The 132,595-nt window shown below is 46.6% G+C and overlaps 5 protein-coding genes across 5 annotated transcripts; all 5 read left to right on the top strand.

The window, feature by feature from the left end:
- Positions 1-1,945: 1,945 nt before the first annotated feature.
- Positions 1,946-2,937, top strand: LOC139181491 (melanoma-associated antigen 10-like). Its single transcript, XM_070785018.1, has 3 exons — positions 1,946-2,000; positions 2,137-2,178; positions 2,309-2,937. The coding sequence occupies exons 1-3, from the start codon at positions 1,946-1,948 to the stop codon at positions 2,935-2,937; spliced, it is 726 nt and encodes a 241-aa protein (XP_070641119.1).
- Positions 2,938-12,933: 9,996 nt separating this feature from the next.
- On the top strand, positions 12,934-75,432 carry LOC109561910 (histone-lysine N-methyltransferase PRDM7). Its single transcript, XM_070784075.1, has 12 exons — positions 12,934-13,005; positions 14,964-15,081; positions 52,004-52,200; positions 53,900-54,023; positions 54,330-54,437; positions 58,814-58,863; positions 69,879-70,035; positions 70,873-70,974; positions 71,188-71,459; positions 72,382-72,449; positions 73,573-73,818; positions 75,348-75,432. Exons 1-12 carry the CDS (start codon positions 12,934-12,936, stop codon positions 75,430-75,432), a joined length of 1,599 nt encoding a protein of 532 aa, XP_070640176.1.
- Positions 75,433-118,837: 43,405 nt separating this feature from the next.
- On the top strand, positions 118,838-120,413 carry LOC139181208 (EKC/KEOPS complex subunit LAGE3-like). The gene is made up of 3 exons (XM_070784114.1): positions 118,838-119,260; positions 119,753-119,878; positions 120,094-120,413. The coding sequence occupies exons 1-3, from the start codon at positions 118,920-118,922 to the stop codon at positions 120,221-120,223; spliced, it is 597 nt and encodes a 198-aa protein (XP_070640215.1). The 5' UTR covers positions 118,838-118,919; the 3' UTR covers positions 120,224-120,413.
- Positions 120,414-123,951: 3,538 nt separating this feature from the next.
- On the top strand, positions 123,952-125,646 carry LOC139181490 (EKC/KEOPS complex subunit LAGE3-like). The gene is made up of 4 exons (XM_070785017.1): positions 123,952-124,045; positions 124,140-124,500; positions 124,993-125,118; positions 125,334-125,646. The coding sequence occupies exons 1-4, from the start codon at positions 123,952-123,954 to the stop codon at positions 125,461-125,463; spliced, it is 711 nt and encodes a 236-aa protein (XP_070641118.1). The 3' UTR covers positions 125,464-125,646.
- A 3,659-nt stretch (positions 125,647-129,305) lies between these two features.
- On the top strand, positions 129,306-130,970 carry LOC139181124 (EKC/KEOPS complex subunit LAGE3-like). The gene is made up of 3 exons (XM_070783945.1): positions 129,306-129,730; positions 130,223-130,348; positions 130,564-130,970. Exons 1-3 carry the CDS (start codon positions 129,390-129,392, stop codon positions 130,691-130,693), a joined length of 597 nt encoding a protein of 198 aa, XP_070640046.1. The 5' UTR covers positions 129,306-129,389; the 3' UTR covers positions 130,694-130,970.
- The last annotated feature ends 1,625 nt before the right edge of the window (positions 130,971-132,595 follow it).

Raw genomic sequence — 132,595 nt, 5'->3', positions numbered from 1 at the left:
AGCCCGCTCAGTCCTCCCTCAGGGTCCTCAACTTGAAACTCTGGAGGAGCCGGGCTTCTTCCCTCTGCTCACCTGAGGCCACGCCCCCTTTCCCAGGTCCCCAGTTTCTCTGAGACCTGGATGTCAGGAAATGCAACATGTGCTCATCCACCCTCTGTGCTCCCTGAGCCTTGATGTGAGGGTCCCGCCTCTGGTCAACACAAAGGGCATCCCCAGATCTGTCAGGGCTCAAGATGTGGTCCCTGAGGGATGATGAAAGGCAACCCCACTGATCCCTGCCCCTGCTGTCAGCCCTGGGCCACCCTGGTGGTGGGATGAGCACTTGGCAGCCTGTTCTGACTTGCGCATCTGCGTCTCAGAGACATTAGGCAACTGTTAGACGGGGCAGGGCCTCAGATGGGCAGGCGGGAAGATCTTAGTTATTGTGAGGGTCAAGGTGAGGACACTGAGGGAGGACTCAGGGGCTGCTGGACCGCAGAGCAGAGTGGGCCCTGGGAGGACACAGGGCAGACGAACCATGCTGTGTTTCCTGACATCCGGGTGTCAGAGAGACTGGGGACCTGGTATAGGGGGCTGACTTCCTGACATCCAGGTCTCAGAGAAACTGGGGTCCTGACATAAGGGATGGGGCATGAGTGGGGAGAGGAGAGAATCCAAAGTCCTACACAGAGACAAGTTGAGGTCCCTGAGGGACGACTGAAGGGACCCCAAGTGAAGACTCTAGGGACCCCAAGGTGAGACTGATGGAACCCCACAGATCTCAGCCCCTGTTATCGGCCCTGGGAGCCCTCGGGGTGAGAAGAGCACACTTGGTCTGTCCTGTCTTCCTGAGATCCGGGTCTGTGAGAGTAGGGACCTGGTGTGAGGAGCAGGGACCTCTTCCCACCTTTCCTGGTGGGGAGAGGACAGAGCCTAGGTCCACCAGAAGTCAAGGTGAACACCCTGAGTGAGGACTGAGGGTAGTCAGATCTCAGACCAGAGGGAACCCTGGTAGTCCCCAGGCAGGACGACCTCATGCCGCATTGCCTGACATCCCTGTCAGAGAGACAGGTGAAAGCAGCAGAGCCTCCAGATTGCCGACAGGACACTTGCAGGTCTTGCCTGGAGTACAGGCTCCATGCGAGGAGGGACAGAGGCAGTTAGACCCCAACAGGGAGGGATCTTGGCCCTTGCAGGAGGGTCTTGGAGGGCCCAGAGCAGGGTGAGCAGGGTGAGCAGTTTCTTGACATCTGGCCTAGGGACCTCGTGAGATGAGGTTTTTCGGGTGGAGTGCGGATGGCTTCAGGTTAGCAGAGGCTGGACACACCAACCCTGATGGAGGACTAAGCAGACCCCCGCCCCTGCGGTCAGTGCTGGGAGGCCAGGCAGGACGTGAGGAGGAGTTGAGGACCGAGCATCTCCCCAGCCTAGGACCCGCGGGATTCCCTGGGCAGGTGCAGCCTCATGTGGGGCCCCTCAGCACTTTTTGTTCAGGCTAGGGTCTTGTTCTGAGTTTCCTCGCAGGTCCCCAGAGGGTAGGGGCCAGATTGTACCAGGGGAAAGGTGAGCACTGCAAGAGAGCCCTGAGGGGACCTCCCACCACACAAAACTGAGGGGACCTCACAGAGTCCACTGCTCGTACCGTCAGAGAAGGCTCAGGGCTGTGCCACAGGATACCCCCAGCTGCCTCCTCCCTTTCTCTCACAGGAGCTCCAGGAACCAGGAGGCAAAAGCAGAGGTCTGAGGGCCATGTCCTGAAGTCAGAGAGCAGAGGTGGTCCAGGCAGTACCAGGAGTCAAGATGAGGAGGGTGCCCTGAGTGTGCACCAGGGGCTCCCCATCCCAGAACAGAGGGGACCCCACAAGGGCCTAATCCCACTACCTTGTCAGTTGTGGAAATCTTGGACTGTGCTGACTGCACCCTGGGGAGACACCTCACTTCCTTCTTCAGGTAGCCAGGGGACTGGATGCCCTGGAGGCTTGCCCCTGTGAAGTCTGAGAGCACCTTTCAAGAGGAGATGTGTAAGTGGCCTGTGGCCGTCCAGGCTGTGGTTTTCAGCTGAGGCTGTTCACAGCCCCTCTCTCCACCATCCAGGCCCGTGGTCCCCATATGTGCCCATCTCCCCCCCCCCCCACCCCCGCCTCACTCCTGCCTCAGGCTGTGGTTTGATCCCAGGCATCGCCCTCATGGTCGAGATGAGTGAGCTGAGCAAGCCCGAGGAAGAACTTAGGACCCAGGCCCAGGGCCCAGTGGAGGCTCAGCTCTTGGGGCCTGAGGCAGGGGAGACTGCATCTGCCCCCCCACCAGTCTCTGCCCTTGCCCCCGGTAGCTCTGAATGAGATGGTGGCCAACCTGATTAAGTTCCTGCTGCTCAAGTATCCAGCCAAGGAGCTGACCTCCCAGGTGAAAATGCTAAAGAAGGCCCTCAGGGATAACCAGGAGCACTTTCCGGCAGTCTTCAGCCAAGCCTCACAGTGCCTGCAGCTGGTCTGTGGTGTGGAGGTGAAGAAGGTGGAACCCAGGGAGCACATCTACATCATGGTCCCCACCATGGGCCTCACCTATGATGTGATGCTGAACAGTGGGCAGGGCCTGCCCAGGGCCAGCCTCCTGGTGCTGGTCCTCAGCCTCATCATGTGGAATGCAGACCACGCCCCTGAGGAGAAGGTCTGGGGAGCACTCAGCAGGATGGGTGTGTGTGTCAAGAGTGAGCACTGCAACTTTGGGGAGCCCAGGGAGCTGCTTACCCACACGTGGGTGCAGGAGGGGTACCTGGCATACCGGCAGGTGCCTGACAGCCACCCTGCCCGCTCTGAGTTCCTGTGGGTTCCCCAGGCCTATGCGGAGACCAGCAAGTGGGAAGCCATGGCATTTCTGCTCAGGGTCAAACAAAGGGCTTTGAGGGCCTTCCCACCCCTGTCTACAGAGGCTGCAAGGGAGGAGGACGAGGCGGCCTGAGCCAGAGCAGCATCCAGGTGATCCTTCCCTCTGTGATTGAAGAGGGAGAGATCAGCCTTCTCAGAAGTGCTGGCCCAGGCCAGTTGGGGAAACTGGTGTATAGCATCTTTGGGTTCCTGTTCTCTATGATGACATGGGGATTCATCTGTTTTCTTTAGAGAACTTTCAAACTTTGATTATTTTCGTAGAAGGCTAAATAGACTTCAGTGTCTTAACTTAGTGAATGATGTTGATCACAGTGTGTTTGTACTTACCCAGTTCAAGAACAAGAGCTTCACTGTTTTGTAAAAGAGACTGGAGACTCTTCCATTGTGTTTTGTGGTCCTGAACAGGATGCAATGGAATTGGAATTGGAACTGTTGTGGAAAAGTGAGCCTACTTAGCAGTAATATTGATGCAGGAAGAATTAGATGATAAAAGTAATTGTAGTGAATTCATGGTTCTGTCCTTCTTGTGTGTCATTTTCTAAAACTAAATTATCTCTCTCTATTTGGATTTGCCTGGGTTATTTTAGGAAGTAGCAGATAATTAATTGAGCCCCCTGCTCACTGGCTCGTGTATTCCAAAGACCTTTATGGAGCCTCTGCTCTGTGAAATGCTGTGTTAGCAGTGGGGACACTAGGAGAAGCAGGACACCCCCACACCTAGAGTGACGGTCTAGGAGCTGCAGTCACATGAGGAAGGTGGAAAGACATCCCCTAGTCGCAATGAACAATGCAACCCAGGGCGGGGTGGTGGGGTTACAGGAGGAGTGTTGGGCTGTTGGTGCCTGAGCCAGGGTGGTTTGGAGCTTGGGAAAGCTGGGTTCCTTCTGTGGGAGGTGATTGTGATGAGGCTGGGTGGTGGCAGCCCTCAGACTTGCAGACAGTGTGTCTGGGGGGTGACGGGAAATTCTGAAATGGATCATTGCTGTGAGGTGTCCTTTTGCATCTTGGATAAAGTCCAGAGAGATCTCTTTCTTGGGCAGGAAGGAAGGGGCCCTGGCTCTTGTCACATTGCTGTTGATCACAGGGGCAAATGAGGTGTTTTCATACCCCATGCTGCTGCTAAGTCACCTCAGTCGTGTCCGACTCTGTGCGACCCCATAGATGGCAGCCCACCAGGCTCCCCTGTCCCTGGGATTCTCCAGGCAAGAACACTGGAGTGGGTTGCCATTTCCTTCTCCAATGGGTGAAAGTGAAAAGTGAAAGTGAAGTCGCTCAGTCGTATCCGACTCTTAGTGACCCCATGGACTGCAGCCTACCAGGCTCCTCCATCCATGGGATTTTCCAGGCAAGAGTACTGGAGTGGGGTGCCATTGCCTTTTCCGTCATACCCCATATCTGCTAGGAATTCTGCAGAACTTGGTCGCACTCCCTTGAAGTGGTGCCCAAGAAATCCATGAAACTACCCTCTTTTTCCTGGTCCAGGGGATTCAGATCATAAGGTGTTAATTAGCTTTAAATTATCTTGATTGTACTTGCCCATCATAATCAATGAATTGACCTTTGTTGGGGCTGCAATGAAGGAAAGTAATGGTTTGGTTGGAAGACCAGCTGAGGCAGAGGCAAAGACTGGTTCTTGCTTCTATTTCCTATAGCAGCTTGAGTCCTGGTGGTACACTCCTCCACACCCAAATTTAACAGGTCCTCTAACTGGAAATGGGGCTTAACAGGTAGCTAAAATGATGAAGAATCTGTTTGCATTGTGGGAGACCCAGGTTCGATTCTTGGGTCAGGAAGATTGCCTAGAGAAGGGCATGGCAACCCACTCCAGTATTCTTGCCTGAGGAATTCCATGGACAGAGGAGACTGGCAGGCTACAGTCCACAGAATTGCAAAGAGTCAGACATGACTGAGTGACAAACACTATGGTCCACTATGGTCTAAGTAGAAAAGTTTCTTAGTTTTATTTATGAAACATCCTGTTTGGCTGATTAGCTATTCCACATCCTATTGAGGGTCCTATTCTCTGACATGCCTAGACCACAAAGCAGCCAACCCCATCCCACAGTGGAGAGTGGAGGAGTGTCTGGGGGCAGCAGTGTGCGAGATTCCTGTCCTGTCATCACAGTGCCAACAGCCACCAGGCCCTGCGAGCTCTGTACTGTCCCTCGGGCCCATCCTGCAACCCAACACACAGGGCTCCTCACACCCGCTCGCCTCCCAGACGAAGAACTGAGGCCATGGGGCTTGGGCATCTTCCCAAAACCACCTGCTAGTGAGGGCCAGCGTGGGCTTAGAGCCCTGGTCTCAATTCCTCTGGAGCCCCGGCCCTCCCCGCCCAGCCCAGGCTGTGGCCCATCCTTCCGACATCTCACGTCTTCCTCTTAGTGCTACACGATGTCTCTGGGGTGACAAAAAGCAGGCCGGCAGAAGGAAGGGGACAAGGCGAATCAGAAGCACTGTGGGCTGCTCTGTGCTTTGCTGAGAACTGACTCTGCCAGGGGCCGGTGTCTCTGTCCAGTCCCAGTACCTCCCAAGTGAGGGCAGTGCCCTGTCCTTGCTGCTGCCATGGGGCCTCCTGCCCAACTGAACCTTCCAGGCTGACCAGCTTCTCACTGAGCAGGAGGGAGGAGGGCCTGACTGTATGGTCCCAGTACCCACTGGGATAAGGCTCCTATAGGAGCCTCCTCCGATATGGGAGGGAAGGTAACACAGGCAGACCCCCGAGGCTCCAGGTCTCTCCAGCTTCAGTGAGGGAGGGCAGCAGCTGGAGGGCCTCTGCACTGCGGACACCGGGGTGGGGACGCCAAGTGCAGGGGCAGGAGAGCTAGGCTGAGAAGGGCAGGCCTGTGATGTCATGAGAGCTTGTGTGTGCACAATACATGTGTTCCGAGCACCAGCTGACGAAGACTCCTCGGTGACATGTGAACCCACTGCCAGGCCCCAGGTGGTGCCTGGAGGGTGGGGACCAGAAAACGCAGCTCCCTCAGGACCCAGGGGTCTAGGAGTGGCCCCGAGTCAGGGTGGGTGGGGGCAGGAAAGGCCACCTAGCCAGGCTGCCCACAGATACCAGTCTCCGGTCCCCTTCAGAGGAACGACCAGAGGTCTCCACCGACAATCACAGCCTCCAGGGTCATGTTCCAGTCAGATGAACCGACCTGAAGGAATGCCTTGTCAACCTGTTTAGGAGCACAAAGGCAAGGGAGCAAGCCCAAGTCGAGGCCTGCAAGCTCCATTCTGGCCACCAGTCCTCAGGCCGAAATGCCCTGGGAGAGCCTCTTCCATACCCTCTTAGCTCTCCCCTTTCAGACACCAGGCTGTGGCCCTCACACAGGGCAAATGACCCTGCTGAGTGGCAGAACTAGGGAGACACTGTCCTTAGGGGGACAGTGCCCTAGGGTCCTCACACGTGGGCCTTTCCAAGGTGCTGGTCTGTCCCCTACATGGTGATTTTGAAGAAGAGTGGCCCACAAAGGTCAGAGAACACACATCTCCAAACCCACTGCCCTATCGTCCATGTACTGTGAAGACAGGTGACTCTCACTTGGGTTTCATCCAGTTCCACACCCAGACTCTCATCCATTTTCAAGTACAGGTAGACGGGGGCATCCTTTGGTCACATCTAGCTCAACAACTCAAGAACTGCCCCTGGGAGTGAGTGTGTATAAAGGAGACCCCTTGAAAAGCACCTAACCTGTGAGCCAACAAAATCATTCAATGTACCAGCCATCTGGGTAAGGGAGAACAGGTCCACAGTGCTGGTGGGGGCAGGGGCAGGGGCAGGGGTGGAGAAGATCAGAGGGGGCCTCAGAGAGGACCGGTGAAATGCTTGTTTTCAACAGAACAGGCTGTACCTTGAGCCCCCAATCAAGTCCTTCAAAGGGCATGTACCCATGGGACACCGAAGTTGGATGTGGGAGTCCAGGACTGGGGATAGCAGAAGCCAAACCACCCCAGTTATGAAAGGAAACAGGGATTTCGAGTCAGCCTCCAGGGAGTCTAAATCCCAGAGTCTGGGACTCTGGGAAGGGGGCAGGGAAAGCACACACCCAGGTGTTCCCAAGGTGAGCCATGAGAGCGGTCTTTATAGGAAGAAATGGAAACTGAAGGCAACAACCTGTAGTGTTCAGTGGGAATGACGTCTGGGGATGGGCAGAACTCAGGAGGCTGCGAGTTCAGCAGAGCACCTGGCTGTACCCTCTTACATGGCGTCATGAGGAGTCTGTGTCTCAGGTGCTTGGGGAACAGTCAAGTGGAACGTGAGGTCACTCTCACTGTTGCTCAAGCACAGCCCTATTCTGGGGAGGGCTTGACCTGGGGGTTGCTGGGGACAGGACAACAGGACTCTGACTTTGGGGCCATCTGAGCAGGACCTACCTACCGGCAGCACCAGTTGGAAGAGACCAAAGCCAGAAGAGGGGCAAGGAGACAGGGATGGGGGTTGGGGGTGGGGTGTGACCAACAACTCAGGCTAGGCCATCCAGCCCACTACGGACCCGGTCTTCTGGGAGGGACAGTCGCCAGGAGCCCATCTGACCCCTGGGGTCTCTCTTGGTGGAAGCTGAACCAGGGCTCACCAGGGCCTGGCCCTTTAGCAGAAGCCAGCCACAGGCCTGCCCATTGGTAGGGAGGGAGGTGGAGCCAGGGGCACGTTTGTCAACCCATCCAGGGCCTGGCCCCCTGAAACAAGGTGCCTGGCAGCAGATGAGAGCTTTTGCAGGCAACCTGAAACATGTTTTTCTGTACTTTCAGACAAGAAACAAGCTGGGAACCCCATCCCTGTCCACATCCCCCCTCCCCTACACTGGGTGCAGGGCTGCCTCTCCACATCACCTCGGTGACATCATGAAACAATTAAGGGAGCTGACCACTTAATTGGCTGCCAGATTCAAGAATCTCCAGAGAGTATTTATGGGGCCCCCCAACCCTGGTCTGAGGCCCTTCTGCCCTGAGCGTTCACTGCTTGGGTACAGAATACCCCTGAGCTAGACTGGCTCCATGGCTAGTCGGAGTTCCAACAAGGCACACAGTTCCGCTGGCCCCATCAACTGACGGGGAGCCCGCAACAGGAGACACACACCCCCATTCTTCCCCGATGCAAATGTGTATTCAGAGGAGGTTTTGGCAAAGCAGGGTGACCACCCTGAGAGCCTAGATTTGGGCTCCCAAGACAACCCGCCCCTCCACAGGGCCCAAACCCAGAAACAGACAACAAGAAAGAGAACAACCCCCTCCTCAGGCTGTCCTTCCCCAGGAAGCTCTGGATAATCGTGGAGGATGTGGCCTTCACCTCTGTGCACTGGAACAACAAGGGAGACACAGTGGTCATCAAGGCAGATCTCTTCCAGACAGAGGTCCTCCAGGGCAGAGGTGTGGGCAGGATCTTTGAGACAGACAGCATCCAGAGTTTCATCTGTGAACTGGAACTGTATGAGTTCAGTAAAATCCATCCTTTGGGTAGCTCTGAGGGGAAAAAGAGGATGATGGTAAAGAAGAAAGCCCTTCCAGGGAGACTAGACTAGACGAGCCGAGTGCGGGACAGCTTTCATTTCCCAGGAGAACTGTTTTCTCATGAGAGGGTGGTTAAGGAAAGAGAAGAAAGCAGGGCCTTTCGTGTTCCATAAATCCCCTTAGACAGGATCCACATGGGTGACTCCAGATCCTGAGAGGCCACTTGATGTCAGGGACCGCCAGTAACTCCTCAAGCGAGACCGACCCCAGGGGAGCTCTAGGGAGCACACTCGCTAGGGGCTCATAACCTGCCAGGAATGAAGAGACCTTATCTCCCTCCTTAGGGAAGGCCATGACTGTGGTGGGGAGGAGGGCATCGAGGAATGGCTATTCTTCTCCACAATGGCTAAAGTAATCCATGTCCTTTCAGACCTATCACAGCTCCAACTTTCAGAGAGACAAGCCTCTCTTCCTGCAGAACATCTGGACAAAAGGCAACCCCATAACAACTGCTCAGCCCGCCGCTGGCACAACGACTCCAAAGAGAAAGAAGTGAGCGTTGACGACCAGACACTCTCCTCGATTCCATCACAATGAGTCCACCCAAGAGGCTGACAAGAAGGCCCAGAAGGGAGCCCCAACTGCTCACGGAACCCACGGCCAGCACTCTTGTGTTCTGTGGCCTCTGGTTTATGGGCAGTGTAGCCATGCAGGCCGGGCAAACCATCTTCCCAGAGAACAGAGAAGCCCCAGTGGAGAGGGTACGTCCAGCAATGCCACATCTGTACCCCCAGCTACTGATGGAAGGGACACCACTGGGGAACTGTCCGAGAGCCCCCCAGAGTACCCAGGTTATGGTTTGGTGATGATTATGTACGGCACCTATTATTCCATCGTGAAGGCGGCCGTTTCAGTTGTGCCCCCAAACGAGGCTCCTGAGGTGGAAGAGGAGCAGGAGTCCTCAGATTACAAGCGTGCCCTCTGTGAGCAGTTCAAGGACAACCCCAGTCCCTGAGCTGCCAGGTCCCCAGGGACACTCAAAAGCACTCTCTTGTAATCAAAAATCTATTTCTGGCTCTAATAAAGTAAAGCAAAACTTCACTGGAGTAAATAAAGAATTGAACAAGAACTTTGAGTCTGTGTTCTTTCTATCTGTCCATGCTATTCACACACGGCACTGGATGAGCCACATGAGGCTGGAAGCCCACGCCCCAGGAAAGCTTCAGATCAGTCCTCATGGTCCATTCTCATCTGAAGCAGCAGCATTTCATACGCTCGGCCAAGGGTCTGACCCACAAGCTGAGCGCTGAAGCGAACCCAGGACGGACTGGTCCCTGTGCCTTGCCTGCCACTCAGCAGACAGCCCGGCCGGGCTCCTGACCTTGAGTCATGTCACCTTCCATGAGTCATGCACCCTGAAGCAGAAGGGGCTGCTCCTGGGTCCCCCGATGATGCCATAAGTTTCTGATCAGTAGCTGAGAGTCTCCAGCTCCCAATCCAGGGGCCTCCCCAAGAGGCCTACTGGAAAGTAAGGTGACCTCACCAGCCAAAGGCCTTGCAAACACATGACCCCAAATCCAAAGACAAGTACAAGGTTTCCACAAGATGAACACTAGCCCTTGTCGTTCTGAGCTCACAGCTGTATTTAAGAGGCTGTCTTTGGATGTGGAATAGCCAGGCGCCACGTCCAACACACACACTTTGTGAGCCAAGGGACACTTTTCAGCAGGGCAAGGGTCACCTGCAAGGACAAACCACGGCCTGCTTCTGGGCCTGTGGGCCTGTCCACGTGCCAGAGGCCTTGCAGGCTGCTGATGCTCAGTCCAGCCCCTGGCCCTCCCCCATCACCCACTGGACACTGTTCCAACATTGGGGAGTTTGGACCAGAACATAGAGGGAAAAGCACTAATCGGTTTCTTAACAACACATTCACAACCACCCAGACCCAGCAGGGCTGAAACAAGTGGCAATGCCACTTTTTTGTGAAGGTCAAAGTCCCGGAGACTCTCGCTGAGTCCAGAGCAGCAACACACAATGGGAGTCTAGGGCCTGGCCCTGCACCAAGTGGGCAGCCCACCACCAGGCAGGGCCAATTCAGACTGAACCAGGAGAGCATGTCCAGGGCACGGCGGTGACTGGGCAGTGTCACCATGTGCTGGTGTCTCAGTCACCTTCCACTTGAGAGCCTAGTCTGGACAGGCCTTCTGCCCAAAGGGGATCAGGTGCTCGAAGATGTCCACCTGGAAGATGTCCTTCCCGGCCCTCCCTGGGGCAGGCTGCACCAGCCAGTAGGGGTTGGTGAGTGCAGTCAGTACTTCTGTTGCATGCAAGGCAGCAGGGCTTGATTCTCCAGCTCCTCCACCTTGTCTGGACCTAGGTTTTCTGGGCACAGCAAAGTGACCCCAATGTCCACGAGACCTGCGTGCAAAGACAGGACACAGAAGGAGAACAAGGTGATTCCAAGTCACACCTGCTTAGAGACTAAGACCGCATTACGGAAGGGAACCTGGGTGAACTGGATCCTCTGTCTGAGCATTTCAGCGGGCTCACCTCGGCAAAGGGAATTCAGGGCGAGGCCAAGCGAGGGAGGGAGCAAAATGAAAGGGAGAGGCCTGGTGCTCCAGGAACGCACCAGGCCACAGGCAGCTCTCAGTCTGCCCACTACAGGCTGCAGGGGCAGAGCAGGAGGGCCCAAGCAGGGAGCCTGTGGACATCAGGTCCCCAAGTGATTCACCAGCACACAGGTGTTGCTGTGGGGCCTCACCCCTAGGGAGTCAGGGGATCTGCTCTGGCTCTGCTGCAGGCAGTGGGGATGGGGAACCCAGGCTGGGTGCTGCTGTGGTGCCTCTCACATTCTCTGCCGGGCACACACATGCACATATGTACATGCACAGAGACAAGTGCCACATGCAGACCTGGATCTGGGCGGGGCTCATCCACTGGAGCTCTCTGCTCCAGCAGCTCCCATCAGGCCACATCCTCCCAGTCCGGTGCCCAATGTGGATGGCCAGGGTACAGTGCCAGGTCTGCACAGCTGGGCCGCCACCACGTTTCCAGGTTCCTGACACCATTTAAGAAGAAACCTGGATAAGGCTTTCAGAAGGACAGACAGCCAAACTTCATTTCCAAGGGCTCCTAGGGCCTCACGTGGCTGTGGAAACACAGATCCACAAAGGCCAGGAGCCTGACACAGCAGCCTCCGAGCTCACAGCCCTGGGCCGGACATCAGCCCCACGTGTCCGAGCATCCTCCAAGCTTGCTGACACAGAGGGGAGGGTCACAGAGGGCTGGCTCCTTCCATCCATCTCCACACTGTCTGTAGACAGGGGTTGGCGAGTCAGAGGACCCGCCCATCACATGCAGTCTGTGGGGAGGTCAGGAAGGAGGGCGGGACAGCAGGAGAGAGGCATGAGGTGAGTTTGAAGACAGGGGAGTCGAAACCCTGGGAACACTCAGGAGAGAGGGTGGGTCCCCTGGCTTCACAGCCCAGTGGCTGGGCTCTGGTCCTCTCCCAGCACAGACAGGCACAGTCCTGGGCTTGGTTTCCCCCAGCCCTGGGCCCCACCCCAACCCTCAGCTCCCTGGCCCCATCACTGCCCATGCTCTGCAGATCCTCCATCTTAGCCCAGGGATGCTGAGCACAGATCTGTGCTAACCAATCTGGCCTTGACCCTGGGGCTGCCCTGGACCTCAGACGCCCTGCCAGGTGTCTTCCCCAGGTGTCTTCACCTTTGGGAGCCACCTTCCTCCCAGCCCTTCCCACACCATGGCCTCCACTGTCAGCAGATGCACTGGCCCCTGCCCAGAGCCTAGAGAAAGAACAGAGAGCAGAAACAACTGGGACGGACGTGTCCTTGCCAGGCCTGGGATGGCACCACACAAGGATCACAGAATTCAAACCTCAAAAAACCCACTAGGTTACTGTCACCTCGTTCAACCGCTGAGGAGGAGCCGAGGGATAGAGAGATAGCCCATGACTGTAGGGGACATGACCACGTGCACCTCCATTCTCACTTCTTTCCTTGTACCTGGTTGGGGTTCCTTGTTTACTGGAGGAGGGTGGAGGCAGAGGAGCAGAGCTGCGGTCCTGAACCTCAGCAGCATCTCAGCACCTTGCAGGGAGCCTCCGTTTCCATGTGTCTGTGAGGACGGGGACAAAGTCCCAGAGGCACCCAGCTCAGGGCCTTCCGGGCCTTTCTTTCCCCAAACACAGCAGAGCCACAGTTCTCACAGGCCCACAAGGCCCCACCTGATTTGGCTCCTACCCTAGTGGCCTGCTTTCTTCAGCACTGGATTCACCCCAGTAGCTATGAAGGCCATCCTTCCATCCTTAGAACATTCCAGTGTGTTCCTACCTCAGAGCCTTTGTAGGGTGTGAGGAGTCACATTGTGTCCCCTCAGTCAGGTGCTGGAGTCTCAATCCCCTGTACCTCGCTGGACCTTACAGACAAAGGAAAGGTCTTCTTAGAGCTGACGATGGTCAAGTGAGCTCATTAGGATGGAACCTCCTCTAACAGGATGGCTGTCTCCATACAAAGGACACATTTAGAGACAGACAAACACAGAGGAGAACTCCGGGAGAGGAGGAAGGCAGAGCTCTCCAAGCCCAGACATGCCCACCATGGCCAGCAAAGCCCCAGAAGTGAGGGGGCAGATATGGGACAGACTCTCCACATCCATCATGAGAACCAACGTCAGTCGACACCTTGACCTCAGTTGCTGGCCTCCTGAACCAATGCGGTTTGTAGTTTGAGCCACCCAGCCTGTGTGACCCTGACACAAAACCCCTTCTCCAAAGAAGACTCTTTCTTCAAAGATGACATAGATGTCCAACAGGCACATGAAAAGAAGCTCAACATATGGTCCTAATTATTAGATTAATACAAATCAACACTCCACTGAAGTATTTCGCCTTACACTGGTCAGAATGGCCATCATCAATAAAACCTGTGAAGAATAAATGCTGGAGAGGGTGCAGAGAAAAGGGAACCCTTGTACATTGTTGGTGAAATGTAAATGAGTACAGTCAATAGGGAGAACAGTATGGAGGATCCTTAAACAACTACAAACAGAACTACCAGATGATCCAGCAATCCCACTCCTAAATATATATCTGGAAAAGACAGAAACTCTAATAGGAAAAGATACATGCACCCAATGTTCATTGCAGCACTATTTACAGGAGACAAGATATGGAAGAAACCCAAATGTCCATCAACGGATGATTGGATAAAGAAGATGTAAGGTTTACACACACACATGCACACACACGCACAGGAATACAGTTCAGCCATGAAAAATAATGAAGTAATACCATCTGTGGCAACACAGATGGACCTAGATTATCATATTAAGAGAAGGAAGTCAGAAAGAGAAAGACAAATATTCTATGGTATCACTTATATGTGGAATCTAAAAAGATGATACAAATGAAATTATTTACAAAGCAGAAACAGACTCAGAGAACAAATTTATGGTTACCAAAGAGGAAAAGCAGGGGAAGGGATAAATTAGGAGTTTGAGAGTAACAGATACACACGACTATGTATAAAATAGGACCACTGTGGTGCTGGGGAAGGCTCTTGAGAGTCCCTTGGACAGCAAGGAGATCAGCCAGTCCATTCTACAGGAAATCAACCCCAAATATGCATTGGAAGGACTGATGCTAAAGGTGATGGCAAGAGCTGACTCACCTGGGCTCTGTCCTCTCCGCACCCGAGTCTCTTCTCCTCACATCACGTCCCCAGTCTCTCAGATACCACGATGTCAGGAAGTTAGGACATGCCTAGTGTGCTCTTCTCACCCCAGGGGCTCCCAGGGCCAATGACAGGGGCGCGAACCTGGGATCCCTTCAGTCCTTCTCAGGGACCTCACTTTGTATCTGGGTAGGAGTTCTGATTCTCTCTCCTCCCACACTAAGCCCCCAGCCCTGGTCTCTCTGAGACCCAAATGTCAGGAAGTCTGCTCCCTATACCAGGAACCCATTCTGAACCCTGTATGTTAGGAAGGCAGCCCCCTATACCAGGTCCCCAGTCTCTCTGAGCCCTGCTGCTGCTGCTAAGTCGCTTCAGTCATGTCCAACTCTGTGTGACCCCATAAACAGAAGCCCACCAGGCTCCCCCGTCCCTGGGATTCCCCAAGGTAAGAACACTGGAGTGGGTTGCCATTTCCTTGTCCAATGCGTGAAAGTGAAGTTGCTCAGTCGTGTCCCACTCTTACTTACCCGTGGGCTGCAGCCTACCAGGCTCCTCTGTCCATGGGATTTTCCAGGCAAGAGCACTGGTGTGGGGTCTCTGAGCCCCGGATGTGAGGAAATACAGCATATGTTCATCTGCCCTATGCCCTCCCAGAGCCCACTATGCTCTGGGGTCCAGCATCCCCTGAGTCCTCCCTCAGTGTCCTCACCTTGACCCTCAAAATAACTAAGATCTTCCCGCCTGCCCATCTGAGGCCCTGCCCCTTCTAACAGTTGCCTAATGTCTCTGAGATGCAGATGCGCAAGTCAGAACAGGCTGCCAAGTGCTCATCCCACCACCAAGGTGGCCCAGGGCTGACAGCAGGGGCAGGGATCAGTGGGGTTACCTTTCATCATCCCTCAGGGACCACATCTTGAGCCCTGGCAGATCTGGGGATGCCCTTTGTGTTGACCAGAGGCGGGACCCTCACATCAAGGCTCAGGGAGCACAGAGGGTGGATGAGCACATGTTGCATTTCCTGACATCCAGGTCTCAGAGAAACTGGGGACCTGGGAAAGGGGGCGTGGCCTCAGGTGAGCAGAGGGAAGAAGCCCGGCTCCTCCAGAGTTTCAAGTTGAGGACCCTGAGGGAGGACTGAGCGGGCTCTGGACCCCAATCGGAGGAGACCTCAGAGAAGCTTGTAGCTGCTGCCGGTCCTTGGCGGCCCTGGGGTAGGATGAGCCCAATGTGCGGGGTTTCACTTCCTCATATCCAGATCTCAGACTGGAGACCTGGTTAGGGGGCCTGACTTCCTGACGTCCGGATCTCAGACTGGGGACCTTGCATATGGGGCTGGGCCTTAAGTACAATGAGAGGCATACACATACAGAGAGAGACACACACACACGCCAAGAACCAGACACACTCACAATGAGAGAGACACACACACTGAGAGACACACGAAACACACTGAGAGACACACATACTGAGAGACACACACAGAGACAGGCTGACTAGAGGGACACACACACTGACAGAGACACCCTCATCCAGGAAACAACACACACTCCTGAGAGCTAGACACACACACACACACACACACACTGAGGGAGAGAAACTTAAACAAGGAGCGTGAGACACACACTCACACACTGAGAGAGAAACTTAAACAAGGAGAGCGAGACACACACTCACACACTGAGAGAGACATACAAACACTGAGAGAGAGACACATGCAACTTATAGGGAGAGACACACATATTAAGCAACACATACAGACACTATGAAAGAGAGCCACTACACTGAGGCAGACACACAATGAGACAGAAACACACACATGGAGAATGAGACACCCTGGGAGACACACAAACAGAGACACTGTGAGAGTCACACAGGGACACACACTCAGAGACACACATACTGAAAAGGACACACACACTGAGAGTTAGGCATGCACACTGAGAGAGACAGACAAACAAACACACACACACACACTGAGAAAGACACACACATGATAAAGACACACACTGAGAAAGACACACACTGAGAGAGAGACAAAAACACACTGAGACACACACAGAGACATGCAAACTGAGAGCAGCACACACACTGAGAGACAGACACACTGAGAGACATACACATACAGAGAGAGACACACACACACTGAGAGACACACACACACTGAGAGACATACCCTTGCAGAGAGATACACAAAAACATGGACACATACACACACACTGAGAATCAGACACAATCACACTGAGAGAGAGACACACTGTGAAAGAGTGAACACACAACCTACAGATACTCATACGCTCTGAGAGACTCACACACTGAGAGACACACACACACTTAGACGCAAAAACACACTGAGAGACACACACAGAGACACACAGAGACATGCAAACTGAGAGGGACACACACACACTGAGAGACACACACACTGAGAGACATACACATACGGAGACACACACACACACACCAAGAACCAGACACACTCACAATGAAAGAGACACACACACTGAGACAGACACACATACTGAGACCCAAAAACACACTGAGAGACATACATATTGAGAGACACACACAGAGATACACAGAGACAGGCACACTAGAGGCACACACACAGTTAGGGAGACACCCTCATCCAGGAAGAGACACACACTCCTGAGAGTGAGCTATACACACACACTGAGGCAGAGAAACTTAAACAAGGAGAGAGAGACACACACTCACACACTGAGAGAGACACACAAACACTGAGAGAGAGACACACACCAAGAGAGAGACAAAAGTACATGGAGAGACACAGACAGAGACACACAGAGACATGCAAACTGAGAGGGACACACACACTGAGAGAGACATCGTCATCCAGGAAGAGACACACAATCCTGAGAGTGAGATATACACACACACACACTGAGGGAGAGAAACTTAAACAAGGAGAGTGAGACACACACTTATACACTGAGAGAGACACACAAGCACTGAGAGAGAGAGACAGACACAACTTAGAGGGAGAGACACACACATTGAGCAACACACAGACACTAAGAAGAGACCCACAACACTGAGGCAGACACACAATGAGACAGAAACACACACATGGAGTGAGAGACACACTGGGAGACACACAAACAGAAACACTTTGAGAGTCACAGTGAGAACAACACACACAGACAAGCACACACTGAAAGCGACACACACAAACTGAGAGTTAGCCATGCACACTGAGAGAAACAGACAAACACACACACACACTGAGAAAGACACACACATGATAAAGACACATACATTCAAAGACACATACTGAGAAAGACTGAACACACAACATACAGAGAAACACACACACTGAGAGAAAGACAAAAACACACTGTTAGACACACACAGAGACACACAGAGACATGCAAACTGAGAGGGAAACACACACTGAGAGACACACACACTCAGAGACATATACATACAGAGAGATACACACATACAGGCTATGAAATAGATACACTCACAATGAGAGAGACACATACACTGAGAGAGACACACACACTGAGAGAGAGACAAAAACACACTGATAGCCACACATACTGAGAGACACACACACAGACACACAGAGACAGGCAGACTAGAGGGACATGCACACTGAGAGACACACCCTCCTCCAGGAAGAGACACACACTCCTCAGAGAGAGAGATATATACACACACACACTGAGGGAGAGAAACAAACTGGGAGAGCGAGACACATGCTCACACACTGAGAGAGACACACAACTTAGAAGGAGAGACACACACACAACTTACAGGGAGAGACACACACATTGAGAAACATACAGACACTAAGAAGAGACCCAAAACACTGATTCAGACACACAATGAGACAGAAACACACACATGGAGATAGAGATACACTGGGAGACACACAAACAGAGACACTGTGAGTCACAGACAGAAACACACACACAGAGACACACACACTGAAAGGGACACACACACACTGAGATTTAGCCATGCACACTGAGAGAGACAGACAGACACACACACACACTGAGAAAGAAACACACACATGAGAAAGACACACATTGTGAAAGAGTGAACACACAACATACAGAGAAACACACACACTGAGAGACACACTGAGAGAGAGACAAATACACACTGAGAGACACACACAGAGACACATAGAGACATGCAAACTGAGAGGGACACACACACTGAGAGACAGACTCACTGAGAGACATACACATACAGAGAGAGACACACACACACACCAAGAACCAGACACACTCACAATGAGAGAGACACACGCACTGAGACAGACACACATACTGAGGCACAAAAACACACTGAGAGACACACATACTGAGAGACACACACAGAAACAGGCAGACTAGAGGGACACACACACTCAGAGAGACACTCTCATCCAGGAAGAGACACACACTCCTGAGAGCTAGACACACACATACACACACACACACAATAAGGGAGAGAAACTTAAACACGGAGAGTGAGACACAACCTCACACAGAGAGAGAGACACAAAAACACTGAGAGAGAGACACACACACAACTTAGAGGAAGAGACACACACATTGAGCAACATACACAGACACTATGAAAGAGACCCACTACACTGAGGCAGACACACAATGAGACAGAAACACACACATGGACAGACACACTTGGAGACACACAAACAGAGACACTGTGAGAGTCACACAGAGAAACACACACATAGAGGGACACACACTGAAAAGGATACACACACACTGAGAGTTAGCCACGCACACTGTGAGAGACAGACAAACACACACACACACTAAGAAAGACACACACATGAGAAAGTCACACACTGTGAAAGAGTTAACACACAACATACAGAGACCCACACAGTCTGAGAGACACACACACTGAGAGAGCGAGAGACATCCACACTGGGAAGGAGAAACACACTGTGAGAGACACACACCCTGAGAGAGACACACACACTGAGACAGAGACAAAAACACACTGAGAGACACACACAGAAACACACAGAGACATGCAAACTGACATGGACACACATATTGAGTGAGACACTAACTGAGAGACACACTGAGAGACATATACATACAGACACACACACACACACAAAGGCTAAGAACGAGACACACTCACAATGAGAAAGACACAGTGACTGAGAGAGACACACACACTGAGAGAGAAACAAAATCACACAGAGACACACATTATGAGAGACACACACAGAGACACAGAGAGACAGGCAGACTAGAGGGACATATACACTGAGAGAGACACCCTCCTCCAGGAAGATATACACACTCCTGAGACCAAGATATACACACACACTGAGGGAGAGAAACAAACTGGGAGAGCAATACACACACTCACACACTGAGAGACACACGAACACTGAGCGAGAGACACACACAGAGAGACAAAAGTACATGGAGGGACACACAGAGACATACAGAGGCATGCAAACTGAGAGGGACAAACACACTGAGAGGCACACACACTGAGAGACCTATACATACAGAGAGAGACACACACACACACGCCAAGACCAGACACACTCACAATGAGAGAGACACACACACTGAGACAGACACACATACTGAGAGACACACACAGATACAGGCAGACTAGAGGGACACACACACTCAGAGAGACAGCCTCATCCAGGAAGAGACACACACTCCTGAGAGCTAGACACACACACACACACACACACACACACACACACACACTGAGGGAGAGAAACTTAAACAAGGAGAGCGAGTCACACACTCACACACTGAGAGAGACACACAAACACTGAGAGAGAGACACACACACAACTTAGAGGGACATACACACACAGTGAGCAACACACAGACACTAAGAAAGGGACCCACTACACTGAGGCAGACACACAATGAGACAGAAACACACACATGGAATGAGAGACACACTGGGAGACACACAAACAGAGACACTGTGAGAGTCACAGTGAAAAACACACACAGAGAGACACATACTGAAAAGGACACACACACACTGAGAATTAGCCACACACACTGTGAGCGACAGACAAACACACACACACTGAGAAAGACACATACATGAGCAAGTCACACACTGTGAAAGAGTGAACACATAGCATACAGAGACCCACACAGTCGGAGAGACACACACACTGAGACAGAGAGAGACATCCACACTGGGAAGGAGAAACACACTGTGAGAGACACACACCCTGAGAGAGACACACACATGGAGACAGAGACAAAAACACACTGAGAGACACACACAGAGACACACAGAGACATGCAAACTGAGAAGGACACACGCACTGAGAGACGCACTGAGAGACACACACACTGAGGGACATACACATACAGAGAGACACACACACACACACTGGCTAAGAACCAGACACACTCACAATGAGAGAGACACACAGATTGAGAGAGACACACACACTGAGAGAGAGACAAAAACACACTGATAGCCACACATACTGAGAGACACACACTGAGACACACAGAGACAGGCAGACTAAAGGGACATGCACACTGAGAGAGACACCCTCCTCAAGGAAGAGACACACACTCCTGAGAGCGAGATATATATATATATATATATATATATATATATACACACACACACACACACACACACACACTGAGGCAGAGAATCTTAAACAAGGAGAGTGAGACACACACTCACACACACTGAGAGACACACACACTGAGAGACATACACATAGAGACACACACTCACAATGAGAGAGACACACATACTGAGACAGACACACATACTGGGACACAAAAATACACTGAGAGACACACATACTGAGAGACACACACAGAGACAGGCAGACTAGAGGGACACACACACTCAGAGAGACAGCCTCATCCAGGAAGAGACACACATGCCTGAGAGTGAGATATACACACACACACTGAGGGAGAGAAACAAACTGGGAGAGCGAGACACACACTCACACACTGGGAGAGACACACAAACACAGAGAGGGACACACACTGAGATAGACAAAAGTACACAGAGAGACACACAGAGACACACGGAGGCATGAAAACTAGGAGGGGCACACACACTGAGAGACCTATACATACAGAGACACACACACACACACGCCAAGGCCAGACACACTCAGAGAGACACACACACTGAGACAGACACACATACTAGACACAAAAACACACTGAGAGACACCCATAATGAGTGACACACACAGAGACAGGCTGACTAGAGGGACACACACACTCAGAGAGACAGCCTCATCCAGGAAGAGACACACACTCCTGAGAGCTAGACACACACACACACACACACACACTGAGGGAGAGAAACTTAAACAAGGAGAGTGAGACACACACTCACACCCTGAGAGAGACACAAAAACACTGAGAGAGAGACACACACACAACTTAGAGGGAAAGACACACACATTGAGCAACACACACAGACACTACGAAAGAAACCCACTACACTGAGGCAGACAAACAGTGAGACAGAAACACACACATGGAATGAGAGACACACTGGGAGACACACAAACAGAGACACTGTGAGAGTCACGGTGAAAAACACACACAGAGAGACACGTACTGAAAAGGACACACACACACTGAGAGTTAGCCACGCACACTGTGAGAGACAGACAAACACACACACACACACTGAGAAAGACACACACATGAGAAAGTCACACACTGTGAAAGAGTGAACACACAACATACAGAGATCCACACAGTCTGAGAGACACACACACTGAGAGAGAGAGAGAGATATCCACACTGGGATGGAGAAACACACTGTGAGAGACACACACCCTGAGAGAGACACACACACAGAGACAGAGATAAAACACACTGAGAGACACACACAGAGACACACAGAGACATGCAAACTGAGAAGGACACACATACTGAGAGACACACAAGAGAGACATACACATACAGAGAGAGACACACACACACATGCCAAGACCATACACACTCACAGTGAGAGAGACACACAGATTGAGAGAGACACTCACACTGAGAGAGAGACAAAAAACACACTGATAGCCACACATACTGAGAGATACAAACTGAGACACACAGAGACAGGCAGACTAGAGGAACATGCACACTGAGAGAGACACCCTCCTCCAGGAAGAGACACACACCCCTGAGAGCGAGATATATATACACACACTGAGGGAGAGAAACAAACTGGGAGAGTGAGACACACTCTCACACACTGAGAGAGACACACAAACACTGAGAGAGAGACACACACTGAGAGAGACAAAAGTACATGGAGAGACACACAGAGACACACAGAGATATGCAAACTGAGTGGGACACACACACTGAGAGGCACACACACTGAGAGACATACACATACAGAAAAAGACACACACACACGCCAAGACCAGACACACTCACAATGAGAGAGACACCCACACTGAAACAGACACACCTACTGATACACAAAAACACACGGAGAGACACCCATAATGAGAGACACACACAGAGACAGGCAGACTAGAGGGACACACACACTCAGAGAGACACCCTCATCCAGGAAGAGACACACACTCCTGAGAGCTAGACACACAAACACACACACACACTGAGGGGGAGAAACTTAAACAAGGAGAGCTAGACACATACTCACATACTGAGAGACACACACAAACAGTGAGAGAGAGACACACACACAACTTAGAGGGAGAGACACACACATTGAGCAACACACAGACACTACGAAAGAGACCCACTACACTGAGGCAGTCATACAATGAGACAGAAACACACACATGGAGAGAGAGACACACTGGGAGACACACAAACACAGACACTGTGAGAGTCACAGAGAGAAACACACACACTGAAAGGGACACACACACGCTAAGAGTTAGCCATGCACACTGAGAGAGACAGACAAACACATACTCACACTGAGAAAGACACACACATGGAAAGACACACACTGTGAAAGAGTGAACACACAACATACAGAGAAACACACACACTGTGAGACACACACACTGAGAGAGAGACAATAACACACTGAGAGACACACACAGGACACACAGAGACATGCAAACTGAGATTGACACACACAGAGACACACACACTGAGAGACATACACACAGAGAGACATACACATACAGAGAGAGACACACACACACACTAAGAACCAGAAACACTCACAATGAGAGAGACACACAGACTGAGAGAGACTCACAGACTGAGAGAGAGAAAAAAACACACTGAGAAACACACATATTGAGAGACACACACAGAGATGCACAGAGACAGGCAGACTAGAGGCACTCACACACAGAGGGAGACACCCTCATCCAGGAAGAGACACATGCTCCTGAGAGTGAGATATATATATATATATATATATATATATATACACACACACACACAGAGACAGACACACAGACACAGAGAGACATGCAAACTGAGAGGGACGCACACACTGAGAGAGACACCCTCATCCAGGAAGAGACACACACTCCTGAGATCTAGACACACACACACACACTGAGGGAGTGAAACTTAAACAAGGAGAGCGAGACACACACTCACATACTGAGAGAGACACACAAACACTGAGAGAGAGACAAAAGTACACAGAGAGACACAGACAGAGACACATAGCAACATGCAAACTGAGAGGGACACAAACACTGAGAGAGACATCCTCATCCAAGAAGAAACACACACTCCAGAGAGTGAGATATACACAAACAAACTGAGGGAGACAAACTTAAACAAGGAGAGAGAGACACACACTCACACACTGAGAGAGACACACAAACACTAAGAGAGACACACACACACACAACTTAGAGGGAGTGACACACACACTGAGCAACACACAGACTAAGAAGAGATCCACAACACTGAGGTAGACACACAATGAGACAGAAACAAACACATGGAGAGAGAGCCACACTGGGAGACACACAAACAGAGACACACACACTGAAAGGGACACACACACATTGAGAGTTAGCCATGCACCCTGACAGAGACAGACAAACATACACACACACACTGAGAAAGACACACACATGAGAAAGACTCACACTGTGAAAGAGTGAACACACAGCATACAGAGAAATATACACACTGCGAGACACACAGACTGAGAGAGAGACAAAATCACACTGAGAGACACACACAGGACACACAGAGAGACATGCAAACTGAGAGGGACACACACACTGAGAGAGACACCCTCATCCAGGAAGAGACACACACTCCTGAGATCTAGACACACACACAGAGGGAGACACCCTCATCCAGGAAGAGACAATGCTCCTGAGAGTGAGATACACACACACAGAGACAGACACACAGACACAGAGAGACATGCAAACTGAGAGGGACACACACACTGAGAGAGACACCCTCATCCAGGAAGAGACACACACTCCTCAGAGCTAGACACACACACACACACACACACACACACACACACACACACTAAGGGAGTGAAACTTAAACAAGGAGAGCGAGACACACACTCACACACTGAGAGAGACACACACACAACTTAGATGGAGAGACACACACATTGAGCAGCAGACAGACACTAAGAAGAGACCCACAACACAGAGGCAGACACACAATGAGACAGAAACACACACATGGAGAGAGAGACACACTGGGAGACACACAAACAGAGACACTGTGAGAGTCACAGAGAGAAACACACACACAGAGACACACACACTGAAAGGGACAGGCACACACTGAGAATTAGCCATGCACACTGAGAGAGATAGACTAACACACCCACACACACACACTGAGAAAGACACACACATGAGAAAGACACACTGAGAAAGACACACAATTTTGAAAGACGTACACTGAGAAAGACTGGACATACATCATACAGAGAAACACACACCCTGAGAAACAAACACACTGAGAGAGAAACAAAAACACACTGAGACACACACAGAGACATGCAAATTAAGAGCGACACACACATTGAGAGACACACACTCTGAGAGACATAAACATACAGAGACACACACACACTGAGAGAGACATACCCACTGAGAGAGAGTCACAAAACACTGAGAGACACACAGACAGATACATAGAGACACACAACTGAGAGATACACACCCTGAGAGACATACCCTTGCTGAGAGAGATACACAAAAACATGGACACACACACACACACACACTGAGAACTAGACACAATCACACTGAGAGAGACACACACTGTGATAGAGTGAACACATAACCTACAGAGACCCACACAGTCTGAGAGACACACACCACTGTGAGATAGAGACATTCACACTGAGAGAAACCCACTGTGAGAGACACACATTCTGAGAGAGACACACACACTGAGAGAGAGACAAAAACACACTGAGAGACACACACAGAGACACACAGATACATGCAACCTGAGAGGGACACACATACTGAGAGACACACACACTGAGAGACATACACATAGACAGAGACACACACACACGTGCCAAGAACCAGACACACTCACAATGAGAGAGACACACACACTGAGACAGTCACACGTACTGAGAAACAAAAACACACTGAGAGACACACACACTGAGAGATACACACAGAGACAGGCAGACTAGAGGGATACATATATTGAGAGAGACACCCTCATCCAGGAAGAGACACACAATCCTGAGAGTTAGAGACATGCAGAGACACACAGAGACATGCAACCTGAGACTGACACACAAACTCAGAGACACACACACTGAGAGACACACACTGAGAGACATACACACTGAGAGACATACACATACAGAGACACACACACACACACTGAGAGACACACACACTGAAAGAGAGACTAAAACACACTGAGAGACACACACAGAGACATTCAAACTGAGAGGGACACACACACTGAGAGAGACACCCTCATCTATGAAGAGACAAACACTCCTGAGAGCTAGAGACATACACACTGAGGGAGAGAAACTTAAACAAGGAGAGCGAGACACACACTTACACACTGAGAGAGACACACAAACACTAAGAGAGAGACACACACACACAACTTAGAGGGAGAGACACACACATTGAGCAACACACAGACACTATGAAAGAGACACACTACACTGAATCAGACACACAATGAGATAGAAACACACACATGTCGAGAGAAACACTGGGAGACACACAAACAGAGACACAGTGAGAGTCATAGAGAGAAAAACACACAGAGACACACACACTGAAAGGGACACACACACGCTGAGAGTTAGCCAAGCACACTGAGAGAGACAGACTAACACACACACACACTGAGAAAGACACACACATGAGAAAGACACACACATGGGAAAGACACACACTGTGAAAGAGTGAACACACAACATACAGAGAAACACACACACTGAGAGACACACATACTGAGGGAGAGACAAAAACACACTGAGAGAGACACACAGAGAAGGCAGACTAGAGGCACACACACACTGAGGGAGACACCCTCATCCAGGAAGAGACACACACTCCTCAGAGCTAGACACACACACACACACACACACACACACTAAGGGAGAGAAACTTAAACAAGGAGAGCAAGACACACATTCACACACTGATAGAGACATACAAACACTGAGAGAGAGACAGACACACAACTTAGCGGGAGAGACACACACATTGAGCAACACACAGACACTACGAACAAGACACACTACACTGAGGCAGACACACAATGAGACAGAAACACACACATGGAGAGAGATACACACTGGAAGACACAAAAACAGAGATACTGTGAGAGTCATAGAGAGAAAAACACACAGAGACACACACACTGAAAGGGACACACACACGCTGAGAGTTTGCCATGCACACTGAGAGAGACAGACAAACACACACACACACACTGAGAAAGAGACTCACTTGAGAAAGACACACACTGTGAAAGCGTGAACACACAACATACAGAGAAAACACACACTGCGAGACCCACACATTGAGAGAGAGATAATAACACACTGAGAGACACACACAGAGACACACAGAGACATGCAAACTGAGACTGACACACACACTCAGAGACACACACACTGAGAGACCCACACACTGAGAGACATACAAGTACAGAGAGAGACACACACACACGCATGCTAAGAATCAGACACATTCACAATGACAGAGACACACAGACTGAGAGACTCACACACTGAGAGAGAGAAAAAAACACACTGAGAGACACACACACTGAGAGAAAGACAAAATCACACAGAGAGACACACACAGAGACACACAGAGACATGCAAACTGAGAGGGACACACACACTGAGACACACACACACACTGAGAGACATACACATACAGAGAGAGAGGCACACACACACACTCTAAGACCCAGACACACTCACAATGAGAGAAACACACAGACTGAGAGAGACACACACACTGAGAGAGAGAAAAAAACACACAGAGAGACACATATTGAGAGACACACACAGAGACACACAGAGACAGGCAGACTAGAGGCACACACACACTGAGGGAGACACCCTCATCCAAGAAGAGACACACACTCTGAAAGCGATATACACACATGCACTGAGGGAGAGAAACTTGAACAAGGAGAGCGAGCCACACACTCACACACTGAGGGAGACACACAAACACTGAGAGCAAGACACACACTGAGAGAGAGACAAAAGTACACGGAGAGTCACATACAGAGACACACAGAGACAGGCAAACTGAGAGGGACACACACACTGAGAGACATACACATACAGAGATAGAGACATACACACACTAAGAACCAGATACACTCACAATGACAGTGATACACTGAGAGAGACACACACTGAGAGAGAAAAACACAGTGAGAGACACACACTGAAAGAGAGAGAAAAACACACTCAGAGACACACATATTGAGAGACACAAACAGAGACACACAGAGACATTCAAACTTAAAGGACACACACACTGAGAGAGAAACCCTCATCCAGGAAGAGAAACACACTCCTGAGAGCTATACACACACACACACACACACTGAGGGAGAGAAATATAAACAAGGAGAGCAAGATAAACATTCACAAACTGAGAGAGACACACAAACACTGAGAGAGACACACACACACAACCTAGAGGGAGAGACACACACATTGAGCAACACATACAGACACTATGAAAGAGACCCACTACACTGAGGCAGACACACAATGAGACAGAAGCACACACATGGAGAGAGAGACACACTGGGAGACACACAAACAGAGACACTGTGAGAGTCACACAGAGACACACACACAGAGACACACACACTGAAAGGGACACACACACACTGAGAGTTAGCCACGCACACTGAGAGAGACAGACAAACACACAGACACACACTGAGAAAGACTGGACAACAACGTACAGAGAAACACAAACACTGAAAGAGAGACAAAAACACACTGAGACACACAAAGAGACATGCAAACTAAGAGTGACACATACAGTGTGAGACACACATACTGAGAGACATATACATACAAAGAGAGACACACACACACTGAGACACACACACATACTAGAGAGACATACCCACTGAGAGAGAGACAAAAAACACTTAGAGACACACACACAGATACATGGAGACACACAATTGAGAGACACACACCCTGAGAGACATACCCTTGCAGAGAGAGATACACAAAAACATGGAAACACACACACTACTGAGAACCAGACACAATCAGACTGAGAGAGACACACACTGTGAAAGAGTGAACACAAAATCTAGAGACCCACACACTCTGAGAGACACACACACTGAGAGAGAGACACCCACACTGAGAAGGAGAAAGACACTGTGAGAGATACACATCCTTAGAGAGACACACACACTGAGAGAGAGACAAAAACACACAGAGACACACACAGAGACACACAGACATGAAAACTAAGAGGGACACACACACTGAGAGACATACACATACAGAGAGAGACACACACATGCACGCCAAGAACCAGACCCACTCACAATGAGAGAGACACACTGAGACAGTCACACGTACTGAGACACAAAAAACACTGAGAGACACACACAGACAGGCAGACTAGAGGGACACACACACACTGAGAGAAACACACTCATACAGGAAGAGACACACACTCCTGACAGCTAGACACACACACACACACACACTGAGGGAGAGAAACTAAAAAAAAGAGAGTGAGACACACATTCACACACTGAGACACACACACAAACACTGAGAGAGAGACACACACACACAACTTAGAGGGAGAGACAGACACATTGAGCAACACACAGACACTATGAAAGAGACACACTACACTGAGGGAGACACACAATGAGACAGAAACACACACATGTCAAGAGAAACACTGGGAGACACACAAACAGAGACACTGTGAGAGTCACAGAGAGAAACACACACACAGAGACACACACACTGAAAGAGACACACACACTGAGAGTTAGCCATGCACACTGAGAGACAGACAGACACACACACAAACTGAGAAAGAGACTCACTTGAGAAAGACACACACTGTGAAAGAGTGAACATACAACATACAGAGAAACACACACAGTGCGAGACACACACACTGAGAGAGAGACAAAAACACACAGAGAGACACACACACAGACACACAGAGACATGCAACCTGAGATGGACACACAAACTCAGAGACACACACACTAAGAGACACACACTGAGAGACATATACACTGAGAGACATACACATAGAGAGATACACATACAGAGAGAGATACACACACACTGAGAGACACACACACACTGAGAGACACACACTGAGAGAGAGACTAAAACACACTGAGAGACACACACAGAGACAGAAAGAGACATGCAAACTGAGAGCAACACACACACTGAGAGAAACACCCTCATCCATGAAGAGACACACACTCCTGAGAGCTAGAGACATACCCACACTGAGGGAGAGAAACTTAAACAAAGAGTACGAGACACACACTCACACTGAGAGAGACATACAGACTGAGAGAGACTCACACACTGAGAGAGAGAAAAAAAAAAAAAAAGCACTGAGACACACAAATATTGAGAGACACACACAGAGACAGGCAGACTATAGGCACACACACACTGAGGGAGACACACTCATCCAGGAAGAGACACACACTCCTGAAAGCAAGATATATATACACACACACAGTGAGGCAGAGAAACTTAAACAAGGAGAGCGAGACACACACTCACACACTGAGAGAGACACACAAACACTGAGAGAGAGACACACACACAACTTAGAGGGAGAGACACACACATTGAGCAACACACAGACACTAAGAAGAGACCCACAACACTGAGGCAGACACACAGTGAGACAGAGACACACACATGGACAGAGAGACACACTGGGAGACACACAAACAGAGACACTGTGAGAGTCACAGTGAGAAACACACATACACAGACACACACACTGAAAGGTACACATACACACTGAGAGTTAGCCATGCACACTGAAAGACACAGACAGACACACACAAACACTGAGAAAGAGACTCACTTGAGAAATACACACACTGTGAAAGAGTGAACACACAACATACAGAGAAACACACACTGAGAGACACACACACTGAGAGAGATATAAAAACACTGAGAGACACACACAGAGACACACAGAGACATGCAAACTTAGAGGAACACACACACTGAAAGAGACACCATCATCCATGAAGAGACACGACTCCTGAGAGCTAGAGACATATACACATAGAGGAAGATAAACTTAAACAAGGAGAGCGGACACACACTCACACACTGAGAGAGACACACAAACACTGAGAGAGAGACACACACACAACTTAGAGGGAGAGACACACACATTGAGCAACACACAGACATTACAAAAGAGAACCACTACACTGAGGCAGACACCCAATGAGACAGAAACACACACATGGAATGAGAGACACACTGGGAGACACACAAACAGAGACACTGTGAGAGTCACAGTGAAAAACACACACACAGAGACACATACTGAAAAGGACACACACACACTGAGAGTTAGCCACGCACACTGTGAGAGACAGACAAACACACACAAACACACTGAGAAAGACACACACATGAGAAAGTCACACACTGTGAAAGAGTGAACACACGACATACAAACACACTGAGAGATACACACACTGAGAGAAAGACAAAATCACACTGAGATACACATACAAAGACACACAGAGGCATGCAAACTGAGAGGGACACACTCACTGAGAGACACACACACTGTGAGACACACACACTGAGAGACATACACATACAGAGAGGGACGCACACACATACACTCTAAGAACCAGACACACTCACAATGAGAGAGACACACACACTGAGAGAGAGAAAAAAACACACTGAGTGACACACACACTGAGAGAAAGACAAAATCACACTGAGAGACACACACAGAGACATGCAAACTGAGAGGGATACACACACTGAGAGAGACACACAAACACTGAGAGAGAGACACACACACAGCTTAGAGGGAGAGACATACACATTGAGCAACACACAGACACTGAGAAAGAGACCCACTACACTGAGGCAGACACACAATGAGACAGAAACACACACATGGAGAGAGAGACACACTGGGGGACACACAAACAGTGACACTGTGAGAGTCACACAGAGACACACACACACTGTAAGGAATAGACACACACTGAGAGTTACCCACGCACATTGAGAGAGACAGACAAACAAATACACACACACACTGAGAAAGACACACACATTGAAAGACACACACTGAGAAAGACTGGACACACAGCATACAGAGAAACACACACACTGAGAAACACACACACTGAGAGAGAGACAAAAACACACTGAGACACACAGAGACATGCAAACTGAGAGGGACACACACACTGAGAGAGACACTCTCATCCATGAAGAGACACACTCCTGAGAGCTAGACACATACACACACTGAGGGAGAGAAACTTAAACAAGGAGAGAGAGACACACACTCACACACTGAGAGAGACACACAAACACTGAGAGAGAGACACACACTGAAAGAGAGACAAAAGTACATGGAGAGACACAGACAGAGACACACAGAGACATGCAAACTGAGAGGGACACACACACTGAGAGAGACACCCTCATCCAGGACACACACTCAAGACACACACTCATCCAGACACACACTCCTGAGAGCTAGACACACACACACACACACACACACACTGAGGGAGAGAAACTTAAACACAGAGAGCGAGACAAACATTCACAGACTGAGAGAGACCCACACACTGAGAGACATACACATACAGAGAGAGACGCACACACATACACTCTAAGAACCAGACACACTCACAATGAGAGAGACACACAGACTGAGAGAGACACACACACTGAGAGAGAGAAACAAACACACTGAGACACACAAATATTGAGAGACACATGCAGAGACACACAGAGACAGCAGACTAGAGGCACATACACACTGAGGGAGACACCCTCATCCAGGAAGAGATACACACTCCTGAGAGCGAGATAGATAGATAGATATAGATATAGATATAGATATAGATAGATAGATAGATAGATAGATATATATACACACACAAACACACACACACACACACACTGAGGGAGAGAAACTTAAACAAGGAGAGCGAGACACACACTCACACACTGAGAGAGACACACAAACACTGAGAGAGAGACACACACACAACTTAGAGGGAGAGACACACACATTGAGCAACACACAGACACTACGAACGAGACACACTACACTGAGGCAGACACACAATGAGACAGAAACACACACATGGAGAGAGGGACACACTGGGAGACACACAAACAGAGACACTGTGAGAGTCACACAGAGACACACACACACAGAGACACACACACTGAAAGGGACACACATACACTGAGAGTTAGCCATGCACACTGAGAGAGACAGACACACACACACACACTGAAAGAGACTCACTTGAGAAAGGCACACACTGTGAAAGAGTGAACACACAGCATACAGAGAAACACACACACTGAGAGACACACACACTGAGAGAGAGACAAAAACACACTGAGAGTCACACACAGAGACACACAAAGACATGCAAACTGAGAGGGACACACACACTCAGAGAGACACCCTCATCCATGAAGAGACACACTCCTGAGAGCTAGACACATACACACACTGAGGGAGAGAAACTTAAACAAGGAGAGTGAGACACACACTCACACACTGAGAGAGACACACAAACACTGAAAGAGAGACACACACTGAAAGAGAGACAAAAGTACACAGAGAGACACACACAGAGACACACAGAGACATGCAAACTGAGAGGGACACACACACTGAGACACCCTCATCCAGGAAGAGACACACACTCCTGAGAGTGAGATATACACACACACACTGAGGGAGAGAAACTTAAACAAGGAGAGTAAGACACACACCCACACACTGAGAGAGACACAGAAACACAGAGAGAGAGACACACTGAGAGAGAGACAAAAGTACACGGAGAGACACACAAAGAGACACACAGAGACATGCAAACTGAGAGGGACACACACACTGAGAGACACACACACTGAGAGACACACACACTGAGAGACACACAGAGACACACACACAAGAGAGAGACACACAAGTAAAGACAAGCATAAGCTGAGAGAACTCAGCACCACCAAACCAGCTCTCCAACAAATGCTAAAGAATCTTCTCTAGACAGGAAACACAAAAAGGTGCATAAACTCGAACCCAAAACAGTAAAGTAAATGGCAACGGGATCATACTTATCAATAATTACCTTAAACGTAAATGGGTTGAATGCCCCAACTGAAAGACAAAGACTGGCTGAATGGATACAAAAACAAGACCCCTATATATATTATCTACAAGAGACCCACCTCAAAGCAAGGGACACATACAGACAGAAAGTGAAGGGCTGGAAAAAGATATTCCATGCAAATAGAGACCAAAAGAAAGCAGGAGTAGCAATACTCATATCAGATAAAATAGACTGTAAAACAAAAGGCTGTGAAAAGAGACAAACAAGGGCACTACATAATGATCAAAGGATCAATCCAAGAAGAAGATTTAACAATTATAAATATATATGCACCGAACATAGGAGCACTGCAATATGTAAGACAATTGCTAACAAGTATGAAAGGGGAAATTAACAAGAACACAATAATAGTGGAAGACTTTAATACCCCACTCACACCTATGGATGGATCAACTAAACAGAAAATTAACAAGGAAGCACAAACTTTAAAAGATACAACAGATCAGTTAGGCCTAATTTACATCTACAAGACATTTCACCCCAAAACAATGAATTTCACCTTTTTCTCAAGTGCACACGGAACCTTCTACAGGACATGTCACATCCTGGGCCATAAATCTAGCCTTGGTAAATTCAAAAAAATTGAAATCATTCCAAGCATCTTTTCTGACCACCATGCAGCAAGATTAGAACTCAATTACAGGAGGAAAAACTATTAAAAATTGCAACATATGGAGGCTGAACAAGACGCTGCTGAATAACCAACAATCACAGAAGAAATCAAAAAAGAAATCAAAATATGCATAGAAACGAATGAAAATGAAAACATAACAACCCAAAACCTCTGGGACACTGTAAAAACAGTGCTAAGGTGAAGGTTCATAGCAATACAGGCATACCTCAAGAAACAAGAAAAAAGTCAAATAAATAACCTAACTCTACACCTAAAGCAACTAGAAAAGGAAGAAATTAAGAACCCCAGGGTTAGTAGAAGGAAAGAAATCTTAAAAATTAGGGCATTTATTTAATTGCCCCAAATAATAAATTTGCATTTATTTAATGCAAAAGAAACAAAAGAGACCATAGCAAAAATCAACAAAGCCAAAAGCTGGTTCTTTGAGAGGACAAATAAAATTGACAAACCATTAGCCAGACTCATCAAGAAACAAAGGGAGACTGGCGATTCGTTTAATGCATGATACTGGATGCTTGGGGCTGGTGCACTGGGACGACCCAGAGGGATGGTACAGGGAGAGAGGAGGGAGGGGGGTTCAGGATGGGGAACACGTGTATACCTGTGGTAGATTCATGTTGACGTATGGCAAAACCAATACAATATTGTAAAGTAATTAACCTCCAATTAAAATAAATAAATTTATATTTTAAAAAATAAAAAAGAAACAAAGAGAAAAATCAAATCAATAAAATTAGAAATGAAAATGGAGAGATCACAACAGACAACAGAGAAATACAAAGAAAAGGGAACCCTCTTACACTGTTGGTGGGAATGCAAACTAGTACAGCCACTATGGAGAACAGTGTGGAGACTCCTTAAAAAACTGGAAATAGAACTGCCTTATGATCCAGCAATCCCACTACTGGGCATACACACTGAGGAAACCAGAAGGGAAAGAGACACGTGTACCCCAGTGTTCATCGCAGCACTGTTTATAATAGCCAGGACATGGAAGCAACCTAGATGTCCATCAGCAGATGAATGGATAACAAAGCTGTGGTACATATACACAATGTAGTATTACTCAGCCATTAAGAAGAATACATTGGAATCAGTTCTAATGAGGTGGATGAAACTGGAGCCTATTATACACAGTGAAGTAAGCCAGAAAGAAAAACACCAATACAGTATACTAATGCATATATATGGAATTTAGAAAGATGGTAACAATAACCCTGTGTATGAGACAGCAAAAGAGACACTGATATATAGAACAGTCTTATGGACTCTGTTGGAGAGGGAGAGGGTGGGGAGATTTGGGAGAATGGCATTGAAACATGTATAATATCATGTATGAAACGAGTTGCCAGTCCAGGTTCGATACACAATACTGGATGCTTGGGGCTGGTGCACTGGGACGACCCAGAGGGAGGGTATGGGGAGGGAGGAGGGAGGAGGGTTCAGGATGGGGAACACAGGTATACCTGTGGCGGATCCATTTCAATATTTGGCAAAACTAATACAATATTGTAAAGTTTAAAAATAAAATAAAATTTAAAAAATAAAAAATAAAGAGATTACTATCAGCAATTATATGCCAATAAAATGGAAAACTTGGAAGAAATGGACAAATTCTTATAAAAGTACAACTTTCCAAAACTGAAACAGGAAGAAATAGATAATCTTAACAAACCCATCACAAGCACAAAAATTGAAACTGTAATCAGAAATCTTCCATCAAACAAAAGCCCAGGTCCAGACGGCTTCACAGCTGAAAATAAACAAATGGGACCTAATTAAAATTAAAAGCTTCTACACAACAAAGGAAACTCTAAGCAAGGTGAAAAGACAACCTTCAGAATGGGAGAAAATAATAGAAAATGAAGCAACTGACAAAGAATTAATCTCAAAAATATGAAAGCAACACCTGCAACTCAATTCCAGAAAAATAATCGACCCAATCAAAAAATGGGCCAAAGACCTAAACAGACATTTCTCCAAAGACATACAGATGGCTAACAAACACATGAAAAGATGCTCAACATCACTCATTATCAGAGAAATGCAAATCAAAACACAGTGAGGTACCATTTCATGCCAGTCAGAATGGCTGCTATCCAAAAGTCTACAAGCAATAAATGCTGGATAGGGTGTGGAGAAAAGGGAACCCTCTTACACTGTTGGTGGGAATGCAAACTAGTACAGCCACTATGGAGAACAGTGTGGAGATTCCTTAAAAAACTGGAAATAGAACTGCCATACGACCCAGCAATCCCACTGCTGAGCATACACACTGAGGAAACCAGAATTGAAAGAGACATGTGTACCCCAATGTTCATCGCAGCACTGTTTATAATAGCCAGGACATGGAAGCAACCTAGATGTCCATCAGCAGACAAATGGATAAGAAAGCTGTGGTACATATACACAATGGAGTATTACTCAGCCATTAAAAAGAATACATTTGAATCAATTCTAATGAGGTGGATGAAACTGGAGCCTATTATACACAGTGAAGTAAGCCAGAAAGAAAAACACCAATACAGTATACTAACGCATATATATGGAATGCGGATGGGGAACATATGTACATCTGTGGTGGATTCATGTTGATGTATGGCAAAACCAATACAATATTGTAAAGTAATTAGCCTCCAATTTTATATTAAAAAAAGAAAACTATAGGACATCGATAAAGAAATTGAAAACAGAAAAGAAAAATATCCTATGCTCACGCATCAGGAAAAATATTTTTAAAATATTTTCTACTGGGCCCAAGAGCCTAGAATCCCATTCTCCACAGCAAGAGAGGCCACTTCCAAGAGAACACCACATACTGTAACTAGGAGTAGCCCCACCACTACAACTAGACAAAGCCTGTGCACAACAAAGACACAGTGCAGCCAAAATTAAAAATAATACAAAAAATAGCTTTTAATAAAAAAGTATATCAACAAAAGAAAAAATAATGTTGACTTTATAAAATTAAAAATGTCTACTCTATGGGAGACCTTATTCATAAAACCAAAAGACAAAGTACATACTGCATGCATGCTCAGTTGCTTCAGTCATGTGCTACTCTTTGTGACCCTATGGACTGTAGCCTGCCAGGCTCCTCTGTCCATGGAATTCCCCAGACAAGAATACTGGAGTGGACTGCCACACCCTCCTCCAGGGGATCCACCCAGCCCAGAGGTTAAACCCACATCTTCTATGTCTCCTGCATTTGCAAGTAGGTTCTTTATCACTAGTGCCATTTGCAAAACACATATCTGAAAAAGGATCTGAATCAAATTATACCAAACGACCTCTTTAAAATTTGTTAAAGATTGAAATATACAGCTGGCCAAAGAAGATAAAGAGAGAGTAAACAAGCATACAAGAAGTCATTCAAGATGCTGGTGGAATGCATGGACAGTCAACTTTGGAGGACAGCTTGGCACTTTTCTCCAAATATAAATAGTCTCATCTTAGGATCCAAGAAGTGTACCTCTTGTATTTAGACAACTGCTTTGCAAAACTGTGAAGTAAAATCTCGCCTCAAGTAATGTACAAGAGCTCTATGCATAATAGTTAAAAACTTAAAGATATCAGGATGTCCTTCCACAGATGCATTCATAAGTAAATTAGGACACAGACATGTCAAGGGGAGCACAAAACAGGACACCTAAAATATGCCCATTTGACAAAAGGATTATTTTGAACTGATTAATTTTAGAAAACAGCAGCACCAGGAGAATCTTGGAAAACCAAGTAGAAATGCCATTTTATGAAGCAAATTTACATTTATTAATGATATCTCCATCTGTAAGGGTGTGTCCCTCTCTGGGCTAGGAATTGGATGATGACTAAATATCAAGAAAAGCTTGTCTAAGGAATGGACCTGGATGTTATTCTGCAAAACCACCATACCCTTATTTACTGTGCTTCACCTAATAATCTCCCTTAAATGGCTTCTTCCATTCCCTAACCTTCTCCTTTCATTCTTTTTTTTTTAATTTTATTTTATTTTTAAACTTTACATAATTGTATTAGTTTTGCCAAATATCAAAATGAATCATGTATACCTGTGGTGGATTCATTTTGATCCTTTCATTCTTAATTGGTGACAGCATTTAAAGCAAAGTCTTGGGCCATTTCTTGGACCAGTCTTGCAACGTAAAAGTCAAGAGATACCTGGAGTGTTACTCCAGGCAAATGTGGCCTTGGAGCACCAAATGAATCAGGACAAAGGGTAACAGAGTTTTGACAAGAGAACACACTGATCATAGCAAACACCCTCTTCCAACAACAGAAGAGAAGACTCTACACAAGGACATGACCAGATGGTCAATACCAAAATCATACTGATTTTATTCTTTGCAGCCAAAGATGGAGAAGCTCTATACAGTCAGGGAAAACAAGAATGGGAGCTGACTGGAGCCCAGATCATGAACTCCTTATTGCAAAATTCAGACTTAAATTGAAGAAAGTACAGAAAATCACTAGACCATTCAGGTATGACCTACATCAAATCCCTTATGATTATCCAGTGGAAGTGAGAAATAGATTCAAGGGATTATATCTGATAGACAGAGTGTCTGAAGAACTATGAATGGAGATTTGTGACATTGTACAGGAGGCAGTGATCAAGACCACCCACAAGAAGAAGAAATGCAAAAAGGTAAAATGGTTGTCTGAGGAGGTCTTACAAATAGCTGAGGAAAGCAGAGAAGTTAAAGGCAAAGGAGAAAGGAGAAAATACCCATTTGAATGCAGAGTTCCAAAGAATAGCAAGGAGAGATAAGAAAGCCTTCCTCAGGGATCAGTGCAAAGAAATAGAGGAAAACAATAGAATGGGAAAGACCAGAGATCTCTTCAAGAAAATAAAAGATACCAAGGGAACATTTCATGCAAAGATGGGCACAATAAAGGACAGAAATGGTAGAGAACTAAAAGAAGCAGGAGATAATAAGAAGAGGTGGCAACAATACACAGGAGAACTATACCAAAAAAGATCTTCATGACCCAGATAATCATGATGGTATTATCACTCACCTAGAGCCAGACATCCTGGAATGTGAAGCCAAGGGGGCCTGTGGAAGCATCACTACAAACAAAGCTAGTGGAGGTGATGCAATTCCAGTTGAGCTATTTCAAATCCTAAAAGACGATGCTGTTAAGGTGCTGCACTCTGTATGCCAGCAAATTTGGAAAACTCAGCTGCGGCACAGGACTAGAAAAGGTTGTCAGTTTTCATTCCAATCCCAAAGAAGGGCAATGCCAAAGAATGTTTAAACTACCACATAATTGTACTTATCTCACATGCTAGCAAAGTAATGCTCAAAATTCTCTAAGCCAGGCTTCAACAGTACATGAGCCATGAACGTCCATATGTTCAAGCTGGATTTAGAAAAGGCAGAGGAATGAAAGGCAAAATTGCCAGCATCTCTGTTGGATCATCAAAAAGACAAACGAGTTTCAGAAAAACATCTACTTCTGCTTTATTGACTATGCCAAAGCCTTAGGCCAATTGATGCTTTTGAACTGTGTTGTTGGAGAAGACATTTGAGAGTCCTTTGGACTGCAAGGAGATCCCACCAATCCATCCTAAAGGAAATCAGTCCTGAAGATTCTTTGGAATGATCAATGCTGAAGCTGAAACTCCAATACTCTGGTCACCTGATGTGACGAACAGACTCGAAAAAACTCTGATGCTGGCAAAGACTGAAGGAGAGAGGAGAAGGGGACGACAGAGGATAAAATGATTGGATGGCATCACTGACTGGATGGACATGAGTTTGAGCAAGCTCTGGGAGCTGAGCGACCAAACTGAAACAGAAAATCTACATGGCCTTGGGTTTGTCCTGTGTATCACGAGCTTTTGAGTTTTAACACACAGCCTGTCAGTCCATAAAATAAAATTATTGTGGACTTTGTAAAATTAAGGAGATCTATTCTGAAAGACTTAATTCATAAAATCAAGAAAATAACCCCACTTAAAATTTCATCTCCCAGAAAAGCTAGGAAGTCAACCAAGGACTTCAAAGACCTACAAGCTAAAAACTGCAAGACACTGATCAATGCAACTAAACAACACAAAGATATATCCCAAGATAATGGGTAAAAATTTCGTTAAGATGTCTCTTCTAACCAAAGCAATGTACACATTTATGTGATCACTATCAACATTTCAGTGACATTTTTCAGATAAACAAAAGCAATCTTAACATGTGTGTGGTCACAAAAGACTCAGAAAAGCCCAAGTGATCCTGAGAAAGGAGAACAGGTTGGTGTTATCTCCCTCCTTGACTTCAATCCACATTACGCACCTAAAGGCACCACAGGATGTGTGGAACTGGCTCAGAGACAGGCACAGAGATCAGAGAGCTCAGAAATAAATCTACAGGCAGGGCATGTGGTTAGTTACTTCACAAGAAAGGAGTCAAGAACATACACCAAGGAAAGGGCAGTCCCCTCAATAAACTATGCTGGGGAAAATGGATACCACACACCAAGGAACAACACTGGAAATCATTATATATCACAGGCAAAAACTGACTGAAAAAACACAGCTTTCCACATCAAGACCTAACAGTCCTGGGTCCTCTGAAGACAGACACTCAGCAACAGCCACACACAGAAAGTTTCTTCCCAATTTTCCTCACCTTTTCCTTTAGCGGTACCTCCCTGCAGGTCCTGAGGAAATCAGACTCCTCTCAGACTCGATGGAACCCCACAATGTACCAAAGATGAAGCCCCAGAAGGTCCTGAGGAACCCAAGCTCCTGTCAGCCTGAACTGAAGCCCACAATGTCCCAAAGCTATAATGGGTCCTGAGGGGCCAGACTCCCATCATCCTGGACTGAACTCCAAAATGTATCAAAGCTGAAATCCCACTGGATCATGAGAAGACCGGACTCCCATCAGCTTGAACTGAACCCCACAATGTACAACACTAAAGCTCCAGTGGGTCCTCCATGGCCAGATTCCTATCTCGCTGAACTGAACCCCACAAAGTCCCAAAGCTGAAACCCCAGTGGGTCCTGAAAAGACAAGACTTCTGTCAGCCTGAACTGAACCCCAGAAAGTCCTAAATCTGAAGCACCAGCAGGTCCTGAGGAGACCAGACTCCCATCACCCTTGATTGAACCCCAAAATGTATCAAAGCTGAAACCCCAGTGGGTCCTGAGAAGACCAGGCTCCTATCAGCTTGAACTGAACACCACAATGTTTCTAAGTCAAAGCCCCAGTGGGTCCTCAGTGACCAGACTCCCATCTCCCTGAACTGAACCCCACAATGTCCCAAAGTGGAAATCCCAGTGGGTCCTGAAAAGACCAGACTTCTGTAAGCTTGAACTGAACCCCACAAAGTCCCAAAGCTGAAAATCCAACAGGTCCTGAGGAGACCAGACTCCCATCAGCCTGAGCTAACCCTACAATGTCCCAAAGCCAAAGCCATAATGGGTCCTGAGTGGCCAGACTCCCATCACCATGGATTGAACCTCAAAATGTATCAAGACTGAAACACCAGTGGGTCCTGAGGAGACCAGGCTCCCGTCAGATTGAATTGAACCCCACAATGTCCCAAAGCCAAAGCCCCAATAGGTCCTCAGTGGCTAGAACCCCATCAGCCTGAACTGAACCCCACAAAGTCCCAAAGCTGAAACACAAATGAGTCCTGAGGAGACTTATCAGCCTGAAGTGAACCCCACAATGTTTAAAAGCCAAAACCCAAGCAGGTCCTGAGGAGACCAGGCTGCCTATCTCCCTGAACTGAACACCACAAAGTCCCAAAGCTGAAGCACCAGCAGGTCTTTAGAAGACTAGACTCCCATCTCCCTGAACTGAAGCCCACAATGTCCCAAAGCTGAAGCCCCAGTGGGTCCTGAGGAGACAATATTCCATCAGCCTGAACTGAACCCCACAATGTCCCAAAGCTGAAATCACGTGGGTCCTGTGGTGACCCATCTCCTGTCAGCCTGAGCTGAACTTCACACTGTCCCTAAGCTGAAGTCCCAGTGGGTCCTGAGGAGACCAGAGTCCTGTCAGTGGCCACCCACAGCCACTGGAAGTGCTCCAGCAGAGCGGGGAGTTCCCCTAGAGGTGAGGGGAGTGTCAGGGACACAGGCTGTGCATTATCATGGACAGGCATGATTAAGCAGGTATGCAGGGGGCAGGACAAGGGTGAGGGAGACAAGCTCCAGCTCCGAGTATTGTAAATCTCCACTTTCTGAGACTGTGTGACCTAGGTGATCCAGACTTTGCAAGGAGCAAGCTGAGTTACAGAGGCAGTAGGAGCAGGAGGTGATGTAAAATTTTAACATTTCCTCTTCAGGTTCAGGAACACGGAGGCCTCCCAGGTTCCCAGTTCCTTGTGCCCCAGTGACTGTCAGCTCCTCCTCCAGGGTGCATGGCCAACTCCCACACTACGTCCACTCTATAGCCAAGGCCCTGGCCCAAGCCTAACCCCTCCATCAGGCCCTGACGAAGCTCCCTGCCCCCACAGTGCATCTCACATCCCACTGCAAAGTGGTCTTTTTGAAGTCTGAACAAGACCATGCCCCTCTACTCCCTGTGATTCACCTCACCTGATGAAGCCAGGCCTTCATACGTTCCAGGGGACTGCAAGTAACTCATTCTCTCCAGACTCCACCTGTGTGGCTGCTGTCTATGCCCGTCTATATGGGCCTGTGATGATCTCCTAAAATGAGGGTTATTTTATACAGAGAGAATGGGGTGAATGATGGCCAAACAAAGATGCATCCTCCCAGAACAAGGCCATATCTGGGCAAAGGTTCTTTGTAGATGTAGTTAAGGATATCCATATAAGCTCATGTAGGGTTAGGATGATCTTCAATCCAACTGACAGAGTCCTTTGAAGAGACGAAAGAGGACACAGAGGGGAAGCCTCTTAAAGGCGGAGGCAGAGATGGGAGGGAGGGGGCCACAAGCCCAGGGCTGCAGTGAAAAAGAAAAAAGAGAAATGATTTTCTTTTCTTTGCTGAGAGCAAAGAAGATAAAGATAACAGTGAGCAGGCTTAATCTCTCCTAGATTTTCCTTACTGCTCCTAATCTGTACTCTTTAACTAAGTTTGCTTTTGTGCCCCCTAACTCTACTTGACCTACACCCTGCACCTATTCTCCTTTGACCTCATGCTACTTACACCCTGGTGCTTGCCTTTACCACCCTTGTAGTTTTCCAACCCTTGTAGATTTCCAACCCTTGTAGACTGCCCCTTGTAGGTTTCCTTCTTTTTGCATTTCAGAAAGAAAGCAGCAGTGCAATGAACCAGAGACAAACAGACCTAGTTACTGGGCTACCTGATACCAGCTCTGCTTTTTGTGGAGTTTTATTGCTGTTGTTATTTCATAATTCTGTTTATTTATTTATTGTCTATTTTTGCCTGTACTGGGTCTTTGTTGCTGCACAGACTTTCCTCTAGTTGAGGAGACTGTGGGCTTCTCTTTTGTGCAGTGTGAGGGGTTCTGAGCCTGTGCTCGAAGCCTCGGAGCCACAACTGCTGAGCCCATGTGTTGCAACTACAGAAGCCTGCATACTCTGAAGCCTGTGCTCCACAAAGAGAGAAGACACCACAATGAGAAGCCCTCACACCACAAGTAAGAGTAGCCCCCACTCTCTGAAAATAGAGAAAACCTGGGCACAGCAACAACGACAGTGCAGCCAAAAATAGATAAATGAAATAAACAAGATAAATCAACACTTTAAAAAATGAAAGTAAAATAAATACTCAACAATGACCTACTGTATAGCACAGGCATCTACACAGAACACTTTGTAATAACCTATAAGGGGAAAGATGTCAGGGTAAAAAGATGTGTACTCATCTTCTCCTGCGAGAACTCCAAAATTGCAACTCACTGCTAAACAACCATCAACAGGATAATGTTGAGGCACCACAGAGACTTACCAGACCTTCCTTTGAATGTTTGAGTGTCTTCTGCGGAAGCACGGGTCTGCAGTGACCTGCCACATGGAAAGGGGCTCTGGCTGCAGCAGACCTGGGGCACTTAGCATGTGGCATAAGCTCTCTTGGAGGATGTTGCCATTAGCTCGACCACAGAGCTGCCGAGCAGACAACACACAAACTGCAGAACAATTATATCAAAGAAATTCTCACACTGTTAAGAAAGTTCTAGGACCCACAACAGATTTCCCAAACTGGGGATCTAGCAAAGGGACTGAGAACCTCCACAGAATTAAACTTTGGAAGCCAGAAGGATTAGATTACAGAACTTGCACAGGACTGGGGAAACAGACTCTTGGAGGGCACAAAAAAACCTTGTGTGCAGCAGGAGCCAGGAGAAAGGAGGAGTGTCCCCACATGAGACTGAGTTAGAATCTGCTGTGAGAATCCAGGAGTGTCTGGTGGAAGCGTGGGTCAACATTTTGGCCTCAGGCCAAACAATAGGGAGGGAACACAGTCTCCTGCATCTATAGAAAATTGGATTAAAGATTACTGAGGATGGCCCCACCAATCAGATCAAGGCTCAGTTTCCCCTACAGTCATTGTCTCCCATCAGGAAGCTTCCATAACTCTCTGATCCTTATTCATAAGGGGGCAGACAGAATGAAAATCACAGTCATAGAAAACTAACCAAACTGATCCCATGGACTACAGCCTTATCTAACTCAATGAAACTATGAGCCATGCGGTGTATGGCCACCGAAGATGAACGGGTCATGGTGGAGTGTTCTGACAAAATGTGGTCCACTGGAGAAGGGAATGGAAACCACTTCAGTATTCTTGCCTTGAGAACCCCATTAATGGTATGAAAAGGCAAAAAGATGTGACACTGAGAGATGAACTCCCCAGGTCTGTAGGTGCCCAATATGCTACTGGAGAAGAGTGGAGAAATAACTCGGGAAAGAATGAAGAGACAGAGCAAAAGTGAAAACAGTGCCCAGTTGTGGATGTGACTGGTGATGGAAGTAAAATCTGATGCCAAAAAGAACAATATTCCATAGCAACCTATAATGTTAGTTCTATGATCGTGGTAAATTGGATGTGGTCAAATAGGAAATGGCAAGAGTGAACACTGACATTTTAAGAATCAGTGAACTAAAATGGACTGGAATGGGCAAATTTAACTCAGATGATCATTGCATCTACTACTGTGGGCAAGAATCCCTTAGAAGACATGCAGTAGCCCTCATAGTCAACAAGAGTAAAAAATGCAGTACTTGCGTGCAATCTCAAGAAGGACAGAATGATTTCTGTTCGTCTCCAAGGCAAACCATTTGACACCACAGTAATCCAAGTCTATGCCCCAACCACTAATTCCAAAGAAGCTGAAGTTGAATGGTTCTATGAGGACCTACAAGACCTTCTAAAACTAATACCAAAAAAAGATGTGCTTTTCATTATAGGGGACTGCAATGCAAAAGTAGGAAGTCAACCAGACTATACTACAAAGCTACAGTCATCAAGACAGTATGGCACTGGCACAAGGATAGAAATATAGATCAACAAAACAAAATAGAGAGCTCAGAGAAGAATCCCTGCACCTATGGACACCTTACCTGTGACAAAGTAGGCAAAAATATACAATGGAGAAAAGACAATCTCTTTAACAAGTGGTGCTGAGAAAACTGGTCAACTGCCTGTAAAAGAATGAAATCAGAACACTTTCTAAGACCACACACAAAAGTAAACTCAAAATGGATTAAAGATCTACATGTAAGACCAGAAACTGTAAAACTCCCAGAAGAAAACATAGGCAGAATACTCTCTGACATAAATCACAGCAAGATCCTCTATTGCCCACTTCTCAGAGTAATGGAAATAAAAGCAAAAATAAACACACAGGACCTAATTAAATGTAAATGTTTTTGCACAACGAAGGAAACTATGAGCAAGGTGAAAAGACAGCCTTCAGAATGGGAGAAAATAATAGCAACCGAAACAACTGACAAAGAATCAATCTCCAAAACATACAAACAGCACATGCAGCTCAATACCCGAAAAATAAATGACCCAATCAAAAAATGGGCCAAAGAACTAAACAGACATTTCTCCAAAGAAGACATACAGATGGCTAATAAACACATGAAAAGATGCTCAACATCACTCACTATCAGAGACATGCAAATCAAAACTACTTTGAGGGACCATCTCACCCCAGTCAGAATGGCTCTCATCTGAAAGTCTACAAACAATAAATGCTGGAGATGGTATGGAGAAAAGGGAACCTTCTTACACTGTTGCTGGGAATGCAAATTAGTACAGCCATTATGGAGAATAGCATGGACACTTCTTAAAAAACTCGAAATAGAACTGCCATAGAACCAAGCAATCCAACTGCTGGGCAAACACACCAAGGAAACCAGAATTGAAAGAGACGCCCACACCACAGTGTTCATTGCAGCAATCCTTACAGTAGCTAGGGTATGAAATCAACCTAGATGTCTATAGACAGATGAATGGTTACAAAAGTTGTAGTATATATACACAATGGAATATCACTCAGCTATTTAAAAGAACACATTTGAGCCAGTTCAAATGAGGTGGAAGAAACTGGAGCCTGTTATTCAGAGTGAAGTAAGTCAGAAAGAAAAACACCAATACAGAATATTAACGCATATATATGGAATTTAGAAAGATGGTAACACCGACCCTAAACACAAGAGCAAAAGAGACACAGATATAAAGAACAGACTTTTGGACTCTGTGGGAGCAGGGGAGGGTGGGATGATAGGACAGAATAGCATTGAAACATGTATATTATCATATATGAAATAGACAACCAGTCCAAGTTCGATGCATGAAACAGGGCACTCAAAGCTGGTGTACTGGGACAACCCAGAGGGATGGGATGGGGAGGGAAGTGGGAGGGTGGTTTGGGACAGGGGGACACATGTACACCAGTGGCTGACTCATGTCAATGTATGGGAAAAACCACCACAATATTGTAAAGTCATCATCCTGTAATTAAAATAAATAAATTATTTTTTTAAGTAGGAAGCCAAGAGATACCTGGAGTAACAGGCACATTTCACCTTGGAGTACAAAATTAAGCTGCTGCTGCTGCTAAGTCACTTCAGTCATGTCTGACTCTGTGCGACCCCATAGATGGCAGCCCACCAGGCTCCTCTGTCCCTGGGATTCTCCAGGCAAGAACACTGGAGTGGGTTGCCATTTCCTTCTCCAATGCATGAAAGTGAAAAGTGAAAGTGAAGTCACTCAGTCGTGCCTGACTCTTAGCGACCCCATGGACTTCAGCCTACCAGGCTCCTCCGTCCATGGGATTTTCCAGGCAAGAGTACTGGAGTGGGGTGTCACTGCCTTCTCTGAAGATTAAGCAGAGCAAAGGTTAAAAGAGTTGTGCAAAGAAAACGCACTGGTCATAGCAAACTCCATCTTCCAACAACCCAAGAGAAGACCCTACACGTGGACATCACAAGATGGTCAATATCAAAATCAGACTGATTATGTTCTTTGCAGTCAAAGATGGAGAAGCTCTGTAGAGTCAGCAAAAACAAGACCGGGAGCTGACTGTGGCTCATATCATGACATCCTTATTGCAAAATTCAGACTTCAATTGATGAAAGTAGGGAAAACCCCCTAGGCCATTCAGGTATGACCTAAATCAAATCCCTTATGATTATACAGTGGAAGGGACAAATATATTCAAGGGATTAGATCTGGTCAACAGAGTGTCTGAAGAACTATGGACGGAGGTTCCTAACATTGTACAGGAGGCCATGGTCAAAATCATCCACCAAAATGAAATGCAGAAAGGCAAAGGTGTTGTCTGAGGAGGCCTCACAAATAGTTGAGAAAAGAAGAGAAGCTAAAGGCAAAGGAGAAAAGGAAAAAGACACACCCATCTGAATGTAGAGTTTCATACAATAGCAAGGAGATATAAGAAAACGTCTTAGGTGAACAATGTAAAAAGAAAGAGGAAAACAACAGAACGGGAAAGAATAGAGATCTATTTAAGAAAATTAGAGATACCAAGGGAACATTTCATGCAAAGATGGGCACAGAAAAGGAAATAAATGCTATGGGCCATTTCTGAAGCAGTAGATATTAAGAAGAGGTGGCAGGATTACACAGAAGAACTATACAAAAGAGATCTTAATGACCCAGAGAACCATGATGGTGTTATTAGTCATCTAGAGCCAGACATTCAGGAAAGCGATATCAAATGGTCCTTAGGAAGCATCACTATGAACAAAGCTAGTGGAGGTGATGGAATTCCAACTGAGCTATTTCAAGTCCTAAAAAATAATGCTGTTAAGTGCTGCCCTTAATATGCCAGCAAATTTTGAAACCTCAGCAGTGGCCACAGGACTGGAAAAGGTCAGTTTTCATTTCATTCCCAAAGAAAGGAACTGCCAAAGAATGTTCAAACTATTGCACAATTGTCCTCATCTAACATGTTAGCAAACTAATGCTCAAAATTCTCCAAGTGAGGTTTCAACATACGTGAACCAAGAACTTCTAGATGTTCAAGCTGGATTTAGCAAAGGGAAAGGACCTTAGATCACATTTCCAACATCCACTGGATCATAGAAAAAGTAAGAGAGTCCAGAAAAACATCTACTTCTGATTTATTGACTAGGCCAAAGCCTTTGACTGTGTGGATCACAACAAACTGTTGGAAAATTCCCAAAAGATGGGAATACCAGACCACCTTACCTGCCTCCTGCAAAATCTGTATGAAGGTCAAGAAGCAACAGTTAGAACCAGACATGGAACAACGGACTGGTTCTAAATTAGGAAAAGCATATGTCAAGGTTGTATATTGTCACCATGTTTAATTAGGTGTGGAGTACATCATGCAAAATGCTGGACTGCATGAAGCACAAGCTGGAATCAAGATTGCCAAGAGAAATATCAATAAACTCAGATATGCAGATGACACCATCCTTATGACAGAAAGTGAAGCAGAATGAAAGAGCCTCTTGACTAAAGTGAAAGAGGAGAGTCAAAAGGCTGACTTAAAACTCAACATTCAGAAAACAAAGATTACGGCATTTGTTTCCATCACTTCATGGCAAATAGGGAAACAATGGAAACAGTGAGAGACTTTATTTTCTTGGGCTCCAAAATCCCTGGAAATGTGACTGCAGCCATAACATTCAAAGACGCTTGCTCCTTGGAAGAAAAGCTCTAAGCAACCTAGAGAGCATATTCAAAAGCAGAGACATTACCTTGCCGACAAAGTTCCATCTAGTCAAAGCTATGGTTTTTCCAGTAGTCATGTATGGAAGTGAGAGTTGGACTACAAAGAAAGCTGAGTGCCCAAGAATTGATCCCTTTGAACTTTGGTGTTGGAGAAGACTCTTGAGAGTCCCTTGGACTGCAAGGAGATCCAACCAGTCCATCCTAAAGGAAATCAGTCCTGAAGATTCATTAGAAGGACTGATACTGAAGCTGAAGCTCCAATACTTTGGCCACCTGATGCAAAGAACTGACTCATTGGCAAAGACCCCGATGCTGGGAGAGATTGAAGGTGGGAGGAGAAGGGGATGACATAAGATGATGGATTGGATTGGATTACCATCTCTATGGACACAAGTTGAGCAAGCTCTGGTAGTTAGTGATGGATCGGGAGCCTGGCGTACTGCGGTCCTTGGGATCACAAAAAGTCACACACGACTGAGCGACAGAACTGAACTGATAAGGGAAAAGAATATTAAGAAGAATAGATATCTATATCTACACCAGACCAGCTGGAACATAAGGGATGCTGATGGTGACTGGTTCTGACTCTCAGGACTTCAATCAACTGAAGCTTGGAGTCTCGCACAGCCCAAGACCCTTAATAAACATGCCTGTAAAGGTAAACTGTTAGTCACTCACTCGTGTCTGACTCTTTGCAACACCATGGACCACCAGGCTCCTCTGTCCATGGGACTCTCCAGGCAAGAATACTGGAGTGCTTTGCCATGCCCTCCTGTGGGGATCTTCCCCACCTAGGGATTGAACCTGGGTCTTCTGCTGTGGGCAGATTGTTTACGGTCTGAGCCACCATGGAAGCCTCAACATGCCTGTTCCCATAGATTAAAGCTTCCCCACCTTTGCGCTTTAGACAGACAGTGCTCCAGAAAGCTGCATGGTGTTCTCCATAGTCCTGCAAGTAATACACTTTTCCTTCCCATGAGCTTTGGCTGGGTTGTATCTTCTGGCTCAACACCACCATGAGATGAATTCACTTTTCTGGTAACATTTCTCCATCCAGACTCCCAACCACCACTTGATACTAATTCTACAGTCAGTCCTCTTGCTTCCAATACATGGAAATCACCTTTTTGTTCTGTGAGCAATCTAGGTAAGGGCCAGAAACAGTGTCCTTATTTTATCTTGAGATGCCAGTAGGGGTCAAGCAAACTCATCTCTGTGGATCCATTGTCCTCCACTTCAATGCCTCGTTTTACAGAAAACACTTGCAAGGCTTTGAGTTTTTATTTATACCTGATTTTTGAAGGCTTTTGATACCTACATTAAATATACAGACTACTCATAAATGCTACTTCTACTTTGAGATTAAAAATCCTCCAAGTTTTTCTAACTTTCTTATTCCATGTGTTGCATTTAAATGTTTGACCATATGTTGTTTATCTTGTGTCTCATCAGAATTTAGTTAATTACACAGTTTTCCCCTGAATAATGCAGTACTCACCACATAGAAGCAATGGCACCACTCCAGTACTCTTGCCTGGAAAATTCCATGGACGGAGGAGCCTGGTAGGCTGCAGTCCATGGAGTCGCTAAGAATTGGACACGACTGAGCGACTTCATTTTCACTTTTCACTTTCATGCATTGGAGAAGGAAATGGCAACCCCCTCCAGTATTCTTGCCTGGAGAATCCCAGGGACAGAGGAGCCTGGTGGGCTGCCGTCTATGGGGTCGCACAGAGTCGGACACGACTGAAGCGACTTAGCAGCAGCAGCAGCACCACATAGAGGGAGAAGGCAATGGCACCCCACTCCAGTACTCTTGCCTGGAAAATCCCATGGACGGGGGAGCCTGGTGGGCTGTGGTCCATGGGGTCGCTAAGAGTCGGACACGACTGAGCGACTTCACTTTCACTTTTCACTTTCATGCATTGGAGAAGGAAATGGCAACCCGCTACAGTGTTCCTGCCTGGAAAATCCCAGGGATGGAGGAGTCTGGTGGGCTGCCGTCTACGGGGTCGCACAGAGTTGGACACGACTGAAGCGACTTAGCAGCTGCAGCACCACATAGAGTGCTTCCCCAAACTAGATTTGACCAGGTATTACATAGGCCTAGGAGAAAATTTGGGAGCATGACTACAGTCTGGTGGAGTCGTGATTACAGTTGAGGGCACTGGAAGGAAACATCCAGCCTGAAGACAACACGCCCACTGGAAGATCCAGGCCTAAGAGGTCATGCCTGAAAACAAGGAAAGAAATCGGCCAAGATGTGCCTGCGCACTGGAGGCTTCTTGACTGACACGCCCCCGAGAAGCCATTTCCCCAGTGTTTGGGTGGGGCCTCCTTCGCTCTCTGCACCCTCCCAGTGCCTATTGGCTGGACTGCCTCACTTGCGGCACTGATTGGTCGCTTGTGCCTGGAACCGTACAAGACGGCTGCGCCCCCTTCATTTTGCCTCAGCGCGGGAGGATTAACCGCTAAGCTGTTATCGCGATACGGGCCGGGGTCGGAAGTGCCGCAGAACAGCGAGGAGACTGAACGGAACGCACGCTGTGCAACCTTCGTAAACCCTCAGAGTGACGGCTTCTAATTCCAGGGTGAGAGGCCCCAAATCCCATCAGCTTTGAGGAACCTGGGTCCTAACCTGAGAGCTTGCAATTCATCAGCTTCAGGGACTCCAAGTCCCTTCACTGGCAGAAACACTGAATACCCTAGTGCTGCAACTCTCAAATACCTAGAGTAACCCCAGTTCCCTTCAGCCTGCTGCTGCTGCTGCTAAGTTGCTTCAGTCGTATCTGACTCTGTGCAACCCCATAGACGGCAGCCCACCAGGCTCCTCTGTCCCTGGGATTCTCCAGGCAAGAATACTGGAGTGGGTTGCCATTTCCTTCTCCAATGCATGCAAGTGAAAAGTGAAAGTGCAGTCGCTCAGTCGTGTCCAACTTTAGCGACCCCATGGACTGGAGCCTACCAAGCTCCTCCGTCCATGGGATTTTCCAGGCAAGAGTACTGGAATGGGGTGCTATTGCCTTCTCCACCTGTCAGCTTGAGGCACCCTGAAAATAGCACCCACAGAGAGACCAAATTTCCTTAATCTCAGAGACCCTGAATACCTCAGCCTGGGAGCTCTTAAAACTCTTCGTCCTCAAGACCCCCACTGTCCTGCCTGTCAAAGACTTAAAGCCCCTTAATAAGAAACCTCCAATTTTCTCAGCCTCAAAGATCCCAAGTTCTCTCACCCTGTGCATTTGACATCAGCTAAAAGATCCCCAGTCCCCTCTGTCTGAGGATCCCAGTTCCTTCAGCCCCTGTGTCCCAGATCTCCTCCTCAAGCTGAACAACTTTTCCCTTATACATAGAACCCATGTTGGCCCAGATTTTTCAGTCCCCAGGGGGAGATCCTCAAAACCCTTCTTGGAGAAATATTCTCTCTCCTGCACTGGAACAGAGCCCTGATTTCAGCCTGACCCCAGGCCAGCAGTTAGGGGCTTCCAGGTCTCCTCAAGATTCCCTATGTCACCCACAGACACATCCCTCCCAGTGCCTTTCCTCAGAGGGGCTGAATTGTAGGGGAACCAAAGAAACCATATCTAGTTCACATTAGGGTGGCCTGTCATAGCTGGACAGGATCTGTCCACCCCACCAACACCCTCACTCTGACTTTCCCTACACCTTCCTGCCCTAGACACTCCACCCAAGAAAGACAGACCAGGCTCTGGACAGTGGTCTGGGCTATCTCAGCATCTTCTCCTTCCATAGGCACCTTGGCATTGAGGCATTCCCATGGCCATGAGCCAAAACAGGTCTCCAGAGGAGAGAACTAAGGGAGACGCTGGGAGAACAGAGTGGAAGCTCACGGTGAGAGGCAGAGTTGGCAAAGCTGGGCTCTAAGCCAGCTCTATAGGAAGGACACAGCCCCGGTCCCTAAAGGACAACAGACTGCTTGACTGGGCAGCTGAGTGAACTTCTCTGTGAGTGTACACAGGATGGGAATGCCTTGTCCTGTCTGAGACAGTGGTGTGAAGCAGAACAAAACAGGACACTAGCATCATCAACTGCTCTGTGTCCAGCGAGAGTTAGGAAAATGCTCAATGTTTTTTCAGTTAAGTAGCACACAGGCGGGAAGGAAAGTCTTTGTTCCTGTCTCACAGAGACCATCCAGTAGCTTCAGGCTAGTCCCTGCACAAAAGGTGGAGGAGACGTCAGCTCTAAGGTCTGACTTATATTAGTAAGACCCTGATGAAATCTATTATTTTCCTTAGGCCAAAGATGCTTTCAAAGACATTTCCATATACTTCTCCAAGGAAGAATGGGCAGAGATGGGAGAATGGGAAAAAACTGGATATAGGAATGTGAAAAGGAACTATGAAGTGCTGATCGCTATAGGTAACAGGAACTGCTGGGTGCCTGTGAGCCTGGGAAACATGAAACAGGTCTTCAGCCTCAGTGTTTCCTTGGCTGTCTCTCAGGTGGCTTCATCTGCTCACAGTTCCCTTTTGTGTGGAGACTAACCTGGAGGAAATTTTTATTGTTTTACCAAAGTGGGATTGACCCTGGCAGTGCAGAGCTCACCTCTTGCCTTGTTCTACATTCTCCCAGCCCATCCTACTGATTTCCCTGACTTTGTGATACTTTCCATTGCTTTTGTGCTTTGTGCTTCCTTCTTAGAACATATATTTTGCTTCTTTCCAGGTTTAAGAGCCACTCAACCAGCTTTCATGCATCACCGCAGGCAGGTCATCAAACCCCAGGGAGATGATACTGAGGATTCTGATGAAGAATGGACACCACAGCATCAAGGTGAGGGGCCAGGAGAATGTAGAGGTGTCTTCCCAAAACCAGCCTGGGCTAAGGTCTCAACTGCATCTCAGCCATTAGCAAAGAAAACATAATTTTCAGCATTCTGAAGTGGTTGTGGCTGAATATTGACATAAGCCTGAATGAAGATGAATGTATAGGTTTTCCAGTGTAATTCTCAAAAGCTTTTTCTTTAAAATTTATGATTCTTTTTAAAAAGAATTATTTTTGCTAAACATTCTTAATGAAAGGCAATTAAAGATACCTTAGGCTATAAATTCATCAAAGAGATTTCTAATAGTAATCTCATAATAATTCGGTTATTGGAGTAAATCTCTTAGAAGAGCAAATGATTAACATATTATGTCAAGATACATTATTTGTGTGTAAAAAACTAACACCACATGATCTTCTTACCCTGCTGCTACTGCTAAGTCGCGTCAGTCGTGTCCGACTCTGTGCGACCCCATAGACTGAAGCCCACCAGGCTCCTCTGTCCCTGGGATTCTCCAGGCAAGAACACTGGAGTGGGTTGCCATTTCCTTCTTCTTCTTACCCTAAGGTGAAACAAATTCTTTGTTTTGAATCTGGGAAAGGGTTTGAGATAACTGTATATTCTCCCTTATCTTTCCCACATTTCACTGACCAGAAACAGCCTCAGGTAAATAAAAAATTAAGTACACTCACTATAAAATAAAAGTGAGCAGCTCAATTCCTCTTCTGCTGCTCAGAGAGTTTACAAGAGGTAATCTGCCTAGACTGGAGAAAACAATTTTGATAATTCTAGGATTCTCCATCAATGGATTTCTGTTCTCCCAGATTTTTAAAAATTATTTATTTAATTTTGGGTGCACTGGGTCTTTGCTGCTGTGCAGGGGCTTTCTCTGGTTGCAGTGACTGACTTCTCGTGGCAGAGCACATGCAGGCTCAGTCGTTTGTGACACACAGGCTTAGTTGCCCTGCAGAAAATGAAATCTTCCTGGACCAGTGACTAAACCTGTGTCCTCTGCATCGGCAGGCAGATTCTCATCCACTCTGCCACCAGGGAAGACCATCTGTTCCCTTAGGTTATGAAAACTAGTGTAAGAGAAATGAAAACCAAAGGTTTTGACATGAAGAGAGATTCTTCATAGGGAATACATACCCCATGGTTCACCATACCTCTGCTGCTGCCGCTAAGTTGCTTCAGTCATGTCTGACTCTGTGCAACCCCATAGACGGCAGCCCCCCAGGCTCCCAGGTCCCTAGGATTCTCCAGGCAAAAACACTGGAGTGGGTTGCCATTTCCTTCTCCAATGCATGAAAATGAAAAGTGAAAGTGAAGTCGCTCAGTCACGTCCGAATCTTAGCAACCATATGAACTGCAGCCTACCACGCTCCTCCATCCTTGGGATTTTTCAGGCAAAAGTACTGGAGTGGGGTGCCATTGCCTTCTCTCACCATACCTCTACACATCTTTATTTACCTTCTTAATTTCTGAGTGTATGGTACACTATTGCTGACTATGTACACATTGCTCTACAGCAAATCTGTAGAACTTTTTCATCTTGCATGACTGAAGCTTTACACATACTGAGCAACAATTCTCCAATTCTTTCTCCTCATAGTCCTTGGCAACCACAATTGTATTTTCTGTTTCCATGGATTTGATTAATTTACGTACCTCACAGAAGTGGAATCATGCAATATTTGCCTTTTTTTTAATTGGTTCATTTCACTTAGCATAATATCATCAAGGCTTATCCCTGAGGTCACATATGATAAAATACTTTTTTAAGGCTTCAAAACATCCCATTGTGTGCATGGGTATATAATATATATGATATATATAATCTTTATCTGTTTATCCACCAATGAACATTTAGATTGCTTCCACATCTTGCCAACTGGGAATAATGCTGCAATGACCATAGATGTGCACAAGATTTATTCAAGATCTCGCTTTCAATTTTTTATGGAAATATACTCTGTAGTTGGATTACTAGATCATACAGCAGTTCTAATTTTCTGAGGAAACTCCATGCTGTTTTCTGTAAAGGTTGCAACATTTTACATTTCCAACAATAGTGTATAAGTGTTCTAATTTCTCCATATACTTACCAAACTTGCTATTGTCCTCTTATTCATATTGGCCATCACAGAAGGTATGAGATAATTTCCATTGTGGTTTAATTTGTATTTCCCTATTGATTAGTAATATTGAGCATCTTTTCATATGTTTATTGGCATTTGTGGATGTTCTTTGGAGAAATGTCTATTCAATGCCTTCTCCCACCATGTTCATCAGCTCAGGCTGCCATAATGAAACAGACTGCATGGCTTAAACCACAGAAGTTTGTTTTCTTCCAATGCTGGAGCATGGAAGTGTGATATCAGGGTGCCATCATGGTCAATCAGGTTCTCTTCCTGGCTTATAAGTAGCCTTCATATTGGTGTATACTTATGAACCCCTTATTAGATACGTATTTTACAATATTTTCTACCATCCTGTAGTTTGTCTTTCACTCTGTTCCTTTGTTTCACTCTATTCATCCATTTCACTTTGTGTCCTTTGTTGCACAGAGGTTTTAAGATTAACATAATCTCATTTGTCTATTTTTACCTTTTACTAATACTTGCGCACTTGGTATCATATCTAAGAAATCATTCCTGATTCATGTCATGAAGCTTCACCCTTGTTTTCTTCTAAGAGTCTTATCAAGTCTTATATTTAGATCTTTAATCCATTCTGAGTTGATTTTTCTTCGTGATGTAAGATCTTCATTATTTTGCATATGGATATTTTGTTTCTCCAGGGCCATTTGTTACAGGGATTAAACTTTCCCTGTTGTCTTGACACCCTTGATAAAGATCATTAGACCATGTATCCAAGCGTTTACTTGTGGCTGTCTATTCTGTTCCATTGATTGGTACCTCTGTCTTTATGCCAGTGGGCTTCCTCAGTGGCTCAGCAGGTGAAGAATCTGCTTCAATGCAGGAGACACAGGAGATGCAGGTTCAATCCATGAGTTAAGAAGATCCCCTGGAGAAGGAAATGGCAATCCCCTCCAGTATTCTTGCCTGAGAAATCCCCTAGACAGAGGAGCCTTGTGGGCTACAGTCCAAAAGGTCGGAAAGAGTCAACACAATTGAGTGACTAAGCACGCACTTTATGCTGAAACTACGCTTTTTGGTTCCTGTACCTTTGTAATATGTTCTGAAATCAGAGACCTCCAGTTTTTCTGTTCTTTCTAAGATTATTTTGTCTATTTGGGGTCCTCTGAGATTCCGTATTAACTGTAGGATGGACTTTCTATATCTGAAAAAAATTCCATTGGGATTTTAATAGGACACTGAATCTTTAAATTGCTTTGGGTAGTATGAACAGTTTAATAATATTAAGTCTCCAAATCCATAAATGTGAGATGCCTTTCTATTTAGTTGTGTCAGATTCCTTTCAGCAATACTTTGTAATTTTCAATGTATAATTCTTTCATCTCCTTAAGTTTACTCCCAATTATTTCATTCTTTTTGATACTATTATAAATAAGATTATCGGGACTTCTCTGGGGGTCCACTTGCTAAGACTCTACACTCCCAATGCAGAGAACTTGGGGTCAGTCCCATAGCAGGGAACAAGATCCTACATGCCACAACAAAGACCTGGCACAAATAAATAAATAAAAATTTTTTTTAATTCAAATTAGCTCTTGACTACAGCTTTAAAAATATAAATAGGATTTTTTTTTAATTTCCCTTTCTGGAATGTTGATTGTTCATGCATGGAAAGGTATTTGAATGTTGATTCTGTACTGTGCAACTTTCTGTGCAGGTTTTTTTGTGTGTGTAGAATTTTAAAGATTTTTTAAAATCATGTCGTCTGTGAACAGACATAATTTTACTTCTTTCTTTCCAAATGGAAGTTTTTGGTTTCCTTTTCTAATCTAATGCCCTGTCGAGGACTTCTAATATTATATTGAATAGAAATGTTGAGAATGGGCATCCTTGCCTTTTTCCCTTGATCTTAGAAGTTTTCAGCTTTTCACTGGTGACTATGATGTTAGAGACAGACTTTTCACATTGACCTTTATTATATTGCAGTCACTTCTGTCTATTTCTACTTTGTTGAATATTTTTGTCATGAAAGGCTAGTAAATTTATTATATACTTTATGGACCTCAGATGAAGCACAAATGAAGTTTCTTTTTTTAATTTTAAGAAAATTATGTAATGATCCCAGTGGAAGCATAGGAGTTGATGATACAGAAATCAGTTTCCATTCCTCCTTTGCTATTCCTTGTTCTTGTCACTCTCTGGCTCAGAATTCTTTGTCCTTAATTAGAATGCCCAGAGATTGGAAATATTTACCGACCAAAACACTGTTTCTCATCATTTTCTAGGTAAACCTTCTAGGAAGGCCTTCAGAATGGAGCACAGAAAACACCAAAAGGTGAGTATTTCCTAAATCCTATTGACAAAAAAATCCTCTTCATGGATCCAGTCACAGGTGAGAATAGGAAAAAACAGAGATCCTGGAGACTGCTGCCTTCCTGTCCTGAAACTTTAGCACAATGCCTGATATCATCACCATCTTTATAGTTAGTAAGAACAGCAACAATAGTAGGCTGTTCTATTTGTTACATTATTTTCACAATATTATAGACTTTAAGCCTTTTATGTGAATAAACTTACTTAAACCTTAAAATAATCCTACAGTACCTATAAGTAGGTATATAGCTATCATCATTATAGATCAAGGAACTGAGGTTTAAAAAAATGTTTGATTACGTATCAATGGTAACGCAATCTAATCCAAAGCACCTTCTCTAAACCCCTTACAAACTGGTTAAAACATTCATAGGTCAATAAAGTTTATTCATACATCTAATTCATACATCTTTATATCATTCACCTGAGAGATGTTTTAAAACTCAGTTCTTTTGTGCTGTGCTAGTGAGGGTGGACTCTGGGAGTTGGTGATGGACAGGGAGACCTGGCGTGCTGCGGTTCATGGGGTCGCAAAGAGTCGGACACAACTGAGCGACTGAACCGAACTGAGTGAGGGATATGCTAAGACATCTGACTAAGGGAAGCCTTAGGACATGTTGGGCAGTTTGTAGAGTGGATGGTCCAAAATGAAGACGCTTAAGGACATGTTGGACAGTTTGTAGAGTGTATGGTCCAAGATGAAGAAGCTTAAGGATATGTTGAGCAGTTTGTAGAATGGACAGTCCAAGATGAAGAAAGCGACATGATCCCTACCTCAGAGCCTCCCACTCTAATAAGAGGAAGCAACTCGCAGCCATGACAAACCTCAGGTTTAAGACTCAAAAACAATAAGTAAGAAAATAACTGTAGGATGCAATCCTAAGATGGTGGAGGAATAGGACAGGGAGACCACTTTCTCCCCCACAAATACATCGAAAGAACATTTGAATGCTGAGTAAATTCCACAAAACAACTTCTGAATGCAGGCACCCAGAAAGGCAGCCCATTGTCTTCAAAAGGAGGTAGGAAAAAATATAAAAGATAAAAAGACAAAAGAGGTAGGGACAGAGATCCATCCTGGGAAGGGAGTCTTAAAAAAGAGAGAAGTTTCCAAACACCAGGAAACACTCTCACTGGCGAGTCAGTGGCAAGCCTTGGAACCTCAGAGGGCAACATAAGGAGGAAAAATAAATAAATAATTAAAACCCACAGATTATGTGCCTAACGACAACTCTCAGCCGAGAAGCAGTGCAGACACTTGCACCCGCCACTACCAAACGGGGGCCGGACAGGGAGGTATAGGCTGCATTGCTTAGGGTAAGGACCAGGCCTGAATGCCCCAAAGGCAATCTGAGGGAACTAACCTGAGATAGCAACCCAGACTGTGGGATAGCTATCCCACGAAAAGCCCTAACCTAAGACACAACCAGGCCCGCTCACAGAACAAAGGACTGAGCAGAGGTAGCCAGCTGCGGACCAGCCCATCCCCCCTTGGAGACAGGCAGGCGAGGGCAGCCAGAGCCAGAAAAGGTCAATAGCGGCCCCAGAGAGGCATCCTCTACCAAACTGCAAGCAGGCTTTGTTGCTAACCAAGACTTCTTGGGATTCTGGTCGGTCAACATCTGCCGGGAGGGTTGCAGGCAGAGATCAGCGCCCCAGAAGAGATGCACAGCACACCTGGAAGGCATGCCCGTTGTACACCCAGAAAACCAAGCAGCTGGGATGGGGGAGGCAATAAGTTGCAGCCCCCACCTGGGGGCAACCGTGCCTACCAAGCACCTGCTCACCTGAGCTGCCCAGACCTGGGAAGAGCACAAAACACAGGCCCAATCAAGTCTGTGCCTCTGTGGAGTACCCAAGAACCTGAACCTGAGTGGTTTAGACCTGAGAAGTGCATACAACTTAGGGCCTGCCTCAGACAGTTCCCAGCAAAGCAACCCAGAGCCTAAGCAGTGTATACAGGGAAAGCACACACGCCATGAGCATGGGCAAACCCAGTGTGGCCGAGCCACTGCAAGCACACTCCAGTGATATTTGTTGGCAGTGTTCCTCCATCCCCACAGCATGACTGAACAAATGAGCCTAAAAAAGTGATCACCACCACCCCCTTGTGTCAGGGCGGAAATTAGACACTGAAGAGACCAGCAAACAGAAGAAGCTGAAACATAGGGAACCTCCTTGGAAGTAACAGGTGCAATAGATTAAAACCCTGTAGTTAGCACCAACTACAAGAGATGGGAATACCAGACCACCTGACCTGCCTCTTGAGAAACCTATATACAGGTCAGGAAGCAACAGTTAGAACTGGACATGAAACAACAGACTCGTTCCAAATAGGAAAAGAAGTACATCAAGGCTGTATATTGTCACCCTGCTTGTTTAACTTATATGCAGAGTATATCATGAAAAACGCTGGGCTGGAAGAAGCACAAGCTGGAATCAAGATTGCCAGGAGAAATGTCAATAACCTCAGATATGCAGATAGCACCACCCTTATGGCAGAAAGTGAAGAGGAACTAAAAGCCTCTTGATGAAAGTGAAAGAGGAGAGTGAAAAAGTTGGCTTAAAGCTCAGCATTCAGAAAACTAAAATCATGGCATCTGGTCCCATCACTTCATGGCAAATAGATGGGGAAACAGTGGAAACAGTGTCAGACTTTATTTTTGGGGGCTCCAAAATCACTGCAGATGGTGATTGCAGCCATGAAATTAAAAGACACTTACTCCTTGGAAGGAAAGTTATGACCAACCTAGATAACATCTTCAAAAGCAGAGACATTGCTTTGCGAACAAAGGTCCATCTAGTCAAGGCTATGGTTTTTCCAGTAGTCATGTATGGATGTGAGAGTTGGACTGTGAAGAAAGCTGAGCACCAAAGAACTGATGCTTTTGAACTGTGGTGTTGGAGAAGACTCTTGAGAGTCCCTTAGACTGCAAGGAGATCCAACAAGTCCATTCTAAAGGAGATCAGTCCTGGGTGTTCTTTGGAAGGAATGATGCTAAAGTTGAAACTCCAGTACTTTGGCCACCTCGTGAGAAGAGTTGACTTATTGGAAAAGTTGACTTATTGAAAAATCCCTCTGATGCTGGGAGGGATTGGGGGCAGGAGGAGAATGGGGACGACAGAGGTCGAGATGGCTGGATGGCATCACCGACTCAATGGACATAAGTCTGAGTGAACTCCGGGAGTTGGTGATGGACAGGGAGGTCTGGCATGCTGCAATTCATGGGGTCGCAAAGAGTCAGACACGACTGAGCGACTGAACTGAACTGAACGTAGGAAGGGTCCTATAGATCTTGTGAAGTACAAGCCAGATCAAGGAACTATCTGAAAATGAACTGACCACACACTGTCCACAACAACAGTGGAGAAAGTCCTAGATATATTTTTACTACTATCCATTTTTAAATTTTTTTTAATATTTAAGACCTCTATTACTCCTTTAATTTTCATTTTTATAACCTACTATTACTTTGCAAAAAAAAAAAAAAACTATTTTAAAAGCAAACTTCAGGTGTATATATATATTTTTTTTTTTTTTTTTTTTTGAGAATCTAACCTCTACACTAGATTTTTAATCTTTGCTTTTTGGTACTTGTTATCAATTTTGTAACTAAAGAACACAATCTTCAGTACCTGTTTTTACTTGGGAGCAAGATTACTGGCTTGAATGCTCTCTCCCTCTTTGGACTCTCCTTTTTCTCCACCAGGTTGCCTCTAATTCCTCCCTCCCCTTTCTCTTCTCTACCCAACTCTGTGAATCTCTTTGTGTATTCTGAGCTGTGAAGAACACTTTGGAAACTGATTACTGGCTAGATCTGTCTCTCTCCTTTTGATTCCCCCTTTTATCCTGCTGGCTACCTCTGTATACTTCCTCCATCTTCTCTTCTCTTTGTAACACTGTGAACATCTCTGAGGGATCCAGACTGTGGAGAGCACATAAGGAGATTACTGGCTAGCTCACTCTCTCCCCTTTTGATTCCCCCCCTTCTCCTCCTGTTCACCTGTATCTCCCTCTTCCCTCTTCTCTTCTCCATGTAACCCTGTGTACCTCTCTCAGTGTTTTGCACTGTGGAGAAACTTTTCGTCTTTAACCTAGATGTTTTATCATCAGTGTAGTATAGATGGAGAATTGAGGCTACTGTAAGAATAAGACTGAAAACCAGAGACAGGAGGCTTAAGTCCAAATCCTAAGAACACCAGAGAACTCCTGACTTCGGGGAACATTAATTGATAGGAGCTCCTCAAATGCCTCCATACCAACACTGAAACCAAGCACCACCCAAGGGCTAAGAAGTTCCAGAGCAAGACATACCATGCAAATTCTCCAGCAACACAGGAGCATAGCCCTCAACTTCAATATACAGGCTGTCCAAAGTCACAACAAACCCACTGACAGCTCAAAACTCATTGCTGGACACTTCATTGCACTCCAGAGAGAAGAAATCCAGCTCCACCCACCAGAATACCGACAAAAGCTTCCCTAGCCAGGAAACATTGACAAGCCTACCATTCAACCCCACCAACAGCAAGGAACCACCACAATAAAGAGGAACCACAAACTGCCAGAATAGGGAAAGGCCAGCCCAAACACAACAATACAAACAGGATGAAAAGGCATAGAAATGCCAAGCAGGTAAAGGAACAGGATAAATGCCCACCAAACCAAGCAAAAGAGGAAGATATAGGGAATCTACCTGATAAAGAATTCCAAATAATGATAGTGAAAATGATCCAAAATCTTGAAAATAAAATGGAGTTGCAGATAAATAGCCTGGAGGAAAGATTTGAGAAGATGCAAGAAAGGTTTAACAAGGACCTAGGAGAAATAAAAAAGAGTCAGTATATAATGTATAATGCAATAAGTGAGACCAAAAACACTCTGGAGAGAACCAACAGTAGAATAACGGAGGCAGAAGATAGGATAAGTGAGGTAGAAGATAGAATGGTAGAAATAAGTTAATCAGAGAGGAAAAAAGAAAAACCAATTAAAAGAAATGAGGACAACCTCAGAGACCTCTGGGATAATGTTAAACACCCCAACATTCGAATCACAGAAGTTCCAGAAGAAGAAGATAAAAAGAAAGACTATGAGAAAATATTTGAGGAGATAATAGTTGAAAACTTCCCTAAAATGGGGAAGGAAATAGTCACCCGAGTCCAAGAAACCCAGAGAGTCCCAAACAGGATAAACCCAAGGCAAAACACTCCAAGACACATATTAATCAAATTAACAAAGATCAAACACAAAGAACAAATATTAAAAGCAGCAACGGAAAAACAACAAATAACACACAAGGGGATTCCCATAAGGATAACAGCTGATCTTTCAACAGAAACTCTTCAGGCCAGGAGGGAATGGCAGGACATACTTAAAGTGATGAAAGAAAATAACCTACTGCCCAGATTACTGTACCCAGCAAGGATGTCATTCAAATATGAAGGACAAATCAAAAGCTTTACAGACAAGCAAAAGCTGAGAGAATTCAGCACCACCAAACCAGCTCTTCAACAAATGCTAAAGGATCTTCTCCAAACAGGAAACACAAAAAGGGTGTATAAACTCAAACCCAAAACAATAAAGTAAATGGCAATGGGATCATACTTATCAATAATTACCTTCAATGTAAATGGGTTGAATGCCCCAACCAAAAGACAAAGACTGGCTGAATGGATACAGAAACAATACCCCTATATATGTTGTCAGCGAGAGACCCACCTCGAAACAAGGGACACATATAGGCTGAAAGTGAAGGGCTGGAATAATATATCCCAGGCAAATAGAGATCAAAAGAAACAGGAGTAGCAATACTCATATCAGATAAAACAGACTTTAAAACAAAGGCTGTGAAGAGACACAAAGAAGGACACTACATAATGATCAAAGGATCAATCCAAGAAGAAGATATAACAATTATAAATATATATGCACCCAACATAGGAGCACTGCAATATGTAAGACAAATGCTAACAAGTATAAAAGGGGGAATTAACAATAACACAATAATAGTGGGAGACTTTTAATACCCCACTCACACCTATGGATAGATCAACTAAACAGGAAATTAGCAAGGAAACACAAACTTTAAATGAGACAATGGACCAGTTAGACCTAATTGATATCTATAGGACATTTCACTCCCAAACAATGAATTTCACCTTTTTCTTAAGTGTACATGGAATCTTCTCGAAGATGGATCACATCCTGGGCCATAAATCTAGCCTTAGTAAATTTAAAAAGCCTGAAATCATTCCAACCATCTTTTCTTACCACAGCGCAGTAAGATTAGATCTCAATTACAGGAGAAAAACGATTAAAAAATTCCAACATATGGAGGCTAAACAACACGCTGCTGAATAACCAGCAAATCACAGAAGAAATCAAAACATGCATAGAAATGAATTAAAGTGAAAACATAACAACCCAAAACCTGTGGGACACTGTAAAAGCAGTGCTAAGGGGAAGGTTCATAGCAATATGGGCATACCTCAAGAAACAAGAAAAAAGTCAAATAAACAACCTAACTCTGCACCTAAAGCAACTAGAAAAGGAAGAAATGAAGAACCCCAGGGTTAGTAGAAGGAAAGAAATCTTAAAAATTAGGGCAGAAATAAATGCAAAAGAAACAAAAGAGACCATAGCAAAAATCAACAAAGCCAAAAGCTGGTTCTTTGAGAAGATAAATAAAATTGACAAACCGTTAGCCAGACTCATCAAGAAACAAAGGGAGAAAAATCAAATCCATAAAATTAGAAATGAAAATGGAGAGATCACAACAGACAACACAGAAATACAAAGGATCATAGGAGACTAATATTTATTGGCAACTATATGCCAATAAAATGGACAACTTGGAAGAAATGGACAAATGCTTAGAAAAGTAGAACTTCCCAAAACTGAACCAGGAAGAAATAGAAAATCTTAACATACCCATCACAAGCATGGAAATTGAAACAGTAATCAGAAATCTTCCAGCAAACAAAAGCCCAGGACCAGATGGCTTCACAGCTGAATTCTACCAAAATATTTAGAGAAGAGCTAACACCTATCCTACTCAAACTCTTCCAGAAAATTGCAGAGAATGGTAAACTTTCAAACTCACTCTATGAGCTCACCACCACCCTAATACCCAAACTAGACAGAGATGCCACAAAAAAAGAAAACTACAAGCCAATATCACTGATGAACATAGATGGAAAAGTCCTTAACAAAATTCTACCAAACAGAATCCAACAACACATTAAAAATATCATACATCATGACCAAGTGGGCTTTATCCCAGGGATGCAAGGATTCTTCAATACCCACAAATCAATCAAGGTAATATATCACATTAACAAACTGACAAATAAAAACCATATGTTTATCTCAATAGATGCAGAGAAAGCCTTTGACAAAATTCAACATCCATTTATGATTAAAAAAAAAAACCCTCCAGAAATCAGGAAGAGAAGGAACATACCTCAACATAATAAAAGCTTTATATGACAAACCCACAGCAAACATTATCCTCAATGGTGAAAAATTGAAAGCATTTCCCCTAAAGTCAGGAACAAGACAAGGGTGCCCACTTTCACCACTACTACTCAAAAGAGTTTTGGAAGTTTTGGCCACAACAATCAAAGCAGAAAAGGAAATAAAAGGAATCCAGATTGGAAAAGAAGAAGTAAAACTCTGACTGTTTGCAGATGACATGATCCTCTACATAGGAAACCCTAAAGACTCCACCAGAAAATTAATAGAGCTAATCAATGACTATAGTAAAGTTGCAGGATATAAAATCAACACACAGAAGTCCCTTACCTTTGTTTACACTAGCAATGAGAAAATAGAAACAGAAAGTAAGGAAACAATTCCATTCACCATTGCAACGAAAAGAATAAAATACTTAGGAATATATCTACCTAAAGAAACTAAAGACCTATATATAGAAAACTATAAAACACTAGTGAAATGAGTCAAAGAGTACACAAGTAGATGGAGAAATATACCTTGTTAATGGATTGGACGGATCAGTATAGTGAAAATGAGTATACTACCCAAAGCAATCTATAGGTTCAATGCAATCCCTATCAAGCTACCAACGGTATTTTTCACAGAGCTAGAACAAATAATTTCACAATTTGTATGGAAATACAAAGAACCTCGAACAGCCAAAGCAAAATTGAGAAAGGGAACTGGAGGAATCAACCTGCCTGACTTCAGGCTCTACTACAAAACCACAGTCATCTTTTTTTTCTTTTTTTTTTTTTTTTTGCCGGGAACTGGAGGCCAGAGGAGGAGCCATCAGATGGGAGAAGGAGCTAGAAGGGCCGTCCTTGGGGTTCTGGTATATGGCTGAGTTTCTGACGGACAGAGGGCTGTACAGATGCTCCCTGGAGGAAGTCTTGAGTCTTGAGGAAGTACTGGCACAAAGACAGAAATATTGATCAATGGAACAAAATAGAAAGCCCAGAGATAAATACACGCACCTATGGACACCTTATCTTTGACAAAGGAGGCAAGAATATACAATGGATTAAAGACAATCTCTTTAACAAGTGGTGCTGGGAAAACTGGTCAACCACTTGTAAAAGAATGAAACTAGAACACTTTCTAACACCATACACAAAAATAAACTCAAAATGGATTAAAGATCTAAATGTAAGACCAGAAACTATAAAACTCCTAGAGGAGAACATAGGCAAAATACTCTCCGACATACATCACAGCAGGATCCTCTGTGACCCACCTCCCAGAATATTGGAAATAAAAGCAAAAATAAACAAATGGGACCTAGTTAAAATTGAAAACTCTGCTCAACAAAGGAAACTATAAGCAAAGTGAAAAGACAACCTTCAGGATGGGAGAAAATAATAGCAAATGAAGCAACTGACAAAGAATTAATCTCCCAAATATGCAAGCAACTCCTGCAGCTCAATTCCAGAAAAATAAATGACCCAATCAAAAAATGGGCAAAGAACAAAATAAAAATTTCTCCAAAGAAGACATACAGATGGCTAACAAACACATGAAAAGATGCTCAACATCACTCATTATCAGAGAAATGCAAATTAAGACCACCTTGTGGTACCATTATTGCCAGTCAGATTGGCTGCTATCCAAAAGTCTACAAGCAATAAATGCTGGATAGGGTGTGGAGAAAAGGGAACCCTCTTACACTGTTGGTGGGAATGCAAACTAGTACAGCCCCTATGGAGAACAGTGTGGAGATTCCTTAAAAAACTAGAAACAGAACTGCCATATGACCCAGCTATCCCACCGCTGGGCATACACACCGAGGAAACCAGAATTGAAAGAGACACATGTACCCCAATGTTCATTGCAGCACTGTTTATTATAGCCAGGACATGGAAGCAACCTAGATGTCCATCACCAGATGAATGGACAAGAAAGCCGCGGTACATATACACAATGGAGTATTACTCAGCCATTAAAAAGAATACATTTGAATAAGTTCTAATGAGGTGGATGAAAGTGGAGCCTATTATACAGAGTGAAGTAAGCCAGAACGAAAAACACCAATACAGTATAATAACACATATATATGGAATTTAGAAAGATGTTAACAATAACCCTGTATGCAAGACAGCAAAAGAGACACAGATGTATAGAACAGTCTTTTGGACTCTGTGGGAGAGGGCGAGGGTGGGAGAATGGCATTGAAACATGTATATTATCATATGTGAAACGAATCATCAATCCAGGTTTGATGCATGAGACAGGGTGCCGGGACTGGTGCACTGGTATGACCCAGAGAGATGTGATGGGGAGGGAGGTGGGAGGGGGGTGTTCAGGTTTGGGACCATATCTACACCCGTGGCAGATTCATGTCAATGTATGTCAAAACCAATACAATATTGTAAAGAAAAAAAAATAACAGTGATAAATGAACTGCTAAGTCAGTGGCCAAAAAAAAAAAAAAAAAAGGTAACTGAAGGACTTCACATAGGTTACTTGCTTTTGAGTAGAAACTCATCATCTGCACATGATTTCAAATGCTTATTCTTGTAGGAGGAAGTAACAAGCCCTTCCTCTGAGCTCTGATTAGGCAACTATCCTGTATGGAATCATTTGTTTAGCCTGCCCCTGTGTTGTCAGCTTTGAGAGCCTAGCCCATACCCCTTAATTCTCAGAAGTCCAGGCTCAGCTCAAAGCCCCTGAGGGCCTCCTGAATGTTTTGTGAATGAGTGACTCCACATTTAAGTTTTCATCTAGGAATAAGAATTCAAGGAATGCTGAAGATAGTATTTGTGAGCTAGACTTCAATTATAAAGGCAGTTGAGGGAATATATTGATGGCAAGGGTGTATGCTGACATTCATACTGTATTAAATAGCTCACACAACGATTTGTTGAATATTATTAAATTTCATGTCCACTGTAACATTGAGAATTAGAATGTATACCTATTTATGCATCAGGAAATTGAGGAGAACCAGCTAGTCGTACAGCCTTCTTCAAGCAGAATTGATGAGTCCAGCTACTTTAATTCGAACATTGTAGGACATAGCAACCTGCAACGTTCAGCTCATTTTCTTTATTGTCTAAATGTCCTTCTGCCAGTCGTTTTTCTCTTCTCAATCTCACTGCTTTGTCACCATACTTTCCAGATGTGTTTTGTCCCCTCTGTAATTTTTCATCCTTCCTCAACCATCAAACATCCACTAATTAATAGAAAAACCACGGATTTCCTTATGAGCCCTTACCCTCTTCTTTCCCTGACCTCCAACTATTCTCCCTGCCTTGCTCTTACCTTTATGCAGAATATTGAAGGGGAATAACCTTAAGATATGAATTATAGTTTTGATTCATTGCCCACTTAGGTCCTTGTTTTACATTCCAGTGTTCAGACTTCCCCTCCATCAGGTATTTCCAATAATTTTAAAAGTATTAACTAAAGTCATGCATGTGAAAACACTTCATACAGTCCTAAAGAACTAAAGAAATACATATTCTCTTTTACTCACATCTAAGGGAAAGTCCAGGGGACCATTAAGTAAGGTGTCCAGTTTGAAGAAATTGCAAGGAGCAGCAAAATTGCTGAATACAAGTGGCTCCAAGTGGGCTCAGAAACCAGCGAACCCTCCCCGAGAAACAAGGACCCTTGAACAGCACTCCAGACAAAAAGTCGGTAAGAGAAAACTTGGAGAGTTGCTCTAATTGGTTCCTCTAATTCCTGTAGAAAAGGTAAAAAGTATGGCGTAGGTGTGTGGTGTGGACTTTGGGTAGACATGGGTTTAAGGTGGACTGATCTGAGACATGAAGTTAGCACTGGGACCTGAGGAAAATCTTATACATTTTCTGAGGTCCTGATTGTTCATCTGTAAAGTGAAGATAAGGATACATAACTCATACAGTGTTTGAAAGCATTACATTAAATGCAATACTGCTGACACATACAAGTGGTTCAATAAATCCAGCTGTGATAATAGGGACCATGCTTTATTAGTGTTTATGCCCAGACCTCTGCTCAATGCCTTATGTGTCATGTGCCCTTAACATTTATTTTCTGAATAGATGTGTCAGTGAACCATTTCCTAAGTAAGAAGGTTGGGAAGTAAAACCTACTAACAGGAAGTGCAGGAAGATAACACTGAACTGGGCATCTGTGGAATCTCAGTATCCTGAACTACTAGATAAAGGCAGAACAAACAAAGTATAGAGAAGGGACTTTCTAGTGGTTAAGTGGTTAAGACTCCATGCTTCCACTTCAGGAAGTGTGGGTTCCATTCCTAGTCATGGAACTAAGATCCCACAGGCCATGCAGCGTGGCCAATAAATAAATAATGTAACATGAAAACAATAAAATACAAAAGTAAAAGTTTGAAAAATAAATGGAAAGAAAAAGTTTTGACAAAGTGTATAGCTGACAAGTATGAGATCTCACAGATCACTGTTTTTTCTGATAAAACAGTGACTAACTCTCCAGACCCCACCATCCTTGCTTAGCTTCTGTTCTCCATCTTAGAACTCAGAAGAAAGGAGACTGACATGAAGAGGTACAGTCTGCGAGAAAGAAAGGGCCATGTGTACCAAGAGGTCAGCGAGCCCCAGGATGATGACTACCTCTGTGAGTGACCCCGCTGGCCCATTCATGAAGGGGTTATGAGGCCTTGATCCAATAACTTCACTTCACCATTTGGTTCTCCTATCATCTCCTTCCTCTATGTCTTGGGGTACAGGATCAAGGCCAAATGCCATGAGTTCCCCAGTTCTTTCCGAAGGTCTTTACGACCACCAACATCACTATACCTCCCCTCATCCCTGTTGCTCTCACCTCCAGATTGTCAGGAGTGTCAGAACTTCTTCATTGACAGCTGTGATGCCCACGGGCCCCCAACCTTTGTAAAGGACTCTGCAGTGGAAAAGGGGCATGCCAACCGCTCAGTCCTCACTTTGCCCCCTGGGTTAAGTATCAAACTGTCAGGCATCCCTGAGGCTGGGCTTGGAGTGTGGAACGAGGCGTCTCATCTGCCTCTGGGCCTGCACTTTGGCCCCTACGAGGGCCAAATCACAGATGATAAAGAGGCCATCAACAGTGGATACTCCTGGCTGGTGAGAAATAACCCTCTTTCTATGTCCTCTGGCCACTAATCCCTTGTGTGTGTTGGGAGGGGTACTTCATATCTACATTAAAGGATGCAGATGGTGATGACATGGTCGGCAATGACACAGTCAGCCCTGTGTACTGTGTGCACTGGGCATGAACACAGATTCAGTTCAGTTCAACCGCTAGTCGTGTCTGACTCTGCGACCCCATGATCCGCAGCACACCAGCCCTCCCTGTCCATCACCAACTGCCAAAATCTACCCAAACCCATGTCTGTTGAGTCAGTGATGTAATCCAACAATCTCATCCTCTGTAGTCCCCTTCTCCTCCTGCCCTCAATCTTTCCCAGCATCAGGGTCTTTTCAAATGAGTCAGCTCTTCGCATTAGGTGGCCAAAGTATTGGAGTTTCAGCTTCAACATCAGTCTTTCCAATGAACACCCAGGACTGATCACCTTTAGGATGGACTGGTTGGATCTCCTTGCAGTCCAAGGGATTCTCAAGAGTCTTCTCCAACACCACAGTTCAAAAGCATGGATTCTTCAGTACTCATCTTTCTGTATAGTCCAACTCACATCCATACATGACTACTGGACTACATGAACACAGGACTTCTATATAAAGATCAGAGGAATGTGGGAGACAGTGGTACAGGCACACAGGACTTCTAGCTAAAGATCAGAGGAGAGGTGAGAGACAGCAGTACAGGCATACAGAAGTGACTCCTTCCTTGTGGAGCCCTTGCCTTCAATGTGCCAATAGACTCAGACTTAAAATTATGATTAAGGAGCTTACCATGTGGTCTGACTGGAAGCTGAATCCATGCAGGCTGAAGAGCAGAATGACAGCAGAGGGAATAATTTATTCTATTACTTCCACCAAAAAAATAAATAAAGATGAAAGCTTGTATCTCTTTTCTGACATTCAGATCACCAAAGGGAGAAACAGCTACGAGTATGTGGATGGAAAGGACACGTCTTTGGCCAACTGGATGAGGTGAGTGCAATGAGTCTGCAGTTTGTAGACTCCACTCCTCCCTGAAGCCCACACCCCTTTCCTTCTCAACCCGTCTCCCTCAATAGCTTTTACATCTTCTTTCCTCTTTTCCCTCCATATCATGCTCTTTCATTTCAAAATATGTTAGAAAGAAAAGAAGAAAAATATAGCATGTGCCCTCAAAATATAAGTCTATATGCTCAACAAAACTGAGGTACTTGAAAACAACTTGAGGAGTCTAGATTCACCAGGGACACTTTAATTCACTTAATTGACACTTACCAAGCACCTTATGCCCCAGTTTAGACAGTGAACTTCATTACTGAAGCAGATCACACAACCCATGTCCTTTTGGAGAAGATGCTGAAGACAGACATGAGCCAGTTGATTTTACAAATAGTAACCTTAATTTTTCTATTTTTGAATAACTGCACAGTGCCAGGATAACCTAAAATGGGAAACCTTGAGTCCACGTGGGCAACAACCTCCCTAGGCTCGGTTCCAGTGAGAAGTGGGCCCTGAGGCCTGGGGAGGAATGTGGGGCAGAATGGCCATGAGCATGCCCCCTCTCTGAGGGCCTCTCCTTTCATCAATGCAGAGAGAAAGTGAATAAACTATTACTGTGGTGTGTCTCAAGCTATGTCAGAGCACTCTACAAGTTTCCATGGGAGGGGGTGGGCAAGTGAATAGGACCCTGGATACACATGGGGAGATTGGAGAAAAGCCTCGGGAGAAAAGGCAGGTTGGGGTGAGTGCTGAGGGATGCATGCTAGCCTAAGAGCACCAAGTCCTGTGAAATGAAAGAGAACTTAATTCAGAGTTTAGAGGAGCTGGAGGTTACCAGTCTTACGGACAGTCCAGGTGGAAACAAGTCTGGAACTGGGCTCTGTACAATGGCTAATTAGGTAAGGAGAGGAAAGCATTCCAGCTAGGAAGAGGATGAGAAATAGGATCTGGAAATAGGAATTCACATGCCATGGTCAAAGGTGTGAACAGACAGTCCCCATGAGGGGCAGTGGGAGCCATGGTGGCCTCAGCCTGAAGGCAAGGAGCTGGGCATGGTCTGACAGTAGAGGGGACTCATCACCTGTGGTTTCTTTCCCTTTCTTGGCCTCAACCCCAGGTATGTGAACTGTGCCCGACACTATGAGGAGCAGAACCTGGTGGCCTTCCAGTATCATGGGCAGATCTTCTACAGAACCTGCCAGGTGGTCAGGCCTGGCTGTGAGCTGCTGGTCTGGTATGGGGACGAGTATGGCGAGAAACTTGGCATCAAGTGTGAAAGCAGGGGGAAGAGCATGTTTGCAGCCGGGGGAGTAGAGGGTCACCCCTCTTCCAGCACCCCACCCCATTCTGGGGAGCTTCCCAGGTCCGATTCTGAACCATAGTACAATCTGGTGTAAAGTCAGTCAAGTCACAATTAAAATTCCTCAAAATTTGATTCATTTCATGACTGTTATGAAAAATATTTATATTAAAATGTTAGTTCTAATTTTCAATACTTCATGCAAAAAACCTGTACCATCACCTTCTGCTGAAAGTCTTAGAAGCTAAAAGCAAGTTTTCTAGCACCTACCAGCACTCTCACCTTTACCTGTTTCTCCCTCATTTACTCCACATTTCTAAGTGACATGTGTACAGTGATTTGCATTCAGTTACTGTTTCAGGTTGTTGTCATGTGAGTTCATATTCTGTGCCAGTTAGGGCCCCATGCACTGAAACAGACAGAACCACTGCCTTGGGGCAGCACTGGATTCATACTAGACAGGGGCTGGTGCTCTAAGCAAAACTGGTGCAGGAAAAGTGCCTCAGATTAGAGTGAGCAGGGGGTGGGGTGTGGAGAAGGATGGTGTAGCAGAATCTCTGCAGAGATAACACCTCTGGGAAAGGATTTCACGCAGGGGAGCAGCCAGTATTGCAGCCCCTGGGCCGGGAAGAGAGGCGATGCCAGTGGTCCTGGGAGGAAACACAGAGGGAGAGGAAGGAGGCTGGACAGAACACCAAAGCCTCAGCACCTGTGTCCATGTGCAGGCCCCAGGGGTCTTCCTGGATGACACAGAACAACCATGCGGCTTTCAGCTGCAAGCAGTATATTCTTTGTGCCAAGATGATGATTCGGTTCATTTTTGGGAAGAGACAGCAGTGGGGAGTCCCCTCAGAGGTCAGTTCATTGCCAGACATGAGGGGAGAGTGGGCTGGCTGAAGATGCATGGAAGTGAGGGTGTGAGGAGTCTGGCTGGAGATGTATTTTTAACCAGGGCTTCCTAGTGCATGTTAAATGGACTAAGAGTCAATGAAATAAATGAGCCTGCATTCACCCTGAACATGGCCTCTGAGAGGTCTATGACACACCAAAGCAACCATTATTCTGCATTCACCCAATGGACAGCCTCTGAGAGGTCTGTGACAGGTAAGAGTGACCACAAGGCTGCAGTCACCCATCTTCTTAATGTCCCTGTCTTAAGGAGAGTGTTTGCCCAGCGGTTAGTGGTATAAACAGGCATATAAAGCTTTTTAGAGCACATGACTCACCAGGGGATAATTAAAGTAAGCAGGACACACCTTGGTGATTGGCGTCCTCAAGACAATACCCATCAAAGAAAGACCCCATGGAAAGAGCCACCCTTTGAAGCCAAATGGATCGAAGTCAGTGAGTCTCCACCCTCAGGAGTGTGGGTCCAGGTGAGTAGGTGACAGACACTACCCAGCTTAGCTGGATGGTAGCCAGTGGCGTCCCTACTGTCCAGAAGAAGCTTGGTTCAAGTCTAAGGACTTCACAGGGGGCTACCCAACCACTTCATGTGTGGGACCTCAGGTAATGTCCCTGATTTATGGCTGGGGAGGTTGAAGAGGGGGTGCACTCAGAGTTCCTGGTCCCCTTGGGCATTTGTTACTCAGGTTCACCATCCCTGCCTTCCTGGGGACCACCATCTCTGCCATGTCTGTCATCATCTATTCCATTCCCCCTTCCGAGAAAAGCTGAGATCTGGGTAACAGTGCTGGCAGGACCCATGCAGGCAGGATCTCTGTCCCCCCACTGTTTTTGAAAGGGCACGTTTCACAATGTGGTGGTAAGCCTTTCAAGAGCAGAGCACGTTACATGCTGAAAGCCTGGTCTGACTCAGGAAGAAAGCTCAGAGGGACCCCTTGTCCCCAACACAGTCAAGTGCTTGGAGCTGAGAGGAAAGGAGGAGTGAGGGCCGGGCTCCAGGAGAACTCAGGGGCTGGGCCCCAGCCCCACTCCTTCTCTGGGGTTCAGCCCTCCCAACAATCAGATGTGAGTTATGGAAGTTCTCCCGAGAGGCACATGCGCCCAGTTCACGGCCCTAATTTTGTGCCAGGACATATGGGGGTTCTCAGAGCACCAGGGAGGGCCTGATGGGCAGGGAAGCCCGAGGGATTTGGTCACCAGAGAGGGCCCATGACAGCACTGCCTTAACCTGGGGCTCCAAGACCCAGGGCTCTTGTTTGAGTCACACTTGTGTGGTGGTGTCTGCTGTATGCAGGCCACACTGCATCTGTGTCCCCACAGACCAAGCTCTGACAGAGCTATGGGCTTGGCTGGAGTGCTGGGGATGCTTGGTAAAGGACAGACAATACCAAGGTCAGAGCACTGCACAGGAAGTCTCTGTGAGTGGTTGAGAAGGGCCAGAGTCCCACCTGCCCCTGCTTGGAGGACGTGGATGTTCACCTAAGAGACCAGAGAGATCCCCATGCCTCTGACAATGGCCCCAGAGGACAGGCTAGCAGCATGCTGCCAGAACAAGGGTCACCCAGGACACCAGGCAGGATGTGCACTGGGCAGTAGCAGCAAACACTCCAGGCCACATGCAGGCCCAGTGACCCTGGGCAGACACAGACGGCCTCAGACTGTGTCAGCACCCTGACTTCAAGACCAGGGAGCTCCTGGGTGAGGGAGAGGTGGGGTCTCCCAGCACCTTGAAGACGTGGGCCAGCTTGTACTGCAGATTCTTTATGGTGCTGGTCTTCGATTCCAGAATGACTGAGGAGAGGAAGGTGTCGGGGAAGTGTGGCCTGACTCCACCGCAGGGACATCCACATAGGAGGCACTGCCGTGGGAAGGCTTCTGAGCGAGGTCCCGGTGTGTATCCATCCCCAGACCCCAGGGGGACCTAGCCTTGGGGCTGGCTGCCTCAGGTCACCCCATTGGCCAGGACCCCAGAGCCAGGCCTGACCACACAGAGTCCCCTGTCCACATCGCCCACTCTTTCTGTGACATCTCCCAGGTCAGAGGGCAGAGAGACGAGGCTCGGCTCCAGGCAGGGTGTCTGCCAGGTGTTGTCTGGCCTTCTGGCCCCTGGGCACCAAGGCCTCGTCTGTCCCGTCCCGGCAGCGCCCAATGACAGGGACAGCCCAGCCCAGGGGAATGCCACACACCACCACGGAAACACCAGGGAACAGACACTCAGCCTGCACCCAGAAGTGCCTCCCAGGGAAGCCTTCCCAGCACCCACCACACAGGCCACCACAGACCTTCCTCTCCTGTTGTGGCTTCTTCCAGCTCATCTTAGTGTCCAGGCAGATGGCAGCTGTGGCCTTGGCTAAGAGGCCAAGCTGCAACAGGGAGTGGACTTGGGCTAGGATGGCTGGAAGGCCAGGAAGGGGCTGGAGAGACCTTGAAGACACTGGAGCCAGGAGACCACGGAGCACACTGGCCCGGGTGCTCTGGCCAGGAAACCACGACGGCCCCTCCCGGAGGCTGAATGAGGGTCTGCACTGCAGGGACGGAGCCCTACCTGCAGCCCTCAAGGCCTACCTTCAGCTTGCAGGACATGAGTGTCAGGACTGAGAGGTCCAGGTTGGAGGCCGCCAGCACCTCGCTGAACTGTACCTCCTCCTTCGAAAGGGCGGTGGCCCACGCCTACATCTTGAGCTCCAGGACAAGGTCCTGAGGCCTCCATTCTGTTGAACCTCCAGGATGCCCACGGTGAACTTCCAGGGACCCTTTCTTCCTTCCTTCTACATAAACACAGAAATCTGTATCTGTAACCTACATGTGTAACTCTAGGAGAGCATCCACACAAATAATCTTTCACTGTATACACAAAATCTGAATCTCATATACATAATCCAGAGGACCTGATACTCAGCCATCTGCTTTACTTCTAGGGGAAAAAAATCTAACAAAGGGTATAGATCTCCCATAGATTCATCATACCTGAATCAGGCGGCTGTATGCTGACAATAGTCACAGCACTGCAAATTGACTATACTGCAACATAGCAGAGGCATGGTATTAAAGAGAAGGAAAGAAAACCAGTGCTTGTTTTATTCCCCCCAGACTCCCTGACTGGGGCTGCTACCCAATCCCTGGAGCCTAACCAGGCTTAGGTCCCACTGCTTGACTGGGGTGGGTTCGAGAGAGCCTGGCATGGTGCCCAGCATCGAACCCTTTTTAAATGTTTACTTTCTGCTTTGTTCCAGCTTGGACCAGCCTCCCCAGTGGTATCCAGGCGTCCAGGGACTTGGGAACAAATACTACTAAGCCACCATGTGCCTTGGTGCTGAGCATTCCAGCTCAAGCCTCCTTCCCAGCAAATTGTCACCCCTCATTTTTGTGAAAATGAAAAATACCTTCCATGAAGTTGTGATGCTGTGTGTTGGAAATATAACTGAAAGTTCTATGATAAATGTGCTGATTATGGAACACATTTAATCCAGCTTTCTATGAAACACCAGTGACAATTCCTTACATTTGTTTCACACTTCAGTTTATATCAGGTTTCTGTTTGTAGTCTTTTCAGTGTTGCTTCCTAGTAATCAGTTTCAGAGGTTTTTCAAGAAATCCTCTGGGCTCCTTCTTTAGCAGTTCTGGTCTGGCCTCTGGCCCTGGGACCAATATAGGTCCCTCAGCTTCTTGGAGCCAGATTAACCCCCACCTTTCAGTCCCGCTTTCCAGAGTTGTAACCAGTCTTGGCAACCCACTCCAGTATTCTTGCCTGGAGAATCCCATGGATGGAGGAGCCTGGTGGGCTACAGTCCATGGGGTCGCAAAGAGTCAGACATGACTGAGAAACTTCACTTTCACTTTCAAGCAGCCTTAAAGAGCACTCCACCCCTCCCACACACCAGCTAGCAGATAGCTGTGTCTAGAGCTCAGCAAGTACCACAGTCTAGACCCCAGCACTCCTGGAAAATGTGGGGCAGGGCAGACAGATGGCAGGAAGAAGGGGTGCTGGGCAGTGTCCATGGCCAGGCCGGGGAGCTGTGGTTCCTGCCCAGATCTCGCATAAACCTGAAGCTTTCTGACCCTCATCCCATCCTGGTGGGCCTTTCCATCCCTCTGTCCTCAGAGGTCTCTGCCCATGTGCTCTTTCCCCAAACCTGGCTTTTTTTTGGAGGAGAGGTTTGGAAATCTCATGGATAGAGGAGACTGGTGGGCCACAGTCCATAGGTTCACAAAGAGGCTGACATGACCTAGCCACTACTCAACAACAACGAGTAGATGAGAAAGTGAAGGAAGGTTAAAGAAAGAGAGAGAATAAAAACCAATGCAAAATCCTGTCACTGTCTTTAGTAGGTAATTGAGGACCTGTCATCAACCGTAGAAACTTTCAGATGAACACACAGTTGGAAAGTGTACTGTGTTCTTACATCCTACCATGCGCATTCCTGCTATAATCTGACAGCAAAGACTTGTGAAATAAGAACAATAATCGTCATGATAATCAATCCCTGCTATTCATGACTATACTCTTCATTCTTAACATGTATTTGTTGAATATTTAATCGGTGTTAGGCATTCTCTAGGGGCTTCCCTGGGGGCTCAGACAGTAAAGAATCTGCCTGCAATGCAAGGGACCTGACTTCAATCACTTGGTGGGGAAGATCCCCTGGAGAAGGAAATGGCTGAAGGCTAATGACTCTAGGTCTTCCAATCACTAGAAAACTGCCGGTCCCACAGAACATTAATAGGCAAGTGCCCTCCCAAAGGCCTCCATCTCAACGCTAAGACTAAGCCACACCTGAAAGCCAGCAAGCTGTAGTGCCAAAAACCCTTCACCTATCCTTCAGCCAAATAGGGGCACAAACTTGCACATCAGTAAACAGGCTGCCCAAAGTCATACTGAACCCATAGACACCCCAAACCACACTACTGGACCCAGCCACTGCCCTTCAGAAAGACAAGATCTAGCTCCACCCACCAGAACATAAATAAAAATCCTCCCAACCAGGAAACCTTCACAAGGCATTGGTCCAACTCCACTCAGGTCACCACTAAGACCACACCAGCTCCATCCATGCCAGGTCAGCACACCAACACCTGACCTCCATTCATACCAGATCTTCACACAGACCACTCAACGTCCATCCATGCCAGGTCAGTACACAGACCACTGAAACTCCATCCATGCCAGGTCACCACTAAGAACACCCCAACTCAAACCATGCCAGGTCAGCACACAGACCACTCCAACTCCATCCATGCCAAGTCAGCACACAGACCACCCCACGTCCATCCAACAAGGTCAGCTCACAGACCACAGTACCACTATCCCTCTGACTGATAACGATAAGAGGCTTATGGAAGCTTCCTCATGGGAGAGACTGACTGTGGGGAAAACAGGGTCTTGTTCTGATAGGGGGGGGGCATGCTTAGTAAATCTTTAATCCAAAGTGACAAAATGCCAGAATAGAAGGACATGTGCTCAACTTCTCCTATGAGAACTCCAAAATATAACTCACTACTGAACAATCATTGACAGGAGAATATTGGATCCCACCAAAAAAAGCTACCCCATTTCCAAGTGCAAAGGAGAAGCTCCAGCAAGATGGTAGGAAAGGCGAAATAGTGTTTAGAATCAAATCCTATACCTGCCAGAGAAACTCAAGGGTGCTCAAACAAAACCTTGTGTAATCACAAGACCCTACAGAGACTGACCAGACTTGCCTCTGAGTGTTTGAGCATCTCCTGTGGAGGTGCAGGTCAGCAGTGGCCTGCTGCAGTGGCAGGGGCTCTAGGTGCAGCAGTCCTGGGTGTGGCATAAGACCCTTGGAGGAGGTCACCATTAACCCAACATAGAGATGCCGAGCAGATGACCCACAAACTGCAGAACCATTACACCAAAAAAAATTCTTGCGCTGTTAAGAAAGTTCTAGGACCCACAGCAGATTTCCCAACCTGGGGATCTGGCAAAGGAGTGAGAACCCCAGGGAATTTGACTTTGGAGGCCAGTGGGATTTGATTACAGAACTGCCACAGGACTGGGGAAACAGACTCTTGGAGGGCACAAACAGAACCTTGTGTGCACCAGGAGATAGGAGAAAGGAGCAGTGTCCCCAAAAGAGACTGACCCAGGCTTGCCTGTGAGTGTCCAGGAGCCTCTGACAGAGGTGTGGGTTGGGGGTGGCCTGCTGAAGGGTCAGGGGCACTGAGTGCAGCAGTGCGTGTATGGGATCTTTTGAAGGAGGTCGCCATTGTCTTCATTACCTCCACCATAATTTGGTCTCAGGTCAAACAACAGGGAGAGCCATAGGCCCGCCCATCAACAGAAAGCCATGTTGATGGGCATTCAATATTCACAAGGTTCAAGGGTTTCTAATAAACAACAATTGATCTCCTGGAGTCTCCTGAGGGGTCATCAAAAAAGAATTCATAACTGAGTAGACCACCACAAAGCCAATTTTAACAGGTACCTTTAACTCACACATTAAAAAAAAAATCACATGAAAAGATGTCAACACTGCTAAATATTAGGGAAGCACGTTCAGTCTCACCTCACACCACCAATCAGAATGGTGACTGTCAAGCACTCTACGAATGTTAAATCCACCACATGCCATGAAGAAAAGGAAGCCCTCCACCTCCGTTGCTGGAAATTAAAATAGGTGAGAGCCACCATGGAGGAGAGCATGGACGTGCATCAACAATGAAAATGAGAGTGAAATTAGAATATCCCTCAAACCATACACAAAAGTAAACTTCAAAGAAGATAAAGATCTAAATGTAGGATGGATACTATGCAAATTTGAGGACAATATAGGGGGGGCAGGCTGTAACCCCCATCAGGAGGGGTCGTATTCAGCACACATCTGTTATTTCCTCTTGGGCTACTGGGTTCTTCTGCCTCCCAGACAAGCTACCACATGTTGACAGGATATTTTACTGTGTTTAGAATTATTTTCTAAACCAAGTTTTATTTCCATAAGTAAATCAAAAGTCTCAAAGGTAGAAAGAAGAATCAACAGAAGCACTCCTCCCACCCAGGTGCCCCATCTTTCCAAATCAAGGAAAAGTGAAAGTGTTGGTTGTTCAGTCATGTGGGACTCTGTGTACCCCATGGGCTACAGCCCACCAGGCTCCTCCGTCCATGGGATTTTCCAGGGAAGAATACTGGAGTGGGTTGCCATTTCCTTCTCTAGGGGATCTTCTCAACCCAGGGATTCAGCCTGGGGTCTCCTGCATTCCAGGCAGAATTTTTTACTGTCTGAGTTACCAGGAAAGCCCAAATCTGCATCAAATGTCCTCACAAAATATGTACCTTTCTATTTCGTCCCTCACTTCCTTCCTCTTATGTGCCTCCCCAGAGATTTTTTTTTTGAACGCACATACATTTTCTAGAAATGTATTTTCATTAGTCCCAATTTATTGAACAAATGGTAAAATACTCTATGTACTATTCTACACTTTTTTCGCTTAAGAATATGTCCTGCAGAGCTTGCCAGATCAGTAAAAAACTGCATTTTCTCCTTCTAGCCAAACATTTCATTACAGTACCATTGTTTGCTGGACATTTCAAGTGGCTGCTTCCAATCTTTTGCCATTACAACATGGCAGTGAGTCATCTTGTGTCACACAGCTGTAACAGTTTTCACTTTCAGGGTAACTGGCCCACAGTGGAACTGCCAGGTCAGAGGGTATCAGGCTGGTATTGACAGGCAGTGCCAGGATGCCCTCCATAAGGGCTGTGCCAACTTTAATTTAAATAACCTCTGTCTTTCCTGTTAATTAAAAACAAATACATTGAATTTCCTTAAGAAAATTTCACCTCACAGAAACAGAGGTTACAGAGGGCAAAGAACCACTGTGAACAGCCCAGTGAACAGTCTCCATAAAGCTTCTGGAAGGACCTTGTTTAGGTCTGAAAGGCCTTGTCACAGTCTCCCCACCCACCCGTCTCTGCTTGTCTGGTTCCCTCCACCTCACCCTCCAGGCTGGAGCTGCATGTCCCCCACCACACCGACTGACTGACATCCCCACTGGAGATGGAGGAAGAGGCGAGCCTTCATCTGCAAGGCAACCCGACTCAGAAGGGCCCATGGTCAGGGCATCAGAGCAGCCAGGTGTGCAGGGCAGCTGGCATGTGGAGCTGGTGTCTACTCTCAACCATGACATGTGAGGTCTGGCAAGGCCTTGGCCAGCAGGGAGATGCAGAAGACAGAAGCAATGCCAGGACAGGGCTGAGGGTAAAGATGGTGGCCCATGCTGGTCATGGAAGAAAGGGCAACTGTGGTCTAGCCACTCACACCTCCATCTCTCTCCTTCCAGCTCGGGGCACTGCCTGGTGCCGTCTACGCATTGTGCTAGAAATATGCCCCAAACACTGGAAAACCAGGAGAATTCAGAGAGAAATCTGGATGTTTGGTTCCTCACAAAAACACCTGCTGACCTTGGGCCCACAGACCCAAGGCAGCCGGGTGCCCTGGCCCCACCCCACCCTGGCCACACCACACAGCCACTGTACCCCGGCCTGCCTTGGAGCCACCTCAGCTTGCTGCTCAGCATTGACCTACAGCTCTGGACACTTCCTCCTCCCACATGCCCTCAGTCATCCCTGGGCTGAACCACAGCAGTTATCTGAGTGTCTCCCTGTGGCAAGCAGGGTACCATGGCAACAAACCCCACATAACCTCTGCCTGTTCTGGTGCCACCGTCCAAAAGCAAGCAGCTCAGCTACCAGGGCTGTTGATTTACAAATCCAGGCCACAAGCCAGTGCCCTGCACATGACACCTTGCCCCACAAGGGAGGAGGTGGGTGTTCATTGAGCGAGAACTTGTTCCATTAGAAGCTCAGTCAACCAGGGTGTGCAGGGCCAGTGCTGGGGTCTCCTCCACACACCTGGGGACTGTCTTTAGTGATAATGTTCAACGAGACCAGAGAGCTGACGTGGTCCACAAAATCAGTGCCTTCATGCCGGGCAAAGGCAATGACTCACTCAGCGAGCAGAACTTCAGGCTGAAGACTGCCTGGACTGAACCGAGACAGTCCAGAAAAAGTACCCATCCCTCCTACGACCTACCTCAATGCCACAGGCACACTTCCCACCTTCATGGCCTGCTGGCTTTCCATCTGGCTGTGCCCATGACTTTGGTCCACCTGGAGCTGAATTTGTATCCTAAAAGAAGGAAGGGAATGAGAACAGAGCTGCTGTCCACGCCCTGACCATGTTGGAGCAAGGTGCTCTGAGGCTACATTGCTGTACCCACTACCACCAGCCAGGCAGGACCCAACCACACATGCTTGCCACATATCCTTCCACTCAGGAAGCAGCCCAGGCTCAGGAAGCACTGACCATGTGACAGATGTGGAGCAGGCCAGAGGGCAAGCAGCCAAGCCAGGGTCACACCCTGGAACAAGCACCCCCACAGAACTCCTCTATCTTGATCCAGGGACAAGACCAAACCCCAACTCTAGTGCATGCTTTAAAAACTGTGCCACTGCTAAGAGAACACATGTGTGGGAAAGCTGACATACCTGCTGTGTCACTGGCCAGCCTGGCATCACTTCCCACAGCTACTGTCATCCCCCAAGGCCCTACTCTGCAAGCCCAGCCTTCCGCTGCCGCCTCATCTGGGCTCGCCAGCTCAGCACACCTTTGCTGAAAGCTCCCTACATGCAGGCTAGGTGGCAGGCACACGGGGGTCACCTGGGTTAGACACCTAGCTAGGGAGGGAGCACCAGGAATTGTCCCCACTCTATCTGGATCCAAAGCCCCTTCAGGTCCCCAACCACTGAGCTCAGCTGCCTTGTAGGAGACAGGAAGAATAAAAGAAAAGCAGGCCCCGGCAAGGACCACAAAAGAAATTTCTAATTATTGACAAACCGGATGCTATAAGGCACGAGTCTTGGAACAAGTCCAGAGGGAACAGTTCATAATCTTGAAAACAAGATATGATCCTGGGGTTGAAAAACTGACCCCAAACTGTTTCTCAACTGGCGTCTCAGAGTCACATGTTTTACGCATCTGGTGGAAAAGCTATAGATAAGAATATTAGTCTTAGTTACTGATTTGTTATTGATTACTGTTTCCTAATTACTCAATGGTTAATGATTATTTTGTTATAGTTTAACTCCCCACTTATTCTTTCATTCATGGCTAAAAGTATAATAAAGCTGGCTTGGATTCAGTTTTGGCACCTTCACCTTGGAGCTGTGTTGGTCCCCTAATCCTTCGCCTTTCTCTGAATTCTTGTGTCTCGTTTCTCATTCTCTCGCCATATCGTGCTTTTGGAAATCCTGCTTGTCAACCCCAACGGGGATCCGAAAGTGAATCCAGCCTCTGAGGCTAGCTCCTAGCGGCAGAGAATGCAGGGAAATCAGGCCAGCTCGGTGGACAAGGAAAGTACTTGGTAAGTACACCCCTGCGGATTTGTCAATCAGGCTAACAACGGGGCAAAATCCTTCTAAGCATAGTGACTATATGCAAGTGTTAAAAACTTTGTTAAAAAGTTCGGAGGTTGAGTTTTATAGTTTCTGGTCTTACGTTTAGATCTTTAATCCATTTTGAGTTTATTTTTGTGTATGGTGTTATAATATCATATATGAAATGAGTCGCCAGTCCAGGTTCAATGCACGATACTGGATGCTTGGGGCTGGTGCACTGGGACGACCCAGAGTGATGGTATGGGGAGGGAAGAGGGAGGAGGGTTCAGGATGGGGAACACATGTATGCCTGTGGCAGATTCAGTTCAATATATGGCAGAACCAATACAATATTGTAAAGTTTAAAAATAAAATAAAATTAAAAAAAAAAAAAGTTCGGAGGTTGAGATTTCTCACTCTCCTTTTAAAGAATTGTTTTCTGCCATTGAAAAATATTGCTACTGGCTAGATCCAGATAAAGGGACTTTGAGGCATGAGGAATGGCAAGAAGTTATGCATTGCCTGCGCCCAATGCAGCAAAAAGATTCCTTTGTCTGTATGGTCAATAGGGAATCTTATTAGCACAGCTTTAGGACCACTGCAATCCAAAACCTCGGATTCAGGGGATTCTGTAGAACAAATACAAGAACAAATGGAGGAAATGAATTTATATAATAACATAGGTGATGAGGAAGAGAAACTATCAATAAAATTGAAAAATAAGAGCTAAAAGAATGATAGAAGTCAAGAACAGATCTTTCTCTCTCGACCAACTGCACCTTTGGTCAAGCCCCTTCCTTTCAATCCTGAAACCCCTTGGGATGGTGGATTTGCTTTTAAACCACAGATAACTGTGCCTATTAAAATGACACCTTTACAAAAGGGAGTTCGTATGGCACAGTTGCAGGGGGATGAAGATGCTTTAGTTCTCCCTGTGGCTGTAACTCAAATCCCACCAGATCCTCAATTTCCACAAGGAAGAATACATTATGATTATAATGCCATAGCATTTAAAACCATAAAGGAGATAAAACAGGCATGTACCCAATATGGAACTGATTCTCCTTATACCATGGGACTAATTCAGGGACTTTCACAAGCTGAACAATTAATTTCTTATGATTGGGAAATGATAGCCAGAACTTGCCTATCCACCTCATAATTTTTACAATTTAGGACCTGGTGGCAAGATGAGGCAAATCAACAAGCTCACCGAAATGCGACAGCCAACCCACCAGTTGATATAACACTGGATCAATTAATGGGTAGTGGGGCACATTTTGGCATTCAAGCTCAGTTACAATTTGATGATCAATTACTCACTCAAGTGAGAATGATATGTTTAAAAGCCTGGGAGAGACTAAATCCACCCAGACAAGCCTCAATTTCATTTACCCAAATTAAATAATCAAATGGGGGACCTTATGTAGATTTTATTGCCAGGATACATCAAAATTTAAATAAAACAGTCTCACAACCTGGTTTGAGAGATATGCTGATACAAGTTCTTGCTTATGACAATGCTAACTCAGAATGTAAAAAGGCGATTCAGCCTCTCAAAGGACATGGTGCCCCTCTAGAAGAATATCGTAAAAGTTTGCCGGGATATTGAGTCAGAACCATATAAAATGCAACTTCTGGCTCAAGCATTGTCTAAGGCTAATAAAAAGACAGATATGAAATGTCACCAATGTGGAAAATTAGGACACATTAAAATAGATTGTAAAGGAAGAAGAAGATAGTCAGTTAATAAATTATACTATTGGCTCTGATGCCACTCCTATTTGTATTGGTTTTGGAAGTATATGTCTTAAAACAGGATATCAAAAGTGGCTGTCAGTTGTCAAAGAATCAAATGAGGATAAGATGTCCCTCTTTCTGTTAACTGCCCTTACTTTTTTAGAAAAAGAAGAAACTTCCAGCATGATGAATCCACCTGACCTTCCTGATTGTGTTCCTGAAATTAGCCATGGTATTGAAAATTGGTTAAGATGGAAATTATGTAAAGGATCAAAAGGTCACTTATTATTAAATGTTGCAGAAGGCTCCATTATCAATTTGGGACCCTGCTGCTGCTGCTGCTGCTGCTAAGTCGCTTCAGTAGTGTCTGACTCTGTGCGACCCCAGAGATGGCAGCCCACCAGGCTTCCCTGTCCCTGGGATTCTCCAGGCAAGAACACTGGAGTGGGTTGCCATTTCCTGAGGAATCCCTAAATGTATAGAATCTAAAAAGTCTTCCCCATGGGTATATAATGAAAAGACAATTAGTACTTATGGTAGTCAACCCCTCATATGGCACAGGGTAGGATTAGCTCCCCCTGTGCCTCGTCTAGATCATTATCCTATTCATGATGAATTATGGAAAATACCCATGGCATTAAAAGAACTAATTGCTTGGAAGGGACAATATACTGCATATATTTTAAATAACCCAAAAGCTACCTTTAATTTTACAAAAAACTCTACCCACACTATTCAGACTTGTGTAAGAATTCCTTTTGTTTTTATGATCAGACCAGCAAAATATGATTCTGATTTGGGATTAGTAACATGTATTAACTGTTCATTTCATACATGTTTAAATAATACCATTCCTTTTGATGAAAGTTGGCAGAGTATTTACATTCTTAAAACCAGAACTGGCATATGGGTTCTGGTTGATTTACAACAACCTTGGCAAGAAAGCCCTACGTTATATGTTACTGAAGAAATATTGAAAAATCTTAAACATGTTAAACATTTTCTGGGATTACTAATTGCTGCCATCTTAGACATTATTGCTATTACCACTACGGCAGCCATAGCTGGAATGGCTCTTCATAAATCTGTACAAACAGTTCATTTTGTACAAAAATGACATAAAGATGCTGATGTCCTTTGGACCACTCAACAAAAAATTGATGGAAAGTTGGCCTCCCAAGTGGCCGACCTTCAACAATCAGTTATTTTTTTAGGAGATCAATTAGTCAGTTTACAAAAACAGGTGAGACTAAGATGTGATTGGAACTATACTTCCTTTTGTGTAACGCCTTTCAAATACAATAAGACACAATTCAATTGGGATAAAGTTAAACAACACCTATTGAACCAAGGTAATATTTCTGTAGATATTCAAGATCTACAACAAGATGTATTAAAAGCTTTTAATAAATATCTTGATGTAATTTCTGGATCATATTTTCTTGATAGTGTTGCTGATAATCTTTCTTCTTTTAATCCCTTAAAACAGATCAAGACATTTGGATACCGAATTGCTCTGGTTATGGGAGTGCCATTAATTATGTATTTGTGTTTCTGTGTAGTCTGGAGAACAATCAAGTGACAAAGAAGCCAACAACAGCAACTGGCATTTCTCACCATTTCTCATCACGTGCAAAATCAAAAAGGGGGAGATGTAGGAGACAGGAAGAATAAAAGAAAAGCAAGCCCCAGCAAGGGCCGGGAAAGAAATTTCTAATTATTGACAAACTGGATGCTATAAGGCATGAGACTCTTGGAACAAGTCCAGAGGGAACAGTTCATAATCTTGAAAACAAGATATGATCCTGGGGTCAGAAAACTGACCCCAGACTGTTTCTCAACTGGCATCTCAGAGTCACATGTTTTACGTTATGTGGTGGAAAATCTATATATAAGAATATTAGTCTTAGTTACTGATTTGTTATTTTTTAATATAAATTTATTTATTTTAATTGGAGGTTAATTACTTTACAATATTGTATTGGTTTTGCTATACATCAACATGAATCCACCACAGGTGTACACGTGTTCCCCATCCTGAATCCCCCTCCCTCCTCCCTCCCCATACCATCCCTCTGGGTCATCCCAGTGCACCAGCCCCAAGCATCCAGTATCATGCATGGATACTGATTACTGTTTCCTAATTACTCAATGGTTAATGATCATTTTGTTCTTGGGCCTTGAAGGCCACATTAGTTATAGTTTAACTCCCCACTTATTATTTCTTTCACAGCTGAAAGTATAATAAAGCTGGCTTGGATTCAGTTTTGGCACCTTCACCTTGGAGCGATGTTGGTCCCTGATCTTCACTTTTCTCTAAATTCTTGTGTCCCATTTCTCATTCTCTCGCCATATCATGCTTTCGGAAACCCTGCTTGTCGAGCTGGTCTCGACACTGCCTCTTCCAGCAACATGACTTAACAACTGAAGGTAAAGATACACAAAACCGAGTTGATGCAGCGAGATGTCTCATCACTCACTGGACAGGATCCCAGATCAAATAATTCCCTCCTCCCATCCTCCCCCAGTTGCCACCTCCACACACACTCAGGGCAGGCGGCAGTCTCTCCAGCCTCCAAGTCAGAGCTGACCAGGAGCAACAACCCATTTATCACAGACTTTCCCTGAGTAGCCTGGAATGCCCACAGGCCCTGGTTGGGCTGAACAGCTGGGGGTGGGGGTTGGGCCCCCAAACCAGGAGGCAGAGGCCCTGGGTCACTGTTATCCCACACCCACCCCTTGGGGTCTTCAATCACAGGACTCCTGGCCCTCACCCACCAAGGGCACTAAACTGGAAGAGAAGGCCTACGGGACCAGCTGACGAAGGCTTGATTACTATGCCCAGAGTTGTACTGCCTCTGAGATGAGGTTTCAAACCCGGAAAACACTGGTGGTCTCTTCCCCTCACCATCTCTGCAGGACAGGAAAACCAGGAAGCGACAGACACAGGGGCCATAGGTTGACTCCAGGACAAGGCCTGACCCGACACCTGACAGTCCCACAGCACCCGTTCTCCCCAGAAGGCCAGGCCATGCGTGATGGGGACACAGCGAGCTCATCTCTAACACACTCGCAGAGCCAGCTCTGGCGTAGAGCCAGGGCTGCATAAACAACCAAGGCCCCTTAACCGCACTCAGTTTCAAACCTGGGCAAGAGACACAAACTCCACGCTACCCACTAATCCACAGGCCCCAGTGGACTTAAGCTGGTGAACATGGAGTCTCACACACATGTGGATTTTTTTCTTCTTCTTTTCCTTTGATTTAAAAACACAGTTCAGTGTTGGCTGGAGGAGGGTGTCCCTCTGGCAAAGTCATGAATGTTCCCCACAGAGTGGTTCTTTTCTAGAGAGCCAGCGAGTGCCCAGTATCTGTCCAGACTTCTAGCTATCACCTGCTGGCCTCTGTAACCCACAGATGCTGACAGACCAAGTACACTACGAGCTATTGATTAAATCATGCCTTTCTGTTTAGAGAGGTGTCTGAAATGCATCGACAAATGAAGGATTAGAGCTCATTAGTCCACAAAGCTTGTTCTGAGAAACACTAGTCCCCAGAGATAGTCTACTAAAAGACATTTCCAAGGACAAGTAAAGTTGGGGACTGCAGTCCACAATGTCTTTCCCCTGGAGACACAGGACACATCAGCATACTGAAGACACAGAGAGAAAGTCTGACAGTAAGAAAACCCAGTGAAAACGCCTGCTTTGTTTTGTTTTCCAAACTCACCAGACTGTTGAACCTCCTGTGGCCTAGCACTGGCTGTCTCCTTATGGCTGTTGTTTCCAGGGAGACACTGAGGGCCCTGATCTAGCATGCAGCTGCCCAGGTTACTCACCTTGAGCTAAGCCAACAGGAGTCGAACTAGACATCTACATTCTATCCTGAATCTGGGGTCTTTCTTGAAAGTCACTCTTCAGGTTGGCCTCTGGAATGGCCAGGTCACGCAGAGCTACCCTTCTCAGTGATGGTGTCCCCAGCACCTACCTTCTGACTGATCGACTGTCTCGGCTTCTGCAAACTGGAGGCAGATTTCTGCAAACCTGGCTGTGGCAGCAACTCCGGTGGCTGAGAGGCCATAACACTGGAACTGGACAAAGGCAGGACAGACGTGAGGATCAGACAGGCCATGGCCTCAGGGTCCCTCCACATTCCGACCTCCTCTGGCGGATAAAAATACCTCCCCTCAGCAGACTCCTAGGCTGGCCAAGAGAACGAGAAACTGGACAACATGTGAGGTCTGCTCACTGACCCCTAACAGGACGGCCAGTCCTCTGCCTTCCTTCACAGCCTTCTGCTTGCAAAGACTGAAAGCTCACTGTGAACAGCAAACAGGTGGACAACAAAGTGATGGAGGATCTGCCATGAGGGCAGCTACAACAGTAGGTAGAAGGGGCCCCGATTCTCACTCCTGACCAAGGGTTCACAGCTCCTTGGGCTGACCACTTTGAAACAGGAGACTTTCTTTTAACCTTCTTTTGGTTTATGAAAAAAAAAAAATACATGCTCAAGGTAAAAATAAACACATACAACACAGAATGTGTCACCATCTCATCCTCCGGAGAGAAACTCAAGCAGATTTTTTTCTACACATCAGCGTAGTATTTTTTAACACATATGGGGTAACACCACACATACACCTCAGTAACTTGTGTTTTACTCAATCCCTGACATCTTTCTATGACAACACATGTGGATCCACCACTTTCTTCTAATGACACAGGTGGATGGCCTAGAATGTGTCAATCTCCAGATTCTCTTCCATGACAGATAAAACCACAACGAACTTTTCTGTGTATTTCTCTGTGCACACTGTGTATAAGCAGTCCCACAATCTAAGTTTTCAGAAGCCAGACAGCTGGATTGAAAGACTTTTAAAGTTTAAGATTCTGTGGGGCTGCCCTCCAGCAAAGGTGCCTTATTTTTTGAGTGATGAACACAAAAGAGTTCTGAAGGAAGGTTTCTGCTGACTTGAGGCCACCCAGTCACTCTTTCTTTTAAACCTTCTACCCGACAAGCTTCAAGGAGGGCAGTGAGCCCCGGGCCAAAACTCCACCCAGTGCTGGTGGCTCATATGTAAGCCGAAGCCAAATTCTATGCAAATTCAAGGTTACTCAACCCAGTCCTCACCACGCATGAAGGCCAGGGACGCTCCTCTCACATCACCTTCTACCTGAAATAGATGCTTCCATGTGACATCACTTCTGGGTTCTCCAAACACGGAGTCCCAGCAGGTGAGGACTCAGCCACCTCCCTGACCACCAGGGAGGGGAAAGCAGAGACGCAGTGCTGGCATCTGCTACCACCACCAACGCTCTTCACCTCTTGCTGGCAAACAAGCTTCAGCACACTGGCTTCGTTCAAGTTGCCTGATGCTATGCCACAGTGCGTTAAGACTGGATAAAAGGAGGGAGCAAGGTTTTGTCCTCTCTCCAGAACTAGCAGTGGCAGAGGCATCTCACTGCTTACACGGAAACATGTAGCATCAGTTTCATTAGAGGCTGCAGTGTCTGTGACTGACAGGAATGATGACAGTAACACTAACATCTGCCATCCACCAGGCCCCTGTGCCAGGCCCCATGCCAAGCACATGACCATGTCCTCTCATCCATTTCCTGTAGACACCCCTGGAGCCAAGGGTTATTTGTACTTCACAGGAGGACACTGATGGCCAGAAGTCAATGGTTTCCCAGCTTCTACAAGGCTAATAAACAGCCTGGCTAGAAATCACACAGCAGTGTCTGATTCTACAAGTCACACTATACCATGAATCGCAATGATCCCTACACAGACTGTTAGGAAATGTTTATAATTTTTGGTTGTTACTGATCAATCACCTGGCTGAATTATCTGTTCATTCTCTACATCTTGTCTGAAGGAACTGGAGGAAGCTTTGGGCCATTTTCAATTAGAGAAAAGGACCCTGGTTGGCAGGCCATGATCTGGACCACCTTTACTTTCTGGGTCCAGAGTATCAGCAACCAGACCTCAGGGACACAGGGCACAAAGGTGGACGAGGCCAGACTGCTTTGGGCCATTTTCAATTAGAGAAAAAGACCCTGGTTGGCAGGCCATGATCTGGACCACCTTTACGTTCTGGGTCCAGAGTATCAGCAGCCGGACCTCAGGGACACAGGGCACAAAGGTGGACGAGGCCAGACTGCTCCATTTCCACTGTCTTCATATGGCCTCTGTGTGTGTTCACATGGCTTTCTTATAAACGTACCAGTCATTGGATTACAGCTACCGTAAACAGTGCGACCTCATCTTAACTAATCACATCTGCAAAACCCTAATTCCAAATCAAGTCACATCCACAGGTTCCAGGGGTTGGGATGTCAACATCTTTTTCTGGGGGACACAATCCAACCCACAGCCACCCTCCACCACCTCCCACTTCACTCTGAGCACAAGCCCTCAGCATGTCCCCTGAGGCCTCCACATCCAGTCCCTGTCAGCTCTTGGGCCCTGTCCTGCTGCTCTCCTCTTCACCCACTCTGCTCTGGCCACACTGGTCTCCTCACACTCCCAAACCTCCCTCAAGTCTTCACTCCGTCTCTGCTTCACAATGAAGCCGACCCCGACCATGCAGTTGAAAATGGAAAACCACTCCTCCAAGCGCTCCCTCTTCTGCTAAACTTCCAGCCAGGGATCTCACCACCTTTCCATAGGCTACCTAGTGTACTTGTTTTTTCGTTTCTTGACAGTCTCTCCCGGTTGGACTGGAACCTCCATGGAGGACTGGAACTGTGTCCAGCAAAAAATGTTCCTTGAGTTACCAAATAAACAGAACTACTATACAAAATGTAGTAAAATATCTTTGTAAGATAGGAGTGGGGAAGTACTTCCTAAATATTGTTTCAAGCCCATAACAGATTAATGTCAAGAATATACCAATATTTTTAATAATCTGCTGATCATCAACAAGATAACTACAATTCTTAGCTGTGGAAATGTGGAAAGGATACAAATAGCCTAGTTATAGGAGATAAAATCCCCAAAGGTGGCAGGATATGGTAGGAGTTCAGATGGGTGCAGCATGCCAGGAAGCAGCCTGGTACAACTGAATTCAGTAAAGCCTGCGTATCCGTGAACTCCAGCATTTCTGCTCCTGGGAAACTGTGACCAGTCCCCTCAGTGGGGGTGTATGAGGGTATCCTCATCATATCGCCTGTGGAGGCGGGAGTCAGAGCCACCTAGACATCCCACTGACTGTCCTTCTGCCCTAATGTCTGACCCTCAGGTAAGTCTGCTCAGTTTATGAGTTTCCACTTGTGTATGGACGACAGCAGAAGTCAACAAGCTAGACCTTTGCTCAGTATATTCGTTGGGCTTTCCTTTCATACGTCTGACCAGAGTGTCCACACCTACTGTACGTACCCATGTGACTCTGGTCCTGCCCTGACATGGTATTCTCCAGGGACGATGGCAAAAACCTATTAATATCTGCTAAATCTACAACTAAAACCATTAACAATGTGTGCTCATGGCTCCCCTTTTGTAGCACCCACAGGGGATCCTGGGACAGTGAGCTCATTTAGTCATCTCTAAGCAACTGTGAGGCTTTACTTCCCACTTAGCTTTTGTATAGGATCCCTAACCCAGTGCTGCACTGCCCTTAACATGGAGAAGCTGGCCTGCTCTCCTCTCATCATGTTGAGTTTATTTATGTATTTTTGTCTGTGCTTAGTGTTTGTTGATGCACACGGGCTTTCTCTAGTTGTGGCCAGTGGCATCTACACTTTAGTTACTGAGCACAGGCTTCTCATCATGGTGTCTTCTCTTACTGCAGAACATGGGCTCTAGAGCACAGGCTCAGTATTTATGGGGCATGGGCTCAGTTGCTCTGTGGCATGTTGGATCTTCCCAGACCAGGCATCGAACCATGTCCCTTGCATTGGCAGATGGATTCCCATCCACTGAACCCCCAGGGAAGTCCTCCTCATGTTTTATCTTGCTCTGTCCTGAACTGTAACCACTTCTCTAACCTCTGCTTTCTCCTGGATTAAAAGTATATGTGTATATGCGTGTATGGGCTCAATCATGTCTGACCCTTTGCGGCCCATGGACTGGAGCCCACCTGGCTCCTCCGTCCATGGGGTTTTCCAGACAAGAATACTGGAGTGGCTTCCCATTTCCTTCTTGCCCACCCAGGGATTGAACTTGTGTCTGTTGTGTCTCTTGTGTTGGTAGGCAGATTCTTTACCCCTAGCACCACCTGTCTTTCAAAAGCCTGAAAGAAAGTCTGTGGCTTTATAAACTGGGCAGCCTGAATCATTTCCTCTACAAGGAGTTCACTGACACAATGACACAATCCATTCATGCCTGCTGCAAGTCCTTTTCCACTCCTTTCAAAGCGGTACAGCTTAGCATCTGCAGCCTTTGACACATCCCACTTGACATGTGTTTCAACCTAAATATCAGCTTTATTAGTGATAAAACTGATTGGGAAGAATATGGGTTTGGCTTTTGAGCCAAGTCAAGTTGCTGACTTCCTCCAGGCTGCCTGAGACCTGGGGATGGCTGCCCTCAGGGAAATATGAGCCCTGAGGATTGAGGATTGATACACCTTCCCAGGCTGCTGCCTCCCATGATCAGCTTCATTCTCTGTCACACTCTGACATGTGTGACAGACTCATTTTCTTCCATACATATTATCTCTCAGATTTGCTTTCTCATACTGAGTCAGACTATGTGTCACATGCACCCTTTCTGTAATATTCCTGTGTCACTATATAATGCTTTTTCCATCACATTTATTCTTTCTCACACCCGATCTCTTCTAGATTCTGACACTCTGTGTGCCACGCACTCATGCTGTCATGGTATCTGTGAGAGAGTTAACTTAGGTTGCTAGGGAGACCAAGGTTCTTTAAGGAGGAGGTGAATAAGAACATTCTTTGGTTTTCACATTCTTTTTCCTTAGATACAGAGGCGTGGTAGGCAGCAGAATCCCTTGCTCAAGGAAGGATATACTTTTTTGAGCTCAGAACCTATGTTATGGGAGAAGGTCTGGGTAAAACTTCCATGGCCTTGAGCTCTGGGTTAACCCATTTCTTCTGGTTAATATCCTGCAAATGTCATCCCATGATGTATATTATGGGAAATGGTCTGGGCAAAATTTTCATAGCCTTAAGACATTCTTTCATCTGTTCTCAGAAGCTAGCAGAAAAGTATATAATGCTCTGCTTAAACTAGAGAATACTGGTGTGTGTTCCCATTTCCTTCTCCCAGGGATCTTCCCCACCCAGGGATTGAACCTGTGTCTGTTGCGTCTCTTGCACTGGCAGGCAGATTCTTTACCACTAGTGCCACCTGTCCTTTGAAAGCCTGAAACGAAGTGTGTGGCTTTTCAAATTGGACCACCTGAACCACAGATACTATTTCTGTCCCATTCTAATATCTATGTTAGAATCTTTTTCTATCATTATCACTTTAATAAAATTTCTACTACACAAAGCTCTGAGTGACTGAAACTGTGTTTCTTTGTCTGGGAATTAAATTGTGTCTCTTGGTTCCAGAATTAAATATTCTCCTTTGGAGACCACAAATCTGGCCATTTACTGGCCATTCACCATTCACTGTACACATTAAGTTATCACCTATTATCTTGGGGGATCCCTACCTCTATACTATCATCTGCATCTTAATCTCTTCCCGTCATACTCTGTCCTTTGAAATTCCTGTCCCAAACACACATTCCCTCTGTCACACTCACTCAAAACCATTCACCTGTCACAGTGGTAAACTCTCTGAGAAACTCATTCTATCATACACTGTCTTTCCTTCATGCTTCTGTCACTGTCTTTTCACACATATTATTTGTCATTGGCATTATCATTTTCCTTTGCAGATCTCAGAATTCAGACACAACTTAAGTCCCACGCTTGATGGAGCACTGTAGTCAACAGTTTTGAGAAATGGAGAAGCCAAAATGCACAAGACTTTGAGCCGCTGGTGTTGGTGAATGAGTGGGTGTGTGTGATTTGTGTGGAAGAGAGTTGCATACCAACATGGCAACACTGTCTGAAAACTGACTTGATGGATGAACACATGGAAAGCACATACATGGACTGTAGCAAGTGTTAGCTATCACTATGGATGAAGGGCACAGGTACAGATGTGGAGTAGGCAGAGGGAGGACGCTAGTGGGTCATGTGTCTTGGCCTCTTGCCCTCTACTCCATCGTAGTCTAGTGAGCCCCCTTCTACAGCACTACTATCCTTACAAATGTCCCCCACAACCTGACAGTGGGCCCCTGAGGGAGAGATGTGTCCAGGCTCCCTGCTGGGGTCCTCTTGGCTGCAGAGCAGGGGACAGACACAGGCAATAGACCATGTCTTCGCACATCCTAAAACTGACTGGGAGCCAGAATCGACAGAAACTTGGAGGGTGGGACGGTGGGACAGGGATGCCCCACCCACAGGGAAGGGTCAGCCACTGCTGGAGCCTCTCCCCCTTCCACTAGGGGTTGGGGAAGGCTGCTGGCCTTGGATTTGAAGGGCCAAGAGGACTCTCCAGCCAGGCAGAAGGACTCCGAGGCCAGACTGAAGTACACCCCTGATGCAGTCACCTCCTGTGGCACCAGTGGTCCCTGGCAGATGTCCCCCACGCCCAGACAGTGCTGCCCCAGCCCCGTCGTCACTCCTGGCTATACCTTGCCTGTTGACTGTCTAGACCAAGAAGCAGACCAGCACCCAGCAGGCCAGCAGAAACAGGGTCACCTCCCAGTTGAGGGCTCCTGGCACCTCCAGCCCTCTGGAGAGCCACAAGTCTGTTCCTGGAGAGGTAAAGCCCATGAGCATTGTGCAAGCAGAGGGCAAGAGATTGGGCAGTGTCTAGAGGCACATGGCCCTTCCCTCAGCCCTTGAGTCTAGCCAGTTCCTCCGGTGTTTTTGAGGATCCCGGGGCATGCCCACAGCCTGGAGTCCCTGCAGTCTGTGTGCCCGGACCCCCAGGGGGCCCTGCCTCATGCCATCCCCAGTGGGCCCAACAGCAGTCCCTGCTTCCCTCCGCAGGCAGGCAGGCACAGCCCACTCTGCATCCCTAGTCTCAGGACTCCAGGGCCGAGTCCCAGTGCACACCCATGTGCATGTACCTTTCTGCCGGCTTGACTGATGAAGATGCTGGCCAGCTCCAAGTTTCCATCATCTCCTGTCTCAAGCAGCTTTTCCTGTTGCTTGGGACCAACCAATTACAGGGTACTGTGTGCCCCTGTTTATCCCTAAGCCTAGGCTAAGAAAGAGCACCTAAGATTAACCTAGGCAATGAATCCTTCCCCAGGGCACTGATTCCTACACTGATTGCTGATTTATTATGGGGGCCTAACTGTTTGCTTATACTGGCCTTTGGGCACTCTTGGCCCTGCTGTTTTCCTCTGGCTGGAGGAGGAAGGTGTTTCAATATTTCTTATCAGATCAGATCAGATCGGTCGCTCAGTTGTGTCCGATTCTTTGTGACCCCATGAATCGCAGCACGCCAGGCCTCCCTGTCCATCACCAACTCCCGGAATTCACCCAAACTCATATCCATCGAGTTGGTGATGCCATCCAGCCATCTCATCCTATGTCGTCCCCTTCTCCTCTTGCCCCCAATCCCTCCCAGGATCAGAGTCTTTTCCAATGAGTCAACTCTTCACATGAGGTGGCCAAAGTACTGGAGTTTCAGCTTTAGCATCATTACTTCCAAAGAAATTCCAGGGCTGATCTTCAGAATGGACTGGTTGGATCTCCTTGCAGTCCAAGGGACTCTCAAGAGTCTTCTCTAACACCACAGTTCAAAAGCATCAATTCTTGGGTGCTCAGCTTTCTTCACAGTCCAACTCTCACATCCACACATGACCACAGGAAAAACCATAGCCTTAACTAGACAAACCTTTATTGGCAAAGTAATGTCTCTGCTTTTCAATATGCTATCTAGGTTGGTCATAACTTTCTTTCCAAGGAGTAAGCGTCTTTTAATTTCATGGTTGCAGTCACCATCTGCAGTGATTTTGGAGCCCCAAAAAATAAAGTCTGACACTGTTTCCACTGTTTCCCCATCTATTTCCCATGAAGTGATGGGACCGGTTGCCATGATCTTCGTTTTCTGAATGTTGAGCTTTAAGCCAACTTTTTCACTCTCCTCTTTCACTTTCGTCAGGAGGCTTTTGAGTTCCTCTTCACTTTCTGCCATAAGGGTGGTGTCATCTGCATATCTGAGGTGATTGATATTTCTCCCAGCAATCTTGATTCCAGCTTGTGTTTCTTCCAGTCCAGCGTTTCTCATGATGTACTCTGCATATAAGTTAAATAAACAGGGTGACAATATACAGCCTTGACGTGCTCCTTTTCCTATTTGGAACCAGTCTGTTGTTCCATGTCCAGTTCTAACTGTTGCTTCCTGACCTGCATACAAATTTCTCAAGAGGCAGATCAGGTGGTCTGGTATTCCCATCTCTTTCAGAATTTTCCACAGTTTATTGTGATCCACACAGTCAAAGGCTTTGGCATAGTCAATAAAGCAGAAATAGATGTTTTTCTGGAACTCTTGCTTTTTCCATGATCCAGGGGATGTTGGCAATTTGATCTCTGTTTCCTCTGCCTTTTCATTCTGTGTCTGAATATATTTTCAAATACTGCACTTCCACAGTTTGCTGCCTTTGTCCTTGGTTTCAAGGGAATGTTCTGGGCTTCAGATAGTCTAGTAGTACAGTGTAATTGAAAACAATTGACAAAATGGAAGATAATTAAAATGTATTATATCTTGTCATTCATCATTAACTGCTGTCAGTATTTTGGAACATTTTCTCAGTTTTATAGTGGCATATATGTGTGTGTGTGTGTGTGTATATATATATATATAATTAATTTTTGCAAGGTCAGGATTAACTTTTCATGAACTATTTTTATTTAACATATAAGCTTTTTCTAAAATTTCTTCAAAATCAAGTACTTGGATGCATAAAAGAAGTTCTATAATGTAAGTGTTAAACATTTAATGTTTCCATTTTTCCGTATTAATGATTAAGTGCAATTCTTCTGTATAAGCCTCTGCCTGACTGGTTATGTCCTCAAGATAGATTGCAAAGGGTAGAATAACTGAGTTAAAATTCACTTTTCTATTGATTTTTTTTAAAGTCTATTGGTCTAGAGTAGGTGGTTGGTACTCAAAAGTGTGCCCTCCCAGCAAAATTCTAGTTTGCCCACCACCATTTACCAGTAGGTCTGATTCCTCCCAAAGTAAAAAACTTAGCTTGCAGAAGATCAAACAACTCAGAAACACTAGAACTGTAACTTTATGGCCTACTGATCTTTGTTCAGATCAATGTAGAAAAGCTTGGGGACAATTAGTTAAGTCTTTGGGGGAGGATTTAACTCCCATCAGTGTTTAGTGTATCCTGCTACCTCACCAAATTTTCTTATAGTTTTAGTAGTTCTGTGAGCTACATTGTATTTTCTACATATATGATCAGGTTCTCCCCTGGAGAAGGGGGAAAGGCTATCTACTCCAGTATTCTGGCCTGGAGAATTACATGGATTGTATAGTCCATGGGGTTGTAAAGAACAGTATGAAAAGACAAAAAGATAGGACACTGAAAGATGAAATCCCCAGGTGGGTAGGTGCCCAATATGTTACTGGAGTTCAATGGAGAAATAACTCCAGAAGGAATGAAGAGAAGGAGCCAGGGCAAAAAAAAAAAAAAAAACACCCAGTTGTGGATGTGACTGGGGATGGAAGCAAGGCCTGATGCTGTAAAGAACAATATTGCATAGGAACTTGGAATATTAGATCCATGAATCAAGGCAAATTAGTTCAGTTCAGTCGCTCAGTCATGTCCAACTCTTTGCGACCCCATGAACTGCAGCTCACCAGGCCTCCCTGTCCATCACCAACTCCCGGAGTTCGATCAGACTCATGTCCATCGAGTCAGTGATGCCATCCAGCCATCTCATCCTCTGTCGTCCCCTTCTCCTCCTCCCCCCAATCCCTCCCAGCATCAGAGTCTTTTCCAATGAGTCAACTCTTCACATGAGGTGGCCAAAGTACTGGAGTTTCAGCTTTAGCACCATTCCCTCCAAAGAACACCCAGGACTGATCTCCTTTAGAATGGACTGGTTGGATATCCTTGCAGTCCAAGGGACTCTCAAGAGTCTTCTCCAACACCACAGTTCAAAAGCATCAATTCTTCAGTGCTCAGCCTTCTTCACAGTCCAACTCTCACATCCATACATGGCCACTGGAAAAACCATAGCCTTGACTAGACGGACCTTTGTTGGCAAAGTAATGTCTCTGCTTTTGAAGATGCTATCTAGGTTGGTCATTACTTTCCTTCCAAGGAGTAAGCGTCTTTTAATTTCATAGCTGCAACCACCATCTGCAGTGATTTTGGGGCCCCCAAAAATAAAGTCTGACACTGTTTCCACTGTTTCCCCATCTATTTCCCATGAAGTGATGGGACCAGATGCCATGATCTTCGTTTTCTGAATGTTGAGCTTTAAGCCAACTTTTTCACTTTCACTTTCACCAAGAGGCTTTTTAGTTCCTCTTCCCTTTCTGCCATAAGGGTGGTGTCATCTGCATATCTGAGGTGATTGATATTTCTCCCGGCAATCTTGATTCCAGCTTGTGCTTCTTCCAGCCCAGCGTTTCTCATGATGTACTCTGCATATAAGTTAAATAAGCAAGGTGACAATATACAGCCTTGACATACTCCTTTTCCTATTTGGCACCAGTCTGTTGTTCCGTGCCCAGTTCTAACTGTTGCTTCCTGACCTGCATACAGCTTTCTCAAGAGGCAGGTCAGGTGGTCTGGTATTCCCACCTCTTTCGGAATTTTCCACAGTTTATTGTGATCCACACAGTCAAAGGCTTTGGCATAGTCAATAAAGCAGAAATAGATGTTTTTCTGGAACTCTTGCTTTTTCCATGATCCAGGGGATGTTGGCAATTTGATCTCTGGTTCCTCTGCCTTTTCTAAAACGAGCTTGAACATCAGGAAGTTCATGGTTCACGCATTGCTTAAGCCTGGCTTGGAGAATTTTGAGCATTACTTTACTAGCATGTGAGATGAGTGCAATTGTGTGGTAGTTTGAGCATCCTTTGGCATTGCCTTTCTTTGGGATTGGAATGAAAACTGACCTTTTCCAGTCCTGTGGCCACTGCTGAGTTTTCCAAATTTGCTGGCATATTGAATGCAGCACTTTCACAGCATCATCTTTCAGGATTTGAAATAGCTCAACTGGAATTCCATCACCTCCACTAGCTTTGTTCGTAGTGATGCTTTCTAAGGCCCACTTGACTTCACATTCCAGGATGTCTGGCTCTACGTGAGTGATTTTTGCATTTCTTTTTCTTGGGAATGGTCTTCTTATGTACAATGACTCAAAACTCCATCCAGAGTTCATCAGGCACTCTCTCCATTGAATATAGTCCCTTGAATCTATTTATCACTTCTACTGTATGATCATTAGCGATTTAATTTCAGTCATACCTGAATGGTCTAGTGGCTTTCCCCACTTTCTTCAATTGAAGTCTGAAATTGGTAATAAGGGGCTCATAATCTGAGCCACAGTCAGCTCCCGGTCTTGTTTTTGCTGACTGTATAGACTTCTCCATCTTTGGCTGTAAAGAATATAATCTATTTGATTTCGGTGTTGGCCATCTAGTGATGTCCACGTGTAGAGTTTTCTCTTGTGTTGTTGGAAGAGAGTGTTTGCTGTGACCAGTGTGTTCTCTTGGCAAAACTCTATTAGCCTGTGCCCTGCTTCATTCTGTATTCCAAGGCCAACTTTGCCCGTTTCTCCAGGTGTTTCTTGACTTCTTAACGTTTACATTCCAGTTTGCCATAATTAAAAGGACATCTTTTTGGGGTGTTATTTCTAAAATGTCTAAAAATTCTCCAAGCCAGGCTTCAGCTGGTTTTTTTAAAAGGCCGAGGAACCAGAGATCAAATTGCCAACATCCACTGAATCAATGAAAAGAGTTTAAAAGAGAATTACAGAGACACATCTATTTCTTCTTTATTGACTCTGCCAAAGATTTTGACTTTGTGGATCACAAAAAAAAAAAAAAAAAACCCTAGGAAATACTGAAAGAGGTGGGAATACCAGACAACCTGACCTGCCTCTTTAGAAATCTGTATCAGGTCAGGAAGTAACAGTTAGAACTGGATATGGAACCATAGACTGAAACCAAATCAGGAACAGAGTATGTCAAGGCTGTATATTGTCACCCTGCTAATTTCACTTATATGCACAGTACATCATGAGAAATGCTGTGCTGGATGAAGCACACGCTGGAATCAAGATTGCTGGGAGAAATATCAATAACCTCAGATATGCAGAAGACACCAGGCTTATGGCAGAAAGTGAAGAAGAACTAAACAGCCTCTTGATGAAAGCGAAAGAGGAGAATGAAAAAGCTGGCTTAAAGCACAACATTCTGAAAACGAAGATCACAGCATCCGATCCCGTCACTTCATGGCATATAGATGGAGAAACAGTGGCAGACTTTATTTTGGGGTCTCCAAAATCACTTCAGAAGGTGACTGCAGCCCTGAAATTAAAAGATGCTTACTCTTTGGAAGGAAAGTTATGACCAACCTAGACAGCATAATAAAGCAGACATTACTTTGCCAAAAACGTTCCGTCTAGTCAAGGCTATGGTTTTTCCAGTAATCATGTATGGGTGTGAGAGTTGGACTATAAGGAAAGCTGAACACAGAGGAAGTGATCTTTTTGAACTGTGGTGTTGGAGAGGACTCATGAGAGTCACATGGACTGCAAGGAGATCCAACCAGTCCATCCTAAAGGAGATCACTCCTTAGTGTTCATTGGAAGGACTGATTTTGAAGCTGAAACTGCAGTACTTTGGCCACCTGATGCGAAGATATGACTCATTTGAAAAGATCCTGATGCTGGGAAAGATTGAGGGCAGGAGGAGAAGGGGACGACAAAAGATGAGATGGTTGGGTGGCATCACCGAGTCAATGGACATGAGTTTGGGGAAACCCCAGGTGTCTGTGATGGACAGGGAGGCCTGGTATTCTGTGGTCCATGGGGTTGCAACGAGTTGGACATGACTCAGAGACTGAACTTAACTGAAATTAAATGGAAACATTTTCCATGTACATGGATTGGAAGACTTAATATTGTTGACAGTACTCACAAAGTGGTCTACAGACAATGCAATCCTCATCAAAATCTCAACAGCATTTTTTGCATAAATGGAAAATCTCATCCAAAAATTCATAGGGAACTGCACGGGACACCAACTTCATGGTGCTTTGTTATTCTGCCCCAAACTTCAATACTATGAGTTCCTTCATGTCCCTCCAGGGAGCCTACCTATTTGGGACAGCTGACCACTACTTTGGAGAGAAAATAATGCTAGATTCAGATGTCATCTCTCACCAAATATATTCCTAATAGATTATAAAATGGAAAGCCCTAGAAGTTATTTTGAATGAACGTTTTCATAATTTTATAATAGACAGGGCTGTTGGTTAAAAACAAATTTCAGACAGCATAATGAAAAAAAGATCACTTAAATCATATAAATTTAAATTGCTTTAACTTGTACATATAAAAAGAACATGTACAAAGATTCAGTGAAGGAATGTGGAGGGAATGTGTCTTCCAATTATGACCAAGATTCGATATTTTAATCATGTAAAGAGCACTTACCCATCAGTATGAAAAATATTACTGCCCCAAATAGAACACTGGTAAACAATATGAATGGGCACTTCTCAAAGAAGAGATACCATTGGCCAAATGCCCAGATATTGTTCAATTACATTAAAATTGAAAGGAAAGTGGACTTGTATTGAGTTGTGACTTGAGTGACTAGATGTACATCTAGTATGTAGTATGCCCAAAGATGTACAAGATTGAATTTATTCCATTTGCAGTGGGATGTATGAAAATGATCACTGTCACACACAATTGCTTAGGATGTGAATGGATGCAACATTTTGGGGGGCATTTTGTTAATATGTATCAAATATTTTAAAGGGGCTTACTCTGTATCCCAACAATTCCTCTCCTAGGAAATCTAGTGCAGAAAAACAACAATACTAGGATATTCATTTTGGCATTGTTCATAATACTAAAAAATGAGAACCATCATGAAGGTATGTGTGTGTATATATATATATATATATATATACACACACACATACATATATATATATACATATATATATATATATATATATATACACATACACACACACACACACACATATATATGGTACTGGTTAAAATACCCATGGTATTTAAATTTGTGGATTTTCATATAGCCTGCTGCCCTTACCCTGCCTCCTGTGTGTTTGTATAGAGAAGCTTTAGAAGTACAAACAAGTGTAAGAAGCCATCATATTAAAGCTCCTCCACGAGGAAGAGAAGGCTGCAAGGAATAGCTGCAGTGGAGCACAAGAAGCCATCAATAGGCCTACTCTCTCCATGGATGATGCAGAAAGGGGAGGTCTCCGGAGCGTGAAAGTTAGCTGAGCCAGTGGCCCCCTGACACCTGGGGTCTGATGTACACTCTATGTCTCCCCCACCGTAGGTTTGAAAGGTATCAGAATCCTACAAAAAGAAGATGAAAGGTTTGCCAGAACCCGCCTCTAACCCTCGGGTGTCTGTCCTGGCACCTACCTGCTGAGTCCCCAGTGCCGAGTCTACTCGACTACAAGTCTTCTTGTGTCACCTGGGCTTGGCATGATAGGGTCCATGAGCCTGGTCAGAGAAGTCAGCTGCTCAGAGCCTGACTAACCCCGTTGGGTGTCACAGACACAGCTGAACTTGGGACCTGTCACAGGAGAATACCAGGGGACCCAGACACCCTGTTGAGGCTCCTCTTGGATGCATGGCCAGCTTTGCTTCAGACTTTCTCTATTCCACCCTGTGCTTTTCACATGGTTGCCTTCAGGGCCTTATTGCTGCAATGGAGACTTAGAGGTTCAGCCATGACAAACCCTGGCCAAGGTCATCTGGAAGGCCAGTTTGCCTGGCTGCACAGGGAGCACAAGACTGCTTCTGTTCAGAGCCCTGACACCCCGAAAGAGAATGCAAATCCCCCCAACATGCCACAGGGTGATCAGGGCTAGCTCAGCAGCCCCACCATATATATGGGCTTCTATTCTCACTGCCAGCCCAAACTTGTTCCTCTGTCAGGGAAGGGGTTTGCTCAATCCCCAGTCCCTGAGGAAACATTGGCTGGCACTCCTGATGCCAGTAAAGCCCCTGCCCCGGAGCCTTCCTTGCTTTCCTTCCAAGCTCCTCATCACTGTGCCAAGAGTCTTCTGTATTTGGAGCTCCTACAACACCCATCAGTCTCTCTCCTGTAGTGTGCCAGAAGTGGCTCTTGTTCTACTCCAAGGCCTTCTCCATTGCATCAGCTCACCAAGAAAAGAGGGATAAAGTTTATCTTGATTCCAGGGCTGCAAAAAACTGCCAAGACTCACCTTCTCATAGCCAGATGTGCATCCAGTCTCTCTACCTGGTCTCAAGGCGACTGGGGAAAACCAGTTGTCCTGTTCACCCACCCCTCACCACGAATATTCTGAGAATGAAGCCAGGAGCACACTAGAGCATAGATCCACTGAAGCAGGAGAGCAAAATCTGTGGGCATGAGGCAGGTGAAGGTAGCAAGGAGAGTTCGGGAGTGCTGTTGGAAGAATGAATACCAAGGACCTTCAGGGATTCCTAGGAACTTGGAAGGGCAATTATTAGAAGTACTAGGTAGAAACAAATGATGTAATTACCCTTGGGAAGGAGAAATGTTTTCCTTTTTCCAGTGTGTTCCTCCCAACCCACAGGGAAGGCAGGGATTTAAAATGAACTATATTTAGAAAAGGTGTTTCCCATTGTAAGCACTGGTTTCAAAAGTCACTGAGAGATCCCTTGTGGTGGGCCCATCCTTTACCATCCAACAAAGAGAGAAAACATCCCTCCTTCTCATATACCTGTTCATTCAGTGATCAGAATTTAGTGACGAAGAAAAAAGAGGCCAGTTGTGTGTTCCTATTGTAGTAGAGGACTGTTGCTGTTCAATCACTGAGTCATGTCCGACTCTGGGATCCCATGGACTGCAGCACGCCATGCTTCCACATCCTTCACCGTCTCCAAGAATTTGCTCAAACTCATGTCTATTGTGTCAGTGACTCCACCCAACCACCTCATCCTCTGTCAGCCCCTTCTCCTCCTGCCCTCAATCTTTGCAGCATCAGCATCTTTTCCAATTGGTCAGCTGTTTGCATCAGGTGGCCAAAGTATTAGAGCTTAAGTTTCAGCATCAATCCTTCCACTGTATCTTTAGGGTTGATTTCCTTTAGGATTGACAGGTTTGATCTCCTTGCTATCCAAGGAACTCCCAAGAGTCTTCTCCAATACCACAGTTCAAACATGTCAGTTCTTTGGCACTCAGCCTTCTTTATAGTCCTACACTTGCATCTATACATGGCTGCTGGAAAAACCATAGCTTTAACAATACAGACCTTTGTTGGCAAAGTGATGTCTCTGCCTTTTAATATACTGTCTAGTTTTATCATAGCTTTCCTTCCAGGGAGCAAGGGTCTTTTAATTTCATGTCTGCAGTTACAATCCACAGTGTTTTTTAATCCCAGGAAAATAAAATCTGTTAGTGCTTCCACTTTTCCCCTTCTATTTTCCATGAAGTGATGGCAGGGCTGTTCATCCCATACATCCGTTCATCCAGTAGTTCTCAAAGTGGTCCACAGGCTAGCATTTTCAGCATCATTGTATTGAATCTCATTCAGTAACAACAGGGAGTTTTCTGGCATTTTAAATCATCCCATTCCTGCTCCCTTATCGTCAACTTTGGAGTCGCATTGAAAACCAAGGTCTCATGCATTGCAAGCGGACTCTTAACTAACTGAGCTATGAGGGAAAACTGTATGTCCCCACTAAAACTTGGACACAAATGTTCATAGTACTTTTATTCAAAGTACATATTCAGACACACATTGGATGATCCATTTATATAAAGAGCAACCACATCTAGAGTGAAACACCTCTAGGTTGCTGCAAGTTGGGTGTGATGGGAAAGGACAACCACAGGGATGATAACATTCTGTATGTTACTCTGGTGCTGGCTGCATGGGCACACACGATTTTCTCAAATCACCAAGGAACACACTTTAGATGGATGCAGTTCATTGTATGTGCTGTATTCTTAGCATGGTTGATAAAGCAGCTGCTTCCCATGCGACTTTGGGAGGAGGACAACAGGCTGTCCAAAGCTGAAGTGTTGGAGGAAGTGATAGAATCAAAATGTTGGGGATGTGTTGAAGGTCTTTCTGCTTTCAGAGAAGTCCTACAAAGAAAGAGGAACTCGGGCTAAGTGGGTGGTCTCCAAGCAAAGCTGGGAAGGGATGCAGTTCTTATAATGGTGATGCTCTCTGCCTGAGATCTGAAACCTTTGGTGATTGAGAGCCCAATAAATCAGAAACCTACAGGTGGAGAAAGCTTACCACCTCCGAAGGTTGAATGCCAGCAATTTGAAAAGGTGGCTTGGAATCAGTCTCCTGAGGAGGAGATGAGACTATGCAAGCCAACCAAGCAGTGCAGGCCAACTTAAATGTGTTTCACCTGGATCTAAGCACACTATTTCATATGGCCTCAAGACAGCTCCTGGTCATTGTTAGAGAGGGGCACAGGCCAATACAGAGACCAGTAAACAAAAGTCTTCAGGCTTAAGAACTCTCTAGATTCCCTGATAGCTCAGTTGGTATAGAATTCACCTGCAGTGCAGGAGACCCTGGTTAGACTCCTGGGTCAGGAATATCCGTTGGAGAGGGGAAAGGCTACCCACTCCAGTATGCTTGGGTTTTCCTGGTGGCTCAGCTGGTAAAGAATCTGCGTGCAGTGTGGGAGACCTGGGTTCGATGCCTGGCTTGTAAAGGTACCCTGGAGGACATGGGAACCCACTCCAGCTTTCTTGCCTGGAGAATCCCTATGGAAAGAGGAGCCTGGTGGGCCACAGTCCATGGAGTCACAAAGAGTTGGACACGACTGAACTACTAAGCACAGCACATTAGGAACAATGTTTGGGAATAAATTTTCCAATTTAGGGGTGTTCTTAAGATGGAGGAATAGGATGGGGAGTCCACTTTGTCCCACACAAATTCATTGAAATATCATTTGAATGCTGAGCAACTTACAACAAACAACTTCTGAACCCTGGTGGAGGACACTAGGCACCCAGAAAGGCAGTTCATTCTCTTCCAAAGGAGGTAGGACAAAATATAAAAGTCAAAAAGAGAGACAAAATGGTTAGGAATGGAGACCCATCCTGGGGAGGGAGTCGTGAAGGAGGAGAAGTTTCCAAACAGCAGGAATCCCTCTCACTGGCAGGTCTCTGGGAGTTTTGGAATCTAAGAGGGCAACATAACCAGGAGAAAGAAAAAAAAAAAAAAAAACACAGAGAGAATATGCACTTAAGCACAACTACCAACAGAGAAGTACCCCAGATGCTCACATCCACCACCTGTGAGTGGGAGCTGGACAGGAAGTCACTGACTGAGTGCTTAGGGTAAGGACTCGGCCTGAATGCCCTGATGACAACCTGAGGGAGCTATCGTGAGCTAGCAACCCAAACTCTGGGATAGCCAGACAGAGTTAAAACCAAAAAAAGAGAGAGAGAGACACAGAGAACTTTCCTGGGAAGATCTGTGACCTAATGAGCAGCCTGGCCTGCTCACAGAACAAAGAACTGAGTGAATACCAGAGGAGAGCTAGCAGCATTGGACTGGCTCCTTGCCCGCCAGAGGCAGAGAGACATGTGGATGACAGTCAGAGCCAGAAGGCAAGGGGCAACCTCAGTATCAGAGATGGCATCCTCCACCAAACTGTGAGTAGGTTCCCAGTTGCTAACCATGTCTTCCTGGGATCCTGGATGTTTGACATCTGCCACGGGGGCCAGAGCCTGAGATCAGCTCTGCAGAGGAGACACTGCTGCGGCTGCTGCTAAGTCACTTCAGTCGTGTCCGACTCTGTGCGACCCCATAGACGGCAGCTCACCAGGCTCCCCCGTCCCTGGGATTCTCCAGGCAAGAACACTGGAGTGGGTTGCCATTTCCTTCTCCAACACATGAAAGTGAAAAGTAAAAGTGAAGTCACTCAGTCGTGTCTGACTCTTAGCAACCCCATGGACTGGAGCCCGCCAGGCTCCTCCATCCATGGGATTTTCCAGGCAAGAGTACTGGAGTGGGGTGCCATTGCCTTCTCCAGAAGAGACACAGGGCACACCAAAGACAGTGCTTTCATGGCGCACCTGGGAAAGCAAGCCTCTGGGACCAAGGAGGTGATTAAGATGCATGGCACACCTGGGAGTCTGTGCTTGCCAAGCACCTGTGGCCTGAGAAGTTCAGACCCAGGAAGGGCAAAAAGTAGATGCCCAACCAAGTCTGTGCCTTGCGGAGGGCCTAAGAAACTGAACCTGAGCATCTCAGTCCTGGGAAGTGCAAGAAGTGCAGGGCCCACTTTGGAGAGCATCCCTGCAGAACAACCTGGAGACTGAACAGTGTAGACTGTTAAAGCACAGGCCTTCATTACCTGGGGCAAACTCCGTGTGGTACATGCACTGCATGCACTCTGCACATGCCAGTGATATTTGTTTGCAGTGTTCTTAAAGAGACAGAAATACCAGACCACCTGACCTGCCCCTTGAGAAATCTGTATGCAGGTCAGGAAACAGTTAGAACTGCATATGGAACAACAGACTGGTTCCAAATAAGGAAAGGAATATGTCAAGGCTGTGTATTGTCACCCTCTTTATTTAACTTATATGCACAATACATCATAAGAAACTCTGGGCTGGGTGAAGCACAAGCTGGAATCAACATGGCCAGGAGAAATAGCAATAACCTCAGATATGCAGATGACACCACCCTTCTGGCAGAAAGTGAAGAAGAACTAAAGAGCTTCTCGATGAAAGTGAAAGAGGAGAGTGAAAACGTTGGCTTAAAACTCAACATTCAGAAAATTAAGATTACGATATCCGGTCCCATCACTTCATGGCAAATAGATGGGGAAACAGTGGAAACAGTGACAGGCTTTATTTTGGGGGCTCCAAAATCACTGCAGATGGTGATTGCAACCATGAAATTAACAGACAGTTGCTCCTTGGAAGAAAAGTTATGACTAATCTAGACAGCATATTAAAAAGCAGAGACACTGCTTTGCCAAAAACATCCATCTAGTCAAGGCTACGGTTTTTCCAGTAGTCATGCATGGATGTGAGAGTTGGAATATAAAGGAAGCTGAGTGCCAATGAATTGATGCTTTGGAACTGTGGTGTTGGAGAAGACTCTTGAGAGTCCCTTGGACTGCAAGGAGATCCAACCAGTCCATCCTGAAGGAAACCAATCCTGGATATTCATCACAAGGGCTGACGTTGAAGTTGCAACTCCAATATTTGGCCACCTGATGCGAAGAACTGACTTATTTGAAAAGACCCTGATCCTGTGAAAGATGGAAGGTGGAAGGAAAAGGGGATGACAGAGGATGAGATGGTTGGATGGCATCACTGACTTAATGCACATGAGTTTGAGTAAACTCTGGGAGTTGGTGATGGACAAGGAGGTCCGGAATGCTGCAGTCCACGGAGTCACAAAGAGTCAGAAACGGCTGAGCGACTGAACTGAAATGAATTGAACTCACTCCCTCAGAGCACAACTGAACAAGTGAGCCTAAATAAGTGACCACCTTTTCCCCCTTGTGTCAGGGCCTAAGTTAGACAATGAAGAGACTTGCAAAGAGAAGAAGCCAAAATAGAGAAGAGGGAACCACTCTGGAAGTGACAGATGCAACAGATTAAAATGCTGTAGTTAGCATTGACTAAACATTGGAAGGGGCCTAAAGTCCTTAAGAAGAAGTATAACCTGGAATAAGGAACTATCTGAAACTTAACTGATCCCACACTGCCTTCAGCAGCTCCAGACCAATTCCAAGATATATTTTTACTATTATCATTTTTTAATTTTTTCTTTTAATTTCTTTATTACTCCTTTAATTTTCATGTTTATAACCTCCTATTATCTTGTAACAAAAGACCCTATTTTTAAAGCAAATTTCATATATATATAAATAATAATTTGTTCTTGATTTTGTTTTGTAATTTAATATTGAAGATCTCACTTGTACTTTGTCAACAAAGGTCTGTCTAGTCAAGGCTATGGTTTTTCCACTAGTCATGTATGGATGTGAGAGTTGGACTGTGAAGAAAGCTGACTGCTGAAGAATTGATGCTTTGGAACTGTGGTGTTGGAGAAGACTCTTAAGAGTCCCTTGGACTGCAAGGAGATCCAACCAGTCCATTCTAAAGGAGATCAGCCCTGGGATTTCTTTGGAAGGAATGATGCTAAAGCTGAAACTCCAGTACTTTGAAAAATCTAATCCTTCCACTGTGGGTGGGGAAGACTGCTGGCCTTGGATTTGGAGGCTGCTGAAGGCCTATCGAGCCAGGCAGTGAGGATCAAGCGGATGGATTGAAGTACCTGCCCCCTCCTCGGGCAGTGGCCCTGATCCAGTCACCTCCTGTGGCATCAGTGGTTCCCTGGCAGACAGAGACTACCTACCAGATAGAGGTGCTCCAGTCCCGTCAGCCCCCAGCTGCACTGTGTCTCTTGACTTGACCCCTTCCAGACACAGAAATAGACCAGCACTCAGCAGGCCAGCAGACACAGAGTTACCTCCCAGTTGGGGGCACCTGGAAGCTACAGCCCTCTGGAGAGCTGCAAGACCTTGTTCCTAGAGAGGGAAAGTCCGTGAGAGTTGGGCCAGGAGAAGCCATGTGACTAGGGGTTTTCAGGACGCCATTGCCCTTCCAGCAGCCCTTGTGTGAGGCTGTTCACACCGGTGCTTCTGGTGGCCTGTGGTAAGCCTCTAGCCTAGATTCTATGCTGTCTCTGTGACTGCAGCCACAACAGGCCCAGCCCCATGCCATCTCCAGTGAGTCCAACAGCAGTCCTCGCTTACATTCCCAGGCGGCCAAGAACAGCCCACTCCGCATCCCTAGTCTCAGGACTCCAGGACCGGTTTCCCGTACACTGCCATGCAAAGGCATCTGCACATGAACAAAGCACATAAAGATGCCTGTGTGCATGCCTCTGAAACGTGCTCTCTTTCACACATACACACACACACGCCGAAGTGCATGACCCTGTGCACAAACACACTTACACTCTCATATGCATGCACCTGACCACATGCTCTCTCACACACAGGTACACACACATATGCTAGCACCCGTGCACAGGCACTCTCTATCTTTCTCGAGCACACACACACACAGACATGCACAGGCAGATGGACAAATGCTATACCTGCCTGGAGACACATAAACAGACATGTGAGCTATGTGTGGGACAACAGAGGGACGGACCAGGCCTGACATAGTGGGGGATCGACTATCTCCCAGAAGTTGATGACAACGACCTGCGCTCAGCAAGATAGTCACCTGTGAGCATGGCTGCGGAGAGTGGCAGTGTCTGCTTGAGCATGAGCACTGAGGAGCTGCCCCCCCCCCCAACACACACACACACAAACCCCCAGAGGCATCACCACTAAGCCGTTTACCAGGTCTCCGGGCCAAGGCAGGGCTGACTTAGAGCACCCAGACCACATGGGTGAGTGTCCGCACAGGCGGAAGGGGGCGACACGGCACACTAACACATGAAGTTTTAGCAGGGGGCGTCCATTGCCCGAGAGCCTGCAGTCATCGCGGGAACAACTGTTCGGTAGGAACCAATCGAGAGGCAGGACCAGGGTGAGTGTGCGCAGGCGCTCTGCCTATGCTGAGCTGCCGGTCACAGCACAAGCCTGGGTTCTGTAGGGAGGGTTCAGTCTTTCCGGCTGTGGAGGGAGCGGGAGAGGGTTCAAGATGGAGTCCGACGCACACGGTGGAGGAGCCAGCAGGGCAGCCGATGAAGACCCAGGTGCCGTGGAATTTGCAGTGGGCACAGCACGTGGTACCTGCAGCAAGCCGGGTGGTGCTGGTGGCCAGGATGACCCTGGCGACCCAGCTGGCCCTGGTGATGCCGTCAGCCATGGAGTTCATGGAGGCGCTGGTGACCTGGCTGGTCCCAGAGGCCCCAGCGCTGCAGGAGAGTCAGGTGGTGCAGCTGGTGCCATTCCGCAGATCCCGGGGCCATCACACCCTCCAGGGCCTGGTGGAGATACTCCACCTGGAGCCGCAGTTCTGAGTAATCGAGCCGTCCAGTTGTATCCTATTCCAGGAACCCCAGCGGGCCAGGCGGCCGCGGGGGCCAGGATGTGAGCTAGGGGTGGTTTGGGGGGGTTGCAAGTGGCGCGAAAGTGTAGGAGGAGGGTACTCTGGGGGGCTGGAGGATATGGGTCAGGGTTGGTCTGGCTGTGAGGGGAAGATAGTGAGGAAAAGCAATCTGAAGGGAACCAGAGAGTCGGGAGGTGATATCCAGGGTGTCTGCCGGTGGCCTTGTGGTGGAATGCGTGTTTCTGTGAGCAGGGAGCCTGTCGTACAGGCAAAATGAATAGTGTGGATGGTGGTGAGGAAAACCAACCTGAAGGGTCCCAGAGGGTAGTGCGGTAAAATCCAGGGTGTACTCAGGGTATAGGCTGAGAGGTCCGGACTTTCTAGGCGGCCTCCTTGTGGGAGAAGGCGGGTCTCAGTGGGCAGGGATCCTGACGTACAGGCAAAATGAGAAATGCGGATGGTGCCTTAACCATATGTCCACCAGAAGCCTCAGTGTGCCTTTCTCATCACACGCGGAAGCGGACCTTGCCCGCCACTTCCTGACTACACGTACTCAATTGCGAGGGCGGATTCGGAAGGAGCTCTACGTTAATGGCCGCATGATGGTTCTGTGAGTTCTAAAGGGGTCCAGGGCCGGGGAGAGGGTGGTGGGTGCTGGGTGGTGGCCAAGGCCAGTCTGGGCCCAGGAGGAGCCATAATGGACGGGTTAAGCCTAAAGGAAAAGTGTGGTGCTCTGGGCTTGTCGGTGTGCGGGAACAGAGGGAGGACATGCTCCTCTTCCTCCTTCTCGGCAGAAAGTTGAATTTCATTTTCCCTCCCTTTTAGCCGATTGACTGCTGAAGACCCTGGCCTGCTCCAGAACTCCATTGTCTTCTGTCTGGAGCAGCTTTCCCTGGTGATGCGGTCCTTGCAGGACTATGGGGCCCCCGTTTCTCGGCACAGAAGAGGGGTTTAAACCTACCCTGTGTGCCGTAGCTTCAGGTGTCGTTCCCCAGGGCATTGCTTTCTGCAGTACTTTGATCGGGCTTCATCTTATGTCTGTGCTGCTTTGGGGGGCTCAGTGTCTACATAGTTGTTTGGTGATTGTTACCTGCAGAAAATAAAACTGAGCTTTTGTGCTGTCTCTGACTTTATTTTTAGCTTCTGCACTTCCTCATACTGCATTTGTCTTTCAGTTGGAGGGGAGGTTCTGAGATTCAGATATTTGAGGACTACACCGTAATTGAAGACAATGTAAGAAGTGGGAGAATAAGAAAGTTGTATACTGTCATTCGGTATTAATATTGGAATATTCTCTCATTTTATAGTTATATTAAATGTTAAGACAAATTACCAGAGGCCTTCCCTGGTGGCTCACATGGTAAAGAATCTGCCTGCAGTGTGGCAGACTGGGTTCAAACTCTGGGTTGTGAATATCCTCTGGAGAAGGTAATGGCAATCCACTCCAGTATTTTTGCCTGGAGAAATCCTGGACAGAGGAGCTTGCAGGCTACAATTCATGGGGTTGCAAGGAGTTGGACTCCACAGAGCAAGTGCACTTTTCACTTTTCATATAACACCTGAATGATGCTGTTTTTCAGTCTATAATTCATGGCCAACTATTTGTGCCCCCATGGACTGTAGCATACCAGTCTCCTTTGTCGTCCACTATCTCCTGGAATTCGCTCAAATTCATGTCCATTGAGTGGGTTCTGCTATCTAATCATCTCATCCTCTGACTCCCCCTTCTCCTGTTGCCTTCAGTCTTCCCCAGCATCAGGGTCTCTTCCAGGTAGTTGGCCCTTCACATCAGGTAGCCAAAGTATAGGAGCTTCAGGATCAGCTTGAGTCTGTCCAATGAATATTCAGGGTTGATTTCCTTTAGGATTGACTGGTCTGTTCTCCTTGCAGTCCAAGTCCTCTCAAGAGTATCCGTGTACCCTGAAACCTTGCTATACTCACTAATTAATTGTAATAGCTCTTTTCTATGTCCCACTGGACTTCATACGTAGACAGTCATTTTGTCTGTAAATAAATACACATTTCTTTCTTTCTTTCCAATTTATGCGTTTTCACTGATTTCTTTTAAAATGAAAGCTCCAACACTTTGGCCACCTGATTTGAAGAGGTGGCTCATTGGCAAAGCCCCTAATGCTGGGAACGTTTGAAGGCAGGAAGATAAGGGGACGATGGAGGATGAGACGGTTGGATGGCTATTAAAAAGAACACATTGGAATCAGTTCTAACGAGGTGGATGAAACTGGAGCCTTTTATACAGGGTGAAGTAAGTCACAAAGAAAAATGCCAGTACGGTATAATAATGCACATATATCGAATTTAGAAAGATGGTAACGATGACCCTATATGCAAGAAAGCAAAAGACACACAGAGATAAAGAATATGCTTTTGGACTGTTTGGGAGAAGGTGAGGGTGGGATGATTTGAGACAATAGCTTTGAAACATATATATTACCACAAGAGAAATAGATTGTCAGTCCAGGTTCGATGCATAAGACAGGGAGCTCAGGGCCGGTGCACCGGGATGACCCTGAGGAATTGGATAGGGAGGGAAGTGGGAGTGGGATTCAGAATGTGGGACACATGTACACACATGGCTGATTCATGTCAATGTATGGCAAAAACCAGAACAATATTCTAAAGTAATGAGCCTCCGATTAAAATAAATAAATAAATGTAAAAAGAGGAAAGCCAAAAAAATTTGCAGAAATAGATGAAATCAACAAATTCCTTGAATGACCAAAATGCCCAAAACTAACTCAAGAAGAAAGTAAAAACCCTAGATATCCCTAGGTCTATCAAAGATTTGGAACAGAAAACTACAGGCCCATGTGACTTAAGTAGTGAATGCTATGAAACACATAAAGGAGAAATATCACCAATTCCATACAAATTCTTTCATAAAGTAGAGGAGATTAAACAGTTCTCAAATAATTATGAGGCCAGCCTTCCAAAATACCAAAACTGGTTGAAGACATTGCAAGAAAAGAAAACTATAGAACTTATTCTTCATTAAGCAAAAAAATGAAATGTTAGCAAATTTAATCCAGCAATATATAAAGCATTAGGACCAAAAGAGATCTATCCCAAGAATGAAAGATTGGTTATGCATTAACATATCTTCAACCAGCATTATTCATCAATGAAGAAACCACAGGAGAAAAACCATATGTTCATTTGGATAGATGCCACAAAAGCATTTGACAATATTCGAGAACCACTATCTTAAAAACTCTTGGAAACCTAGGACTACAAACAGACTTTCTTAGTCTGATCAAGGTCACCTACAAAACTCCTCCAACTAAAGGTGATAATGGAGGAAAATCTAATCCCTACAACTGTGGGTGGGGAAGGCTGCTGGCCTTCGTTTTGGAGGCCACCGAGAGGCCTATCCAGCTAGGCAGTGAGGATCAAGCAGACCGATTGAAGTACCTGTCCCCTCCTTGGGCAGTAGCCCTATTCCACTCACCTCCTGTGGCACCAGTGGTTCCCCAGCAGACACACACCCCCTATCAGATAGTGGCGCCCGAGCCCCGTCATCGCCCATAGCAGCACTGTGTCTGTTGACCCCTTCCAGACACAGAAATAGACTCGCACCCAGCATGCCAGCAAACACAGGGTCACCTCCCAGTTGAGGGCACCTGGCAGCTACAGCCCTCCAGAGAGCTAGAAGACCTTGTTCCTGGAGACGGAAGGCCCGAGAGAGATGTGCCAGCAGAGGCCATGCGACTAGGGGTTTCCTGGGGGCCATGGTCCTTCCAGCAGCCCTTGTGTGAGGCTGTTCGCACCGGTGCTTCTGGCGGGCATGGGTAAGCCCCTAGCCTGGATTCCATGCCGTCTGTGTGCCTACAGCCCCAAGAGGCCCAGCCCCATGCCGTCTCCAGTGAGTCCAACAGTAGTCCTCGCTTCCCTCCTCAGGCGGCCAAGCACAGTCCACTCTGTATCCCTAGTCTCAGGACTCCAGGACCGGTTCCCCATCCACCACCTTGCAAAGGTGCCTGTGCATGAACAAAGCACACAGAGATGCCAATCTGCATGCCTCTGACACGTGCTCTCTGTCACACACACACACACACACACCCAAGTGCATGACCCTGTACACAAACACACTTATACTCCCATGTGCATGCACCTGACCACATGCTCTCTCACACACAGGTACACACACATGTGCGTAGGCACTATCTTTCTCGGGCACACACACATACAGACTTGGACAGGAAGATGCCCATGTGTTGCACCTACTTAAAGACACACAAATCCACACATGAGCTATGTGTGGACACCAGAGGGACAGACCAGGCGTGACCCAAAGGGGCCCCACTGCCTTCCGGAAGTTGATGACAAGGACCTGCGCTCAGCAGGATGGTCACCTGTGAGCGTGGCCAGGTTGGCAACGGCACAGACTTGGAGGTGCACAGTGACAAGGGCTCACTTGGGGTTTGCAGGCTTGGCCCAGAAACAGTCACGTGCGCTGTGGAGTGTGGCAGTGTCTGCTTGAGCATGCGGACTGAGGAGCTGCCCACCCCCCACCCCACACCCCCCACCCCCATGCCCCGAGAGGCATCACCACTAAGCCGTTTACCAGGTCTCCGGGCCTAGGCAGGGCTGACTTAGAGCACCCAGACCACATGGGTGTGTGTCCGCACAAGCGGAAGGGGGTGACACGGCACACTAACACATGAAATTTCAGCAGGGGGCGTCCATTGCCCGAGGGCCTGCAGTCATCGCGGGAACAACTGTTCGGTGGGAACCAATCGAGGGGCAGGACCAGGCTGAGTGTGCGCAGGCGCTCTGCCTATGCTGAGCTGCAGGTCGCAGTACACGCCTGGGTTCTGTAGGGGGGGTTCAGTCCTTCCCACTCCACAGGTTGGGGGAGAGGGTTCAAGATGGAGTCCGACACGCACAGTGGAGGAGCCAGCAGGCCAGCAGATGAAGACCCAGGTGCCGTGGAATTTGCAACGGGCACAGCACAGGGCAGCTGCAGCGAGCCGGGTGGCGCTGGTGGCCAGGATGACCCTAGAGACCCAGCTTGCCCTGATTCCTCTGTGAGTCGTGGAGTTCATGGAGGCGCTCGTGTCCTGGCTGGTCCCAGAAGCCCCAGCGCTGCAGGAGAGTCAGGTGGCGCAGCCGGCGCCATTCCGCAGATCCCGGGGCCATCACACGCTCCAGGGCCTGGTGAAGGCGCTGCACCTGGAGCTGCAGTTCTGAGTAACCGAATCCTCCAGTTGTATCCTATTCCAGGAACCATGGTGGGCCAGGCAGCCGAGGGGGCCGGGTGTGGACTAGGGGTGGTTTGGGGGGTTGCAAGTGGTTCTAGAGTGTAGGAGGAGGGTACTCTGGGGGGCTGGAGGATATGGGTCAGGGGTGGTCTGGCTGCCAGTGGAAGATATTGAGGAAAAGCAACCTGAAAGGAACCACAGAGTCGGGCAGTGATATCCAGGGTGTCTGGCAGTGGCCTTGTGGTAGAAGGCATGTTTCCGTGAGCAGGGAGCCTGTCGTACAGGCAAAATGTGTAGTGCGGATGGTAGTGAGGAAAAGCAACCTGAAGGGATCCAGAGGGTTGTGCAGTGATATCCAGGGTGTACTCAGAGTATAGGCTGCAAGGTCCGGACTTTCTAGGCGGCCTCCTTGTGCGAGAAGGCAGGCCTCAGGGAGCAAGGATCCTGACGTACAGGCAAAATGAGAAATGCGGATGGTGCCTTAACCATATGTCCACCAGAAGCCTCAGTGTGCCTTTCTCATCACACGCGGAAGCGGACCTTGCCCGCCACTTCCTGACTACACGTACTCAATTGCGAGGGCGGATTCGGAAGGAGCTCTACGTTAATGGCCGCATGATGGTTCTGTGAGTTCTAAAGGGGTCCAGGGCCGGGGAGAGGGTGGTGGGTGCTGGGTGGTGGCCAAGGCCAGTCTGGGCCCAGGAGGAGCCATAATGGACGGGTTAAGCCTAAAGGAAAAGTGTGGTGCTCTGGGCTTGTCGGTGTGCGGGAACAGAGGGAGGACATGCTCCTCTTCCTCCTTCTCGGCAGAAAGTTGAATTTCATTTTCCCTCCCTTTTAGCCGATTGACTGCTGAAGACCCTGGCCTGCTCCAGAGGTCCATCGGTTTCTGTCTGGAGCAGCTTTCCCTGGTGATACGGTCCTTGCAGCACTATGGGGCCCCCGTTTCTCGGCACAGAAGAGGGGTTTAAACCTACCCTGTGTGCCGTAGCTTCAGGTGTCGTTCCCCAGGGCATTGCTTTCTGCAGTACTTTGATCGGGCTTCATCTCATGTCTGTGCTGCTTTTGGGGGCTCAGTGTCTACATAGTTTGTTTGGTGATTGTTAACTGCAGAAAATAAAACTAAGCTTTTGTGCTGTCTCTGACTTTATTTTTGGCTTCTGCACTTCCTCATACTGCATTTGTCTTTCAGTTGGAGGGGAGGTTCTGAGATCCAGGTATTCGAGGACTACAACATAATTGAAGACAATGTAAGAAGTGGGAGAATAAGAAAGTTGTATACTGTCATTCGGTATTAATTTTGGAAAATTTTCTCATTTTATAGTTATATTAAATGTTAAGATAAATTACCAGACGTCTTCCCTGGTGGCTCAGATGGTAAAGAATCTGCCTGCAGTGTGGTAGACCAGGTTCAATCTCTGGATTGGGAATATCCTCCGGAGAAGGTAATGGCAATCCACTCCAGTATTTTTACCTGGAGAAATCCTGGAAAGGGGAGCTTGCAGGCTACAATTCATGGGGTTGCAAGGAGTTGGACTCCACAGAGCAAGTGCACTTTTCACTTTTCATATAACACCTGAATGATGTTTTTCAGTCTATAGTTCATGGCCAACTATTTGTGCCCCCATGGACTGTAGCATACCAGTCTCCTTTGTCCTCCACTATCTCCTGGAATTTGCTCAAATTCATGTCCATTGAGTGGGTTATGCTATCTAACCATCTCATCCTCTGTCTCCCCCTTCTCCTGTTGCCTTCAGTCTTCCCCAGCATCAGGGTCTCTTCCAGGTAGTTGGCCCTTCATATCAGGTAGCCAAAGTATAGGAGCTTCAGGATCAGCTTGAGTCCGTCCAATGAATATTCAGGGTTGATTTCCTTTAGGATTGACTGGTCTGTTCTCCTTGCAGTCCAAGTCCTCTCAAGAGTATCCGTGTACCCTGAAACCTTGCTATACTCACTAATTAATTGTAATAGCTCTTTTCTACGTCCCACTGGACTTCATACGTAGACAGTCATTTTGTCTGTAAATAAATACACATTTCTTTCTTTCTTTCCAATTTATGCGTTTTCACTGATTTCTTTTAAAATGAAAGCTCCAACACTTTGGCCACCTGATTTGAAGAGGTGGCTCATTGGCAAAGCCCCTAATGCTGGGAACGTTTGAAGGCAGGAAGATAAGGGGACGATGGAGGATGAGATGGTTGGATGGCTATTAAAAAGAACACATTGGAATCAGTTCTAACGAGGTGGATGAAACTGGAGCCTTTTATACAGGGTGAAGTAAGTCACAAAGAAAAACGCCAATACGGTATAATAATGCATATATATCGAATTTAGAAAGATGGTAACCATGACCCTATATGCAAGAAAGCAAAGGAGACACAGAGATAAAGAACAGGCTGTTGGACTGTTTGGGAGAAGGCGAGGGTGGGATGATTTGAGACAATAGCATTGAAACATGTGTATTACCACACGAGAAATTGATCGTCAGTTCAGGTTCGATGCATGAGACAGGGCACTCAGGGCCGGTGGGCCGGGATGACCCTGAGGAATTGGATAGGGAGGGAAGTGGGAGTGGGATTCAGAATGTGGGACACATGTACACACATGGCTGATTCATGTCAATGTACGGCAAAAACCAGAACACTATTGTAAATTAATGAGCCTCCAATTAAATATATAAATGTAAAAAGAGGAAAGCTAAAAAAAGTTTGCAAAAGTAGATGAAATCAACAAATTCCTTGAATGACCAAAATTCCCAAAACGAACTCAAGAAGAAAGTGAAAACCCTAGATATCCCTAGGTCTATCAAGGGTTTGGAACAGAAAACTCCAGGCCCATGTGACTTAAGTAGGGAATGCTATGAAACACATAAGGGAGAAACATCACCAAAACCATACAAATTCTTTCCTAATGTAGAGGAGATTAAACAGTTCTCAAATCATTATGAGGCCAGCCTTCCAAAATACCAAAACTGGATGAAGGCATTGCAAGAAAAGAAAACTATAGAACTTATTCTTCATTAAGCAAAAAAATGAAATGTTAGCAAATTTAATCCAGCAATATATAAATCATTAAGACCAAAAGAGATCTATCCCAAGAATGAAAGATTGGTTATGCATTAACATATCTTCAACCAGCATTATTCATCATATGAAGAACACAGGAGAAAAACCACATGATCATTTGGATAGATGCAACAAAAGCATTTGACAATATTCGAGAACCACTATCTTAAAATCTCTTGGAAACCTAGGACTACAAACAGACTTTCTTAATCTGATCAAGGTCACCTACAAAACTCCTCCAACTAAAGGTGATAATGGAGGAAAATCTAATCCCTACAACTGTGGGTGGGGAAGGCTGCTGGCCTTCGATTTGGAGGCCACTGAGAGGCCTATCCAGCCAGGCAGTGAGAATCAAGTGGACTGATTGAAGTACCTGTCGCCTCCTTGGGCAGTGGCCCTGATCCACTCACTTCCCGTGGCACCAATGGTTCCCCGGCAGATGCACACCATCAATCAGATGGTGGTACCCGAGCCCCGTCATCGCCCCCAGCAGCACTGTGTCTGTTGACTTGACCCCTTCCAGACACAGAAATAGACCAGCACCCAGCATGCCAGCAGACACAGGGTCACCTCCCAGTTGAGGGCACCTGGCAGCTACAGCCCTCCAGAGAGCTAGAAGACCTTGTTCCTGGAGGTGGAAGGCCCGTGAGAGTTGTGCCAGCAGAGGCCATGCGACTAGGGGTTTCCTGGGGGCCATGGTCCTTCCAGCAGCCCTTGTGTGAGGCTGTTCGCACCGGTGCTTCTGGCGGGCATGGGTAAGCCCCTAGCCTGGATTCCATGCCGTCTGTGTGCCTACAGCCCCAAGAGGCCCAGCCCCATGCCGTCTCCAGTGAGTCCAACAGTAGTCCTCGCTTCCCTCCTCAGGCGGCCAAGCACAGTCCACTCTGCATCCCTAGTCTCAGGACTCCAGGACCGGTTCCCCATCCACCACCTTGCAAAGGCACCTGTGCATGAACAAAGCACACAGAGATGCCAATCTGCATGCCTCTGACACGTGCTCTCTGTCACACACACACACACACACACACACACACCCAAGTGCATGACCCTGTACACAAACACACTTATACTCCCATGTGCATGCACCTGACCACATGCTCTCTCACACACAGGTACACACACATGTGCTAGCACCTGTGCATAGGCACTATCTTTCTCGGGCACACACACATACAGACATGGACAGGAAGATGCCCATGTGTTGCACTTACTTAGAGACATACAAATTCGCACATGAGCTTCGTGTGGACACCAGAGGGACAGACCAGGCGTGACACAAGGGGGCCCCACTGCCTTCCAGAAGTTCATGGCAAGGACCTGTGCTCAGCAGGATGGTCACCTGTGAGGGTGGCCAGGTTGGCAACGGCACAGACTTGGAGGTGCACAGGGACCAGGGCTCACTTGGGGTTTGCAGGCTTGGACCAGAAACAGTCACGTGGGCTGCAAAGTGTGGCAGTGTCTGCTTGAGCATGCGGACTGAGGAGCTGCCCCCCGCCCCTCCCCCACGCCCCCTGAGGCATCACCACTAAGCCGTTTACCAGGTCTCCGGGCCAAGGCAGGGCTGACTTAGAGCACCCAGACCACATGGGTGTGTGTCTGCACAGGCGGAAGGGGGCGACACGGCACACTAACGCATGAAATTTCAGCAGGGGGCGTCCATTGCCCGAGAGCCTGCAGTCATCATGGGAACGAATGCTCGGTGGGAACCAATCGAGAAGCAGGACCAGGGTGAGTGTGCGCAGGCGCTCTGCCTATGCTGAGCTGCAGGTCTCAGTACATGCTTGGGTTCTGTAGAGAGGGTTCAGTCTTTCCCGCTCCGCAGGTTGGGGGAGAGGGTTCAAGATGGAGTCTGATGCGCACGGTGGAGGAGCCAGCAGTCCAGCAGATGAAGACCCAGGTGCCGTGGAATTTGCAACGGGCACAGCACAGGGCAGCTGCAGCAAGCCTGGTGGCGCTGGTGGCCAGGATGACCCTAGAGACCCAGCTTGCCCTGGTTACGCCGTGAGTCGTGGAGTTCATGGAGGCGCTCGTGTCCTGGCTGGTCCCAGAAGCCCCAGCGCTGCAGGAGAGTCAGGTGGCACAGCCGGCGCCATTCCGCAGATCCCGGGGCCATCACACGCTCCAGGGCCTGGTGAAGGCACTGCACCTGGAGCTGCAGTTCTGAGTAACCGAATCCTCCAGTTGTATCCTATTCCAGGAACCATGGTGGGCCAGGCAGCCGAGGGGGCCGGGTGTGGACTAGGGGTGGTTTGGGGGGTTGCAAGTGGTTCTAGAGTGTAGGAGGAGGGTACTCTGGGGGGCTGGAGGATATGGGTCAGGGGTGGTCTGGCTGCCAGTGGAAGATATTGAGGAAAAGCAACCTGAAAGGAACCACAGAGTCGGGCAGTGATATCCAGGGTGTCTGGCAGTGGCCTTGTGGTAGAAGGCATGTTTCCGTGAGCAGGGAGCCTGTCGTACAGGCAAAATGTGTGGTGCAGATGGTAGTGAGGAAAAGCAACCTGAAGGGATCCAGAGGGTTGTGCAGTGATATCCAGGGTGTACTCAGAGTATAGGCTGCAAGGTCCGGACTTTCTAGGCGGCCTCCTTGTGCGAGAAGGCAGGCCTCAGGGAGCAAGGATCCTGACGTACAGGCAAAATGAGAAATGCGGATGGTGCCTTAACCATATGTCCACCAGAAGCCTCAGTGTGCCTTTCTCATCACACGCGGAAGCGGACCTTGCCCGCCACTTCCTGACTACACGTACTCAATTGCGAGGGCGGATTCGGAAGGAGCTCTACGTTAATGGCCGCATGATGGTTCTGTGAGTTCTAAAGGGGTCCAGGGCCGGGGAGAGGGTGGTGGGTGCTGGGTGGTGGCCAAGGCCAGTCTGGGCCCAGGAGGAGCCATAATGGACGGGTTAAGCCTAAAGGAAAAGTGTGGTGCTCTGGGCTTGTCGGTGTGCGGGAACAGAGGGAGGACATGCTCCTCTTCCTCCTTCTTGGCAGAAAGTTGAATTTCATTTTCCCTCCCTTTTAGCCGATTGACTGCTGAAGACCCTGGCCTGCTCCAGAACTCCATCGTCTTCTGTCTGGAGCAGCTTTCCCTGGTGATGCGGTCCTTGCAGGACTATGGGGCCCCCGTTTCTCGGCACAGAAGAGGGGTTTAAACCTACCCTGTGTGCCGTAGCTTCAGGTGTCGTTCCCCAGGGCATTGCTTTCTGCAGTACTTTGATCGGGCTTCATCTTATGTCTGTGCTGCTTTGGGGGGCTCAGTGTCTACATAGTTGTTTGGTGATTGTTACCTGCAGAAAATAAAACTGAGCTTTTGTGCTGTCTCTGACTTTATTTTTAGCTTCTGCACTTCCTCATACTGCATTTGTCTTTCAGTTGGAGGGGAGGTTCTGAGATTCAGATATTTGAGGACTACACCGTAATTGAAGACAATGTAAGAAGTGGGAGAATAAGAAAGTTGTATACTGTCATTCGGTATTAATATTGGAATATTCTCTCATTTTATAGTTATATTAAATGTTAAGACAAATTACCAGAGGCCTTCCCTGGTGGCTCACATGGTAAAGAATCTGCCTGCAGTGTGGCAGACTGGGTTCAAACTCTGGGTTGTGAATATCCTCTGGAGAAGGTAATGGCAATCCACTCCAGTATTTTTGCCTGGAGAAATCCTGGACAGAGGAGCTTGCAGGCTACAATTCATGGGGTTGCAAGGAGTTGGACTCCACAGAGCAAGTGCACTTTTCACTTTTCATATAACACCTGAATGATGCTGTTTTTCAGTCTATAATTCATGGCCAACTATTTGTGCCCCCATGGACTGTAGCATACCAGTCTCCTTTGTCGTCCACTATCTCCTGGAATTCGCTCAAATTCATGTCCATTGAGTGGGTTCTGCTATCTAATCATCTCATCCTCTGACTCCCCCTTCTCCTGTTGCCTTCAGTCTTCCCCAGCATCAGGGTCTCTTCCAGGTAGTTGGCCCTTCACATCAGGTAGCCAAAGTATAGGAGCTTCAGGATCAGCTTGAGTCTGTCCAATGAATATTCAGGGTTGATTTCCTTTAGGATTGACTGGTCTGTTCTCCTTGCAGTCCAAGTCCTCTCAAGAGTATCCGTGTACCCTGAAACCTTGCTATACTCACTAATTAATTGTAATAGCTCTTTTCTATGTCCCACTGGACTTCATACGTAGACAGTCATTTTGTCTGTAAATAAATACACATTTCTTTCTTTCTTTCCAATTTATGCATTTTCACTGATTTCTTTTAAAATGAAAGCTCCAACACTTTGGCCACCTGATTTGAAGAGGTGGCTCATTGGCAAAGCCCCTAATGCTGGGAACGTTTGAAGGCAGGAAGATAAGGGGACGATGGAGGATGAGACGGTTGGATGGCTATTAAAAAGAACACATTGGAATCAGTTCTAACGAGGTGGATGAAACTGGAGCCTTTTATACAGGGTGAAGTAAGTCACAAAGAAAAATGCCAATACGGTATAATAATGCACATATATCAAATTTAGAAAGATGGTAACGATGACCCTATATGCAAGAAAGCAAAAGACACACAGAGATAAAGAATATGCTTTTGGACTGTTTGGGAGAAGGTGAGGGTGGGATGATTTGAGACAATAGCTTTGAAACATATATATTACCACAAGAGAAATAGATTGTCAGTCCAGGTTCGATGCATAAGACAGGGAGCTCAGGGCCGGTGCACCGGGATGACCCTGAGGAATTGGATAGGGAGGGAAGTGGGAGTGGGATTCAGAATGTGGGACACATGTACACACATGGCTGATTCATGTCAATGTATGGCAAAAACCAGAACAATATTCTAAAGTAATGAGCCTCCGATTAAAATAAATAAATAAATGTAAAAAGAGGAAAGCCAAAAAAATTTGCAGAAATAGATGAAATCAACAAATTCCTTGAATGACCAAAATGCCCAAAACTAACTCAAGAAGAAAGTAAAAACCCTAGATATCCCTAGGTCTATCAAAGATTTGGAACAGAAAACTACAGGCCCATGTGACTTAAGTAGTGAATGCTATGAAACACATAAAGGAGAAATATCACCAATTCCATACAAATTCTTTCATAAAGTAGAGGAGATTAAACAGTTCTCAAATAATTATGAGGCCAGCCTTCCAAAATACCAAAACTGGTTGAAGACATTGCAAGAAAAGAAAACTATAGAACTTATTCTTCATTAAGCAAAAAAATGAAATGTTAGCAAATTTAATCCAGCAATATATAAAGCATTAGGACCAAAAGAGATCTATCCCAAGAATGAAAGATTGGTTATGCATTAACATATCTTCAACCAGCATTATTCATCAATGAAGAAACCACAGGAGAAAAACCATATGTTCATTTGGATAGATGCCACAAAAGCATTTGACAATATTCGAGAACCACTATCTTAAAAACTCTTGGAAACCTAGGACTACAAACAGACTTTCTTAGTCTGATCAAGGTCACCTACAAAACTCCTCCAACTAAAGGTGATAATGGAGGAAAATCTAATCCCTACAACTGTGGGTGGGGAAGGCTGCTGGCCTTCTTTTTGGAGGCCACCGGGAGGCCTATCCAGCTAGGCAGTGAGGATCAAGCAGACCGATTGAAGTACCTGTCCCCTCCTTGGGCAGTAGCCCTATTCCACTCACCTCCTGTGGCACCAGTGGTTCCCCAGCAGACACACACCCCCTATCAGATAGTGGCGCCCGAGCCCCGTCATCGCCCATAGCAGCACTGTGTCTGTTGACCCCTTCCAGACACAGAAATAGACTCGCACCCAGCATGCCAGCAAACACAGGGTCACCTCCCAGTTGAGGGCACCTGGCAGCTACAGCCCTCCAGAGAGCTAGAAGACCTTGTTCCTGGAGACGGAAGGCCCGAGAGAGATGTGCCAGCAGAGGCCATGCGACTAGGGGTTTCCTGGGGGCCATGGTCCTTCCAGCAGCCCTTGTGTGAGGCTGTTCGCACCGGTGCTTCTGGCGGGCATGGGTAAGCCCCTAGCCTGGATTCCATGCCGTCTGTGTGCCTACAGCCCCAAGAGGCCCAGCCCCATGCCGTCTCCAGTGAGTCCAACAGTAGTCCTCGCTTCCCTCCTCAGGCGGCCAAGCACAGTCCACTCTGTATCCCTAGTCTCAGGACTCCAGGACCGGTTCCCCATCCACCACCTTGCAAAGGTGCCTGTGCATGAACAAAGCACACAGAGATGCCAATCTGCATGCCTCTGACACGTGCTCTCTGTCACACACACACACACACACCCAAGTGCATGACCCTGTACACAAACACACTTATACTCCCATGTGCATGCACCTGACCACATGCTCTCTCACACACAGGTACACACACATGTGCGTAGGCACTATCTTTCTCGGGCACACACACATACAGACTTGGACAGGAAGATGCCCATGTGTTGCACCTACTTAAAGACACACAAATCCGCACATGAGCTATGTGTGGACACCAGAGGGACAGACCAGGCGTGACCCAAAGGGGCCCCACTGCCTTCCGGAAGTTGATGACAAGGACCTGCGCTCAGCAGGATGGTCACCTGTGAGCGTGGCCAGGTTGGCAACGGCACAGACTTGGAGGTGCACAGTGACAAGGGCTCACTTGGGGTTTGCAGGCTTGGCCCAGAAACAGTCACGTGCGCTGTGGAGTGTGGCAGTGTCTGCTTGAGCATGCGGACTGAGGAGCTGCCACCCCCACCCCCCACCCCCCACCCCATGCCCCGAGAGGCATCACCACTAAGCCGTTTACCAGGTCTCCGGGCCTAGGCAGGGCTGACTTAGAGCACCCAGACCACATGGGTGTGTGTCCGCACAAGCGGAAGGGGGTGACACGGCACACTAACACATGAAATTTCAGCAGGGGGCGTCCATTGCCCGAGGGCCTGCAGTCATCGCGGGAACAACTGTTCGGTGGGAACCAATCGAGGGGCAGGACCAGGCTGAGTGTGCGCAGGCGCTCTGCCTATGCTGAGCTGCAGGTCGCAGTACACGCCTGGGTTCTGTAGGGGGGGTTCAGTCCTTCCCACTCCACAGGTTGGGGGAGAGGGTTCAAGATGGAGTCCGACACGCACAGTGGAGGAGCCAGCAGGCCAGCAGATGAAGACCCAGGTGCCGTGGAATTTGCAACGGGCACAGCACAGGGCAGCTGCAGCGAGCCGGGTGGCGCTGGTGGCCAGGATGACCCTAGAGACCCAGCTTGCCCTGATTCCTCTGTGAGTCGTGGAGTTCATGGAGGCGCTCGTGTCCTGGCTGGTCCCAGAAGCCCCAGCGCTGCAGGAGAGTCAGGTGGCGCAGCCGGCGCCATTCCGCAGATCCCGGGGCCATCACACGCTCCAGGGCCTGGTGAAGGCGCTGCACCTGGAGCTGCAGTTCTGAGTAACCGAATCCTCCAGTTGTATCCTATTCCAGGAACCATGGTGGGCCAGGCAGCCGAGGGGGCCGGGTGTGGACTAGGGGTGGTTTGGGGGGTTGCAAGTGGTTCTAGAGTGTAGGAGGAGGGTACTCTGGGGGGCTGGAGGATATGGGTCAGGGGTGGTCTGGCTGCCAGTGGAAGATATTGAGGAAAAGCAACCTGAAAGGAACCACAGAGTCGGGCAGTGATATCCAGGGTGTCTGGCAGTGGCCTTGTGGTAGAAGGCATGTTTCCGTGAGCAGGGAGCCTGTCGTACAGGCAAAATGTGTAGTGCGGATGGTAGTGAGGAAAAGCAACCTGAAGGGATCCAGAGGGTTGTGCAGTGATATCCAGGGTGTACTCAGAGTATAGGCTGCAAGGTCCGGACTTTCTAGGCGGCCTCCTTGTGCGAGAAGGCAGGCCTCAGGGAGCAAGGATCCTGACGTACAGGCAAAATGAGAAATGCGGATGGTGCCTTAACCATATGTCCACCAGAAGCCTCAGTGTGCCTTTCTCATCACACGCGGAAGCGGACCTTGCCCGCCACTTCCTGACTACACGTACTCAATTGCGAGGGCGGATTCGGAAGGAGCTCTACGTTAATGGCCGCATGATGGTTCTGTGAGTTCTAAAGGGGTCCAGGGCCGGGGAGAGGGTGGTGGGTGCTGGGTGGTGGCCAAGGCCAGTCTGGGCCCAGGAGGAGCCATAATGGACGGGTTAAGCCTAAAGGAAAAGTGTGGTGCTCTGGGCTTGTCGGTGTGCGGGAACAGAGGGAGGACATGCTCCTCTTCCTCCTTCTCGGCAGAAAGTTGAATTTCATTTTCCCTCCCTTTTAGCCGATTGACTGCTGAAGACCCTGGCCTGCTCCAGAGGTCCATCGGTTTCTGTCTGGAGCAGCTTTCCCTGGTGATACGGTCCTTGCAGCACTATGGGGCCCCCGTTTCTCGGCACAGAAGAGGGGTTTAAACCTACCCTGTGTGCCGTAGCTTCAGGTGTCGTTCCCCAGGGCATTGCTTTCTGCAGTACTTTGATCGGGCTTCATCTCATGTCTGTGCTGCTTTTGGGGGCTCAGTGTCTACATAGTTTGTTTGGTGATTGTTAACTGCAGAAAATAAAACTAAGCTTTTGTGCTGTCTCTGACTTTATTTTTGGCTTCTGCACTTCCTCATACTGCATTTGTCTTTCAGTTGGAGGGGAGGTTCTGAGATCCAGGTATTCGAGGACTACAACATAATTGAAGACAATGTAAGAAGTGGGAGAATAAGAAAGTTGTATACTGTCATTCGGTATTAATTTTGGAAAATTTTCTCATTTTATAGTTATATTAAATGTTAAGATAAATTACCAGACGTCTTCCCTGGTGGCTCAGATGGTAAAGAATCTGCCTGCAGTGTGGTAGACCAGGTTCAATCTCTGGATTGGGAATATCCTCCGGAGAAGGTAATGGCAATCCACTCCAGTATTTTTACCTGGAGAAATCCTGGAAAGGGGAGCTTGCAGGCTACAATTCATGGGGTTGCAAGGAGTTGGACTCCACAGAGCAAGTGCACTTTTCACTTTTCATATAACACCTGAATGATGTTTTTCAGTCTATAGTTCATGGCCAACTATTTGTGCCCCCATGGACTGTAGCATACCAGTCTCCTTTGTCCTCCACTATCTCCTGGAATTTGCTCAAATTCATGTCCATTGAGTGGGTTATGCTATCTAACCATCTCATCCTCTGTCTCCCCCTTCTCCTGTTGCCTTCAGTCTTCCCCAGCATCAGGGTCTCTTCCAGGTAGTTGGCCCTTCATATCAGGTAGCCAAAGTATAGGAGCTTCAGGATCAGCTTGAGTCCGTCCAATGAATATTCAGGGTTGATTTCCTTTAGGATTGACTGGTCTGTTCTCCTTGCAGTCCAAGTCCTCTCAAGAGTATCCGTGTACCCTGAAACCTTGCTATACTCACTAATTAATTGTAATAGCTCTTTTCTACGTCCCACTGGACTTCATACGTAGACAGTCATTTTGTCTGTAAATAAATACACATTTCTTTCTTTCTTTCCAATTTATGCGTTTTCACTGATTTCTTTTAAAACGAAAGCTCCAACACTTTGGCCACCTGATTTGAAGAGGTGGCTCATTGGCAAAGCCCCTAATGCTGGGAACGTTTGAAGGCAGGAAGATAAGGGGACGATGGAGGATGAGATGGTTGGATGGCTATTAAAAAGAACACATTGGAATCAGTTCTAACGAGGTGGATGAAACTGGAGCCTTTTATACAGGGTGAAGTAAGTCACAAAGAAAAACGCCAATACGGTATAATAATGCATATATATCGAATTTAGAAAGATGGTAACCATGACCCTATATGCAAGAAAGCAAAGGAGACACAGAGATAAAGAACAGGCTGTTGGACTGTTTGGGAGAAGGCGAGGGTGGGATGATTTGAGACAATAGCATTGAAACATGTGTATTACCACACGAGAAATTGATCGTCAGTTCAGGTTCGATGCATGAGACAGGGCACTCAGGGCCGGTGGGCCGGGATGACCCTGAGGAATTGGATAGGGAGGGAAGTGGGAGTGGGATTCAGAATGTGGGACACATGTACACACATGGCTGATTCATGTCAATGTACGGCAAAAACCAGAACACTATTGTAAATTAATGAGCCTCCAATTAAATATATAAATGTAAAAAGAGGAAAGCTAAAAAAAGTTTGCAAAAGTAGATGAAATCAACAAATTCCTTGAATGACCAAAATTCCCAAAACGAACTCAAGAAGAAAGTGAAAACCCTAGATATCCCTAGGTCTATCAAGGGTTTGGAACAGAAAACTCCAGGCCCATGTGACTTAAGTAGGGAATGCTATGAAACACATAAG

Source organism: Bos indicus, chromosome X, assembly GCF_029378745.1.
Source record: "Bos indicus isolate NIAB-ARS_2022 breed Sahiwal x Tharparkar chromosome X, NIAB-ARS_B.indTharparkar_mat_pri_1.0, whole genome shotgun sequence".
Lineage (NCBI taxonomy): Eukaryota > Metazoa > Chordata > Mammalia > Artiodactyla > Bovidae > Bos > Bos indicus.
Note: the sequence above shows the minus strand (reverse complement) of the source record. Positions and strands in the feature narration are given on the sequence as shown.

Coding starts and splice junctions, on each gene's coding strand:
- LOC139181490 (XM_070785017.1), top strand. CDS start 123,952: ATGAAATTTCAGCAGGGGGCGTCCATTGCCCGAGAGCCTGCAGTCATC. Junction 124,046..124,139: donor AATCGAGAAGCAGGACCAGG/GTGAGTGTGCGC, acceptor CCCGCTCCGCAG/GTTGGGGGAGAGGGTTCAAG. Junction 124,501..124,992: donor AGTAACCGAATCCTCCAGTT/GTATCCTATTCC, acceptor TATGTCCACCAG/AAGCCTCAGTGTGCCTTTCT.
- LOC139181124 (XM_070783945.1), top strand. CDS start 129,390: ATGGAGTCCGACACGCACAGTGGAGGAGCCAGCAGGCCAGCAGATGAA. Junction 129,731..130,222: donor AGTAACCGAATCCTCCAGTT/GTATCCTATTCC, acceptor TATGTCCACCAG/AAGCCTCAGTGTGCCTTTCT. Junction 130,349..130,563: donor AATGGCCGCATGATGGTTCT/GTGAGTTCTAAA, acceptor CCTCCCTTTTAG/CCGATTGACTGCTGAAGACC.
- LOC139181491 (XM_070785018.1), top strand. CDS start 1,946: ATGCCCTGGAGGCTTGCCCCTGTGAAGTCTGAGAGCACCTTTCAAGAG. Junction 2,001..2,136: donor CACCTTTCAAGAGGAGATGT/GTAAGTGGCCTG, acceptor CTCCTGCCTCAG/GCTGTGGTTTGATCCCAGGC. Junction 2,179..2,308: donor CGCCCTCATGGTCGAGATGA/GTGAGCTGAGCA, acceptor TGCCCCCGGTAG/CTCTGAATGAGATGGTGGCC.
- LOC139181208 (XM_070784114.1), top strand. CDS start 118,920: ATGGAGTCCGACACGCACAGTGGAGGAGCCAGCAGGCCAGCAGATGAA. Junction 119,261..119,752: donor AGTAACCGAATCCTCCAGTT/GTATCCTATTCC, acceptor TATGTCCACCAG/AAGCCTCAGTGTGCCTTTCT. Junction 119,879..120,093: donor AATGGCCGCATGATGGTTCT/GTGAGTTCTAAA, acceptor CCTCCCTTTTAG/CCGATTGACTGCTGAAGACC.
- LOC109561910 (XM_070784075.1), top strand. CDS start 12,934: ATGGCCAGCAAAGCCCCAGAAGTGAGGGGGCAGATATGGGACAGACTC. Junction 13,006..14,963: donor CATCCATCATGAGAACCAAC/GTCAGTCGACAC, acceptor TGTGTTGACCAG/AGGCGGGACCCTCACATCAA. Junction 52,201..53,899: donor ACGCACGCTGTGCAACCTTC/GTAAACCCTCAG, acceptor TATTTTCCTTAG/GCCAAAGATGCTTTCAAAGA.